Consider the following 121896-nt stretch of genomic DNA (forward strand, 5'->3'; position numbering starts at 1 on the left):
TAGCCCCTGTTTCTGTTGACGGTGTGATTGAGGGGGAAACCCCTGCTGTTACTGAAGGTGTTTCGGAGGGGGAAACCCTTGTTTCTGAGAAAGTTGTTAAGGGGGAAACCCCTGAAAGTTTGTGGGCAGTGGAGCCCTTTTTATTGATCAGTTGGTTGCGGAGGGAGAAACCCCTGTTTACTTTGAGGAGGAAACCCCTGTTTACTTTGAGGGGAGGACCCCTAGTTTGTCTGAGGGGGGAGAGGCCCCCATTACTGATGATGCTTCGGAGCCCAATGAGAGTGGGCTGAATTTAGTGATAGATCTGGATAAGAATCCGGAGGGCGCAGACCCACTGGTGGATAAAAGAGAGGCCAGGCGTAGGGCCCGACAAAGTTTGCGGGATGAGATCGAGGATCCATCCTTACCCGCGGAAGAGGGAAGCCTAGCCTTGGGAACAGAGGGAGAGTGAGGAAGAAACCCCTAGGTCTAGCGGGGAGGAAGATGATGCAGAGGAGCGCCGCCTGGCGGTAGAACGAAAAAGGAAGGGCAAGAACGCTGCGACCTCCCGGACCAAGAAAGCTAAGAAGACTGCGGCGGGCAGATCTGAGGAAGCTCCACTCCCTGCCCCTACTAAAGTTCCCTTCGCCAAGGAACGAGCTGCCCCTCCATTGGATAGCGAGTCCGAAGAGGAAGAGATGGATGAACCAGAGGAGGTGTTGAATTTTGAACCAGCAGAAGTCTGGTTGACGAAGGGATTGTTGGAAGCTATGGAAAAGTTTGAGGATCCTAAGAGAGCGGCAACGTACAAGGAACGGTGTGGTTCTGGCAAGCTAGCGAAATATGGGAAACGGTATGATCGGGAAGAGTTACGGGAGATAGACTCCGATGAGGAGTTTCGTCAGTACATCGGTGCAATCGGGTTTGATTGGCTTTTAAAGCATAGTGACGCGGAGGTGCCAACTGCGTTGGCCAGGGAGTTTTTCTCCACTTTCCTCTTGAAGCCCACCACTGATCTGGATGCGGACTCTATCACTTTCCGATTGTTTACAGAGGAGCATGAAATGAGTATCCGAGAATGGTCCTTCCGGTTGGGTCTGTTTACCCGCGCAGAAGACGACGACTGTATTTGGAATGAGCGCGTGGTGGGACCACCGAAGTACACTCCGGGATGCAAACCGCAGTCTGCTTGGGAGTTTATCACGCATCCGAAAGTGGGACAGTTCAAGAGTAGCTACTCGAAAGCCTTTCATATCGAAAACCGAATCCTTTCATTAGCTACAACTTGATGGGGACTGACAATTCTACCTTGACCACGGCAGACCTTTATTTCACGTGGTGCATGGCCAAGGGCGTGCAGGTGCACTTGGGCTATTGGTTGGCTCAGGCATGTTACCAGATGGCTGCAAATCCCTCCCGCCACATGTATACATGTCACCTTCTCGGAGCTTACCTTCAGTGAAATACAATCATGAAGATTGCCAAATCAGCGCGGAGGTAGTGATGTGTGAGCCCCCGGAATTATTCAGTGTTGATTACTTCTTCAACAAGGGTTTATTGTACATGCATGAGAAGTATATTTGCTTTTATGAGGTAGGCAAAGCGGAACTCCTAGTGAAGCCAGAACGAGACAGTGTTGAAGCGGTGGCCAGTGCAGAGTATAACGAGATGAGAAAGGAGATGGGCACGATGCAGACGGAACTGGGTGAAGTTAGAAAGGAAATGGGGTTGATGCGGAAGGAGCTTGATGATGTTAGGAACGAGTTAAAGGTCCTCAGGGACAGTATTACTGAGCTGGCGGGGAGGTCATCCGCCCAAAATGATCGTATGGCGGAGGCAGTGACCTTGATGATGATGATGACAAAGTGGCGGAAGGAAAAGTTTCCCGAGTCACCGAAGAAATTGCCCGCTGGACCCAGCAGTGTGTCCAAGCCGCCAGGGCAGGGAAGTTCTTCTCTCCAGCAGCCCCCGCTAGTTTCCAAGCCCCTGTTAGCCCCGTCTGCATCTAAGCCTGTGACAGTGAAGAAGCCAATATCGAAACCAAGTAGAAGAAGGAGGAGAAGCCGGAATCACCGGCCAGGAAGAAAGCGAAAGTGACCCGACCCTACGTTCCACCCCAGTTTGGCTCCCGGGGGGGCCAAACCCCAAATTGAGACCCCCCTTGACCAAGTAACTTTACTTTCAGTCTTTCTTTATTTTCTTTCAGTTTTTAGATGTTTATGTTTTTGCTGTTTAATGTTTATGTTTTGTGTTAGTTTTTTTCAGCATGCCTTTTGATGTATCTAGTTGTCTGCGTTTTATGTGTCTTCTCCCACTTAGCCCTTTGCTCGGTCTAAATGTGAGAAGTTTGTGTTGCTTTTGGGCATGTTTTGGTTTTTGTTCTGTTGAGATTTCTCCCACTTAGCCCGTTGCTCGGTCTAAGTGTGAGAAGTTTGTTTTTGTTATGTGTTTTGTGTTTTGTTGTAATCTGTTATTACTTCCCTGTTTCCCCCTTTCACTAGGATAGCTTGGGGACAAGCTTGAGTGAAGTGGGAGGGGGGAGTAGTACAACTTGTGTTTAATGTGAATAGGAGTCCCTAGGTCTAGTTTTTTTTTTGTGTGTCTCATGATCTAGTGAATATAATAAGGCAAGATTCCCTTAGTAAGAGCAATTGAAGATAGGATGCATGTCAACTTTGAGGCTTTTTTCCTTAATAAGTTGAATTCGGTTTGAATGAAGTAAGGACGATAGAGGATGCCTTTGATAACCTAGTTGTGAAGCCCATCTATAAGAGTGAGTTATAAGCCGAAATTTTGTGAGCTAACTTGTACTAAAAGGGGCCTCCACTGAATGCTTAGGGAGAAGAGTCGGAGAAAAATATTTTTTTGGGGTTCTGGAGGTATAAGCTGGACGAAGTCCAGGAAAAGGAGGTATAAGCTGGACGAAGTCCAGGGGAGGGATAAAATAAAAAAAAAATCGGAGGTACAAGCTGGACGAAGTCCAGAGAAAAATATATAAAGAAAAGGAGTAGCAAAAGAAAAATTCCTAAGGGCAGGAAGCAATAGTAACCTGACCCAGGAAGTAAAAAGAAGAACTGTAGGAAAGAGAAACTCTCATAACCCGACGCATCAGTGGTGTACCATTGACTTGAGAGTGATTCAATCCTAACATCCCTGGTGAGGAATGAGTGATCGAGTGAATCTAACAATTGGGAAGTCAATAGGCTATCTAGACGAACTAACAGACTGATTAGGTGGAAGAAGGAAAGGGAAGGATTTGGAGACTGTAGACGAATCGGATAGACCTTAAGCCTGTGGGGACGACTGCCCAAAAGTGGAAGCTAGTTCATGCCTTTGTGTGTTGTTTTCTTTAAGTGTTTATTTTCTCTTTGTTAGTCTGTTTGTGTGTCTAGGTCTAGGAGTTTGTGTTTTGTTTGTAGAGTCGGTCATAGGATAATCATGCATTGAAATTCGCCTTACTTCTTTTTCTTGTCTTTATACTTGAGGACAAGTATGGTTTAAGTGTGAGAAGTTTGATAAGGCCAATTTCATGCATTGATTAAGGGGTTAAATTCAAGCATTTGAGGGGTCTAACACATGTTTTAAGCCAGGTGTGTAGAAGGCGTTGCCAGGTCCAGGAAGAAAGAAGGACGTTTGCATGGCGAAGGAAAATGGTGATGAAAGTGAGGATTGTGGAAAAAATGACTAGACGGAGGAGATCACGAAGCTGAAGGGCAGAATGGAGATTTCTGCGAAGGCTTCTAGAAGATCAAACTCGCACCTATATAAGGGAGAGAGCATGCAATTCAAGGAATGACTTTTTTGGTTGGCTGGTTTTTGGCTCTCTTAGCTCACTTATTTCTACACACTTGGGGGGATGTGCGGGAACTTATAGGGGATTTCTAGGTTCGCTTTCAATTTTTGTTTGTTGTTGGGTAACACCGTCCTCACGGAGGGCGAAGATACAATTATTTGCTTTCGTTTTATTTTACAGTCGTGAATTTCACCGAGCTTCGCTGTTCGAAGCTCGACTCTATTTTTCTGTTAGTTTATCGTGACTAATGCAATTTTTGTTTTCCGATATGGCGATGTTTAATTTGAGTATGGATGATGTTTTATATTTGAGTTTATAGTTATTTACTCGATTGGATGCTTTTCGCTTTTGCTTGTTGAATTGGAGTAAAATCATTGAGAATTGTTGTTGATCGGAATAGATTTACTGAATTGGATTTTATGGAGTTGATTTTGGTTGTAGTTGGGTTCGGATTGCTTGGATCCGGAGTGGATTGAGCATCCGATGTGTAGATCTGAAACAGTGTAGTTGAAGTTTGATGCCTAGTTTTCGTGTTTTCGTTTCATTCCGTCTAGTAAATGTAGATCTGTCTTATTTCCGGCTAATTGCAAGTTTTCGACGTCCGAACTTTTACATTTTGTTTGAATCTGGATATGTGCTCTGTTTTCTTCATGTTCGCGTTTGATTTAGGTAATGAGATGACGTCGTTGTTAGTTAAATTCTTAGTTTGTTATTTGCAGCTTTTCTTCCGTACTTGCTGTTTCTAGAAAATGGTCCCCACTGTTTACTCGCATTCTGTCTAGCTATATTAGGTAGTCGTTTGCTCGGTCTAGGAAGTTAGTTTGGTATCTCGTAGTTACAAGGATGTTCGATGCCTACATGATGTTTTCAGTCTCCTAGGTCTAGTGTTCGATTTTGTTCCTAAGTCTATTAATAGTTACACCTCAACCCAAATTTGCGTGGCAACAGCCATTCACTTTTCCAGAGTCTTCTAAATGTTCTTACGCGTCCATCTTCGTGAGATCGATCCCTGCTTCCCTGTACTCATTCATAGTATAGCGGGTTGAGGGATTTGAATGTGGAATTTGTGTGTCCAACGACTGAGACTTGTGAGATCCTCAGAGTTCCTAGACCATGTGATCTAGCGGATTCTTTGGTTTGAGAAGCTCGACCTAGCATAAAAGCACACACGGTATTCTTGTAGCAACATCAGTCGCGCTACGTGGTGCGCACGTTTCGGCTAGAAGCTTGGAGCTTCGTCTCGGTACTTCTGCCTAGGATTTGCGCTATCGGCGTCTCGGTGTCTCGGCGAGTTCTCGGTCGAACCGCCGCACCGCGTCAGCCACCATGTCGACCTTGGTGCGGGCGCCGCCTAGGGTTAGGTCTCGGTAGGCGGTGCGCACAAGCCCACGCTCGTCTGCGCGTCGGCACGTGACCCTCGATCCCTCGGCTCCCACTCATTTGACCACCCTGCCTCGATCGCGTGTGGTGCGATCCATCTCGGCACGAGCGTCGACAAATCGCATGTCTCGTCCAATCGAAAAATTCAAGTTCTTTTATTCGATTGTTCTTGAGTTTAACACGCATAAAATTAAACAAAAACCAACAAGAACATGCTTCGAAATTAAATAACACATGCATACATGAATTTCGTGAAATTTAAATCCAAATAATCAGAGGCAAAGACTGGCTCTGATACCAATTGAAGGGGTTCGTAGCGGAAGCATGCATCAAAAAAACCGATCACATGAATTTGATCTATTTAGCTGATTATTTAGACAAATTCTATTCGCGTAATTTTCTCACGTATCATGCTCATAACTTGAATTATAATCATGCTTTAGATCAAACAATCCCTAAAACATGCATATTACGGAGTTAGCCAATTTACCTCGTTGATTCACTTAAGAATCGAAGAGGGCTTGCATCTTTTCCACGTGAAGTTCTTCAGAACTCGACCTCGGATCTTCTGACTGGTGTCCCGGACTGTAGACTGATATTTGTGTGGACAAATCTCACCAGTGTACTCGGACTTGAATAACGAAGACAGAAATCTGCTCTCTCAAATCTGAGGTGGACGAAATTTTGTTATAGAAAAGTTGTATTTTTTGTCTCCTTTATTCTTCTATGTATATTAAGTCACATTAGGACCCAGTCAGGGATCTAAGGAAGAATTTGGACATGACCTCACCCAATTAGCTTTTTACTAATTAAATTGAACCCACAATTTAATACAAGCTCCTATTGGAATATTACAAGCAGCCACTACAGAAGTAATATTGCACTGCCTTTCCAGATCAGAAATTACAAGTATTCCGGGTTTCCTTTTATTTGTTTAATTCATTTCCCGTGCTTAAGATAAAAACATCCATTAATTAATTAATGTCTGCTATGGACTTAATTAATTAACATATTTTAGTTTCCAAGATTGGACTTAGCAAGAAACTCTTATTTATAATTCATAGAATAATCAAACTTCAACTAGCTAGGTTCCGAATAATAAAACCTTATTTCGAGCTCCTCTTGCGGATGTTATCAAACGAGACTCTTCTCGCGCACGATTCAATATAATAGCAATGCTAGCATCGCCAGATAATGATCACCACTACCCAATATACCTGGATCGTTGGGTGACGAAAAACCCGCACCTTTGGTAAGTCAAAGTAGTAGATACTCAATATCGTATGCTCAATGCTAACGTACGTTGATTAAGAGATTAATTATCAAGACCTCGTATTTCAGTAGATAGCATAAAGACTTGTCTTGCTGTTAGATCCATTCAGTGCTATACCACACCAACGTCATCATATTTCAATAAGGCTTAGAAATAATCGGACTGGCATTGCAACCTTTCACGATAGGTAGTCTAGGCCTATATAGGTTGTGAAATTCTTATTTTTTCTTTGTTCAGGACTGACCGCGTACCTTAAATTGAGCGCAGCCCACAACCGGTCTACTAAAACAAAGACTTAGACTTTGTTATGTTCACTTATACATTTAAATATGTAATAAACATCCATTAAATGTAAAACATAATAACATTACAACAAAAATAATCTGTTGCATTTATTGGAAAATAATAATTAGAGTTTTACAGTATTCAATCACTCGAAAGGTGATTTCTAGTATACAAACCCTAACATAAAGCGCAACCATAAAGCCATAGGATGGAAGCTGACAGATCTGGTGGGCATTAGCCCAGACTTGTGCATGCACCACATCAGATTGGAGGAAGGAGCTAAACCGCATCGTGACCAGCAACGCAAACTCAACCCCAACATGAGGGAAGAGGTGCTAAAGGAGATAGTCAAGCTGGTCTCCATATGAATCATATACTCCATCCCTGATAGTAACTGGGTCAGCTCAATGCATATGGTGCCTAAGAAAGGAGGAATCCAGGTCGTAAAAAATGAGAAAAATGAGTTGATCCCAACACGGCCAATCACTGGGTGGAGGATGTGCATTGACTACAGGAAGCTGAATGCGGCCACGAAGAAGGATCACTTCCCTCTCCCATTCATTGACCAGATGCTTTAGAAATTGGCGGGGAAGTAATATTTCAGTTTCCTTGATGGGTACAGTGGCTACTTCCAGATCGTGGTGAATCCAGAGGACCAAGAGGAGACTACTTTCACCTGCCCTTTCGGCACCTATGCCTACAGGAGGATGCCGTTTGGCCTCTGCAATGCCCCGGGCTCTTTCCAAAGATGTATGATGAGCATCTTCTCTGATTTGTTAGAAGACTGCATAGAGATCTTCTTGGACGATTTCACCGTCTATGGGGACACATTTGATCAGGGGCTACATAGCCTGAACAGAGTACTGGAAAGGTGCCGGCAGAAGGACTTGGTTCTAAATTTTGAGAAATGCCATTTCATGGTTACCAAAGGAATAGTCCTAGGCCACGTAGTGTCAAGCAGAGGGATAGAGGTGGATCAAGCCAAGGTGGTAGTTATAGAGAAACTCACGTACCCGATGAATTAAAAGGAGATCAGAGCCTTCTTGGGTCATGCGGGCTTTTATAGAAGATTTATCAAAGATTTTGCGAAGATAGCCCAGCCCTTGACAAGGGTGATCTAGAATGAGGTGGAGTTTGAGTTCTCTGATGATTGTAAAGTCGCGTTCCAGCTATTAAAAGACAGACTTATTAGCTCTCCGATCATACGCGCCCCCGACTGGAGTCACCCCCTCGAGGTGATGTGTGATGCAAGCGACTATGCAGTGGGGACGGTTTTGGGTCAGAAGATCGATGGGAAGAGTTATATTATCTTCTACGCGTCAAAAATTCTTAATCAAGCGCAGAAGAATTATGATACCACCGAGAAAGAGATGCTGTCAGTGGTCTATGCTTTTGAGAAGTTCAGGCTCTACCTACTGGGTGCGAGGGTGATTGTCTACACAGACCACGCGGCGATCAAATACGTCCTAGCTAAGAAGGAGTCCAAACCGCGTCTGATCAGATGGGTCCTCCTATTAAAGAGTTCGACTGGGAGGCGGTCGACAAGAAGGGAAGCGAGAACAGAGTGGCTGATCACTTAAGTCGGATTATGCAAGAAGATAATGGGGAAGCTATCTCTGACGCTTTCCCTGAGGAGCATTTATATCTGATCAAGGCAACATCTGAATTTCCGTAGATCAACCGACCTGAAGGAATTGATCAAGCTGGCCAAGGAAGAGAGATCTATCAAAGGCAATAGGAGCCATGGTTTGCGGACATGGCCAACTATTTGGTGACGGGCGAGCTACCCAAAACTGATGAAGTTACAAGGGCACAGAAGCAGAAGCTCAAGAGTGAATCCCGATACTTCTATTGGGATGATCCGTACTTGTGGAGGATGGGGGCGGATCAAGTCATCCGACGCTATATACCAGATTGGGAACAAAAGGACATATTGGTCCACTGCCACACACTAGCTTGTGGTGATCACTTCGGGCCAAAGAAGACAACGAGGAAAGTACTTGATAGCGGATTTTACTTGCCCTCCATCCATAAAGACGCCTACGAATTCTGCAAAAGATGCCCAAGGTGCCAGCTGACCGGAGGAATCTCTACAAGAGACGAGATGCCACAGATCCCCATAATAGTATGCGAGATCTTCGATGTATGGGGAGTGGATTTCATGGGACCCTTCCCATCTTCTGAAGGCAATCTCTACATTCTGGTAGCAGTAGACTATATGTCCAAATGGATAGAGGCGAAGGCAACGAGGACGTGTGAGTCCAAGGAGGTGGCCAAGTTCTTAAAATCAAACATCTTTACCCGGTACGGGGTACCGCAAGCCATCATCTCTGATCAAGGGACTCATTTCGTCAACAGAACCATCGAAGCTTTGATGAGGAAGTATGGTGTCCACCACCGCCTGTCCACACCTTACCACCCTCAGCCAAATGGCCAGGCTGAAGTGTCGAACAGAGAGATCAAGGCGATTTTAGAAAAGACGGTCAACCCCACAAGGAAAGATTGGAGTCGTCGTCTAGAGGACGCGCTTTGGGCTTACAGGACCACTTTCAAAATGCCAATCGGACTGTCCCCCTATCGGCTGGTATTTGGGAAGATGCACCATTTGCCTGTGGGAGTCGAGCATCAAGCTTTCTGGGCGATCAAAGAAATGAACCTGAATGCCGAGTCTGGTGTTGAAGATAAGAGATTGCAACTGCATGAGCTCACGGAGCTCCGCCATGATGCCTACGATTCTGCCATGTGGTATAAGGAAAAGATGAAGATGTGGCACGACAAGAACCTTCGCAAGAAGGAGCTCAAGGTGGGCCATAAAGTGCTACTTTTTCAGTCAAGACTCAAGCTGATGCCTGGGAAGTTGTGATCAAGGTGGATCGGCCCCTATACCACCATCGCCATTAGAGCAAATGGACCAATCGAACTCCAAGGAAGCGATCCTGATTCGCCTTCCTTGTTGGTGAATGTGCATAGGGTGAAGCCATACAAAGATGGAATGGAGGCGTGTGTGGTGGACGACATTCCACTACTCATGCCTAACTCTCGCCAGTAAAGCAGGTAAAAGGAGTGACTGAGTACTCTTGGGTAGTCTGCTTGATCAAGTAACAAAATTCTAAACCTACAAAGCTGATCAAGTGACGTCCTAAGGGTACTCAGTCAAGTCCTTGGTAGTTAGTGTAAATATTTTTTGTGTTATTAGTTTTTAACTCTTAGGAAATTAAAAATTAGTCTGCTTGAGTATTCATCTGGAATTAATTGTCCACTTGATCAGTTGAAATTTGAATTTAATTGGTGGGTTACAGTGGTTGAATTGATCAGGGCAGGGTGATGACAGGACGCGTGCACTCATTGAAAAGGTATCGGAGAGCGCTAACTGCTGCATTGAAAAGTTGTACTGGAGAAAGGACGCGTATCGGGGAAGCTAAGCTAGTTGTCGCTCTGAAAAAGCGCGCTTGTACTCGAAGCGTCGCAGGAATCTCAACAGTCGGGATCTCGATATAAAAGGCAGCTTTCTGAACCGTATTTCACTTTTGCCCAACCGCCTGCAGTACACTGAAGTTGCTCTCATCCATACCTCTCAAAACTTCAGAGCCCTTTCCCAAGTTATCAACCCCTCCACAGAAATCACCCACAGCCATCACAAAAAAAAATGAAGATCACTCAACTCAGCACTTCCTCCTCACAGGCCGGCACCAGCAGTGGTGACCGAAGACCCTCGTCCCCAGCCAAAACAATACCAGAAACCTCCGGCCCTTCCACACCAACCACCGCAGTCCCTCCGTCACAACTTAGTGCCGCCGCTCCACTTCCTACAGTGGATCCGGCCGCCATGAGGCGCCTACAGATTATCCTCCGTAGCATACCCACCGAAACAGATCCCGCGGTGGCTTACGCCTCCCTTAAGGCCCAGCTTGGAATTTTCCGGTCTAAGTACCCCGCTTCAATTCCTGTGTCCCAAAATCCTCCATCTCCTCCCCCCAAAACACAATCTCCCCCTCCCGCTCCTAAACCTACTCCCATTTTCCCGCTGGTACAAAACAGCGGAGACGACACTTTCGAAGAAGAGGGAGGAGCGCAGCCTGTCGCCGCTTCGGTCTAGGGAGCGGAGTCCGTACCGCCACCACCAGTAGAGGGCACACCTGCCCAAAACATCCTGTCCCCAGCGAGTAGCGGGGGTTCTACTTCTGCCCACGGGCCACAACCGATAGAGGTTGTGGACATTGACGATGATGATGTGGCAGATTTTCCGCCGCCTCCCAGCGACATTCTGCTGCAGGAGGGAGGCTGACTTGAATATTCTCCAAACTGTGGAGGATGAACCGGAGAGGGAGGAGCAGCCGCTGAGCCGTCGGACGCGCCGAATGACGATTGACCAGCTTCTGCAGGAAGTTGAGGCCATAAGGGCCAATCGGCCAAGTGTGGAGGAGGAGCCAGAACAGAGAACCCGTGTAGTGCGGCGGCTGGTGGATGAGGAGGAACCAATGAACCAAGGGGCCGTTGATGAAAGTGAGCTGCCAAGGACAGCCATGCCCAGAGAGAGAGGAAGAGGAAAGGGAAGGAGAGTGTTCTTCCTCCTCCTAAGAGAAACCGCCCTGCCAGCCAGGGAATAGTGATAAGAGACGCCTACCAACCTGCCTCCCCACGCGAGGGAGATGAGGGCAGTGACACAGAGGGGCGAGAGTTGCGCTGGACTCGGATGTCCAGGAGGCAACAAGGAAGGCTGCAACACCCCCTACCGCGGACTACTCCAAACCAACTGTGGCCTTGACCCCGACCCTCCTCAACAGATGTTAGAATTCGACAACCCTAAGTTGCAGGAGAAGGTCCTCCAGAGGGTGACGGCCTAGAAGCGGCTGAAGGCCGAGAAGAGACTCCGCCAACCATCCCACGAGACGATCCGGGTTGAGGAGAAGTTTGCCGAGTACATTACCGGCATTGGTTTTGAGTGGCTCCTAGAGGTGGATGAGACCCCGGTTCCTGAGGTCTTGGCCAAAGAATTTTTCACTTCATTCCGGTTTACTGGCAGTACAGACCTGGAGGCCAGGAGTGTCTCCTTCAGGGTGTTTGGTTGCGGGCAGAAGATGTGTTTAAACGAGTTCTCCATTAGGATGGGACTTTATACAAACGCCCAGGTAGCCAACGGGGAGTGGTTCAGGCATGATATCGGCCTCCCACAGGGGAAGCCCGACTTCGATCAGCAGGCCGTCTGGAAGGCCCTATGCAATGGACGCGCCCCAGCTTTCAAAGCCTCTGAATCCAGAGGAATTCACATTGCTGATCCAGCCCTCCGCCTAGCCCAAGTCTACCTCGGTTGCAACCTCCTTGGTCAAGCCAACACCATGGCAATCATAACCCTGGCCAAGCTCTACTTCATGTGGAGCATGAGAGAGCAGAGGAAAGTCCATCTTGGCTTCTGGCTGGCCTACTCCATTAATCATATTGCTACCCTCCCAGCCCGTCATTTAAACGTCTGCCACCTCCTTGGATTCTATCTGAAGAGAAACTGGAATGTGGAGTGTACCGGACGTACTCTTCTTTGCCCCTGGCAAGCAACAGAGGCCAAGGCTGGATTTGGTGCCCACTCCGGAGACTGAGCAAGAGGAGGGTGCTCAAGCTGAAGACGGATGGAAGCTCCGCATGGATGATTCAGTAGCTGGTGGAGAATTCCCACGCCCACTTGGTCATGCTGACCAGGTTGCTGGAGGCAATCCGCAACCAAGCCATTGTCAGGCAACCACCACCTCCCTCTACAAGCTCTCCTCTAGTCCGACGTACCTCTTCCAGGCATCCTTTTGCTTCCCCCGGTCAACCCTCTCGGAAGAATTAGTATTCCCCCTGACTCAGCTCATTTCAAAACAATTTCTATTTTTAATTTGAATATTTGGTCTGTAAAAACACTTTGTTCCATCTCACACTAAGACCTTTGTCGGGTCTAAGTGTGAGAAGTTTATGCATGCTTTGCTCGTTTTGACTGCATATGTGTTTTCGTTCATGGTTTTTCTGTTTTTCAACATGCTTTGATTGTTGGCACTATCTCCCACTTAGCCCAGTGTCTGGTCTATGTGTGCGAAGTTTTCTTGGTGTGTCCGCCTGTGCCGTTGCCTAACCCTTTTTTCCACTGCATCAAGTCCCTCGAGGACAAGTTCATATGCAGTGGGAGGGGGAGGGTTAGCCTCATGGAATCATTCATGTCAGTTTATAAAAATGCAAAACAAACAGTTAGTAATAATAGGGCAGTATGCATGCAATTGAATAAATGAAAATATGAATGCCTGGGAAAGAGAAAGAAAAAGGACTCAATATGTTTACATGTAGAAACTTGATTGCTAAACTTGATCAGTTTGAACGACGCAAGTATGATGGTAATGCTCAATTTTAAAACCTTCTGTGAAGCCTCTCTATATGTGAGTTATAAGCCAAAGTAGAACACTTTCTACTGTTTTTACAAAGAAAAAAATATGAGAGGCTACTTTTTATATTTAGATGAAAATTGCACAAGTAGTAAGGACTAAAGGCATTAGGACTTACCAATTAGGCCAATTCTTCTTTCGTTTCACAAACCTGCCTCGTCAAAGCAATGCACCCCCTAGTTAGCGACGTTGAGCCCATATACACTTTTACCCGTCTTTTGAAACCAAAACCCACATCAGTTTACATTTTTACAAACACGTGAGGAAAATGGGTCAAAGAGGTGAATCATTTCAAAAGAAAAGGGGATGGCAATAGAATAGCCAAAGTAAAAGGTTAGACGGGTTGAGCAAGTTAGTCAATCACGTTGATCAAGTCAGAAATTAAGTAATTACTCAGCCTAATCCAGCAAGTTTGTTCAGATCTTTGGTCTCTTGACTCATGTGTTTTTCTTTTTACAGTTTATATTTTTAACTTAGAACCCCTAGGATCCTACCCTAACACATTACTCCCCTTAAGCCCCATTACATCCGAAACAAAGACCTTAAGGAACTATCTTGTGCAGTCCGATTCGAGGTATTAAATTTGTGGCAATACTGAGTGAACAGTCCTAACATCTCTGGTGAGAAATGAGTGACTGAGTGTATCCAACAATAACTTTAAATTGAGCAATCTTGACAAACTGACACCTTGATCAAGTGAACGCGAAAGGGAAGAAACATAACCTGCTGGAAAATGGATTGACCTCAACCTTGGGTATGATTGTTGGAAGTTTATTCGGTTTTATACATCTATGTGAATATGTGTCTTCGTTTTGAGTCTTGTTTTTCTTTTCGTCTTCTTTTACTTTCTTGAAATGAGTAAACCATGCCTAAAATTTGCTTTATCTTTTTCTTTTCTTTTTCTTTATACTTGGGGACAAGTATGTTTTAGGTTTAGGAGTAAAATGTATGCCACTTGATCAGTTTATCGCGCAAAGCGAGTGTTAATTATGCAGGAATGCCGCTTGACCAAGGGCAACAAGGTCAAGCTGATTAAGTTGGTACAAAAGGCGAAAAAGGCCAAAAATCGGTTGGAATGACCAAGGGGGTGATCAAGCAGTTAGGCGGGGACCACTGTATTATAGAAGAAACACACGGGAGGCTGATGGGCTGGATGGTGATCATCAATCGGTTATCAACCACGACATTCTAGAAGAGAAGCACGTGTAGCTGATGCATTGGATAGGATCATCAATCAGTTATCAAGAACGAAGGAAAATCCTCATTCGATTGCTGAGGGACCACCGCATTCTAGATCGGGCACGTGTCAATTGATGAGATGCGCGATCCTAGCGTGAGCGAATATTCTCTGCTTAAATCGTTATCTAGCTGGAGGTCGTTGCGGCGAGCTCAGAATACTCAATATCTGTTCGGCGTTGTCTCAAGTTTTCAACCGAGAGATTCTCGGCTTTACTCACTTTCTTATTTTCTGAAGTTGTTAGCTTAGTTTAATTATGTGTTGTTCCGTAGTTAAAGAATCGATCTTTTCGGCATCGTGTTTTCTGTTCCAGTTTAGTTTGCTTTAAAGTCTCTGATCCAGTGTTTCATTATGTTGAATGTTAAGGTGTTTTCGCAGTTTCGTAGCATGCCTAGGTAGTTAAGTCGTTATTTCAACCTGTCGATTGCTTGGTCCAATTTCTGTTTCCCAGCATGATGAGTTACTTGATCAAGTAGTTAGTTTACATTCTTCCTAGCATAAATCCAGTAGTTAAAAAAACTCTCAAATTAGAGCGTGGCAGCAGCCGAACCCTGTTCACTACTCACACACTCAACGCACCAGTTTCTCTGTGGGATCGACCCCGTACTTGCCACTTTACTGTTAAAGTAGTGCAAGTTTGGGAGTTATAAATTATATTGGTAGGTGAGCAAGAGCAAGAACGCCTTGATCAAGTGGCAACGACATCTGCTAACTGATCCACCCGGTCGTGTATCTTTCATATAACTTGATCCATTTGCGTATCTTCCTACTGCAATCCTACCAATAATATTTAAGAAAAATTCAATTAATATAAACGATGGTGTCAGACATATCAAAATTCAAATATGATTGAAACTGAACCTGAATTAATCAAATATGTTAAAGCCGTCGACAATTGATACTAAATTTGCCAACTTACATTATTTGTATTCCCTCACATTTAAGTCACTTCTTTTCGATATAGGGTTTTAAGAAATAAATGTTTAGTATTTTAAGTGTGTAGGTAAAAATAGATAAAGTAAAAAAAGAAAAAGATAAATGTTTTGTATTTTAAGTGTGTAGGTAAAAAAGTAGATAAAGTAAAAAAAGAAAAAGATAAATGTTTTGTATTATAAGTGTGTAGGTAAAAAAGTAGATAAAGTAAAAAAGAAAAAGATAAATGTTTTGTATTTTAAGTGTGTAGGTAAAAAAGTAGATAAAGTAAAAAAAGAAAAAGATAGGGAAAAAATGAATAAAGTAAGAGAGAGAATAAATGATGAAAGAAAAAGTGACTTAACTATTATCATATATAGAAATGACCGAACTATAAAGGACCTTCTTGAAATGGATAAATGACTCAACTGTAAAGGAATGGAGATAGTACAAACCATTAAACTGATATTAGATTCATATAAAGATTAGGTAATCACGTCAAGTTTGTAATAATTGAATCTTAGTGTGAATAAATTATACCTCTCAGTCCTTCATTAAATGTCTCATTTTTTCTTTTTCATCCATCTACCAATAAATTACTCATTTTACTTTGACTGTTTTTTTAAATGAACCCACATTCAACTACTCCCTCTGTTCCATTGTAGTAGGGGCACTTGTTTCCAGCACGGAGAATAAGAAAGGGATGTTTAGTGTATTAAGTGGGATTGTTAATAAATTAGATAAAGAATTTATTTTCCTTTTATTTTAATCAACTTAAATTGAAAGTCCCACCTAAAAGCTAAAACAATCGAGGCACCACTCCAGATTCAAACTAAATCAAAACCTTCCTAAACAATTGAGCAGTCACCCCAAAATAAATCAAAACCCTAGTTCATCAATCTTCTCTCCTTCTCATCTCCCTCCATCTTTTCTATCAATGGAATCTGAAATGAACACCATCGTGCCGGATACTCCCCCCTGGCGTTACCGCAGCCGCAACCCTCCACTCTAGCGAAACGTGAATCGCTCTTTGTTAAGAAGAATTCTTGTCGCCCCCATTTCAGATTTTGAATGTTCAGGGCCTGATCCGGTTGTTTCAGTGAAGGAATCGGAAACGGTGGTGCCGAATACTCTGATTCCGTTTGAGGACTCTGGTACGGTGGAGACCATTAAACCGTTCGAAGACTCGACTGCGGTAGTGCCGGAGACGGTTCTTCTGTTTTACGATTCTGACATGGTGGTGCCAAAGACGATTCCTCCTTGTGACGAATCTGACACGGTGGTGCAGGATATGATACTCCCGTATGACTTCTCACAGTCGTTTTTGGCCACATCGACAAAGGTATTTTAGTCTCTTGTTTCAATGATATTTAGGTTTCTTTGTTTGTGTTGAGCTATTATCTCTTTAATTTCAATTGCAGAATAACCATTAATTGAATTTTCCCTTTGTGTATATTGCAAATAATCTGAGTTTTGTGCACAGATTTCTGAAGCACGTGATAACAAGATTAAAAAACTGATTATTTATAATTCAGAGAGAGTTGTCATGGAATTTCTGTCAATATATTGGCCCGGGATGTTCATCTCACCAGAATTAGGTTAGTGTGAATCTAAATGTTGGGTTTTTTGAGGTTGTCTGAAATATTTAGAGGTTTGTTCATTATTTGAATATGATGAATTGGTCCAATATTTGTTCAATATGATGGATTTGTTCAATATTTGTTCAATATGGTGAATCTGTTCAATATTTGTTCAATATGATGAATCTGTTCAATATTTGTTCATTATGTTTAGTGGTTTGCAATTAGGTAACAAAATATTTGATGATGCAAACATTAGCAATTATATCCATCTTTCGTATGGTTGATCGTTGGAACACTGATAATGACCGGACTAATATCTTCATATTATCCGGATTCAATCTTTCTTCTTTGACTTAAAATGTTATTGGCTCTCCTTTTCTAACTTGTTCTACAGCTGCTGCCAAATGTGAACAACAATGGGTTTCAAGTTTTGCTTGTGATCCATAAACAAGTGTTGTTGCTGCCACTACTACTTTTGACTCCAAATTTTACTGCTGCTACTTTTGACTCCAAACTGTGCTATTTCATTTTTTGGTCCATGGTTACATCAATGTTGTTTTTAGGCTAATATAGTTTGACATGTATAGAACGAGGACTTGACTTCTAATGGCTCTTGTTGTTGTATTGAATGTTTCTGTAATGAATTTGGTGTATGGAAAATTATTATGGAAAGACTTTTTATATGGAAAGACACTTATCGAATGACTTCTAATGGCTCTTTATAGACTGCTACTTATTTTTTGTTATTTGGTCATCTTATAAGAAATTTAGATTAATTAAGGCTAATTCCCCTCAATTCACTCATCATTTTTTGTTATGCATTTACCAACACTTATTAATGTCATAATTCAAACCTGTGATTTGAGATAATGCATAAATGATTAATGCAACAAACGCGATTAATGCTAGTAATAACAGATTATGCATTTACCAACACTTATTAATACCAACACTTATTATTAGATCTCACTTCCATTAATTTCACAAATATGCACAAAAATACAATATGTTTAATTAACACTTGTGAAACACTTGGAAATTGAATATAAGATCAAATTTTAACAAAAAATGAGGCGCCAGTTTTGCCACCAAAAAATGGGCGGTAGAAGTGAATTACACATTGAAATTTGTGTTCAACAACTTATATAAATACATTCACTTCAAACTCAATGCTCCAACAACCTCAAGTCTTCATAACTTCTTCAATGCAATAAATGGCTCGAATTGAATTTTGTTTCGAGTTTAAAAACCAGGTTGTGCAGTTCATAGTCGGGAAGTGCGTCAATGGAAAACCACCCCGGGGTACGATGAAGGAGGCGCAACTGAAGTTCAAGATTTCCCGTCAATCATGCACAAGGCTTTGGAAGGCTGCCAAAAAACAACAAGCTGCAGGTCAGACAATTCAGTCGGTTACAACAAAAAGACCAGGTATTATCCTAAGAGAGTTGCTTTCGATGTTCATCTGTTAATGAGCCTGCATTACTCTAAGAGGAAAAACCTCTTGAGCTTGAGTGTCAACTTAAAATGTTCCAAAACCACAGTTTGGAGATGGGTCAAAGCAGGTTAGATCAGGCCACATACTTCAGCCATCCGGCCAGATTTAACAGCTGAGAATAAGCTGCTACGCATGAGATTCGGCTTGGAAGCATTAGAATTGGATATGATCCTGAATAGGATCAAATTCAATAACATGCACAATACCATTCACATTGATGAAAAATGGTTTTATATCACAAAAGGTTCAGACCGATACTATCTCGCACCATGGGAGGAAGAACCACATAGGACATCTCGCACCATTTGAATGTAAATTATTTTGTATGCAGACATGAAATGGCAAAGCAAAACTTGTTCAACCCACCCATCAAATAGCTTTCCAAAACCTTCTCATCAAATAGCTTTACAAAATCCCCCAATAATGCACATATAACACACATGACATACTCAACCAGTCAACAACCATCCAACAATAAGCCAACATCCAGCGAACAATGCACATCAACCAACAACTTTCCAAGCAACCAGCCAACAATGTACACCACATAAATAAAATGAGGCAGAGACATCATAGTTCAAGTAAATCACAATTTTATCCCCTAAACCAGAGACACAACAATTCAAGCAAAGATAGTGTAGAAAGATCTCACCCAAATCGTCCAATCGGAAGAAATTCAAAGTGCTAGAAGCTTGGTTTGGATTTTGAAATTTAGAAGTTTATATTCCTAATGTATATTGCTACAATTGGTATGGTGGGCATTTATGAAAATCTGGTGTGGTGTGTAAAATTTGTAAAAAAAAAAAGCAAACACTAATAACCACGTGCAAAAGGAGACTGGAAGATCCAACGCTAGTAGCCCAAAAATAAATCAACACCAAAGCAAACCTTATCTCTCATTTTTTCTCTAGGAAAGAAATGGGAAAATATTGTCAGACTCAATCACGAGGCTGAGGAGGCTCCACGATCTCTACCGCGCCGGGAACCGCCTCGAATACGACCTCTACCGTGGGATCGGCCACCAATTTTCCAATGTGTCGGCGAGGGGGCTGCGTGGGTTGGACCACTGAGAGAATCGCAGGTTTACCGGCTCGGCGGAGGCGAGAGAAGGCGATGGTGACATAGAGCGTTAGATTGGAGTTCTCTAAGCAGAACGACAGTCGAATAGCCGGGATTTTCGGGTGAGGTCGAGAGAGAGAAGGGTTTGAGATGAAGAGAGTCAAACGAAGAGAGAGAAGGGTTTGAGATGAAGAGAGAGAAGGGTGTTGTGCAAATGAATTAGACTTGTGGGTTCCGCATTTTCCAATTTTTTTTATTTTTTTTAATTGTTAAGTGTAATAAGGGGTTTTTAATTAAAACCTTTAATTTGTCATTAACTTCCCTAATTATTTCCTTTTGTAGAAATGACTCTATTACTATGGAATGGACGAAAATGAAAAAATGACTCTACTACAATGGAACGGAGGGAGTAACTCATTACACTCCTACTTTATTATAAAATTAATTTATAAAAGGAGAGCCCACAATCCACTAATTTTTACGATTCAATTTTTTTCATAAAGTCAAACAATTATTTAAAATTCAAGCCGGTTAAATATGCGACACTTAATCGGACGGAATATGAAATTATGTTGATAAATAAATAAACTACCGATGAAAACCTAAAAGCAACTGACGAATTCTCCATAGGTTTAAATTGTTAGTAATTTTTTTCAATTTATTGAATGCGTGATGGGAAAAGCAAAAGAGTGGGTAAGGTACAAACTTTCATTTCATTTCAACCTATTAATCATGTGACTTTTCTACTATGAAATGAATCATCACTTCCACCTTTTGCAACCCCACCCTCTTCTGTTTCCTCCCAATTACATTCAATCAACTCTAATTGCATTGTTCCCTAGATTGATTTTATTTGTACTACTCTTTTTTTCCTTTTCAATCCTCTCATTATAACGTGTCATCTTCAACTAGTTCACTGTATGATCCTAAAAAATAATTCCAACATGTTTAAGATTAATCACATTGCTATTTTATTTTTTGTCTAGAGTAGGTTTATATATTGCATCAAGGGTTGATAGCAAACTCATTAACAACTTTATACCCCATTTCTTGTATCCAAGTTCCCCGCACATCCTGCCTTGATGCTCTGTGTGGTGTGCGCTTGATCTAGTGCACGAAACTCGGGCTTGTGCGGTTGTGCCATGCACATGCCTTCGGTATCCCACGAATTTTTATATTTTTTCCTTTTATTTTTGATTAAATAAAAATGTACATAAATTGTACATATATATCGTACTCCTAAATTATAAATTTAATTGAATTATCTTAAAAATTGGTTTTGTTTTTAGTTATATTATTATATAGAAATACAAAAGAAGGTGATATGACAAATTTATAACAAATTTTACATGATTTCGAGCGTGATTTGAAATAATTATAAAATATTCAATTAAAATTATACTACTTTTTTCTTAAATTTGTTTATATTTAATTTAAATTCTAATATTTTCCTACATTGTTATGGAATGAAATGCATGTAATTTAAGGTAATTCATATTTATACCGTTGCAGTTTATTTTAATCAACTCCAGTTATTTTATGTACTTTTATTATTTTATTCTTTATTGTTATATCGGAAAAGTTTGATAATGCATATATAATTTATGTACTTTTGTTATTTTATTCTTTATTGTTATTTCGGTGTAAACCGTTGCAATTTATTTTTATCAACTCCAGTTATTTTAAATAGATGCAAAAAATTTTCTTTTTTTTTTTATTTCTAAATGTCTGTTTCCGAAATTTTCCTATATAAATGCAGCTTTATTGACCATTAATTCTCATATCTCTTCCAATTTCTCACATCAAATTCTAACATTTCATTACTAAGATTCCTCGAATTGCTAATATTTTATTTCAAGTGTATTACATATCTTCTTTCTTTATTTCTAAATTTTGACTCTCGATGAAGATCGCGATGAAGATCAAACTGTGAAACACACCTGCTCAGACAATTTATCGAACACTTGCTATGCAGCAACCAAACAATCAAGAAAAGAGCACAAGATGGTTTACGTGGTTCGGCCCATTGAGCCTACATCCACGGGGAGAAGATGGAGGTTATATTGATCACAGTTTTAGAACAGATACAAGGAAACACTCAAGCTCAAGAACAAGCTGCACACTCTCACCAACACTAGTTAATCCTCACGCAATGTATTCTATGAAAATTCAATAAAGAAAGATGCAATTTCAGCTAGATGATACAAGTGTTTCTCTCAACTCTCTCAATTCACTCAAAGAAGAAAACTCGACTTCTCTTGATGAATCCTTCTCTTGAATTCTCTCTGTGTGTTGTTTAACCGATGAGTAGCCCTTTTATATCTAAGCTTCTCAACTCCAATTCAGCTCTTGTAACTGAAATAACGGATAGCTCTTCATAACTAATTCCCCTTAACCGTTTCTGCTTTTAAGGACTTGAAGCTTCATTGAGTGTGGCTGATTCTTGGTCATCAAAACTAGCATCATTTCCAACAAATCTTCACCCTGGTTGCAGCATGACCAATATCTGCACCATCTCCTCTCCACCACTTCCATTCTTACCTCTGAAGAACATTCACCAGATCCAAGCAATGCAAATACTTAGATATTGGCAAAAGCTTTGTGAGCATATCTGCAGGATTGTCATCTGTCCCAATCTTCTGCACCTTAACCTCACCTTTTGATATTTCATCCCTTATGATATGCAATCTGATGTCAATATATTTGCTCCTTTCGTGGAAGATCTGATGCTTTGTCAAGCTTATGGCACTGCTGCTATCACAGTGGATAGTTATGGCCGTTTGAAGAACACTAAAATCACCTAGAATCCCTTTTAGCCAAAAACTTTCCTTTACAGCCTCTGTAAGTGCCATATATTCTGCCTCGGTTGTAGATAAAGCCACCACTGACTGCAACCCTGACTTCCAAGACACAGCTGATCCATAAAGAATAAATACATACCCAGTATGAGATTTTCAGCTATTAAAGTTTGTAGCAAAATCTGCATCACAGTATCCTATTGCAGCTTCCTTGCTATTATCATAACCACTTTTATACAGAATACCACAACTTTGAGATCCCTTTAGGTACCTCAATATCCACTTTAAAGACTGCCAATGGACCTTCCCAGGATCTGCCATATATCTGCTCACAGTGCTGATTGCATGAGCAATGTCAGGTCGTATACACACCATTGTGTACATCACACTGCCAACTATATTGGCATAAGGAACATCCTCCATTTCCTTCCTCTCCTTATCATCTTGAGTAAACGTGCACAAACCGAACCGGGCCCGGAACCGGCGGTTTGAACCGTCCAGTTCATGAACCGGAACCGGGCCCGGAACCGGCGGTTTGAACCGTCCGGCGATTTCCCGGGTCTTAAGGGCCGGTTCAGGTTCGCAAATTTATTGAACCGTGAACCGTCAGGTTCGCAAATTTATTGAACCGTGAACCGGCGATTTGGAGGTTTGAACCGCCGGTTCAACAGGTCAAATAGTGTTCAGTAGGCTAGGGGTTCGTAGGGGTTCAGGTAGGGTTTAGGTTAACCGGCGGTTTTCGGTGGGAACCGGTGGTTTTCCGAGAAAACCGGCGGTTTTCGTCAGAAACCGCCGGTTTGGCAGCCGATTTCTGCCGGTTCCGGTGACTTTTCAGAGGCTAGGTCGTAGGTGCAGTGTTTAGGCCTGCAAAACCGGTCATAAACCGCCAGTTTTTTGACCCAAACCGTGGACGAACCGCCGGTTTAGGCTTGAACCGCCGGTTTCGGCGGTAACCGGCGGTTCAGCCGATTTCAAAATTTCAAAAAAAAAAAATTCATCCATTTTTACTCCTATAAATACCCCACTTCTCCTTCATATTTCCTTACCCCATTCTTGTGTTAACAAGGATTTCATTCTCAATCTTGATTTCTCTATTCTCTCCTCATTCTCTCTAATTGCGCAAGTTTACGTTTCAATTCTACACTTTCTACTCACTACTATATTTGTTGTTGTGCTCATATGTCAAACTGCCCTCACTAAGGAGAGTAAAGATGGGAAAATCATGACGAGGGAAGGGACGAAGGAGCAGGGAAGAAAAAGGGGAAAGCAATGAAAGACAACATCTTAAACAAAGCTTCAACAGAAAAGTTTTAATCATTAAACAATTAAGCATCGGGCTAAAATCGCAATGTAATTAATGTCATAAAGCAGTATTAAATAGTGCGGAAGACTTCTACAAATTTATTTCAAAAACGGCAGCGGAAAAACAAGTATCAGAGGAGAGTCATAGGATGACGCCCATGTTTGAAGACACGACGCATCCGGGAATTCCTAAAGCTCACTCAACATCTGCCGCAACATCACCCCTCAACCTGCGCATAAGAGAAAATAATATGCAGGGCTGAGTACTTGTTGTACTCAATGGGCTCATGCCGAAAACATTTTATAACAGTTATGTCATCCATACCGGTGAACTCGAGTTTTTACGTTTATTTAAGAAATATCACGAGTATCACAAAAACACTTTTCACAGACCGGCCGGTCAAAACAATCTCCCCACTTTCTCAACAATCAATCAATCACATCCTCTTACCATAGTGCGACGAAAGTATGGCCACACTATTCGCCCACGAGACCGGCCGACTAGCAAGGACGGCTCACGATCCCCTCTGTGTACACAGCCTGATAGGGTTTGCGGCCCTACTCAGACCCGAATTCATTTATCATAGCCCTATAGCCTAATGGAGCGAACTCACAAACTAGGCATCAAGCACAATCTCAACATAGCCATATAGCCTAACGGAGCAAGCTCAAACGAACTAGGCATCAGGCAACAATCTCAACATCAAAACAATCACGGCATGACATAACACTTTAAACCACCCTAATAGCTCCACAATCATACTTTGGAAAAATAAAAGAGTTTAGTTAAAGAAAGCCCACCTCGATTGCTTACAAAACACTGTTCACAACTTTATTGAAACACTTGCTCTTCGTACCCACGTACGCACAACAACCCTTGTCAACACCATAAATATATAACACAAGTCAGCCTTCCAAAAAAACATATTACCATGGATGTCCTATCGTTTCTTTCACCGTTCTCTCAAAATTACCCAACCCAACGTTCGTCACAAAGATGGAAAAACACACCATAGTATATTTCGACGTATCTCACGCGATCACATCATTAAACACGTTCATTGGATATACATGCATCATATAATACTTTTAAACTTGAAAATAAATATCCTTTTATCAAAGCAGAAAACTGACAGAACTGCGCGACCGTTTTATAAAAATCACTAAAAATTCACCCGACAGCACTGCGCAGTTCATTTGGTCACAATACAGAGGACACATTCAAGTTCATCCATGAAAATTTTCACACCAAAATCACGTCATTTAGTCAGTCATATCAAATATTAAACTCTCTGGTCGGAACATACAATTTCTGACAGCACTGCGCAGTTCATTTGAAAAATTTACCATAAATTCATCCAATGCCCAAAAAGGCTGAAAATTTAACACGACTCAGAAAACACTACATATTTTCATCTAGTTTAAGAATCACATCAATCGGAGGTCATTTGGTCAGTCAAAAAGAAAACGAAACATTCATGGCGAGAACACAGGTTTCTGGCAGATTTGCGCAGTCAACTTCAAAAAATTATTAAAAATTCATTTGTCGATAAAAAGGGCTGAAATTCTCACGAGACACGGAAAACACCTTGAAGTTTACTTAGTAAAAAGTTCATATCAAAATTAGTTCGTTTGATGAGTCAATTACAGATCAGAAGCTACTGGTCGTGCATCACAGATTTCAGGTTCATAGTTTCGAAAATAGGGTTTTCATCTTCCATCAAACAAACACCAACTTTTCATGCTGGAAAACACATAATCATGCTTAAAAAGGTTCTCATAACCATGTTTGCACATAAACTCACATCATTCACCAAAGATTCAAATCAAACTTCACATGAACTCATTCAAAATCGCATATTCATCAAAGTTCTCATGCAAACACAAATTCCCACCGATTAATTTTGCGATCTATGATTCCTACACTCACTATATGCATGTAGGATTCAAGAACAAGGATTAAATGGAAAGATTGAGGGAAAGTGAATCAAATATACCTTTCTTGATAAAAATGAATCGGTAGAAACAAGAATTGATGCGATTCGTCGGAAACTCTTGAAAATCAACTCCAACGGATGCAAGAACAAAGATGAATGGAGGATTTTTGGAGAGGATGAAGAGATGGAGGGAGAAAACGTGTGGGAGGGGGAGAGGGAGGAGGAAAAAGGCATTGAAAAATAATGGGGCTAGGGTTTGGTTTCTCCCTTTTATATTCTAGGATTAATCCCCCACTTAAATAAACAAATAAAAAGAAATTGTGGAGTAAAATAGGGAAAAAGGGGCGTGTACTAAAGGGAGTATTTAAAAAAATTAATATTTAAATCCTTAATTAAATAGGAATATGATTTAAATTTGGTAATTTCTTGTAGGAAAATACTCCTACAAAATAGGTAACAAATAAATTAATCCCACAAGGTAAATTGAAAGGTATAAGGGATGAAAATTTAAGGGTCTTAAAATTTAAGGGTCTTAAAGATGGAAAGAATCAAAGTACCAATTAAGTCTACAAAGTAATTTATTCTCCCAAGTATAAGAGAAATTCGAAATTTCGAAGGAATGGGGCAAGGGTCGAAAATCATGGAGAATAAATTAGGAATATTTTGGTTTTGGATTTAATTTGGATAAATATCCCAAAACAATTAATTAAATCCAAGAAAGAAGATATTACTTCCAACAAATAGAAAGGCCGAAAAGAATTCGAATAAAGTGGCTGGCACAAATATGCATGATCCTATTTAATTAAATCCCCCATTGGAAAACATATCATATTATTCCACTTAACTCTCAACCATTAATTTCACATCGTTAACACAATCACATAGAAATCAATTTCCAAAAAATGCATTTCCAAATCAACATCCACATTAATAAAACGAAATAAGTCACAAATTTTAGGGGTGTTACATCATAATTTACCACTTCTTTTATACTTAATACATATTTCATTCCAAGTCCATACTACTTTAATTTATCAATATGTCTTCTTCTCGTGGTGGATCGGGACGTGGTGATCGGGGCAAGGGAATAGCCCAAGATCAAAGTACTTCGCGTCCCTCAAAATCTCGACGACCTAGTCGTCGAGATGTTATGGAAGAGGTTTCCCGATTGACAGCCGAACGCATGCAAGTAAGTATTGAAAAATTTGTTTTCCAAATTTCATAATTTTTTTTTTCCGTTCATACTTTTAACTTCTAGGTACATAATATTTGTAGATGGAAGAAGATCATAGGACCGACATGCTACTTGCTGAAATGCAACAAGGTGGGGGTAGGGGAGGTCGTTCCCAACAAGATGAGGAGTTCGACGTTACTATATCGTCGGACTCGGACAACAACGAGGATAGATCGCATTCTCATATTCCTTCTAGCACCGGCGGAAATGAGGAGATGCCTCCCCTCCACCCGCTAACCCGGCAAAAGCTTTGAAATCGGACATTTTTGTCGAACACTACAAGAAGGTCCAGGTGGTGATTCCAAGTCCTTACTATCCGAACTCTCAAGAAAAGACTTCGGAGTTTCATGTTTACTGCAACTATTGCGATAAAGTGTATAAATGGTCCGCCGGTGGTGGATATGGCACCCTCCGTCGCCATTTGGTGACAAAGCATCCGGTAGAATGCGGCACTACCTCTACCCAAAGCCAACTAAACTTCCAACCCGCCGGCTCGGGTTCGTCAGGTACGCCTCTATTTAAATATGAGAAAAAGAATTTTGATGATACAATGACTAGATGGGCGGCTATGAAGCATTTGCCCTTTAATGTTTTTGATGACAAAAGTTTTGAGGTTACTATGCAAAGTGGTTTGAATGTAGCAATCAAAAGAATAGGTAGAATGACCGTGCAACGATCTACCGTTCGACAATGCTTGGAAAAAAAGGTAGAATTATCACGTTATTTAGTTAACTTGGGCCACAGGGTGAACATTTGCTCAGATGTTTGGACGGATTGTTTTAACCGTCATTCATACATGGGTATTACGGTTCACTTTGTGGACAATAGTTGGACTTTGAACAAGCATTTAATTGGTTTTAGAGAATTTGAAACTCCACACACTGCACCCGAAATTGCTTCTTTGATTATACAAGTGTTGAATGAGTTTCAGTTATGCAACAAGATATTTTCTATTGGTTTTGATAATGCAACTGCCAACACCGCATGTATCGCCGATTTGATTGCGGCTTGTACACCGGTAATTGGAGGTAAGTATTTTCATCAAAGATGCATTTGCCACATTTTAAATTTATGTGTACATGATACGCTTGAATTATGGCAAAAGCATGTTTCTCCTATTAGAAATGCAGTTAGATTAATCCATCAAAAGCCACCTATTGGCAAACCATGGAAGAAATATTGCCATCAAAAGAATGTCAGGTACACGAATTTTACTATGGATGTGTCTCATAGATGGAATTCGACATATGATTGTCTGAATTCTACTTTGACACATAAAGATGCTTTATGTGATTTTTATAGAACTAATCCCTACCGTGGTTTATATCTTTCGCATAGTTGTTGGGATAACAGTTTGGCTTTATTTAAATTGTTCAAATATTTTAAAAATGCTACTGTTGAATTGTCGGGTGTTTATTATTGCACTGTTGTTCGTGTTTTGGAGCATTGCATGTACATATCCCTTGGTTTTAAAACTGCAATGAAAAATGCATCCTCTTCTCCCGAGTTAATGTGTGTTTTGTGTTATATGATTGAAAAATGGCTCAAGTATTTCAGTGAGATTCCTAACATGTTTTTTATTGCAAAGGTATTGGATCCAAAATGGAAATTAGCAGGTACCTCTAGAATTTTAGATTTTTATTATAACAATTTGAGTTAAATTGATCTTGGTCCCCTTCAAGCAATCCAATCCGATACCAGTGACGAATTTGGAGTCGACCTCTCAGAAACCTTTCAAATAAACCTCCCGGACCGGTCAGTTGTGCAACAAAACCTCGAGTTTAACTTGCGCTCTCTCTACACCGAATATGAAACCAAGTATAACACCACTCACCAAGTCAGAAGACCCCCTCCTCCACAACATAACTATGGCTTTGCATTTCAAGCCGATTATGATGACCCCGACGCGCAATCCCAACTAGCCGACCTATACAACTACAGCACCGGCGGAAGGTTCTCAGGTATGGTCAGTGAATTAGATTTATATTTTGATTCACTCTTTTCCTTTGGTGATGAAGGTCCTACTCCTCCCGCCCAAATCGACGTCCTCGATTGGTGGGGAACCCACAAGAAAGATTTTCCCATCCTTGCTTCAATGGCCAAGGAGATTTTTTCTGTTCCGGCTTCCACCGTAGCCGTCGAGTCCGCTTTTAGTGTTGGCTCGCGCGTGTTGGATGAATCAAGAAGTAAGCTCTCGACGAAAAATATGGAAGCCGTGATGTTACTTGATGATTGGGCCAAAGCTGACGTCCGAGAACAAGAAAATGATTGAGATGATCGTCAAGAGGGATCACAAGATGGATTCACCGGGGATGAAGCTTAGGCCAACCGTCAACCGCCGCCGGCCAAGCCAAATAGGTAAGTAAGGTAAGAGAACTACGTGGACTTTGATTCCCTAATGCAAATGAGCAATTGGGATACGTAGGCACCTCAACTTAAATTTTAAATTTAAGTTGAGCTCAAGTCCTTTTTCTTTTATTTCTTTTTTTCCCATTAATTCCTACTTTAAAAATATGCAAATACAATTACATAACTGTATTAGTATATACTCTAGTCGATGAAGTATATTTGTCTATACGGCTAAATGAGGGAAACTTTTGACAATTCTACTATAATTGTTGATTGTTAGACGAAACTCAACATTTAAAGTTGAATTGCTAAAGGTGTCCTTAATTTAGTTATGTAGAAAGATCTTCTTCGCCGGTTAAGAGTACATATATAATACACTTATACGTTTAAGAACTTCAACGTCGTTCTTGTCATTTGTAATTAGTTGTTGACTAGTAGTCTCATTTGTATTTAAATTTTGTTTAAGACTTCAAGACCGACATATGTTTTCGATTTGTAATTGTTGTAACTTGTAAACATGCAATTTCAATAAAATTGCAACTTTAGTCGTATTTTTTTCAATTTTATTTACTCACATTTCATACATAAACAACTTTGAAAGTGTAATATAATTTGATTAAAAATTGAATAGTTGAAAAATGCAAAAAAAAAAAAAAGTCGACGAACCGTCGAACCGGCCCGGAACCGGCCGTTCAAGCCAAAAACCGGCGGTTTTGAACCGCCGCATAAACCGCCGGTTTTTTGAACCTGAACCGTAACCGCCGGGAGCTAGGCGGGCCGGTTCAGGTTCAAGCATTTCTTGAACCTTGTACCGCCGGTTCATGAACCGGAACCGGCGGTTCGTGACCTTGTGCATGCCTAATCTTGAGGTTTCTGCTCCACACTTAGCTTGAAATGCTTTCCCATAGGAGTAGTCATAGATCTGGAGTCAGCCATCTTGAACTTCTCAATCACCTTTCTGATATACTCTTGTTGAGTTAGCCATAGAGTCCCTTTTCTTCTATCTCTAACAATGTCCATACCAAGTATCCTCTTTGCTGCTCCAAGATCCTTCATCTCAAATCTAGAACTGAGGTCTCTTTTTACTTCAATTATTTCATTCATGCTTTGCCCGGCTATGAGCATATCATCAATATACAATAGCAAGTAAACAACTGCAATACCTGCCTTTTTCTTCATATATACACAGGAATCAAAACTTAACCTTTCAAAACCAATATTCACTATATGCTGTCACGACCGCCCATACTAGGGGTACTACAAACGTGGCGATCGTGACCAACAATAACGACAACATACAAGGATGACAGTTTATGAAAACTCAATTAGCTTAAAGGAAGAAAATATTTTAGTTTAAATAAGTTTAATGTTATAAGTTTAAAGAACACTCATAATAAATACCTTTAAAAGAAAGCAGCGGAGGAAAATTAATTATTAAAACCCAATCAACTTCTAAGAAAAACATTTAGTTTACTTCGCGGGAAACATCATTTTCAAGTAACATTGTAAAACTCGTTTAAAACCTAACACAAGCAAACATACTCAAACGCAGTACGGAAAAGATTAAAGTGTTGGAACATAGTTCAAGATATAGCAGCGTAAATAAGGTTCAAATAGAGAGTCAAGGATAACGCCTATGTATGGAGACACATCGCATCCTAAGTTCTTAGGCCGACTCAACATCCTCCGCAACATCCCGCTCAACCTGCACATAAGAAAAATAATATGCAGGGCTGAGTACTTGTTGTACCCAATGGGCTCATGCCGAAAACATTTTATATTAGTTATGTCATCCATACCAGTGATCTCGAGTTTTATGTAGTAAGAAATATCACGAGAACACAAAAATATTTCAAGTCTAGCCAGACAATTTATCTCCCCACTTTTCACATCATTCCATCAATCACAATCATCATATCACAGTGCGACGAAAGTGTGGCCACACTATTCGCCCACGAGACCGGCCGACTAGCAAGGACGACTCACGATCCCACCAGTGTACACAGCCTGATAGGGTTTACGACCCTACTCAGACCCGAATTCGTTTCACAACACAACCATATAGCCTAACGGAGCAAGCTCAGACGAACTAGGCATCAGGCAACAATCTCACAAACAAAATAACATGGCATGACATAACAAGTTAAACCACCCTTATAACACCACATCGTATTTTCAGAAAATAAAAAGGTTTGAAAAGAAAGCCCACCTCGATTGCTTAACAACACAATTCCAACTTATGCAACTCTCATTCCTCGAGCTCACGTATACTCAATCACCCTTGCCAACGAAAACACAATTTGCTTTCCATAAACTTATGTTATCATGCATGTCCTATTGTTCCTTTTTCGTTTCCCTTAAATTACCCATCCCATCATTCATCGACATAAGGAAAAACATGCCATAATCTTTCTCAACGTGTCACACATAATCACGTCATAGGATACTTTCCCAAATCATACATGCATCATATAGTTCATCAAACTTAGCAACAAGTGATATTTTCACATAACCACAAAACTGGCAGAACTGCGCGGTTGGTTTGTAAAACTCACCAAAAATTCATCCGACCTCATATAAAGATAAAATTTGGTCACAACACAGTAGACACATTAAAGTTCATTCAGTTAAAGTTTCACACTCAAATCATGGAATTTGGTCAGTCAAAACATTTATACAACTCTCTGGTCGGAACATAAAAATTCTGGCAGCATTGCGCAGTTCATTTGAAAAATTCACCATAAATTCATCCGATATCCAATGAGGCTGAAATTTTTACAAGACTCAGGAGACACTTCAAAAGTTCATTTAGTTTAAGAATCACATCAAACGGAGGTCATTTGTTTGGTCAAACAGAATACAAAACTTTCTAGGCGAGAACACAAGTTTCTGGCAGAATTGCGCAATCAACTTCAAACATTTATTAAAAATCCATTTTTTGACAAAAAGGACTGAAATTCATACGAGACACCGAAAATACCTTGAAATTTACTCAGTAGAATTTTCACATCAAAATTCGATCTTTTGATAGGTCAATTACACATCAGAAACTGCTGTTCGAACGTCACAGATTTCAGGCACAAATTCGAAATTAGGGTTTCTTCCTCAATCATCCAAATACAATTTTTCATGCTTATAACACACAATCATGCTTAAAAAGGTTCTCATAATCATGTTTGTATATAAACTCACATCATTCACCAAAGATTCAAATCAAACTTCACATAAACTCAATCAAAATCGCATAATTATCAAAGTTCTCATGCAACCACACTTTCCCACCGATTAATTTTGCGATCTATCATTCCTACACTCACTATATGCATGTAGGGTTCAAGAACAAGGATTATATGAAAAGATTAAGGGAAAGTGAATCACTTATACCTTTCTTGAAGAAAACGAATCGGTAGAAACAAGAATTGATGCGATTCGTCGGAGACTCCTGAAAATAAACTTCAACGGATGAAAGAACAAGGATTGAATGGAGGATTTTTGGAGAGAATATGAGCGGGAGAGGAGAGGAGAGGCGTGTGAGGGAGAGAGGGAGAGAGGGTGGGCGGCTAGGGTTGAGAGAAAATGAGGCTAGGGTTTAGTTTAGGTGATTTTATAGCTCTAGGTAAATTCAAAATTTAATTAATTGTGGAGGAATAAAATAGAGGCCAATAATTAAAATTCCCACAATTAAAAGAAGCAAATTTTTCAAAAATTATGGCTGAAATTTTAACAAGGAATTATTTGATATTTACTTGGAGAGAAATAGATCCACAATTTAGGAAATAAAATAATGAATATTCCATAAACAAGGGAACAAAATAAATTAAATCTCCAAGTAGGAAAATGAGGTAGGGGCCGAAAATTTTAGAGGAATTGCACAAGGGAATTATTTAAATCCTCAATTAAATAGAATAGGATTTAAATTTGGTAATTTCTTTATAGGAAAAAGGCTCCCATAAAATAGGTAACAATAAATAAATTCCCACAAGGAAAAATAATAGCATGGGCGTGTGATATGGAGGGTGCAACACAAGGAAATATTCACATCCCCAATTAATTTGGCTTAGGTATTAGTTTGAATAAAAGGGTCTCACAAAAAGGAAACAATAAATTCTCCTCTACAAAAATAATGAGGGGGCCGAAAATAATTAGGCTTAACTAGCCAAGGAATTATTTCAAATCTTTATTTAATTTGGGTGAAGAAATAAAATATGACATGATTTAATTGGATTTAATTCAAAAGAAGGGAGTCAACAAAGCACCAATTAAATCAAAGAAAATAATTCATCCTCCTATTTTAAATAGAGGATTTTTGAAACTCCCAAGGATAATAGGCTAGAGTTCGAATTTCATGTAGTACAATTTAGGGATCATTTGGTTTGGATTTAATTTGGATAAATATCCCAAAACAATTAATTAAATCCAAGAAATGAAATACTATTTCAATAATTAGGAAGGGCCGAAAATTCCAATGAATTGGCTCGAAAAAATATAAATGCATGATCCTATTAATTATTTCCCCACATTGGAAAATATAAAATATCAAGCACTTCATTCTACATTACTCACGATTCCGTCGTCTGCTACTCTGTTTCAGAGTCACAAAAATATAAAATATCAAGCACTTCATTCTACATTCTATATAAAATATAAACATATAAAAAGAGTCACAAAAATTTGGGATGTTACGTATGCTTATCAAACTCCAGATTCCATCGTCTGCTACTCTGTTTCAGGTCATACAAGCTTCTCTTCAATAAGCATACTTTGTTCTCATCACCCTTCTTGATGAAACCAGGAGGCTACTCCATGTATATCTTTTCAATCAGCTCACCATTCTGAAAAGCTGTCTTCACATCCATCTGTTCTACTTCCCAGTCATTGTGTGCTACCAATGCCATCAGTATTCGGATTGAATTGTGCTTTGCAACCGGAGAAAAAAACTTCATTGTAGTATATTTCCTCTTTCTGGATATAGCCCTTTGCTACAAGTCTTGCTTTGAACCTTATTCTGTCATTTTCAGAAGCTTCAACTTTCTTCTTGAAAATCCATTTGCATCCTACCAACTTATGGAAACTCTCTCTTGTCACCAGTACCCAGGTCTTGTTCTTGATCAAGGAGTCGATTTCCTCTTGCATAGCCTTCATCCATCTCTGCCTTTTTCTGGACTTCATGGCTTCTATGAAATTTGCTGGTTCTGAGCTATCAATTCCCTCTGCTACACATAGTGCATAGTAGACCAAACTAGAGTTACTGTATCTGGCCGGTGGAGTGATCCTCCTTCTAACTCTGTCTCTAGCCAACTGGTAATTCTGATCAGCTTCAGCTTCATCATCATCTTCAACTTCAACGACTTCGGGGTCATTCTCTTCTACTCCAAGAGTATCATGCTGCTGATCCTCCAACAGCTCCACCTTGACTGAAGTATCCTGGTCACCTTCTTCATTCTGAGATTTTTCTTTCAGGCAAGGCATCTCAATTTCTCTGAAAGTAATGTCCCTCCTTATCACAACTTTATGATTCCCAGGCTCCAAAGACCAGAGTCAATAACCTTTAACACCCTTTTGGTAGCCCAACATTATCCACTTTACTGCCCTTGCTTCAAGCTTCCCTCTTTTGATGTATGAGTAAGCCATGCAGCCAAAAGGCTTCAACCTCAGATAGTCTCCATGTGACCCATACCATCTAAAATCAGGTGTATCCATATTTATTGCTGACGCAGGACATTTATTCAACAAATGAACTGCTGTAGCAGCAGCCTCACCTCAGAATTTCCTCTACAATCCTAAGCTTGAGAGCATGCATCTGACCATTTCTAGTATTGTCTTATTTTCTCCTTCTGCCACTCCATTTTGTTGTGGATGATTTGGAACTGTTCTATGCCTCTTTATACCCTTAAGCTTGCAGAAATCATTACATTATTGAGAAAGAAACTCCATCCCATTGTCTGTTCTTAAACATTTCAATGAAGTCCCTTTTTCTACTTCCACCTCAGTACACCACTCTCTGAACTTACTGAATGTTTCTGATTTTTCCTTTAAGATATACAACCAAATCTTCCTAGAAAAATCATTAATGAAAGTCAGAAAATACCTGCCTCCTCCAATAGAAACAGTCTGTGCAGGCCCCTAAATGTACAGTGCATAGTCAAGAGACCTTGTAGAGGTGTGCTTTCCAGATTCATAAGACTTCTTCTTGCTCTTGCTCAAGATGCAGTCCTTACTAGTTCCCAGAGCCTTTGAATTGTCCAGATCAATGACTCATTTCTTTCCCAGTTCCTTAAGCCTATTCTTTGATACATGTCCCAACCTCAGATGCCACATATTGAGATTTTCATTTTCTGTCAAATTCACCTCTCCCTTTATGACATCTTCCATGAGATAATAGAGACTTTGTCTTCTTTCTGCTTTCACCACCACCTTGGATGCTCTCATCACCTTTAGAATTCCAGCAGATGAAATGAAAATGTAGCCCTTGTCCTCCAGAACTCCAAAAGATATTAAGTTTCTCTTTATGTCTGGAATGTATCTAACATCAGTTAGCATTCTGATTGAACCATCTTCCATTTTCAGCTTGATGCTCCCAATCCCCCACACTTTGAAGATTTGATTGTTTCCCAGCAACACATTCCCAGTTGCTGCTTGAACATTTTGAAACCAATCTCTGTGTGGACACATATGGAAGCTGCAACCACTATCCATGATCCAAAAATTGCTGATATCACCCGCAAGCACATTCAAAGCCTATGCAGTCTGCACTGTTTCAGTCACTTCAGTTACATTGGCCTCCTTCTCTTCCTCTTGCTGCTTTCTTTTCCAAGCAAAACAGTTTTTCTTCAAGTGCCCGGGCTTTTTGCAATAATGGCAAGATCTTGTCTCCTTTCCCTCCACAACCTTTTCACCTGTGGACTTCTTCTTGACAAACTTCTTTTTCTTCTTGCTTTCAAACTTCACATTTAAGCTATCAGCCATTTGATCAGTAGACTTTGAAGTAGTCTTCTGGAACTCCTTCATTTTCAGTGCAGAGTGCACTTCCACATATGTAACCTTCGAGTCTCTCCCGAGGAGATTGGCATCTTTAAACTGCTCAAAACTCTTTGGAAGGGCATTGAGGAGCATGAGGGCCTTATCTTCATCTTTAATGGCCTCATCAATATTCTCTAAATCATCTATGCATTTGGCAAACTCCTCAAGTTGCTCTCCGATGTTTCTTGACTCAGAGAATTTGAATGTAAACAGCTTCTGCTTCAAGAGAAGCCTATTTATGAAGGACTTGGTCATGTATACAGACTCAAGTTTTTCCCACACACCAGCAGCAGTCTCCTCCTTGGAAACTTCCCTCAAGACCCGGTCACTCAAACTGAGAATAAGAGTGCTATACGCCTTATCTTGAAGATCTTGCTTCTTGACTCCATCTTTCTCATCTGCATCTTCTTTCTCTCCTTTCAAGATGTCCCATAAACCTTGTTGCATCATCACGGCCTTCATTTTGAGCCTCCATAGCCCAAAATCATTTTTACCCGTGAACTTTTCCAAATCAAACTTAGCCGTAGTCATTGCGATGAGTTGAAATTCCTAGCAGATGGCGCCAATTTGTGATGAAGATCGCGATGAAGATCAAACTGTGAAGCACACCTGCTCAGACAATTTATCGAACACTTGCTATGCAGCAACCAAACAATCAAGAATAGAGCACAAGAGGATTTACGTGGTTCGGCTCATTGAGCTTACATCCACGGGGAGAAGATGGAGGTTATATTGATCACGGTTTGGGAATAGATGCAAGGCAACACTCAAGCTCAAGAACGAGCTGCACACTCTCACCAACACTAGCTAATCCTCACACAATGTATTCTATGAAAATTCAATAAAGAAAGATGCAATTTCAGCTAGATGATACAAGTGTTTCTCTCAACTCTCCCAATTCACTCAAAGAAGAAAACTCGACTTCTCTTGATGCCTTCTCTTGAATTCTCTCTGTGTCTTGTTTATCCGATGAGTAGCCCTTTTATATCTAAGCTTGTCAACTCCAATTAAGCTCTTGTAACTGAAATAACGGATAGCTCCTCATAACTAATTCCCCTTAACCGTTTCTGCTTTCAAGGACTTTAAGCTTTATTGAGTGTGGTTTATTCTTGGTCATCAAAACCAGCCTCATTTCCAAATTGAGCATGTTAAGGAAGAAGTTCCTCAACGATAGAATTTGCGTCGAACGTCGCGGGATCTTTACCCGTCGATCAATCCAGCGTCGAAATTTAGGGTTCGTGCATTGTGCATGATGAAAAGGAAAAGTTATGTGAAAATATTTTATTTCTTGAATCATGGAAAGGAATAACAAAGTCTCTATTTATAATGCTAAATACCTTAACTTAGAGAATAAGAAACTAATTACATGGGAAAGTTATGTAAATCAATAACTAACTAAATAATAGGGTAGAGGGAATATTCATAGAGATATTCTCGTATCAACTCCCCCATGGTTAAAATCTACCTTGTCCTCAAGGTGGAAACCAAAAAGAAAGGAGGCGGAGAATGGTCCTTCTTGAGGCTACTTTGACTTTGTTGATCACAAACACTCTCCTCGCACCTCGTAGTCCCGCTTGGATCAGAGCTCTGAGGTGAGGCTCGACTTCACTTGAATGCAAGAAGATGAGCAGGTTCTTCATAAGCTCAAAAGGATTAGTGGAATCCAGATTATCCCTCTTGAATCTTATCTGAGAATCATAATAGCCAAAGATAACCATTTGCATTCTGAGCTTCTCCATTACTAGACAAAGCAAGATTTCCTGAATGGAAGCAGAATTATGCAAGTGGGCAACTGACATCCTGATATTGGGTCTCAACCACGACCATATAGGAATCGGTTAATCTGACATGGTCCATTTCTTGAAATATTTCTGTAAAATTTCACCCACTTTACTATCTTGTAAACCATGAGTTGGGAGTGACGGTATTTGGTATGGCCCGTAAAATTCAATTCGACCAGCTCCATCAATCAACAAGGTTGCCATGGATTTATCTCTCAAGTTACAATATGGGCTTGATAAATTTGTATTACCCATAACAATACCGGCTGCGAACAGAAGTCTACTGAATCCTTGCACGTGCAATTTCTCGGTGGGAGTCTTCGCAAAATTTTCAGCAATTGAATTCAGAAAAGCTGGAAGGATTTTATCTTCGTCCTTAGTAACCAACTGAAATCCTTTACTCTCAGCAGATTGTATACATTGAGCAGTTGACTCATCTTGCTCAATCGATGCAGCCGATATATCAAGAACTGCAACATCACCTAGCTGAAGTCCTCTATCAATTACGATTGTTAATGCCCCAAGAGCCTCGTGACGGCGCTGCGGTTCTTTTTCAGTCGCAGTCTGAGCATGTATCTCCTTATCAATCTCGACAACCACCTTTAAATTTTTGTAACCAACTGCAGGAATCCATTTGACTCCAAGTGCGACATCCACAAATATGTCATATCTGAAATATTTCAGTGATGAGAACAAATTCTCTATCTCCAAAAATGTAGTTAAAATGTGGATTGAATTTTCCAAGGCTTTATCCAGACTCTCCTCCAATTTCCTCTTGAAGTGTTGAACATCATCAATAACCGAATCCTTCTTCAAGAACCAAGTGACTCCCTGTAATAACTTGGCACTCTTCTCTGCAAACCGTGCTGACCGTCTTGTTCCAAAAATCTGCTTAAGTGGACCGACTTCATTAGCAGCTTTTATCCTCCGGATAGCATGGCTTGACTGAGTCGGGGTCGGCAATGCAGTCTTCTTCCTTGGAGTCTTCGACCGTGACTCGATTGATGACTGATAAATTACCGATTTATTTGCCTACTATACCTCGCTAACCCCTTCAACCTCCTTCGCCCGAAGATCGGGCTTGTGATTCAGCACCAAAACAAGGGGCTTGGCAACGTGTCCATGAATGCCCAAACACGATGTGTCATCGCGTGGGGGGATCAACCGAGCATCGGTGTCAAGCGTTGTTGAACAATGAATAATAATTGCATCATCGCCGCCATCGGGGATGCCCACATTGCTAGGAGCATCCTCACCATTATCTTTATTGTTGGTGAAGAAGTTCTTCTCAATTTTTGCAATACTCTCACCAACCTTGCTCTGCTTGCAAATAGTGGCAGTATATTTCCACTTGTTATCCAACTCATTTTTCTCAAAACCACTATCTACCTCTGTCACAATTAACTCCTTAGATGCCTCAACATTACTCAAGTTAAAGGAACCTTTAACACTAGAATGAATAGCATCTTTCGTCTCTGGATCTAATTTTATTTTATTGGCTGTGCGAGAAACCTCCTCAACGTTTAACAACACATTTTCCTCCACATGTTGATCTTGATTATGTATTCGATCAACTACAATATCATCATAATGAAATTTACGAGAATGTACTGATTCATCAATATCCTTGTGAAATAACTCTACTTATCCATACCTCATATCGGTGCTGCACAGTAGGGAGACCGCGGCTGGTGGCGGAGTTGCAGGTAGCGGTGCTGCTGAACTCTGCTGGCTAGGTGGATGCCAGCAGGATGGCCAGTGTTGCGGGGGTAGCTGCTCAAGCACGGGCTCCTGGTGTTGGTCCCAGTAGGTGTGCTGCTGGAGCCGACGCAACTCTGATGGCTGCGATGGTGTGTGCCAATATTGGTGGCTGAATTGATAAGTCATGTCGTAGGGCGGTGGTTGGTCGTACAGCCGGGGTAGGTCGGGTGGATGAGGTTCAGGTTTCAACGGAGGGAGCGTTGCTGCTACCCTGCGCTCATGCTCAACTAATCGGGACTCGAGTCGGGCGAACCTAGCTAGAATATGCTCCAACGTTGCTGCCGTTGAATTTAATTGCAAGCCTTCGGATGATTGCGATATCTCCGACCATGAACGAAGATTGACTTAGGCCATGAGTTCGAGGATGAAAGCACCACTTGTTAAGGAAGAAGTTCCTCAACGATAGAATTCGCGTCGAACGTCGTGGGTTTAAACAACTTAGCTTCTGGTATAAAAACTTTTTGCTGATTTTATATTTGATTGCACTTATTTATATAATATGTTAATTGGTGATGGTAGGAAAATGACAAAAAATCAATCAACAAACTTTGATCTGATATAATTGAGCATGTGTAAGCACGATTCGACGATGATAATCAATTTAAATTTGTATTTTGTTTATTTTTCTTAACATGTTGAGTGTATTTTCATGAGTGTATTTATTTTGTAGTATACAATACATAATTACATATGTTGGTTTTTTATTTTATTTTCTCACTTGTTTCAATCTTTTAGTTTTGATTATTGACACAATTAAATTAATTATTAATTATACACCAAATTACTTTTTTATAAAAATATTCATGTAGTTTATTTAATTTTATTGAAAAATACTAGTATAAATAAAAAATTTGAATAAAATTACTTATGATATAGTGAAAAAGTGAAATTATGATAATGGAGTCTAGGGATTTCAAGTGAGTTATACCATTGTAGTAAAAGTTTACTCCAGAGACCACAAAGAATAAAGATTCAATCTTAAAAGTTCAGATTCCTTTTATATAGTTCACTTTATTTTAAACGTGAATTAGTTGCTATACTATACCAATGGATAAAAAATGGGTACAATAGCAGTGGAAACTGATGGGGTGCGTACTAAACAAGCCCAACAGCAATGACGGCCCATCAGCCCAAAGCCCAAGGAAGAGTATGAGTTCGGCATTACCAAAGAGTTCGGCCTCAGCCTACAGCTCGGTAAAAGCCAACCTATCAAGCTCTACTCTCAGATCGGCAACCAAAGCAGGAGTATGAGTTCGGCATTACCAAAGAGTTCGGCCTCAGCCTACAGCTCGGTAAAAGCCAACCAATCAAGCTCTGCTCTCAGGTCGGCATCAAGCTCTACTCTCAGATCGGCAACCAAAGCAGTTCGGTCTCAGTATTCGACCGAACAAGGAGTTAGTGGACCCATACAGGATGTCCAACACACCCACTACCACGTGGTGTCAACTCAGGCCACGATCGTAGGCCATGACCTACGCTACATCCACGATCTTAGGCCATGACCTACACGACATCCACGACTTAGGGTGGTGATGCAAGCCACGATCTTAGTCCAAGATATAAATGGAACTTAGATCTGATATGAGGAGGTTAAGCTCTCTAGAGATAAAACACCATATAGCAAATAGCAAGTTTATATTTGTAAGCTGTAGAAAACAGATCAAGCAATACAATCTTGCCCTCCCTTTTTCCCGTGGACGTAGATTTACTTCAGTAAATCGAACCACGTAAATTCTTTGTGTCTGTATTTTCATTCTCTACCAGCATTTGCTAACATCAAAAATTCGCGGATCTATCACTGGCGCCGTCTGTGGGAAGCAGAGAACAAAATTTGTGATAAAGCGAATTTTTGATCCATTTTTTTCCACCCAAAAAATGCATACCAGATCGCAGAGTACCCGTATTCCTGCCCGTGAGAACCAGGAGGAAGCCAATCCATCCCATAGGTCTGGAAAACAGCCTAGGGATAAATCCACCACCAGTTCTCATGGCGAAGGAACAGGCCGCTCCAAAAATCGTCCCACTGAGTCTTCCCAGCAGCCTGATTTGAATGAGGCTGTCAAGCTGTTCTTGGCTGAGAAGCAGGATGAGTTCTTAGCCTTCCTGCAAAAGAGCCAAGAGCCGAAGACGAAAGCGGAGGATTCTCCTTCCTCATCCAGACATGAAAGTCACTACCGCAGTAGTGCCGTGTCTTCCAGGAAGAAGAATCCTCAACCCCGACATATTCCTGCTCTTCCTCGGTACCGGAATCACAGGAGAACTCAATCTCCTCCATACCGACGAAATATCGGATTCGCCGTGTACGGAGCACTGAAGACTCCGTTCTCGGACGACATCACCCGAACTCCCCTACCGCAGAACTACCGAACTCCGTCGATGACTTACGACGGGCTCGTGGACCCTCACGATTTCTTGGGGCGCTATCAGTATAACATGGCGAACCAGGGTCTCAACGAGGTCCACATGTGCAAGCTGTTTCCCGAGCTGCTCATCGGGAACGCGAGAAGGTGGTTCGATAGCCTCCCCCAGGGCAGCATCAGATCTTACCGAGATCTAATGGATGCCTTCCACAGGAGGTTCTTTCAGAAAGCGGAAGCCCGAATCACTTCGGCTCAGCTGCTTTCCATTCGTCAAGGTCGCGACGAAAAGATCAGCGACTTTATGACAAGATTCCACAAGGAATGCCTGCAAGTAGACGATCTCAACGATCTGCTTGTCATCTCGGCATTCCAAAATGGAATCCTGCCCGGAGCTCTCTACAGGAAGCTCGTTGAGTGCGGTCCGCAGACAGCTCAGGAAATGTGGGACATTGCGGACCAGTACTCCCGGGCCGATGAGGCAGACCGTCGCAAACGGTCGTTAGACAGCTCATCGTCCCGAGGAGACAGGAGGAAGCCCGATCATAGCGATCAGGGACATCCTCGCCGAACTCCTTTTGGCGATCAGGGACATCCTCGCCGAACTCCTTTTGAAAGGATTCAAAGGACTCCGGTGCAAGACAGATTGGGACCCCGTCTCAATCCCGAGAAGCCGCCCGCTCAGTTCGTACCGCTGAACAAGCCGAGAGCGGAAATTTTCGAACTACACTCCGACCTGTTCGAAAAGCCAAAGCGGATGACGAAATCTGCCGCGCGCCGACCCCAGGATAACTACTGCTCCTACCATCAAGACCACGGTCACGATACCGAGGAGTGCAGAAACTTGGCTGCAGGTATCGATGTTCTTGTGAGGGCAGGGACATTGAAAAAATACCAAAGCAAGCAGTCAAAGAAGAATAAGAAGCAGAGAGGTGCGAACTGCGCTCCTCAGGATCCGAAAAGGCAGCCGGATCCCGAAGACGATGACGAGCCGCAATATGATGGAGTAATCCTGACTATTGACGCTCTCCCTGCCGGGAAGACCAAGTCGTCCCTGAAGTCAGAGCGCAGGGGCTCCAATCGAGAGGAGCCAACGCATAAAAGGCTGAAGCAGGACGAAGTGATTACGTTCTCGGATGCTGATCCCGTCCCGGCCATCTCTCCTCACCAAGACGCCATTGTCATCCAAGCCGGAGTGGCAAACAAACTGATCCACAGGGTGTTTGTGGATACAGGAGCGTCAGTCAGCATTCTTTTTAAAGAGTGCTTCGACAAACTAGAAGTGGACCCAGCTCGGCTCAGCCCGGCTCCGCTTCCCCTGAAGAGCTTCGCCCAGGAGGACACCCGCCCTGAAGGTATTATCAGCCTTCCGATCACGGTGGGGAAAGCGCCTACTAGCTCCAGTACGATGATTGAGTTTTTCGTGGTAAAAGCTCGGTCCCCGTACAACGTCATCCTGGGAAGAGACTGGCTCAACACAGTTCGGGCCGTTTGCTCCACCTATCACCTCACCATCAAGATCCCTACTAAAGGAGGGATAGCGGTCATCCGAGGTGACCAAAAAAGAGCAAAGGAATGCCTGCAAATTGCGCTTAGAAGTGCCGAGCAGTCAGATCGGCACCACCAAGCATAGCAATCACAGCAGCCGGAGTCAGAGGCGATGACCGAAGTCATACCGGAGCCGAACTCGATGACAGTTCAGCTGTACGAAGACGATCCATCCAGAACGGTTAAGATCGGCTTCGCGGGAACGCCTCTACTTCGGGAAAAAAACCATCCAGCTCCTCAAGGAGTACAAAGACGTCTTTGCATGGTCTCCGTTGGACATGACCGGAGTGCCCCCCGAGGTAATCACTCATCGTTTAAATATTGATCCTTCGGTCCGGCCGATAAAACAGAAGCAAAGACTCTTTGCGGCAGAACGAAGTCAAGTCATCCATGACGAAGTCCGTCAATTATTGAAGGCGGATGTGTTATTCGAAGTGAAGTATCCTTCATGGGTGGCCAATCCTGTCATGATCAAGAAAAAGGAAGGAGGATGGCGGATGTGCATAGATTTCACCGATCTAAATAAGCACTGTCCCAAAGATTGCTATCCCCTTCCGAACATAGATAAAAAAGTAGAAGCTCTGATAGGCTTTGAAATTTTTTGTTTTCTTGATCTATACAAAGGATACCATCAGGTTTTAATGGATGAGATTGACGCTTCAAAAACGGCCTTCATTACTGATTTCGGCATTTTCGCTTATAAAAAGATGCCATTCGGTTTAAAGAATGCCGGAGCCACTTATCAAAGGATGGTAGACAAGCTTTTTCGGCACCTGATTGGAAAGGAAGTCGAAGTATATGTTGACGATATAGTCGTCAAGAGCAAAAGCACCTCGGAGTACGAGCACAACCTCAAGTCCACTCTCAACGTGCTCAAGAAAGCCAACCTCAAACTTAATCCCCAAAAGTGTACCTTTTTGGTAGATTCGGGAAAGTTTCTGGGTTGTTGGGTTTCAAAAGACGGACTCAAGGCAAACCCCTCAAAAGTTCAAGTCGTTCAGAACATGGCAATGCCGAAGTCCATACATGACGTGCAAAGGCTAACCGGATGTCTAGCCGCACTGAGTCGATTCCTTTCCCAAGCAGCCGAAAAGCAACTGCCGTTCTTCAAGGTGTTGAAAAAGGCACCAAAGTTCGAGTGGGGAGCCGAGCAGAAAAAGGCCTTTGACGAGCTCAAAAGTTATCTAGCCGAGCTTCCTATTCTCTCTGCTCCAGCCGAAGCCGAAGTACTATTCTTATACTTAGCGGCATCGGATCAAACCATCAGCGCGGTGCTTGTATGAGAAGAAGGCCTAAAGCAGTTTCCCATCTACTTTACAAGCCGAGCATTAAGAGGTCCAGAAACAAGGTATCAACCTCTGGAAAAAATTGCTCTGGCGTTAGTAAATGCAGCAAGGAGACTGCGGCCATACTTCTATGCTCACAAGGTATGCGTCTTAACCGATCTACCTCTTCGGCAAGTTTTGACCAAGCCAGAAGCATCGGGCAGAATCGCCAAGTGGGCTATAGAGTTGGGAGAGCACACAATTGAATATCTACCTCGGAAAGCCATCAAGGGACAAGCCTTGGCAGATTTTCTTGCAGAAGCGAAGTTCGATCAAGCAATTCCTATTATTGCCGAACAGAAGAATTCTGCCAATGCCGAACTAGCACAGCCCTTGGAATCCGAAGTAGAGCCGCCGGACTGCTGGAGCGGATTCGTAGATGGAGCTTCAAACAAGATGGGAAGTGGAGCTGGTATTTTACTTGTCGCTCCCGACGGACACGAGGTAACCTACTCACTTCGTTTCCTATTCCCCACTACTAATAATGAAGCCGAGTACGAAGCCCTCCTGGCCGGACTCCAGTTAGCGCAAAGTCTACTCGTCAAATCTCTCAAAGTCCATTGTGATTCACAAGTCATAGTAAATCACATGTTGGGTACAAGTGAAGCCCGTGACGAGAGAATGAAGAAGTATTTGGACAAAGCGCAAAGCATCAGCCGAAGTTTCTCCTATTTTCGGATAATCCGCATTCCCAGAGCGGAAAATAGCCGAGCAGATACCTTAAGTAAGTTGGCCTCAGATCCGAGCTCAAAGGCGGAAGAATTAATGCATCGAAGCATTGATGAAGCCGAGGTACATTCTGTATCCAGCTCGCCGAACTGGATGACGCCGATCTTGCAGTATCTGGATCAAGGACAATTGCCCGAGGATAAGAGAGAAGCTCGGAAGATCACGTGCCGAGCTCTTCGGTACGAACTTCATGAAGGAGTCCTCTTTAGAAAGTCTTACCTCCAGCCGTTATTGCGGTGCGTAGGACCAGAAGAGACGGACTACATCCTCAGAGAAGTTCATGAAGGATCGTGCGGTAGCCACATCGGAGCCAGAGCTTTAGCTAAAAAAGTTCTGAGATGGGGATATTATTGGCCAACCATGGTACAAGAGGCAGTGCAGCTCGTCAAGAAGTGTACGAAGTGCCAAATTCACGCAAATGTCCCAAGGATGCCGCAGACCGATCTATACACTATGCAAAGCCCTTGGCCTTTCATGCAATGGGGCATAGACATAGTGGGACCACTTCCTCAAGCTCCTCGGCAAATGAAATTCCTTATCGTTGCCGTGGACTACTTCACGAAGTGGGTGGAGGCTGAACCATTAGCTACGATAACGAGCTCAAAGGCATTGGACTTCGTCTGGAAGAACATAGTGTGCCGATTTGGCATACCCCACATCCTCATCTCGGATAATGGGACTCAGTTCACCGACAAGACGTTCAAGAATTGGTGCCAAGAGCTGAACATTCAACAGCGGTTCACTTCGGTCTCCCATCCCCAAGCAAACGGACAAACGGAAGTAACGAACCGGATTCTGGTGAAAGGGTTAAAAGCTCGGTTAGAACAAGCCAAAGGACAATGGGTAGAAAATCTCCCTCAAGTCCTATGGTCCTACCGAACTACACCCAAAACCTCCAACGGTGAAACTCCGTATAGCCTGGTGTACGGCACTGAAGCCGTAATTCCGGTGGAGATCGGCGTACCCAGTCCCCGAACCCTAAATTTCTCCTCAGAAATGAATGACGACGGACTGAGAGCAGAACTAGATCTCGCCGAAGAAAGAAGAGAATTGGCGTGCATAAAAGCAGCCAAGTATAAGGAGCAAGTAGCCCGGTATTATAACCAAAGGGTGAAAAAGCTTCAATTTCAAGTGGGAGATCTCGTCTTGAGAAACAACGAAGTAAGCCGAGCAGAAAAGCTGGGCAAACTCGAACCCACATGGGAGGGTCCATATCGGGTGTCCGAAGTCCTCGGCAAAGGGTCTTATAAATTGACTCACATGTCAGGAGAACAAGTACCCCGAACATGGCACGTCTCCAACCTCAAGAAGTTCCACTTGTAAGAGACAAAGTCCGGTCAGTCCGTCTCGTGTCTAGTTCGGTCATAGGGGTATGTGTTTTTATTTGTTTGTTTTTTACTTGTACCTTTTACTTGTCGTTTTAAAAAAAAAAGGTTTAAAGTTTTTTTCCTTCGTCTTTTTCATTTTTTCCCTATGTGTTTTGTCTCTATGTGCTTGTCGTCTCTTACAAATGGTACCAAGGTATATCGTTCTTTAAAGACTGATCCCCTTTTTAGATCGATTATTAAAGACTATTGTGAGTCCAAGCTTCTAAGGAGGATATAAGACCACAATTCAGCTTAACAAGCAGTCCGTCTGAAACGAACTGCAATAAGCCAACGATTGTGAGTCCAAGCTTCCAAGGAGGATACAAGACCGCAATTCAGCTTAATAAGCACTTCGTCTGAAACGAACTGCAATTAGGGAAAGTCCGATCCACGCGATAAACCTCGCCGAATTAGGACGACCAAGTTCGGTCAAAGAAGTTTACCTCATAAGACCGGGGACGACCATGTCTAGTCAAAGAGGTTTACTGCATAAGACCACTTCGGTTAACTGGGAAAGTCCGATCCACGCGATAAAACTCGCCGAATTAGGACAAGGGAAAGTTCGATCCCGGCGACAAAAATCGCCAAATTAGAACACAAACCAAGTCCGGTCAAAGATGTTTATTTCATCAGACCAAAGACGAATCCGGTCAAAGATGTTTATTTCATCAGACCAAAGACGAGTCCGGTCAAAGATGTTTATTTCATCAGACCAAGGACCAAGTCCGGTCAAAGAAATTTACTTCATAAGACCGAGGACAAGTACGATGAAATTTTTTCGCTAAGCTGTAAATACAGTGTTAGAAGCGAAAACAAAATTTCATTTATCAAATCTTGTTCAGCATACAACTCCGCTACCCTACAAAATGGCGTTACGCTACTACAAAGGACTATTCTACTGTCCAGGGTTGCTGAAGTTAAGCCACCTATCTGCAAAATCCTCTGGAAGCCGAGTTCGGTTGTTCCGAGCAGATGAAGAATAAGCAGGTCGACGAGATGCTATCCTCGACCCAACGCCTCTTCCCCGAGCCCGAGAAGTCCTAACACCTCGGCGATGAAGAGTCTCTGCAATAAGCATCTGCTGATCTTGCTCGCTCATAGTCACAACTCCTCGGCGAATTTCAGTCCGTCCCCGTCTTGACGATTCCGGTTGCTCCTGAGCCCGTTCTCGTCTTGACGTTTCCGGCTGTTCCGGAGTTCGTTGTTGGCTGGGAGTAGGATTTTGAACAAGGGAACCAGAGGTTTGATCTGGAGTGCGAGCATCTGTTGGCGCGATATGCCGGAGGAATCTCTCAATTGAGGGACGCCGGGCAAGAACAATGTCGTACCGAGAAGCCCAGCGCCGCAATGATTTCACGACTTGTTGGCAAGCCGAGCTCTCCAGCGCATTGTTCCTCCGGAGTACATTATACTCCTCCCACAGTTCGTCAACTCGTTCCTGAACTTCTGATATGGTCATTCCCCCGCGCACACGGATGTAATCCTCATACGCAGTCCTCTCAGCAATGGCCGTATTCAGCTCGGCCTCCAGATCTTTCTTATCGGACTCTAAGTCCTTGATATCGGCCTCCAGCTTCACTAAACGAGCCAGAAGCTCGTCATTCTTCGTCTGATCGGCTATAGCTCTTCTCTCAGCTTCGTCCAAAGCCGAAGAGTACAGCCGTTTCCAGTGAAGTATCTCCATCTCCTTGGGTACAAAGCAGCTATATTAGTTCGGCAGCTATACCGAGCAGATAGTAAAATACAACAGGAATAAAGGCGAGTACGAAAAGCTATACGAAGACAAATGTAGAGAATTTTTCATTCACAAGGAAAATTTTTTACACTAGGGCTTCAAGGCCATTTTACAAGGAAGAAACTAGACTAAGAGAAGGGAGACGAAATCATACTCCGCCTGCTTCGTCTCCGGCTCCTCGGTCTGGTACAGCTTCCTTCTCCTGGGCTACCTCAGCCTCGGCCTCGCCTCCTGCCGGCCTCGCCTCCGCCTCCTGATCGGCCTCCTTCTCCGGATGCCCGGCCTGATCGACTTCGGCCTCCCGCTCCAGCGGCTCGGCCTCACCCTCTCCGTTGTAAGTCGAAGCGGGTGAAACGGGTCCCACGGAGGCAAAGATAGCCTCCAGGTTCTCGTCCCGATCAGCTCGACAACTCCGGACTCGGTCTGCAGAAAGCAGGACCGAAGATGAAGCGAGCTCCTCAAGGAGCGGCAGATTCTGAAGCCGAGCTGCTATCTCTCGGCTGTACAGAGGCAGCACGACGTCGGCCCCCTGCTCGCCCTTATCGGCAATTAGCCTTACCAGGCTACCGACAAAGGCCGAGAACTGGCTGCTCAAAAAGAGTTTCTCCGTGTAAACACGGAGAGCCTCCCCTTGGGCAACCACGGCAGCAGCATCGCTCCGCTTCGCCTGCTCTCGCTGGATGACGAGCTGGTTTTTGGCAAACTGAGCTTCATCCTGGGCCGAAATCCTAGCAGCTCTGGCCTTCTCAAAGTTAGCCTCAGCCTGTTCGGCCCGATGACAAGCAGCTGCCAACTTCCTCTGCATCTCGGCATAGTCATTGGACGCTTTGGAGAGTTCGACGGCGACGAGCTTGGAGAGCATATCGTTCCTCTGAAAATGAATAAAGAAAAAAGTCAACAAAGGGACCACAAAAAATACAGAAAAAAAAAGCAAGGCCAGAAAATCAAGAAGAGAATTCACCTCGGCGAAGTCCGTGGGCCATAAAAACGGCTCACAGATATGTTCCGAAGGAGGCGCCAAGACCACGTCTTTCTCTGGCGCTCTCGGGGGCTTCTGGGCCTTCCCCCTCCCCTTTGCCGAAGTTGACTCCGGCTTCTTCGGATCCGAAGAGGTTTTTTGCCTTTTCGGAGTCCTCTCGGCATCAGACGCCGAGCTGGCGGTTTTCGGCCTCTCCGGCTCCTTGGACTCCGAAGATTTTCGGGTAGCCTTGTTCAGCATGTACACTGCCAAAAAGCAAGAAAGCAAGGTTAGTTTTCTTCGTTAAAGCAGTAGAACATAAAGGTAAAGAGAAATCCTCACCCTCGGCCTCTTCGTCCGAAGACGAGATGTCGAACACGACGTCGCCCTTGACGAGCTCAGACTCCGTGTATTGTTTCCTAACTATGGGAATCTTGTTGAGCTCGTCATCGAGCTCGGCCAATGGTTCTAACCGAGGGTGAGGAATCACGGACTTCGGCCCTCTCCAGGGGAAGCCCGGAGCCGCTGTCCTATTATAAAAAAAGAAGCGGTTTTGCCATTTCGGCCACTTGGTTTTGCAGAATGCCCTAAAAGGCTGTAAGGGGATCAAGTAAAACCAAGATCCCTTCCTTTTAAATTGGAAAAAATTAAGGATTGCCCGCAGAGACAGATCCTTATCTAACCTACGGAGTTCGGCAGCAAAAGCCGACAAGTGCCTCCAAGAATTCGGAGTCACCTGACCTAAAGGGAGTTGAAAAAAATCAAGAAACTCTACAAAAGGTGGGGGAAGAGGGAAACGAAGCCCGCATTCTAAGCAGGCTTCGTAAACGGTGGCATAACCCTCCGGCGGATCGTTAGCCCTATGATCATCGTCGGGAACCACCGCCTTCCCCCCAGGAAAAGAGTATTTTTCGTAAAGGGATATCACAGTATCCTTACTCAAGATACTGTGAAAATACTCTACGGTCTTCTCCCCGGATTCTTTCCGGCTAGAAGACCCCTTACCCCCTTTTCTACCGCTACCAGACTCAGACGAAGAAGAAGCAGACATGGTTCTTACTCTTTGAAAGTTTGAAGAAATCCTGAAGAAATTTTTGAAAGCGGAAGGAAATTTTTCACGCAAAAGATAGAGAGTGCAGAAGAAGCCAATAGCAAAGGTGTTCAAATGATGAAGAAAGGCGGTATTTATCAGATTTGGAAAAGATTTCAAATCATCGCACCGTTTCATATCCCACCTTTTCAGGATTCGACGGCCAGATTTTACTGTCGCATTTAATGCCGCATTTAATGCAGTCACGCGCAGGGCACGTCCCCCGACTTCAGCCTCCCCCCGTATTCCAGAATGCCGAAGTGACTCGCTTCGCCGAAGTGATTCACTTCGCTTTTCGGGGGGGGTAGTGATGGGGTGCGTACTAAACAAGCCCAACAGCAATGACGGCCCATCAGCCCAAAGCCCAAGGAAGAGTATGAGTTCGGCATTACCAAAGAGTTCGGCCTCAGCCTACAGCTCGGTAAAAGCCAACCTATCAAGCTCTACTCTCAGATCGGCAACCAAAGCAGGAGTATGAGTTCGGCATTACCAAAGAGTTCGGCCTCAGCCTACAGCTCGGTAAAAGCCAACCAATCAAGCTCTGCTCTCAGGTCGGCATCAAGCTCTACTCTCAGATCGGCAACCAAAGCAGTTCGGTCTCAGTATTCGACCGAACAAGGAGTTAGTGGACCCATACAGGATGTCCAACACACCCACTACCACGTGGTGTCAACTCAGGCCACGATCGTAGGCCATGACCTACGCTACATCCACGATCTTAGGCCATGACCTACACGACATCCACGACTTAGGGTGGTGATGCAAGCCACGATCTTAGTCCAAGATATAAATGGAACTTAGATCTGATATGAGGAGGTTAAGCTCTCTAGAGATAAAACACCATATAGCAAATAGCAAGTTTATATTTGTAAGCTGTAGAAAACAGATCAAGCAATACAATCTTGCCCTCCCTTTTTCCCGTGGACGTAGATTTACTTCAGTAAATCGAACCACGTAAATTCTTTGTGTCTGTATTTTCATTCTCTACCAGCATTTGCTAACATCAAAAATTCGCGGATCTATCAGAAACCCTTTTTGACAAATGCTAACGAAACTATGATCTGATCAGTGCTTTATTAATGGTGTTAGATTGATATACATAAATATTACCATTATTTTCTTTTAACTTTGCTAGAAAAAATGTTATGTGGAGACTGATGATTGGGCGAATTTTTGATGGTAGTAAATGCAGGTAATAAATATAGATCACGACACAAGGAATTACGTGGTTCGATTTACTGAGGTAAATCTACGTCCACGGGAAGAAAGGAGGGCAAGATTGTATTGCTTGATCTGGTTTACCAGCTTACAAATACAGACGTGCTATATGATATTTGATGTCTAGAGAGCTTTCTTTCTCCTCCCTTTTAGTCTATCTGATCTAAGTTCTATTTATACATTGAACTAAGATCGTGGCTTGCATCACCACTAACTAGGTCGTGGCTTACATCACCACTAACTAGGTCGTGGCTTACATCACCACTAACTAGGTTGTGGATGTCGTGGAGGTCATGAGATCCTGCATGGGTCCACTATCTCTTTGTTTGGTCCGCTATCCTGCATGAGATCCTGCATGAGTTGACACCACTAAATAGATCGTGTAGTGGAGGTCGTGGAGGTTCTGCATGAGTCCACTATCTCCCAGTTCGGTCGAATACTGAGACCGAACTGCTGAACTATTGCCGAGCAGCTTTTGCCGATCTGAGAGTAGAGCTTGATTGGTCGGCATTTACCGAGCTGTAGGCTGGGGCCGAACTCTTTGGTAATGCCGAACTGATACTCTTCCTTGGGCTTTGGGCTGATGGGCCGTCACTGCTATTGGGCTTGTTTAGTACGTACCCCATCACTACCCCCCCCGAAAAGCGAAGTGAATCACTTCGGCGAAGCGAGTCACTTCGGCATTCTGGATAAAGGTACGGGGGAGGCTGACGTTAGGGGACGTGCCTTGCGCGTGACTGCATTAAATGCGACAGTAAAATCCGGCCGTTGAATCCTGAAAAGGTGGGATTCGAAACGGTGCGATGATTTTGAAATCTTCTCCGAATCTGATAAATACGTCCTTTCTTCATCATTTGAACACTTTTGCTATTGCTTCTTCTGCATTCTCTCTCTTTTGCGTAAAAATTTCCTTCCGCTTTCAAGAATTTCTTCAGAATTTCTTCAGACTTTCAAAGAGTAAGAACTATGTCTTCTTCTTCTTCTTCTGAGTCAGGTAGCGGTAGGAAAGGGGATAAGGGGTCTTCTATCCGGAAAGAATCCGGGGAGAAGACCGTAGAGTATTTTCACAGCATCTTGAGTAAGGATACTGTGATATCCCTACACAAAAAATATTTTTTTCCTGGGGGGAAGGTTGCGATTCCCGACGACCTTCATAGGGCTGACTCGCCGCCGGAGGGTTACGCCACCGTTTACGAAGCCTGCTTAGAATGCGGGCTTCGTTTCCCTCTTCCCCCACCTTTTGTAGAGCTTCTTGATTTTTTCCAACTCCCTTTAGGTCAGGTGACTCCGAATTCTTGGAGGCACTTATCGGCCTTTGCTGCCGAACTGCGTAGGCTAGATAAGGATCTGTCTCTGAGGGCAATCCTTAATTTCTTCCAGTTTAAGAGGAAGGGATCTTGGTTTTACCTGATCCCTTTACAGCCCTTTAGAGCCTTTTGTAAAACCAAATGGCCGAAATGGCAAAATCGTTTCTTTTTTTATAATAGGACAGCGGCTCCGGGCTTTCCCTGGAGAGGGCCGAAGTCCGTGATTCCTCATCCTCGGTTAGAACCGTTGGACGAGCTCGAGGGCGAGCTCAATAAGATTCCTATGATTAGGAAGCAGTACCTGGAGTCTGAGCTCGTCAAGGGCGACTTCGTGTTCGACTCCTCGTCTTCGGACGAAGAGACTGAGGGTGAGGATTTCTTTTTTATGCATTACTGCCTTGACGACGAAAACTAACCTTGTTTTCTTGTTTTTTGGCAGTGAACTTGCTAAACAAGCTCGGTCGCAAATCCTCCGAATCTAAGGAACCGGAGAGGCCGAAAACCACCAGCTCGGCGTCTGATGCCTAGAAGAATCCGAAGAGGCAAAAGACCTCTTCGGATCCAAAGAAGCCGGAGTCGACTTCGGCAAGGGGGAAGGGGAGGATTCAGAAACCCCCAAGAGCGCCAGAGAAAGACGTGGTCTTGGCGCCTCCTTCGGAACATATCTGTGAGCCCTTTTTATGGCCCACGGACTTCGCCGAGGTGAATTCTCTTCTTGATTTTCTGGCCTTGCTTTTTTCCTGTATTTTTTGTGGCCCCTCGGTTGACTTTTTCCTTTTTCCATTTTCAGAGGAACGATATGCTCTCCAAGCTCGTCGCCGTTGAACTCTCCAAAGCGTCCAACGATTATGCTGAGATGCAGAGGAAGTTGAATGCTGCTCGTCACCAGGCCGAACAGGCTCGGGCGGACTTTGAGAAGGCAAGGGCCGCTAGGATCTCGGCTCAGGATGAAGCACAGCGGGCAAAAAACGAGCTCATCATCCAGCGAGAGCAGACGAAACGGAGGGATGCTGCCGCCGTGGTTGCCCAAGGGGAGGTTCTCCGTGCTTTCGCGGAGAAACTCTTTCTGAGCAATCAATTTTCGGCCTTTGTCGGTGATCTGCTGAAACTGATGACCGATAATGCCGAGCAGGGGCCCGAAGTCGTCCTGCCGCTGTACGGCCGAGAGATAGCAGCTCGTCTCCAGAGTCTGCCGCTCCTTGAGGAGCTTGCTTCGTCCTCGGTCCTGCTTTCTGCTGACCGAGTTCGTAATTGCCGAGCTGACCGGGACGAGAATATGGAGGCTATCTTTGCCTCCTTAGGGAAAGTTTCACCCGCTCCAATTTTCCACGGAGAGGGTGAGACCGAGCAGCTTGATCAGCAGACCGGAGACAGGCAGGCCGAGCAAGAGGTGCTGCTGATCGGTGATGGGGGCACCGAGCAGGCTGGGGGGAGCAGGGAGGCCGAGGCTGAAGCTGAGGCAGACAAGGAGAAGGAAGCTGAACCTCACCGAGGAGCCGGAGACGAAGCTGGCGGAGTATGATTTCGTCTCCCTTCTCTTAGTTTAGTTTCTTCCTTCTTGTAAAATGGCCTTGAAGCCCTCGTGTAAAAAATTTTTTTCTTATGAATGAAAAAATTCTTCTTTCTACACTTGTGTCTTCGTATAGCTTTTCGTACTCTCTTTTACTCCTGTTGTGGTTTACTACCTGCTCAGTAAAATGAAATGCCGAACTGACATAGCTGCTTTGTATTCTTAACTCTTAAGGAGCTGGAGGTACTTCACTGGAAGCGGCTGTACTCTTCCGCTTTAGACGAAGCTGAGAAAAAAGCCATAGCTGACCAGATGAAGAATGACGAACTCTTGGCTTGTTTAGTGAAGCTGGAGGCCGACAATAAGGACTTAGAGTCCGAAAAGAAAGATCTGGAGGCCGAGCTGAACACTGCCGTCGCTGAGAGGACTGCGTATGAGGATTTCATCTGCAGGCGTGGGGGAATGACCATCTCTGAAGTTCAGGAACGAGTTGACGAACTGTGGGAGGAATATCATGTACTCTGGAGGAACAATGCGCTGGAGAGCTCGGCTTGCCAACAAGTCGTGAAATCATTGCGGCGCTGGGCTTCTCGGTACGACATCATTCTTTCCCGGCGTCCCTCAATCGAGAGATTCCTTAGGCATTTCCTGCCAACAGATGGTCGCACTCCAGCTCAAACCTCTGATTCACTTGCTCAAAACCCTACTCCAAGTCAGCAACGAACTCAGGAACAACCGGAGACGTCAAGACGAGAACGGACTCAGGAGCAACCGGAAACGTCAAGACAAGGACGGACTGAAGTTCGTAGAGGAGCTGTGATTATGAGTGAGCAAGATCAACAAATGCTTCGTGAAGAGACTCTTCGCCGCCGAGGTGCCAGAACTTCCCGGACTCAGGGAAGAGGCGGTAGGTCGATCAGAGCATCTCGTCGACCTGCTTATTCTTCAGCTGCCGAGAACGCCCGAACTCGGCTTCACGAGGATTTTTTGAATAGGTGGCTCAACTTTAGCAACCGTGGACAGTAGAATAGTCCTTTGTAATAGCGTAACGCCTTCTCGTAGGGCAGCGGAGTTGTATGCCGAACAAGATTTAATAAATGAAATTTTCATTTCGCTTCTATCACTGCGTATTTACAGCTCAGCGAAAAAATTTCATCGTGCTCGTCCTCGGTCTTATGAAGTAAAGTTCTTTGACCGGACTCGTCCTCGGTCTTATGAAGTAAGCTTCTTTGACCGGACTCGTCTTTGGTCTTATGAAGTAAACTTCTTTGACCGGACTTGGTCCTCGGTCTTATGAAATAAACTTCTTTGACCGGACTCGTCTTTGGTCTTATGAAGTAAACTTCTTTGACCGGACTCGTCTTTGGTCTTATGAAGTAAATTTCTTTGACCGGACTTGGTCCTCGGTCTTATGAAATAAACTTCTTTGACCGGACTCGTCTTTGGTCTTATGAAGTAAACTTCTTTGACCGGACTCGTCTTTGGTCTTATGAAGTAAATTTCTTTGACCGGACTAAGCTTGTGTCCTAATTTGGCGAGTTTTATCGCTCGGATCGGACTTTCCCTTGTCCTAATTTGGGGATCGGACTTTCCCTTGTCCTAATTCGGCGAGTTTTATCGCGTGGATCGGACTTTCCCTTTGTTGCAGTTCGTTTCAGACGAACTGCTTGTTTCTTAAGCTGAATTGTGGTCTTGTATCCTCCTTAGAAGCTTGGACTCACAATCGTTGGCTTATATATGTTCTAAAAAGGGGATCAGCCTTCGAAGAACAAGATACCTCAGTAACATTTGTAAGAGACGACACGCACATAGACAGACAAAACGCACATAGACAAACATGAAAAACAAGTAAAAAACAAAGCACATACCCCTAGGACCGAACTAGACACAAGACTGACTGACCGGACTGTCTCTTACAAATGGAACTTCTTGAGGTTGGAAATGTGCCATGTTCGGGGTACTTGTTCTCCTGACATGTGAGTCAATTTGTAAGACCCTTTGCCGAGGACTTCTGACACCCGATATGGACCTTCCCATGTGGGTTCGAGTTTGCCCAGCTTTTCTGCTCGGCTTACTTCGTTGTTTCTCAAGACGAGATCTCCCACTTGAAATTGCAGCTTTTTCACCCTTTGGTTATAATACCGGGCTACTTGCTCCTTGTACTTGGCTGCTTTTATGCAGGCCAATTCTCTTCTTTCTTCGGCCAGATCTAGTTCGGCTCTCAGTCCGTCATCATTCATTTCTGAGGAGAAATTTAGAGTTCGGGGACTGGGTACGCCGATCTCAACCGGAATCACGGCGGGCGGGCGGCTTCTCAGGATTGAGACGTGGCCCCAATCGGTCTTGCACCGGAGTCCTTTGAATCCTTTCAAAAGGAGTTCGGCGAGGATGTCCCTGATCGCCAAAAGGAGTTCGGCGAGGATGTCCCTGATCGCTATGATCGGGCTTCCTCCTTTCTCCTCGGGATGAGCTGTCTAAAGACCGTTTGCGACGGTCTGCCTCATCGGCACGGGAGAACTGGTCCGCAATGTCCCACATCTCTTGAGCTGTTTGCGGACTGCATTCCACGAGCTTTCTGTAGAGAGCTCCGGGCAGGATTCCATTTTGGAATGCCGAAATGACAAGTAGATCATTGAGATCATCTACTTGTAGGCATTCCTTGTGGAATCTCGTCATAAAGTCGCTGATCTTTTCGTCGCGACCTTGACGTATAGAAAGCAGCTGAGCCGAAGTGATTCGGGCTTCCGCTTTCTGAAAGAACCTCCTGTGGAAAGCATCCATTAGATCTCGGTAAGATCTAATGCTGCCTTGGGGGAGGCTATCGAACCACCTTCTTGCGTTCCCGATAAGCAGCTCGGGAAACAGCTTGCACATATGGACTTCATTGAGACCCTGGTTCGCCATGTTATACTGATAGCGTCCCAGGAAGTCATGAGGATTCACTAACCCGTCATAAGTCATCGACGGAGTTCGGTAGTTCTGTGGCAAGGGAGTTCGGGTGATATCGTCCGAGAACGGAGTCTTCAATGCTCCGTACATGGCGAACCCGACATCTCTTCGGTATGGAGGAGATGGAGTTCTCCTGTGATTCCGGTACCGAGGAGGAACAGGAACATGTCGGGGTTGAGGATTCTTCTTCCTGGAAGACACGACACTACTGCGGTAGTGACTTTCATGTCTGGATGAGGAGGGAGAATCCACCGTTTTCGTCTCCGGCTTTTGGCCCTTTTGCAGGAAAATTAAGAACTCTTCCTGCTTCTCGGCCAAAAACAACTTGACAGCCTCGTTCAAATCGGGCTGCTGGGAAGACTCGGTGCGATGAGTCTTTGAGCGGTTTGTTCCTTCTCCGTGAGAACTGGAAGTAGATTTCTCCCGAGGCTGTTTTCCAGACCTGCGGGCTGGACTAGCTTCCTCATGGTTATCACGGACGGAAGCACGGGTATTATGTGATCCGGTATGCATTTTTTTGGTGGAAGAGGATCAAAAACTCGCTTTTATCACAGATTTGGTTCTCTGTTTCCCACAGACAGCGCCAGTGATGATTGGGCGAATTTTTGATGGTAGTAAATGCAGGTAATAAATATAGATCACGACACAAGGAATTACGTGGTTCGATTTACTGAGGTAAATCTACGTCCACGGGAAGAAAGGAGGGCAAGATTGTATTGCTTGATCTGGTTTACCAGCTTACAAATACAGACTTGCTATATGATATTTGATGTCTAGAGAGCTTTCTTTCTCCTCCCTTTTAGTCTATCTGATCTAAGTTCTATTTATACATTGAACTAAGATCGTGGCTTGCATCACCACTAACTAGGTCGTGGCTTACATCACCACTAACTAGGTCGTGGCTTACATCACCACTAACTAGGTTGTGGATGTCGTGGAGGTCATGAGATCCTGCATGGGTCCACTATCTCTTTGTTTGGTCCGCTATCCTGCATGAGATCCTGCATGAGTTGACACCACTAAATAGATCGTGTAGTGGAGGTCGTGGAGGTTCTGCATGAGTCCACTATCTCCCAGTTCGGTCGAATACTGAGACCGAACTGCTGAACTATTGCCGAGCAGCTTTTGCCGATCTGAGAGTAGAGCTTGATTGGTCGGCATTTACCGAGCTGTAGGCTGGGGCCGAACTCTTTGGTAATGCCGAACTGATACTCTTCCTTGGGCTTTGGGCTGATGGGCCGTCACTGCTATTGGGCTTGTTTAGTACGTACCCCATCAGAGACGTTATATCTTCTTGAACTTTGGTTTATAAAATAGTTACTTGGAGAGGAAATGAAAAAAATGTAAAGAAAAAAAGAACAAATAAAAGAGAGAGATTCGCCTGGTGTATAATGCTAACTCCGTCCCGCATTAACTGTTACATTTACTTTTCTGCACTCGTTTTGTAAAAATGATAATAAATAGTTAAAATAGAGAAAGAGTAAAATAAGAGAGAAAATAATATAAAAAAACCTCTTCTCTACCTTATTCTCTCTCTTATTTTACTATTTCCCGACTTTAACTGTTTATATTTATTTTTACAAAACGAGTGCAGAAAAGTAATGTGACAGTTAATGCGGGACGAAGGTAGTATAAGATGAAAAAGAATATGGATTGAGCCTAAAACGTCAAAGATATCTGTAAACATCAATCATTTGTAGCTTGGAAATTCTCCACAACCTCTTATTTTCTTTCTACAAGCCCACCACTTGGTCCATGACTTGTCTTCTACACTGCTCTGGCTAGTGCATGCCCATTATTTATATTTTACTCCATTTATGTAAATTTATAATAATTTAGTGGAATAATAGCCCAACCTATAGAGAACAAAATATAATCATACTTGTCACAGAATTTTAGTTTTTAGTGACTGTTTTCTCTATCATGATTTTGAGTGGCGGTGCTCCAAATGCAACAAGATATTGTAGTTTGAATAATAATGCCCAAGGAATTGTAGTTTTTATTAAAGTAAGGAAAATTATATGAATAGTTATTGCATTTTAGTTTTTATTCTTTATTACTACCTCTTGTCCAAATTAAAATTATGATGTTACATTTATTAGTAGGCAGGATTTAGAAGTTCTTAGTTAATTTGTTTGCTAAATGGAGAGACAAAAAGTTTGAATATTTTAATTGATAAAGAAAAAGTGAATATTTTAATTGATAAAGAAAAAGTGGTTGAGTGTATTAATTGGATGGAAAAATTATTTTATTATTATCAGAAATAAAAATGTGTCATTTTATTGTTATCAAGTACACTCACCATTCTTAAAAAATAGACTAGTTTTACTAATTAGGGTTGTCCCCCAAAATTAGACAAAGTCTAAATATGGAAAGTTTTTAACCAATTACACATCACTAATAATATGGACCCCACAATCGAACACTACATCCACTACCTTTTATTTCTTTATTTTTTATTCGGTCTCTCTCTTACTTTACCAATTACACATTAAAATCGTGTCATATATAAGTTTGTCAATTTTTTGAGCGGAGGGAGTATATTCTAAAAATAATAAAATTTGAGTAAAAAATATATCATAAACAAATTTTAAAATAATGAGAACAGGCATTTAAAGAAATTTAAAATAAATTTTTAAATTTAAAGAATAATTCCGTGGTATAAATTTTTGAGGAGAAACATTTGCCCCACCAAAACCTCATGTAGTTACACCTATGGATATTGGTCCATAAAAACCATAAAGTTTGGATTAATTCACATATTTTCAATGATTTTTAAAATTAGTCTATAATATAGTAACAAATCGTACATTATATGTGTGTATTTCTCGATTCGACCTAGATAAGATATTTTCGACAAAAAATATTTTACTGTGGCAACTTTGAAATAATTATGATATGTACTAGACTATTTAGCTTATGGGAAGTATTATCAAAAGCCATATAGAAAGTCTCATTAGTTTAGTTGATCCAAGTAAGATAAAAGGAGGGAGTAACACTGATTCTTTGCCAAACCGAATATGCTTGGCTTTAAAAGGATATATAAGAGTGATTTAATATAAATTATTAGTGTAAAATATAGAAACTAAATAGTTAATGGGAAAATTGATTTGTCGGCGTGGTTATTTCCGTTTCAAATGTTCCATACGATAGTGGAAACCGATAATTTAATAATATGATGGACAAAAAAAGTACATAGTTTTTAGGTAAAGAAGTTACCCTTAATTATAATCTTTAATTTACATCCGCTACCAATATCATAATTGAAGCCCATTAAGATTTTGCTAACGAGATAAACTTTACTTTACTTTGGATATATAAATAATGGACAATGCTTATATTCAAATTGAAGTAATTTTAAAGACCAAATCAGAGGCCAATTATCTACCCATTTTTAAAAATTTGTAGTCATAATTAATCTAATTAAATATTATTAAATATTGCCTATTGTATTATAATATTTCGTAATATATGGCGGGAAGATTCTTTTATAATTTTAACTTTGGCGGTTATTATATTTTCCATAATTCCAACTAAGTAAATATGGGAAAGATTTTTACATGATTCAACTACAGTATTTGTAGAGAAAATCGGGTTTGGGGGAGTTTACAACTAAAATAACGAAAATGTACCCACTTTGTTAATTGTTCCATATATGGGAAAAACGCCACCCTCATTGGCGTTTCATTAAGTAAAAACGCCAGCACGGTAGACGTTTTACAATTTCGACTGATTTTATATAACTACGGCGTAAAGTGTAACACGCCCACTTGGTTGGCATTTTTAAATAAAAAGCCATCCGTGTTGGCGTGTTTAGCAAATTAGAAACGACGGCACGATTGGCGTGTTTAACGAAGATACGCCAACGACGCTGGCGGGTTTCAATTTAAAAAAGCCAACATAGTAGGCGTGTTTAGACAGAACAATATATCAGCCTCTCATCCCCAAATCGCAAAACTCACACCACTCACCTCGCGATTTTATCCAAAGCAGCGCCTCTTCGTCGCGATTTCGCCTTCTTCTCCGTGATTTCGCCCTCCCTCCATCAATCGGTGCTATTCTTCCCCATTTTCATATACTTTGAAGTTAGTATGCTTATCTTTTACATTATTAGAGTAATTGTTGGATAGTTAGTTAGGGTTTGAAATGTGTTGTGAATTGAGTTGAAATATTGTGTTGAATTATTGTTTAGTTTGAATTGTTAATGTTGTGTAGGTGAATTGTGTTATAAATTTGTGTAATGTTGTGTAGGTGAATTTGTGTAATGTTGTGTAGGTGAATTTGTGCATTTTTGTATTGTGCATTTTTGACATTGGTGTTCCATTTTGTGATATTGACTTAAATAGTATCCAAGTATTGAAATTGTTTAGGTTTGTGAATTGTGTAATTTGAATTGTGAAGGTTGTGTAGGTGAACTATGGCATCATCTTCAAGTGCTCGTCGAAGACTCTTATGTGGTCCTGAGGACCCTTTTGTATTATATCTTCAGAGACAACACGTCTCTAATAATATATGAGCAGGAGTTCCATCAGAAGACGTACGCTGCAGAAGATACGAAAGAATCATTTGGGATGTTCCCATACATCCTCGTGTTTTGGCAGTGGTAGACGAGATGGGGTTCGTCGGGATATTGAGGTGTGGTCAACCAAAAGACATTGACCACCATCTTATCACCGCATTGATTGAACGATGGAGGCTAGAGACTCACACGTTTCACTTTCCAGTTGGTAAAGACACAGTGACATTAGAAGACGTGGAGGTCTTATAGGGCATCGAAATTGACGGTGATGCTCTGACGGGTTACATCCCCCTAAGGATGTCAACTATTGGAAGCAAATTTCTCTGAATTATCTTGGCTTTATTCCAGATGCAGTTGATTTGAATGAAATGGTTTGGAAGCAGACAAGCTTATCAAATCAACTGAGGATTGAATTGAGTGATGAACACGACCTGTACATATATGTTCAACATGCTCGTGTTTATTGTCTGCTGTTACTTGGTGGTTTGATGATCCCGAACGCATCCGGGAATAAAATTCCATTCTTCTACTTGCAATTCTTCATGGATGTAGAACGATGTGTTAGCTATAGTTGGGGTGGTGCGACTCTTGCTTGCTGGTACCACAATCTATGTGAAGCTGCCCTTGCTAGGAGGACCGATATCGGGGGAGCTCTTACATGTTATTCGCTCATAATTTAATTTTTTTAGATGGACTGGTCTGACATCATATGTAAAAGCACCCGGGCATTGCATTGAAAATTTCAGAGATTAGTTCTCCATAATGCACGCCAACCAAGTAATTTACGTAACCTAATTTATTTTTTATTTGCTGTTTTGATTGAATTTGTTTTGACTAAATTTGTTTCATATGTAGTTTATTTGGAGGCCTTACGTCATGCGAAACCTGCCGGATGTTTGTGTAGACGGTCGTCCTATATGGACGTCGAGCACAACACTTATTTGCTGGAATCTGGTTGAGCCACACTTGCCACAACGAGTATTGCGACAATTTGGGATTGTCCAACCGTACATCCCGCTTGTCAACCGGTTTCACGGAACTGATTTTGTGAAACAGGATCGTCGTGGCAAATCTGGCCGGAATTGGGTTGAGTACCACGCCAATCATATAAAAGATTGGGACAATAGGCAAAACATGGTTTGGACTGATGTGGAGTACTCAACTGAGTCTATTGCTACTGATGAGTATATGGATTGGTTTCGCCGGATAACTGTGGTGTACTTAACAAAACCTGGCGTGCATGCTCAGGAGGGCTTCCATGAAACGACATCCTCTCATAGCTACGCGGTAAATTGAAACAACTATTAATTATTTAAATTTATATGATGAATGTAATTAACTTTGAAAATTGTAGGTGGAGATGCTTCACAAAATACGCCACTTTCTAAGTGGGCAAGACATGACATGACGACCGGATTTGTTCACAATTTCGAGGATGGTTGAAGATGGCCTGCAGATATCTGGGGAAGCTGAGATGATGGACTACCGTCCTTCCCAGCCCTCTGAGCTGGACATTGACATGCCCGTGAGGCAAAAAGGGAAGCGACGTGGAAAGAAGAAAACTGGTGGAGAGTCGTCATCTTCAATGATGGATGCTCATTTGGTAGATGATTCCGATGACGATTTTATGCCTCCACCTCCACCAAGATCTGCAGTTCGAGGTCGTCATTCTGTCAGCCACACTGGTGGTACAGGTGAATATATCGGTCTCAGTGATGTCCACCATTCTCCACCTCGGTCTTTTGTGCGAGATGACTTTTTTGGGGATGATTTAGATAATGCCGTCGTTCAAGATACTCCTCCGTCTAGACTCCTTACTTCCAGAATCGGGAAGGGAATTCGTGGCCTGTTTATGCGGAAAAGGCGCGACGATTGAAATCCATGTTTGTGAACCTTATTTGTTTATTCAGTTGAACTTCGTGTTGTAAACCTTGTGATCATTATCTTTGATAATTTTACAACGCCTTTCTGTTCTTAAGTAAATTTTTAATATGGGAATGATTGCATTATTTTGAATACGCATTGTAAAAAGCAGGATTGAGTAGAAAGGCTCTGATGAAAGCGGGAATGGTTGGCGTGTTATTGAAAAACGCCAACGGGGCTGGCGTTTTACACTCTGTAATGACTCGCCGTTCTGGTTGGCATGTTTAAGGAAAACGCCATTCATAATGGCGTTTTACAGAAAGACACCATCTCGGTTGGCGTGTTTACTAAAAAATGCCAACAGGACTGGCGTTTTACACTCTGATGTTTCAACTGAGTTTCAGCCCAACGGAAATGCAACCATCTCTGTAATGACTTGTCGTTCTGGTTGGCGTGTTTAAGGAAAACGCCATTCAGGATGGCATTTTCCAGAAAGACGCCATCTCGGTTGGCGTGTTTACTGAAAAACGCCAACAAGACTAGCGTTTCTATTCAGAAACATTTTTCAATTTTTCAATTTTTCATTTTTCCATGCCCTGCAATACAATAGGTAACATATTGACTACTACATAAGTCCACAGAAGTAATATATTGAATACTACATAAGTCCACTCCGTAATCAATACATAAGTCCACACAGTAATCAATACATAAGTCCAAGTAATCGATACATAAGTCTAAACAATAAGAAGTTGGGCAGTTGCGCCTGTCGTGACCAGGTTGACGGCATTGTTTACAACGTCGTCGAGCTCGTGGTTGGTTAGCTTCACGGACATCCATCTGATTAGGAATCCTAGTTGTACGGTACCGACCGCGACTTCGAGGCATTAACTGAGTTCTTGAACACTGCAAAGTCCATTCAGGCACGTCCCAATAATCTGGGTGTCTGAGTGGATTGAACACCCCAGAATATTGGTGTATCCAAACACTTGTGTGGTATACGGGATTCACAAGCGACATCATGTTGTCGTTTCTAAACCGTGCAACTGTCGCTGCATGTGAACACGAAAGTCTCCATATCTGCCACTTTTTACATTTGCAGTTCGACTCCAAGTACAACACCTTCCACTTGTTACCACCCTTTCCCCCAATTCGACGTCTTGTTCGAAACACATAAATCCCTCGACAATTGTACCAGGATTTTGTTTTTGTATTTCATTCAAATAAGCTGATAAAACTTTGAATGACCACTCCCATCCACCATATATAGGCTCAATAGCTGTCCTCCGAGCATACCATGCTTTCTTGTAACTAACTTTCACATGAAATCTATTTTCAATATCAACCACAATAGCTTTTACCTTGTAGGTAGGATCGTTTTCTATATGATGTCGAACACTCAATGATATCATGGACGACGAAAGATTAGCGTGCCCATTATAATTACGATCCCCCATACAAATATGAGCAGTGCTAAACACTCTAATTTGTCAGTGTTCATCATGCTTTCTCAATGTTGCTCGACACTCCCACAAATATTTCGGTAATGACTTATCTTTCGGATTTCCTTGTGGCCACTTACAAACTGCATGACATCTCTTTCCTTTACTTTCAGCAACTGTATATTGCTGGATCTTTTCCAAATGCCAAAAAGTCACAGTTGTCTTCAATTCCAACTTCGTTCTAAATTTAGTATGCAAAACGACATTGCTAGGATCTTTTTCACTCCAATAATGTACACTCGGATCAGCAGGCTCAAAGTTCTTTGGATCAAAACTATCATACGTATCTGGTAAGGTGCGAAAATAGTTCATTCCACGTTGTGGGAAGAGTGGAACTACTCTTCCTCCAACTGCTATTTCTCCAAATACTGTTTCTTCAGCTGTTGTTTCTCCAACTGGAATGGATGGTCTTGAATCAACAAATTGTTCATCATCAGACGGATCACCATCTGAGTCTGTACTAACACTGTTTACATCTTCAGAATCATATGATGATTGTGGCTCAAGAAAGTCGGCTTTAGCAGGACCTATAATGTCATCAACCACATGACAATTGTCACTGTCCCCTAAACGCACGTCTCCAATATCAAAATCTTGTGTTGCAGCGAAACTTGGTTCTTGGGCTCTCGTAGACGTACCAACATCATAACTTATGACATGATGACTTATTTGTTGAGTAATTGCTGAATACTCAACAAATAATTCAATTTGACCTCCTGTAGCCATACTCTCACTGAACATTAGTGACATGCACACTTCTTCTAGTAGAGTACCTATAAACGTGACTCCGGATCCAACACATATAGTACGTATCCTTATTATTTGAACTTTGTTTTCAAATATGCTTATCCCCATCCTTTCACAAATTGTTTCCACAAGCTTATCATAGGAAACACTTTCATCCAACATAATGAATCCTTTTGAAAAAGGAGGATCATATGAAATAACTGCTCCGGGAATTATCTTTCCCCCCAATATAAATTCACACACCACGTAAACAACTTGAGCAATTAGAGAGAATGGTGGCTTGAGAATAGAGAAGTTGAGATTGAGAAGAGAAAGACTTGTTAACACAAGAATGGGGTGAGTAGAAATGAAGTGGAAGGGGGGTATTTATAGGGGAAAAATGTGATTAAATTAAATAAAAAAAATTTCAAAATTTCAAAATCCGGCGGAACCGCCGGTTTCGTCAACGGTTTTTGACGAAAACTGGCGGTTTCTGAACCGGTTTCTGAAAAGGCTAGGGTGTTGGTCAGAAATAGGCCTGAAAAGCTGTCGGGAACCGCCGAACCACCGGTTTGGAACCAGCGGTTCAAAACCGCCGATTACGGTTTGCATGAAATTGAAACCTGAACCGGCCTAGGGGAACTAGCGGTTCCAGTCACGGTTCGAACCGTCGGCGACGGTTCTGGTTCCGGGCCGGTTCGGTTCGGTTTGGGGACCTCTACTTTGTCTACAATTAAATGTCTCATTTTTTTATCAATGTCTCATTTCACTTTTATTCTTTTTAGTAAATGGACTTCACCTCTCACTAACGAGAAAAAATCTAGTCTAGAGTCTAGACATACTATTTGGCATAATGAGGTAGTATGCCCATTATTTGACAAGTGTAACTCTAAAAATGTTATATTCCAACAATACATAACTATACATGGAAACTAATGGATATAAATCTACATTCAATTATTACTTTAAATTATGGAAAATTTTCCAAAATATTTTGAACCTAGTTTAAATACTTTCAACTACTTATTGAATCTAATGGGAGAAATATATGCATAAAATTATATTTTAACAAAAGTTTTAAATACTTTCAAGTACTTATTGAACCTAATGGGAGAAACATATACTTTGTTAAATACTTTCAACTATTTAAACAAGAAGAAAACGCCATCAACGTTGACGTTTTAAGCAGAACACGCCAACCTAGTTGGCGAGTTTAAATAAGTACCGTATTTTTTTAAATTCACAAATTCAATGTAAAACGCCATCACGACTGGCGTTCTCACCTAATAAAACGCCAACTATCGTGTGTACTTCTACTTCATTGGTACCTTGTTTTGGGTCAATAGAATATTCAAACACCCTTACGCTTAGAACTGATTTTACTAGTAAATCAATGGACGACACGAGCAATCATTCTACGCAGCAAAGTATGTGGAACTGCATCTATAGAAAATAATCACAAAAATCACGGAACAATATTTGATGAGTTACGATCTCCAGTTGTTGGCTCGCTTTTTTATTCTCATTATGAATCATCGGAGGACAAAAAAAGGCGATCCAATTTAGTTATATCGATTTTAATTGTTTTTGTTATGCTATTCGAGCAACAACAGTTATAGCGAATGTCAATGGGTCTTCGTTTTGAAAGATTCTTCAGTGAATTGTGTATTGATTTATTGTTTGATCGTAGTAGTGAAGTATTTTTAATTTCGAATGAACTATGTTATTATTGTAATGAACTTTGTTTTCGTCTGGTTACGTAAATGATTCTTTGTTTTGAATGAATCTTTTAGTGAATGATGTAAAAATTTATTCTGTGTATGGTCGTAGCAAACTATTAATGAACTTTTTCTAATATCCGAAGTCGATTGTTTTTAGTTAAAAATATCATTATCCTTTGTTTAGTCTTATGAAATGTTTTAGTTAATAATGTTAATATTCATTCTGTGTTATTAAGTAGTGATTAACTGTATTTATTTAATACTCCTTCCATCCACGATTAATGTCTCAAGTTTTCTTTTTCATCCGTCCACAATTAAGTATCTCGTTACTTTTAACTACTTTTGGCAGGACCCCACATTTTAAAAAATCATCCCACTCACATTTTATTAAACTAATATATAAAAGTGGAACTCACACACCAATAACTTTTTCTACCTACTTTTCATTACATTCCATAAAATCCGTGCCAAGTCAACTTAGGACACCTAAGCATGGATACAGGGAGTAATTTTTTTATCTCAGTGTCATATATCCCTAATTATCCGTCCCAGATGAAGCCACATATTGACCAGATATTTCGAACTCCTGATGATGTTACTATTTTTTATAATAAATATGCCCGACATGTAGAGTTTGACACGCGTAAACATTGATCAAAAAGAGTAGGAGATCTTGACACATGTCTATATGTTATGTGTAGTAGAGAAGGTAAGAAGCAAATGAAACAACAACAGTGTAGGGCTAAACATAGAAGTTCCACTAGAAAGTGGTTTTTTTCAAGGCTAAAATTGCATTTAAGTTTTGTTAAGGGACTGGTTGTTCCTTCGGAGACATTCGATAAAATTGGAACGATAAAGAGAAGATTAGCATGGCCTCTGCGCAAGAATGACACGCATAAATTGAGAAATGATCCAAATTGTTAAGGGACTGGTTTTGTTGTCAAACAGTTTGTTGAATGACATAATCATGATATAATCGTATTACATTATAAATGATTTATGATGCTTAATCGCAATATTGATCTACATGAAATTCATAGGGGCTGTGCATGTTCAAATATTTGTCATGCGTTGACTTTTAGGCTGCTTAATGAGGTGCTCGGTGGGTTAGATTAGCTGACTTAATGGAAGTTCGCAACCACATGCATGACCTCGGAGATATTGTTCGCAACCAAATTGCCAAGAACAATTTCCTTTTGTATGGTACACTATATCATTCAGCACAACCTACTCAACAAATAGGTATGGCCAATAAGTAGTGATTATGTTGCATGATTATGTTTTGATTAAGGTTTATATGTATTAAACATGGTCTCGACTATCCTGGTGCAATATTTTTGTGTTCATGATGAAATTTTAATGTTTCCGATGTAGGTATTAAAGAATCTATTTACTTATGTGATGATCTACAGGTTCATGCCTTTTTAAGGATAAGGATTTTTTGATGAGTTCATTGATTAGGACCACCTTTATATCTGAATCTTAGAACAGTTTCTTGGTACTCTAAGTCTCGTTGTAATCTTGTTGAATTTCTTATGAATTACAACAATGCATTGGATACCCAAAAGAACAATAACAACAGGTTTGAATATCTGGACTCTAACACGACCCAACGTTGAAAACAAATTCGGCTCCATGCGTCGACAATCTACAGTGATAGTGGTTTTAAAGCAATTCAAGATGAGATTGAGGAAGCAATAGTTATTTGCACAATGGTAAAGACTTCGATCGATGGTGACACTGGGATTTATGTGATTAATGACAAGTTCTCGAAGAATTGGTCTGTATCATACCCCACATCTTCTGATTCATATTTATGTAGTTGTAAACTATTTTAGAGGCTTGGACTTGTATGCAACCATATTTTTTTGGTCTTAAGAAATAAAAAAATTTAAGTTGCTCCTTGATCATTTACATGAAGGACGTTGGTTGAAGTCCAAATTTGTCAAGCTTGTTCATTTTGGTTTTGATGATAATTTTCAAACAACTCTCATTGTGGATGAGGCAAGACAGACATGGAGGGATATGCATGTTAATTTTAATGAGGTTGCACATACTATTGAGGAAAATGGTAATAAAATTCATGCATTTGCCCATATTATTGTTGAAGGCAAGAAAGAAGTATTGGGCGAAGGTCTTGTATAGTCTATCTGTGACACGAAGCAGATGATTGAGAATTTCTAGGTGTCTCAAGCGCCAGTAATATAGGTGCCCGTCCTCCTAACATTGTCGAAACTAAGAGTTTGGGAAGACGGCCTGTTTCACGCCTTGGGAAAGCTATGAAGATGAGTGCGAAGTCTGGTCGTAAATGTGCCAACTATGGCGAGGTTGGTCGTCATTATTTAAGGAATTGCGACAAGATAAAGGAGAAATAAAAAAAAAAGTACTCACTCCGTCCCACAATAAGAGTCACACTTTTCTATTTTGATCCATCCCACAATAAGAGTCCCACTACATTTTTACCATAAATGGTAAGTAGCTCTCATATTCCACTAATTCACTTCATTCACATTTTATTATAAAATCAATATAAAAAATAGGTCTCATGTTCCACTAACTTATCCAACTCACTATTCTTTACATTTCTTAAAATACGTGCCCACAATAAGAATGGCTCCTATTATAGGACATGGGGAGTAATTGGGTATTCCTTATGCCATTATGTTTTGATGTAATTTTCCAGTTGAACTGTATTGAATCGTTTTACATACTAATGTAATATATTTGCAATTTTGTTTGGTGGCGTTCGGTTGCCATGACTAATATCATGAGACTATCCATCTAGGATTAAGTTGTGGGATTATTTTAGTTGGAGGGGGAGGCTATGACTAATTATCATGAGACTATCCATCTAGGATTAAGTTGAAGGATTCAATCTTATGAACCAAACATGATACATATTTAATCATGAGATTTAATCTTGTCAACCGAACACTCTTTTGAGTATTATATTAATATTTGATTCTCTGGAATGACGTTGAATGATCACTTTTATAAACATTGATGTCCTTCATTTCTCCGATTTGATTTAATGTGTATCGAAGTTGAATATATACTGATTTTTTCCGATTATTATTATGAAACAAAATTATGTGATGCAGTTTTTGCGTGTTCCTGGTAAACCTAATTTTTTATATAATGAAATAAGGGCGTCCCTCCATATAGTAATTATACAAAAAAATTGAATTGACATGAATGTATTTATAGTTGCAGATGTGCTTCGTTGAACACGTATATGTCCTTTATATATATATATATATACAGTTCGTAGTCTCTTTAAAATTTCTTTGATTGAAACAAAATCGCTCTCCAATCAAGTAAATATGTGTCCTTGATGAAGCATTTTAAATATTTATTGACAATATGATTTGAATGTGACTGAAATAAATTTTGATAAAGCATGACTACATGAATCCAATATTTAAGTGAGGTGAAATATGTATACAAAAATTTTGAACACAATTCTAATATTTGGAAATTTAGCATCAATTTCAAGAATATGGTCGCATCTCAACTCCAAAACCTTAACAAAGAATTACCTTACTTCTTTAGGTAATTTGCTTTCATTTTTTCAACGTCAATATCATTGTATTTGCTTACCTTTTCATAATATCTTGTTGTGATCAGCTTGTTGTGGAAATATCATTGTATTTGCTTACCTTTTCATAGTATCTTGTTGTGATCAGCTTGTTGTTGAGGTATCCACGGCCGTGTACTGTATTCATCAAAGCTGCACAATATTTCGCTCTCAAGTTCTTCATTACTCCCTTACTTGTTTTTTTTGTCAGTCCCACAATTCCAATATTCTTCGTGCTGGCCCTTATACGTTTCCATGTGTATCATCAGAAAGACACCACAATCATCAACATTGTTTATTGTCCTGCATGGTATAGTCTTCGTCTCTATTTTAGAGAAAACTGTTTTGTGAGGACCAATAAAGAGCAATGATCTGTTATTTTGTGATATACGAAGAAAGTTTAATCAAAAGCGAAGAATACGAACCAATGTCTCTGGAATGTCACTGTAGTTCTTTGCGAGATCATTTACGTCGCCTTTTTTGAATTGTCTATTACGACGATACTTCATCTTTCGTATAAAAAACAAACAACATAGTAGTGTTCATTCACACATATTGGGAATAAGACCTACTGAATGAAACATAATGAAACAAAATATAACATAGTAAATATGAGAAATTATTTGGTATACTCAAGAATTGTACCGTTTGCATGTCTACCCATCTATAATTTGGTTTATTTCCTTCACCTCGCCGTCTAAGTTGTTACAAAACTCACCACGCAATGTTTTGATATCCACAATGTGAGGCCTTGTCATAATGGTGTACAACAACTATATATTAACATAGTTAGGCACTCCATTATAGATAGGATTCATGTATATTAACCATTTGTACTTACACACTATGTTGTGAAGAAGAGTCGTCTTGCTGAGTACGGTGATTGGTACTCTTTTATGTTATTCAGGTAGGAGAACCATGCATCAATAACGCCAACCAACTTCTGAGGCATTAAAGAATATAATTCAGAGATGCTGTATTTTGCACTTTGTGTAGCTGAGCAAGTAGTGTTTTTAGAACCTGAATCATACCAGCATCTATCAACTTTACAGAAATAGATAAATGGCTACAAGCAATGATTGAGGAGATTGAGTTACTGATTATGAACAAAACTTGGATCCTTGTGGACAAGGTTGAAAGCAGAAAAATAGTAAGTTGTAAATCGATCTATAAGAAGAAGTTAGAGTCTGCAAAGAATAACCAGATAAGGTTTAAAGCAAGATAGGTTGCAAGGGGATTAACAAATGAAGAAGGAGTTGACTATAATGAAGTGTTCTCTCATGTGGTGAAACATACCTCAATTCGAATTCTACTTGCAGTTGTGGCTAAGAGAAACTAGGAACTCGAGCAATTGGATGTCAAGATTGGATTATTGCATTGGGACTTGGAAGAAACCATCTATATGCAGCAGCCTCCAGGTTTTGTAAAGCTAGGGGAAGAGAACAAGATATGCTTGCTCAGAAAGAGCATTTATGGGATTAAACAAGCCAGTAGACATGGCATATAAATTTTTTGATGAATATGTTCTGAGCAATGGCTTCAAAAGATCAAGAGATGAATGTGTGGTTATCAAGAAGAGAGGTGAAGCTGTGGTTGCATATTTGCTGTTTTATGTAGATGACATACTAGTGGCAGGGGAATGCAAGAAAGATGTTCAAAGAGTGAAAGATGATATCGGCAAAGCCTTTGATATAAAAGACCTTGGTTGTGCTAGCGGGATTCTTAGCATGAACATTGTGAGAGACAGAAGCAAGAAAGAAATCTGGCTCAATCAATCTGATTATGTCAGTAGAGTGATTGAAAGATTAAAGATGGAGGAGACTAAAGAAGTTGGGACTCCTATGTCCCAGCATTTCAAGCTGTCAAAACACCAGACACCAAAAAGTGAAGAAGAAAGAGAAGAAATGCAACTAATACCTTGTGCTAATATTGTTGGCAGCATTAAATATGACATGATTAGCACTAGACCTGATGTGGCTCAAGCCATCAATGTGACTAGTCGTTTTATGGCATACCATGGCAAGCAACACTGGTTGGCACTTAAGTGAACTTTGAGATATCTAAAAGGTGCAAGAAATTTTGGCATCTTATACAGTGGAAACAAGAAATTGAAAGGAGAGGCTTTGTTGGGGTATTGTGACAGTGATTATGCCGGTAACATTGACAATAGAAAGTCACAAACCAGCTATGTTTTCACTTTGTTTGGTGGAGCTATCAGCTGGAAGTTGAATTTGTAGAGTGTTCTGGCCTTATCCACCACTGAGGTGGAATAATTTGCCCTAACAACTGCGGTGGATGAGAGTTTTTGGCTTAGGGGCATTGCTGGAGAGTTTGGGGTGGATCAGAGGGCAGTTCCAATTGGTTGTGATAATAGTGGTGCAATAAGTTTGGCAAAGCAACAGGCATTTCATGAACGCAGTAAGCACATTGATGTGCGTCATCATTTTGTAAGGGAAGAGATTGAAAAGGGGAACATTATTGTGGTCAAGGTGGACATGCAAACAATCCGACTGACATGCTTACCAAGCCACAGCCTAAAGAGAAGTTTGATTTGTGTATAGAGTTGGTGGGCATGTGCAGGAGAGGATAATGATCTCGAAGCCAGGCAGCCAAGGTGGAGATTTGTGAGCTTGTTGGCTGCTGGTTCGAGCTCGAGTTCGAGCTAGGGTGATGAGTGACATGAGTAAGGAAAAGTCGCAAGAGCTTAAGCACGATTTCTGCTCAAATGAGAGCTTAAATGCCAGCAGTTGGATTTGTTAAAATAGGAAAGAATAGATCTTGGGCTTTGATTGTAAACTAGCCGTTGGTTAGTTGTTTTCGGTTTTGGGTTTGCTTTCACTCGGTTTTAGCTCAAGGGTTTTTAATGCCCAATTCTATTGTACAACATCTAAGTTTTTGGATAATACAAGATTCCTCTTCCATCTACACAATTTATTGATCTAGTTTTTCATCAAGTTGCTCAATCGTTTTCGAACGTTTTCGCCAACACCATGTTTGGTTGACAGGACTCTGCCTGAGAAAGTAATTTGATTCCTTAAATTTTAAATTCAAGTCTTTGTTTGATTTAGTTATTTTTAATAAAAATTTCCAGGGTTCTGAATCCTAACTTTTCTTAGGTATTCTTTATCCCTGTTTTAGGATTCTTACATTTTAGCTATTTAATGAAGTGGAATATAATTTTATGCAACTATTATTTATATTATTTAAATATTAATATTGTTATTATTACTACTACTACTACTATTATTATTATTATTAATAATTACAAAATTATAAAAATTATGTAAATTATGAATATTCCGTCCATCCCTCACTAAGTGAGGTATTACTTTTCGGCACATGTTGTAAGAAAGTGGAATTTTATTAGTTAAGTAGAGAGAATAAAGTAAGATAGATAACAAAGTGGAGAGGAAAAAGTAAGAGAGTATGTCAAAATAGGAAATGACTCACTGAACATGGAATATCCCAAAAAGGAATGTGAATCACTTAACAACGGACAAAGGAAGTACTTAATTTCAATATAATATTATAATGGTAATATTTATTAAAATTATGAATATATGATAAAAATAATAGTTATACCTATAATTATAACTATAATAATTATTATTATACTTAAAAGTAATTTTACTTATTATTATATCATTTATGATTATAATAAATAATTATATTTATTATTATGCTGTTCATTTTTAAATTGCATCATAACTGTAAATATAATAATATAATAAACATTTCATCCGTCCAACTTTAGGAGTTCCATTTGACTGCGGCACGTGTTTAAAGAAATGTTAAAGATAATGGAATGTGAGTCCTATTTTTATACTCCTTCCGTTCCATAAAAATATGTGCACTTTTCATTTTTGTCTGTGCCATAAAATATGGACATTTCCATTTATGGAAAGTTGTCTCCAACTCATTACTTTATGTAAACTTGTCTCCAACTCATTACTCATACTCCCTCCGTCCGCGAATAGGAGTCCCGGTTCACTTTTACCATAAATGCTAATAGGGTCCCACCTTCAACTAACCCATTCCACTCACATTTCATATAAAACTATATACAAGTGGGACCCCTATTCCACTAACTTTTTTCCACTCACTTTTCTTAACATTTCTTAAAACTCGTTCCGACAAGAAAGGAGACACCTAATGACGGACGGAGGGAGAATACATCAATTTATTTACAACTTATACAACTATGGCCATGATTACAACTCATCAAGCACTAATAATAATGTGGATCATATTGTCCACTAACACTACTTTAACTACTATTTTCCTCCTCTCTTTTTCTTTACTAATTGTGCATTATTCTCTTGGAGTTTCAAATGCCCATATTTTTATGAGACGGAGGGAATATATTAGTTTTGTGATAAAATATGAGTGGAAAAAAGTTTTGTGATAAAATATGAGTGGAAAAAGGTTAATGAAATGTGAGGTCTATTACTATTTATGAAATATTTGAACTGGTACTCTTAAAGTGGGACACCCAAAAATGGTAAACCAGGACTGCTAAAGTGGGACGGAGGAAGTATATATTTTTAATTAATTATTTATTAAAAATCTTGAAATTTATTGTTTTTATTACTATTATTATTTTTTATTAATAAAAAATTGTCACTGTTTTTTATTAATAAAAAATTGTCACTAATTAATGTGATACCTGCTAATTAATCAACACATTATATTAAATATGTCAACCTAATGGTATGAGTATGTCAACACAAATTCATCTTGACATTTATAAAATGTCAATTGACATACTCATGTCATTATGTTGACATTTTTAATATATCATGTCATTATGTAGACATTTTTAATATAATGTGTTGATTTAGTTAGTAAGTAGCACATTAAGATAGTTAGTATTTAAACACATCCCTACAGTCTACAATGTCAACCATAAATAATTTAGGATGAGTACGTCGAAAATCTCCTTGAGTTTGGCTTGCAAAATTTTGTAATCCTGCGATGTGTCCTGGTGCATAGCGGCCATGTCCGGCGACCTCAAGGAGTAAGAGAAGGTTAGCTTGGGCGGTACCACGTCTCCGAACAGCGCAGACTCCTCCGCCATTCTCAGCAGCACTCTCCTCACAATCTCTCCCAAATACATGCCTGAAATAAGCTTCTCGAATATCTGCCAATAAAATGTCACTGTTACGGACTCAATGTTCCACATTGATTGTGAGGGCAACAATTGATGTATGGTATATAGAATGTATGGTTGATAAGGCTAATTTCATGCATTGATTAAAGGGCTGAATTCGTGCATTTACGGGGTTTAACACATCTTTTTAAGCTTGGTGTGTAGAAAGTTTCCAGGTCCAGGAAGAAGAGAGGTCAATTGCATGACCCAAGGAATCTGGCGAATAAGTGGGGTGGAATTTTTCTAGAATATCAAACCCGCACCTATATAAGGAAGAGAGCATACAATCTAAAGAGAGGAGGAATTTCTTTTTGGGCACTTTGCTCTTGGCACTCTTAGCTCACTCACTTCTACACACTTGGGGTGACTGTTAGGGAATTTGTAGGGGTTCGGGTCATTTCATTTGCTGTTTGATTTTGGGTAACACCGTCCTTGTGTAGGGCGAAGATACAATTTTTGCTTTCATTTTATTTGTCGTCGTGAATTTCATCGAGCTTCGCTGTTCGAAGCTCGACCCTATTTTCTGTTGAATCTCGTTATCTATGCATTTTCTGTTTCTGTATTTACTTTACTGCTGTTGATTTCGATTATGGATGCAAATTGTTTTGAGTTTGACGTAGTTGCTGAACTGGATGTTTGTTTCTCGCCTTGGTTTATTGAGTTTGAGTAGAATTGTTGGAAGCTTGTGTAGATCGGGGCAGATCTGTTGAATCGAAAGTTATGGAGTTGATTTTGTTGGTTGTTTGGTTCGGAATGCTTGGATTCGGAGTGGATTAAGCATCCGATGTCTGGATGGGAAACAGAATTGGTCGTGGTCGATGCCTGGTTTTCGTGTTTTCGTTTCATTCCGTCTAGTATATGTAGATCTGTTCTATTTCTGGCTAATTGCAAGTTTCCGACGTCCGAACTTTTACATTTTGTCTGAATCTGGATTTGTGCTCTGTTTTCTTCATATTCGCGTTTGATTCAGGTAATGAGATGCACGTAATTGTTAGTTAAATTCTTAGTTTGTTAGTTGCAGTTTTTCTTCCGTACTTTCTGTTTTTGGAAAATGGTCCCCACTGTTTACTCGCTTTCTGTCTAGCTATATTAGGTAGTAGTTTGATATAGCTCGGTCTAGGAAGTTAGTTTGATATCTCGTAATTACAAGGATGTTCGATGTCTGCATGATGTTTTCAGTTTCCTAGGTCCAGTGTCTGATTTTCGTTCTTAGGTCTAGTAGTAGTTAAACCTCAACCCAAATTTGCGTGGCAGCAGCCAACAACTTGCCCAGAGTCTCCTAAATGCTTTCTTACGTGTCCATTTTCATGGGATCGACCCCTGCTTCCCTATACTAATCCATAGTATAGCTGGTTGAGGATTTTTGAAAGCGCGGGGGGTTTGTGTGTCCGACGACCGAGACTTCCAGGATCCTCTGAGTTCCTAGACCTTGTGATCTAGCGGATTATCTGGACCTGAGGGCTCGACCCAGCATAAAAGTACACATGAATCTTCGGTTAAATATGCTGCTTCAAATGGCGCCGTTGCCAGGGATGGATGGCGTAATTTGCGATTGTGTTTAAGAGATTTTGGCGTACATAGTTTTGATTTTGTTTCTTTTTCATTTATTTTCAGTTTATGAGCAAGGGCTCACGGTTTGGACACTGGGCTAACTCATCTGGGTGGAGGAACGATCAGTTTACTTGGAAGGTCAGGGACACGGCATCTACGGTCACCACCAGATCGGGGTTATCTACGGGAGATCCATTTCCGTTTAGTTCAGAAAGTGAAGAAGACTGGAATTCGTCAGGAAAGGAGGATCCAAAGTCAACTTCAGAAACAGATACAGAGGAGGCAGAGATCAGAGACATAGCACACATAGTCGATCCAGATCCGGAGATCGATTCGCTCACTGCCCATCTAGATGGTGAGCCAGCTCAGGCTATAGTTATGAATCCGCGTCAGAGGGCTATCGATATTAAGACAGATGTGTTAGGCATTCTACCAACGTTCTCTGGACGTAGGAACAAGTGTCCATACGAATTCCTAAATAAGTTTAGCAAGCTGTGCAGTATTCAGAAAAGGCCAACAATGCGACGGAGGAAGATTACCGCCTACGTGCAATTCCGTTCGCCCTGAAGGGAGAGGCTAACACATGGCTACTGAGGCTACCTCCGGATTCCATCCGAACATGGAGGGATTTCAAGTTGGAGTTTCTAGATTACTTTTTCCCTTCAAAAAAGACCAACGCTCTCAAGAAAGAAATCGTGGAGTGTAAGCAGGAGTATGATGAGTCTCTTAGTCAATATTGGTCGCGGTTTAAAGGATTGTTAGATGCCTGCCCAAATCATAGAATGATCGAGGCAGAGATTTACTATCTGTTCTATGAAGGAGCAAACCCTGAGTCAAAGGATTTGATGAACTCCTCGAGCGGGGGAAATTTCATGAAGAAAAAGGGAAGTGAAGCGAGAGAGATCTTGGGAAAGTTGATAGAGGCCAAAAAGGCGTACGACAACCCGAGGAATGTTATGAGAAGAGGGACGGCAAACGCTCTGAGAGAGTAAGATGACGAAAGAGTCGAGGCGAGAATAGATAGGCTTGAGAAAGCACTCTTGAATGCAATCGAGAAGACTAATCCACCATCCTCACAAGAAAAAGAAAAGCCTCCAGGGCTAGGAGAAATTTCACCCCAGCAATATTATGGTCCTCAAGAAGGAGATTACCAGGCCCAAGTTAATGCAATGGGTAGTTGGAATCCTGATGGGAGTTGGAACCCCGGGAAACAGAGGGATACACCATGGAGAAACCATCCCAATTTCAGATGGTCTGACAACAATCTGAACCAGCCACCTCCACAACAGAACGCCCAGTTGACGCATCAACCAGAAAGGCAGACTAACTGGTCTGGGAGAAGTCAGGAGGGACAGCTGGAGCAGCCGGAACCAGGGAGATCATTCAAATTGGGTGAATAGGAATCAGAACCATCAGGAGAACTCTTATGTACCGCCACACCAAAGAAACTATTCCGGAAGTTATCAGAATCCCCAAACCACCAGGGAAACCAAGGGCCAGGAAATCAGTACAACAACAGTTCAGGAGGTCAGGGGAACTTTCACCAGAATCAAGGAAGTGGACCACATCTGGGTCCAGGACCAAGTTCCGGCCAGTCTAGTTCTAAGATACCAAGGAATCTAGATGACATGGTGCATGATCTAGTTAGTTCTCAACACCATATACAGAACAACTTGCAGTCCAACAATGACGTGGTGCATAAGCTTCAGGACTCTCAGCTAGAGCAGAAGGCAGCAATGGATATGCTGGCAAAGGAATTGTCTCAGATTGCAACTTCTTTGAGCGAGATACGAGGAAACGAAGGAAGGATTCTTGCCTCAGTAAGGCCGCCAGATAGGGAAAACATCAGTCAAATCACTTTGAGATAAGGGCGATGATATGAAGGTCCAACGATGATGAAGGATGAAGAAACAACTCCAGTGAAGGGCAAGGAAGGGAAGGATCTAGTTCGTGAGTCTGAAAATTTTGGAGCAGGAAGTTCCGAGAGAAGAGATGACCTTCGGAAGGTGATTTGAGGAAACTATTACCGAGTATGGCTGAACCATTTTTCCTATACCCAGAGCCAGAAGTGGAAAATGAGGTAGTGAGGAAAGAAACAGGTGAGTTTTCAGCTGAAGGGTCTACAAGTGCGGAGAAACAATTGAAACCGTTCCCGCACCGATGAGAGGCTAAGAAGAAGAAGGATGAGCCGGTGGATTTCATGGACATCTTTGGGAAGTTGGAGATAAACCTGCCGTTCATACAAGCTTTGAAGCTACCCGTCTTCAGCAAATTCATCAAGGAATTCATAGCTGGAAAGACAAGACCCAGTGGGAAGATCCTGATTGGAGAGAACGTGTCAGCAGTAATTCAGAAACGCAGGATGCCTTCGAAACGCACTGACCCAGGTATGTTCACCTTACCCATTTCAATCGGTGATGTTAGAATTGAGCATGCCATGTGTGATTTAGGAGCATCGATAAATGTTTTACCGCTTTCCATTTACAAGAAGTTGGTAGGAGTAGGGATGGTAGATACAAAGGTGGTAATCCAATTGGCGGATAGGTCGTGCATTTGTCCAAAGGGAGTCTTAGAAAATGTTATCGTCAAAGTGCATGATTTTCTGTATCCTGCCGATTTCCATGTTATCAAAATGAGTGACAATGAGTCTGCTGAGTCTAGCGGCGTACTTTTAGCGATACCTTTTCTCCGTACTGCCAAGACCATAATTGATGTTTTTGATGGAACCATATGCCTGGATTATAATGGGGAAAAATATACATTTAGCATAGATGAAGCAATGAAGAAACTATTAGATGTTGAGAATATGCATGTTATCGATGTTATTAACCCCCTGGTCAAGGAATATCTTGAGACTGAGTTGATGTAGGAGCAGATTGATAATTCAGAATTAAGTCACTCTATTGACAGAGAAGTAGTTGGATGGTGCGAGGCAATGAATACAAGGGAATTATCAGATGAAGAGCTAGCCGAAGCTATTTCGGAATTTTGTACGAATCCAGAGTCAGCCAGGTCAAGGGGATTAGCTCATGTAGCTAGTATGGAAAATTCTTCCAGATCTGAAAAGGGAATGATAACTGATGTGAAGGAAAAAGATCCCTTGCCACAGGAAACAAGTACCCCCAAGAAGGAGTTGAAAATGCTTCCACCAGGACTCAAGTATGCCTACCTAGAAGAGAACGAGACCTTCCCGGTAATCATCAACAGCAATTTGACCGAGGAACAGGAAAGGGAGCTACTGGAGGTAATAAGAAAGAACAAGAAGGCAATTGGATGGACTCTCTCAGACCTAGTCTGGGGAATGGACTTCATGAGTCCATTTCCATCTTCGTACGGAAATACATACATCCTTGTGGCTGTAGATTATATTTCAAAATGGATAGAAGCCAAGACTACCACGTCTTGTGAAGCCAAAGAGGTGGCTAAGTTTCTTAGAGCTAACATTTTTAACAGATATGGGGTGCCCCGAGCGATTATATCTGACCAAGGGACGCATTTCCATAACCGAACCATAGAAGCTTTGATGAGGAAGTACAGAGTCCACCACAGGCTTTCAACTCCGTATCATCCTCAGTCTAATGGACAAGCAGAGATCTCGAAGAGGGAGATCAAGGTAATATTGGAAAAGACGGTGAATCCGTCAAGGAAGGATTGGAGTAAGAGGCTTGGTGATGCATTGTGGGCCAACCGGACAGCATACAAAACGCCTATTGGGATGTCACCCTACAGGTTAGTGTTTGGCAAGATATGCCACTTGCCCGTGGGAATAGAACACCGAGCATATTGGGCGGTCAAGAAGATCAACATGAGACCCCAATCCTGCGAGGAAGAGCGAAAATTGCAACTTCAAGAGCTGGAGGAGCTAAGACTGGAGTCATATGAGTCTGCAATGTGGTACAAGGAAAAGACAAGACTCTGGCATAACAAAAACCTCCGAGTCAAGGAACTACAAGTGGGTCAGAAGGTCCTCCTTTTCTAATCCCGGCTCAAGCTTATGCTGGGAAGCTGAAGTCCAAGTGGATAGGGCCGTACACTGTTGTCAGTCTTTGAGCAAATGGAGTTATGGAAATCCAGGGAAGTGCCTTGAACTCTATTCCTTTCCTTGTTAATGGTCATCGGGTGAAGGTTTTTAGGGATAATTATGAGTCGTGTGTGGTGGAGGAAGTGCCACTGCGCGCACTCTTTATTATCACCTGATTGGTTTAGTGAGGAGTGCTCTCGACGAATTCCTGGGTCAGGTAAATAGGAATGCATCTTTAATCTATATACTGAACCAAGGGATCGCGGGAGTACTAAATTGAAAGTGTAAATATTTAGTTATTTTATAAAAGTAAAGAAAAACCCAAACAAAGAAAAAAATTTAATCTTCCAAAAATATTTTCGGAATGTCAGATTTCTTAAGGGAAATTGTTTTGTCACCTTTGAATCATTGACCTAGGAGTCTGGCGTTTCATTTATATTGTTTTTTCCTAAGTGTGGTATTGTGGGATGGTAGCGTTTACATGGGGCAGAGAGATTTTAGTTTGGGAGGGATGTGGTAAAGTTTTGAAATTTATATTTTCACTTTACGGGAAGACGTACGGTTGCTTACATCACGCCTGCAAATCGTTCCCATCCCTACCTAAATTCGTTCTTTTCTTTCTTTATTCTTTATTTCTCAAACTAAACTCGCTCTCACTCTAAAAAATCCCCAAATTCTCTCTCGCAATACCCACCTTTCTCAAACCCTAATCGGAATTTTTCTCCCAAGAATTTTGTGTAATTTTCAGATTCAGATCATGGAGAACGCACCAAATGCAGGGAACCCCACCACATCTGCCGATTCAAGTGCGGCAACGTTCATGGAAGAATTAATGCAGAAATTCGGCGGTGCAGAAGAGGCGAAGAAAGCTTTCGCCCTGTTCACGACGATGATGGAAAAAGTAGCACCTACCGCACCACCACCACAGCAAATTCCGGAAGTTTCGAAGGCCCAACCTGCTATTGTACAAATAGCCGAACCGTCCGCCAGCGCACTGAAGAAAGATGCTGCGTTAGGCGAAGAATAGGGACAGGAGGCGGATCTGGCTACGGGGTTGGAGCAAATGGCGGTTGGTGATCAAAGGTTAGCACATGTCGTCGAGGGGGAAACCCCTGTTATTTCTGCGAGTGTGGGTGAGGGGGAAACCCCTGTTTCTGTTGACGGTGGGATTGAGGAGGAAACCCCCCTGTTGTTTCTGTTGAAGTTGCTGAGGGGGAGACCTCTATCGGTGTTTTGGAGGGGGAAACCCTTGTTATTTCTGAGAAAGTTGTTCAGGGTGAAACCCCAGAAAGGCTCGTGGGCAGTGAAGCCCTAATTTCTGATCAGACAGTTGTTGGGTGGGGAACCCCTGTCTACATTGAGGGGGCGACCCCTATTATGTCTGAAGGGGGGGAGGCCCCCATTACTGATGATGTTTCGGAGCCCAATGAGAGTGGGCTGAAATTAGTGATAGATCTGGACAAAGAATCCGGCGAAAGCAGATTCACCGATGGACAAGAGAGCAGCCAGGCGTAGGGCCCAGCGAAACTTGAGTAACGAGAATGAAGATCTGACTCTACCCACGAAGGGGGAATGTCTAGCCCCGGGAATGGAGGGCGAACGAGCGGAGATATTCCCTGGGTCTAGGAGGGATGAGGACGAAATAGAAGAGTGCCGCCTGGCAGCAGAACGGAAAAGGAAGGGCAAACATGCTGCTACTTCCTGGGTCAAGAAGTCCAAGTAGACTACAAAGGGCAAATATGTTGAAGCAACACTCCCATCCCCTACTCAAGTTCCATTCGCCAAGGAACGAGTTGGCCCTACCCCAGGAAGCGAGTCTGAAGAGGAAGCGTTGGATGAACCTGAGGAGGTGCTGAATTTTGAGCCAGCTGAGGTCTGGATAACGAAGGGATTACTGAAAGCAATGGGGAATTTCGAGGATCCCAAGAGAACGGCAACGTACAAAGAGAGATGTGGTTCTGGAAAGCTAGCAAAGTCCGGGAAACGATATGTTCAGGAGGAGTTGGAGGAGATAGACTCCGACGAGGAGTTTCGTCAGTTCATCGGCGCAATAAGGTTTGATTGGCTGTTAAAGCACAGTGACACGGAGGTACCAGCAGCATTGGCCCGGGAATTTTTCTCCACCTTCCGACTGAAGACCACCACTGATTTGGATGCGGACTCAATTACTTTCCGACTCTTTACAAAGGAACATGAAATGAGCATCAGGGACTGGTCCCTCCGACATGGTTTTTTTACCCGCGCAGAAGACGATGAAGGTATCTGGAATGAGCGTGTGGTGGGACCACCAAAGAAGACTCCTGGATTCAAACCGCAGTCTGCTTGGGAGTTTGTCACGCATCCGAAAGTGGGACAGTTTAAGACCAGCTACTCGAAGGCCTTCTATATCGACAACCGAATCCTGCGTTTTGCTCAAACTTTCATAAGCTATAATTTGATGGGAACTGCCAATTCTGCTTTGACTACAGCCGACCTATACTTCACATGGTGCATGGCCAAGGGCGTGAAAGTGCATCTGGGTTATTGGTTAGCCCAGGCCTGTCACCAGATGGCTGCAAATCCCTCCAGCCACATGTACACATGCCACATTCTCGGTGCTTACCTTCAGCGAAACTCAATCATTAAGATAGCAAAATCTGCGCCGGAGGTAGTGATGTGCGAGCCGCCAAAGATCTTCAGTGTGGACTACTTCTTCAACGAGGGCTTGCTCTACATGCATGGGAAGAATGTTTGCTTTTATGAGGTCGGTAGAATGGAACCCCAAGTGAAGCCAGAACAGGATGTTGTCGAAACGGTGGCCAGTGTAGAGTATGACGAGATGAGAAAGGAAGTGGGATTGATGCGGAAGGAGGATAAGCCGGAGTCGCCGGCCAGGAAGAAAGCAAAAGTGACCCGACCCTACGTACCACCCCAGTTTGGCTCCCGAGGGGGCCAAACCCCGAATTGAAACCCCCTTGACCAAGTAACTTTACTTTCATTTTTCTTTTATCTTCTTTCAGTTTTTTTATTATGTTTGTTTGCTTGTTGTTTGTGTTATGTGTTTGTTTTTTCCAGCATGCTGCGTGTCGTATATATTTGTCAGCACCTATATGTGTCTTCTCCTACTTAGCCCAATTTTTGGTCTAAGTGTGAGAAGTTTGAGTTTCTTTTGGGCATGTTTTGGTTTATGTCTGTTGTGTTTTCTCCCACTTAGCCTGTTGCTCAGTCTAAGTGTGAGAAGTTTGTTTTGTTTGTGAGTGTCTACTGTTATGTGTTTCGTGGTAGTCTGTTTTGTACTTGCCTGTTTCCCCCCTTCACTAGGATAGCTTGGGGACAAGCTTGAGTAATGTGGGAGGGGGAGGGAGTCGTACAGTTGTGTTTTAATGTGATTAGGTGTCTTTAGGTTTAGTTTCTTTTGAAGGGGTTGGCAGCGGAAGCGTGCATGAGATCCGATCACATAAATTTGATCTATTTAGCAGATTATTTAGACAAAATCTATTCGCGTAATTATCTCATGTGTCATGCTCATAACTTGAATTAAAACATGCTTTAGCATATAAAATCCCTAAAACATTCTCACTACGGAATTAGCCAATTTACCTCGTTGATTCAATCAAGAATCGATGATGGCTTTCTCCGTCACCACGTGAAGATCTTCAGTACTCGACCTCTGATCTTCTGACTGGTGTCCCGGACAATATGCTGATATTTGTGTAGGCAAATCTCACCAGAATACTAGGACTCGAATAACAAAGACAGAACTCAGCTCACGGAGGGAGCAATTTTCGAATTCTCTCGCTTTTTCTAGGGGGGACGAAAATTGTAGCTATAATAATTATATTTTCCATCTCCTTTATTCTCCTATTTATAAAGTCACATATTGGGCCCAGTCAGAGATCTAAGGAAGAATTTGGACATGGCCTCACCCAATTAGCTTTTTACTAATTAAATTGAACCCACAATTTAATATAAGCTTATATTGGAATATTACAAGCAGCCACTACAAAAGTAATATTGCACTGCCTTTCCAAATCCGAAATTACAAGTATTTCGGGTTTCCTTTTATTTGTTTAATTCATTTCCCGCGCTTAAGATAGAAACATCCATTAATTAATTAATGTCTGCTATGGACTTAATTAATTAACATATTTTATTCTCCAAGAGTGGACTTAGCAAGAAACTCTTATTTATTGTTCATAGAGTAATTAAACTCTAACTAGCTAGGTTCCGAATAATAAAACCTCGTTTCGAGCTCCTCTTGTGGATGTTATCAAAGAGACTCTCCTCGCGCACGATTCAACATAATAGCAATCCTAGCACCGCTAGACAATGATCACCACTACCCAATATACCTGGATCGTTGGGTGACGAAAAACCCGCACCTTTGGTAAGTCAAAGTAGTAGATACTCAATATCGTATGCTCAATGCTAATGTACATTGATTAAGAAATTAGTTATCAAGACCTCGTCTTTCGGTAGATAGCATAAAGACTCGTCTTGCTGTTAGATCCATTCAGTGCTATACCACACCAACGTCATCATATTTCAATAAGGCTTAGAAATAATCGGACTGGCATTGCAACCTTTCACGATAGGTAGTCTAGGTTTATCTAGGTTGTGAAATTCTTATTTTTCTTTGTTTAGAACTGACCGCGTACCTCAAATTGAGCCCAGCCCACAACCGGTCTACTAGAACAAAGACTTAGACTTATGTTATGTTCGCTTATACATTTAAATATGCAATAAACATCCATTAAATATAAAAAATAACAACATTATGACAAAAATAATCTGTTGCATTCATTGGAAAATAATTATTAGAGTTTTATAGTATTCAATCACTCGAAAGGTGCTTTCTAGTATACAAACCCTAACAATCTCCCACTTATACTCAAAACAGCTTTCGAGTATACAAAATAGTGTGCACACGTCAAATTTCTCCCACTTATACTGAAAGCAAGTTGAGGTCTTGAATGAGTCGAACTCCCATCCCTTCAACGTGGCCCTCGAACGGTTTTACCGCCAATGCCTTTGTAAAAGGATCTGCCAGGTTGTTCTCTGACGCAATCTTGACCACTTGTATGTCTCATCTCTGCACTATATCCCTTATGATATGATACTTCCGCTCTATGTGTTTGTTCGCTTTGTGAGCTATTGGTTCCTTCGAATTTGCCACAGCACCAGAATTGTCACAATAAACCGTGATGCTCTTGGGCAGATTCGCAACCACACCTAAATCCAAAAGGAAGTTCTTGAACCATACTGCCTCTTTTGCAGCCTCCGAAGAGGCCACATACTCGGCTTCCATGGTCGAGTCCGTGATGCATTTCTGCTTCACACTCTTCCAAATTACGGCTCCACCTCTTAAGGTGAACACATATCCTGAAGTAGATTTTCTCGAATCCTGATCAGCTTGAAAGTCTGAGTCAGAATATCCCAAAGGACAGAGCTCGACTGCATTGTAAACTAGAGCATAGTCCTTAGTCCGTTTAAGGTACTTGAGTATGTTCTTAACGGTAGTCCAATGTCCTTAGCCCGGATTCGACTGATATCTTGCCATCATGCCAACAACAAAGCAAATATCAGGCCTTGTACAAAGCATAGAATACATGAGAGTTCCAACTGCTGAAGCATATGGAATCCTTCTCATTGCTTGTATCTCAGACGGCGTTTTGGGGCACATCTCTTGAGATAGATGGATGTCATGTCTAAAAGGTAAGAAACCTTTCTTGGCGTCCTGCATGCTAAAGCGACTAAGTACTGTTTCGATGTAAGGTTCTTGAGATAAGCACAACATCTTCTTTTCTCGATTCCTAAGAACCTTGATCCCGAGGATGTGTCCCGCATCTCCCATATCCTTCATCTCGAACTGGTTTGACAACCATGTTCGTACTGATGACAACATCTTTTTATTGTTTCCAATTAGAAGAATGTCATCTACATATAAAACTAAGAACACTACATTCCTCTTTTCAACCTTCTTGTACACACAACTTTCACTTGGGCATTTTTCGAATCCAAACTTGCGAACAGTTTGATCGAAACACTGGTTCCATGATCTAGATGCTTGCTTAAGGCTATAAATGGCCTTCTTAAGCTTCCAAACCATGTGTTCCTTGCCCTTTATGGCATAACCTTCGGGTTGTTCCATGTAGATGGTCTCCTCAAGACCGCCATTTAGAAACGCAGTCTTAACGTCCATCTGCCATACATCCCAATCCATATAAGCTGCTATAGACAATAGTATCTGGATCGATTTGAGCATGGCCACCGGGGAGAAAGTCTCGTCGTAATCGAAACCTTCCTTTTGGGTATACCCCTTAGCCACTAGTCTTGCCTTGAAGACTTTAACTCGTCCATCGGGTCCACGTTTATGTTTATATATCCACTTGCTCCCAATGGCAGTACAACCTTCGGGTAAGACGGACAAATCGTAGACGTCTTTGTCTATCATAGATTGTAGTTCTGAATCCATTGCTTTCACCCATTCACAATGATCAACATCTGTCTGCGCTTCCGCAAAGTTCCAGGGATCTAATACATTGCTGTCTGAGGAGTGATCCATAGATTCCCCCAAACCAATGTATCTTTCGGGGCTCTTGTGAGACCCTCCCACTGCGGCGCGGCACTACAATTCTTGGAATAGAAGTTGAAGTTTCTGGAATTATTTGTACACTCGGTACTCGTTCTTGGTTAATGGAATTTGTGACAGAAGTTAGCTCATCAAGAGCCACTTCACTGTTGGGTTTATGATTCATTACATGGTCTTCCTCTAAGAATGTGGCGTGAGTGCTAACAATAACTTTTTTATCTCGGAGACTAAAGAATTCATAAGCTTTCGTTCCTCTGGGGTACCCTATAAACAAACATACCTCCGTCCTTGATCCTAGCTTAGTTGGATCCTTTTCCAATACATGAGCCAGGCAACCTCAAATCTTGAGATGTGCTAGATTGGGCTTGCGCCCAGTCCACAACTCATAAGGAGTAGTAGGTACGGATTTTGACGGTAAATTGTTTAAAATTTGGCTTGCAGAAAGCAAGACATGTCCCCAAAACGAAGTAGGTAGTCGTGCATAACTCATCATCGATCGGACCATGTTCAATAAGTTCCTGTTCCTTCTTTCAGCCACGCCGTTCTGCTGGAGCGTGCCCGGCGCAGTCAGTTGGGATTCAATTCCCGACTCCGACAAGTAGTCCAAAAACTCAGCACTGAGGTACTCGCTTCCACGATCAGATCGTAGGCTTTTGATACTCTTACCATGATACTTCTCCACAAGATTATTAAAGTCGTTGAACTTATCAAAAGACTCTGACTTGTGGCACATCAAATAGACGTATCCAATTTTCGAGAAGTCATCAATAAATGTGATGAAGTATCGAAAACCACCTCTTGCCTCAGTAGACATTGGACCACATACATCGGAATGAACGAGCTCAAGTACTTCTTTGGCCCTATTGCCCTTAGCCTGAAAAGCCTCTTGGTCATCTTGCCTTCTAAGCATGACTCACACTTATGAAAAGGTTCCTCCTCTAGATCTTTAATAAGATCTTGTTGGACAAGAGAATGGATCCTCCTTTCAATGGCATGACCAAGTCTAAGGTGCTATAAGTACGTTTCGTTCATTGAACTTGAAGGTTCCTTTCGTTTCTTTGAAATTTTTGATGTTGTATTGAGTTCTGATTTGCGATTATTAAACTGTGTAGATGTGATTTTGTACAGATTGTTTTCCATGATACCACGACAGATATAAGAACCATATTTCTTAATAACGCAATTGTCATTAAAAGAAATCGAATATCCATCAAAAACTAATTTAGAAACTGAAATTAAATTTCTTCTAAAAGAAGGTATCAACAAAACATTCTTCAAAATAAAAAATCTATCACTACTAAAACGCAAATAAATGTCTCCCACTGTGATAAGGCTAATTTCATGCATAGGTCTAGGGGATAAATTCATGAAATTACGGGGTCTAACACACATCTTAAGCCAGGTGTGTAGAAGAATTTTGCCAGGTCCATGAAAGAGAGAGGACAATCACATGGTCCGAGGAAACTGGCGAAAAAGTGAGCATTGTGGAGGAAATTGCAAGACGGAGGAAATCTCGGAGCTGAAGGGTAGAATGGAGATTTCTACGAATGCTTCTAGAAGATTATGTCTGCTCCTATATAAGGAAGGAAGCATGCATTCTAGAGGGACCTTCTCGGTGGAGGCCTCGTTACAAATTGTAGCTAGGAGCTCACTTTTCTCTTACACACTTGGGTTCTTTTTTGAGAAATTCGGGGGTTCACGTCTGGGTTCACTTCCTGTTTACAGTAGTTTCATTTGGGTGTAACACCGTCCTGTCGAGGGTGAAGAAACATTTTCCAATTTATTTTTCATTATTTTGTGGATTTCACCGAGCTTCGCTGTTCAAAGCTCGACACTCTGTTTACCCTTTATTCTGTGGGTTTATGCAAGCTATTTTCCATAATGTTGATGGTGTTTGTTTCTGCTTCAGTTACTGTGTTTTTCTGGAGTTCGTGCTAGTACTTGTTTTGGATGCTTTTCGCATTTGCTCACTGAATCTGTGTAGAATTGTTTGAATTGGTTCTTGATCGGAGTAGATCTTTAGAATCGGAAGTTATGGGGATGATTCTAGTTGTTGTAGGACTCGGATCGCTTGGATCCGTAGTGGATTAAGCATCCGACGATAGATCTGAACAGAGTTGGTTTAATTTGATGCCTAGCCTTCGTGTTTTTATTTCGCTCCGTCTAGTTTATAAAGATCTGTGTTATTTCCGGTTTGTTGCAAGTTTCCGATGACAAAACTTTTATATTCTGTTCGAATCAGGGTATGTGCTCTGTTTCCTTCATCTTCGTGTCTGATTTAGCTAGAGAAATGCATGTCGTTGTTAGTTAAATTCCCAGTTCGTTATTTGCAGCTTTTCTGTCGTACCTGCTATTTCTGGAATGATGCTCCTCACTATTATTTGTTTTCTGTCTAGCTAAATTAGGTAGTCCTTTACACGGTCTAGGAAGTGAATTCAATATCTGGCAGTCATGAGGACATTTGATCTCAGCATGTTTACAGTTTTCTTGGTCTAGTGTTACATTTCTTGCCTAGGTCTAGTTGTAGTTATACCTCAACCCAGTTTGCGTGGCAGCAGCCGCCTTTGTCAAGAGTCTCTAAATGCTTTCTTACATGTCCGTCTTCGTGGGATCGACCCCTGCTTCTCTATACTAATCCATAGTATTCGGGTTGAGGGATCTTTGAAAGGGAGTTTTGTGTGTACAACGACAGAGCATTCCGTGTTCCATTGAGTTCCTAGACCAAGTGATCTAGTGGGTTCATAAGACTTGGTATCTCGACCTAGCACAACACATCACCCTCTCTCCCTTCAAATGGTGTCGTTGCCGGGGACTGGATGGCGTAATTTGTGATTGTGTTTAGTGGATTTTGGCGTACATAGTTCTTAATTTTTCTTTTCCTTTTATTTTCAGTTTATGAGCAGGGACTCACGGTTTGGACACTGTGGTAACTCATCTGAGTGGAGGAACGATCAGTTTATTTGGCAAGTCAAGAACACAACATCTACGGTCACCACCAGATCGGGATTATCTACTGGAGATCCATTTCTATTTGATTCGGGAAGTGAAGAGGATTGGAACTCGTCAGGAAGAGAGGATCCTAAATCATCTTCGGAAACAAGTACAGAGGAGAAAGAAACAGGGGACATGGCGAACATAATCGATCCAGATCCAGAGATCGGTTCGCTTACTGCTCAACTAGATGGAGAGCCAGCTCAAGCTATAGTAATGAACCTGCGACAGAGGTCCATTGAGATAAAGACAAACGTGCTCGGCATCCTACCCACATTCTCTGGGCGAAGGAATGGATGCCCGTATGAGTTTTTGAACGAATTCAGCAAATTGTGTGGCATACAAAAAAGGCCGAATGAGGCGACTGAGGAGGATTATCGCCTGCGTGCAATTCCGTTTGCCTTGAAGGGGGAAGCCAACACATGGTTATTGAGGTTGCCCCCGGATTCTATCCGCACATGGAGGGACTTGAAGTTGGAATTCTTAGATTATTTATTTCCGTCCAACAAGACGAATGCACTGAAAAAGGAAATATTAGAGTGTAAGCAGGATTACAATGAATCTTTGAGTCAGTATTGGTCGAGATTCAAGGGGTTGTTGGATGCATGCCCGAATCACCGAATGATAGAGGCTGAGACCTACTCTCTGTTTTACGAAGGGGCGACCCCTGAGTCTAAGGACTTAATGAATTCCTCGAGTGGGGGAAATTTCATAAGAAAGAAGAGAAGTGAAGCAAGAGAGATTCTGGGGAAGTTGATAGATGCTAAGAAGGCATATGATAACCCTAGGAATATAGTAAGGAGAGGATCGGTGAATGCTATGAGAGGCAAGAAGATGATAAAGTGGAAGCAAGGATCGACAAGCTCGAGAAAGCTCTTTTGAACGCTATTGAAAAGACAAATCCACAAGCTTCACAAGGGAAGGAGAAATCTTCTGGACCAGGAGATAATCAAGTTCAGCAATATTACGGGACCCAGAAAGGAGATTATCAGACCCAAGTCAATGCAATAGGAAGTTGGAATTCCGATGGGAGCTGGAATCCAGGGAGACAGAGAGATGCACCCTGGAGGAACCATCCAAATTTCAGATGGACTGATAACGAACAGAACCAGCCAGCACCACAACAGAATTTGCAGTTTGCACCTCAGCCCGAGAGACAAGGTAACTGGTTAGGAAGGAATCAAGAAGGGCAGGGCAACTGGATCAATCGGAACCAAGGAGACCACTCGAGTCAAGGAAACATTCGCCAGAATCAAGCGAGTGGATCGAATCCGAGTGCAGGCCTAGGGCCAAGTCAGCCCAATTCTAAAACACCGAGAAATCTGGATGAGATGGTGCATGATCTCGTAAGTTCTCAGCAGCATATGCAGAACAACTTGCAGTCAAATAATGACGTAGTCCACAAGCTTCAGGACTCTCAGCAGGAGCAAAAGGCGGCGTTGGATATGCTGGCCAAGCAATTGTCACAGATAGCCACTTCCTTGAACGAGATGAGGGGAAATGAAGGCAAGATTCCCGCCTCAGTAAGGCCACCTGATAGAGCTAATATAAGTCAAATTACCTTGTGATCCAGGAAAGGATACGAGGGGTCGGTGGTAAGAACGAAGGAGGCGACAGATCCCAAGGAAGGCATGGAGGGAGAGGATGCAATTCCTAGACCCAGACACTTGAAGGGAGATGGTCCCTTGGTTAAAGATGACCTTAGGAGGGAGATTTGGAGAGACCATTGCCTAGACCAATTGAACCATTTTTCCTCGATCTAGAGCCGTAGTTGGGAAGTGAGGCAGCAGGAAAGGAAACTGGAGAGTTCTCAGCTGAAAGTTCTATAGTAGCGGGGAAGCGACTGAAACCTTTCCCAAGCCGGGGGGAAGCCAAGAAGAAGAAGGAAGAGCCGGTAGACTTCATGGATATTTTTGGGAAGTTGGAAATCAATCTACCATTCTTACAGGCCCTGAAATTGCCAATGTTTAGCCAATTTATCAACGAATTTATAGCTGGGAATGCTAGACCCAGTGGAAAAATTTTGATAGGCGAGAACGTCTCCGCTGTGATTCAGAAGAGGAGGATGCCTTCAAAATGCAATGACCCAGGTATGTTTACCTTGCCCCCAGGTATGTTTACCTTGCCCATCTCTATTGGTGACGTAAAAATTGAGCATGCTATGTGTGACCTAGGCGCGTCGATAAATGTGTTACCACTTTCCATATACAAGAAACTGGTAGGAGTAAGTATGGTAGATACGAAAGTGGTGATCCAGCTAGCGGATAGGTCATGCATTTGCCCTGAAGGAGTGCTTGTGAATGTGATAGTCAGAATACATGATTTCTTGTACCTAGCTGATTTTCATGTGATAAAGATGAGTGACAATGAATCTGCTAAGTCTAGTGGCGTGTTTCTAGGGAGACCTTTTCATCGTACAGGCAAGACCATAATTGATGTTTTTGATGGAACTATATGCCTTGACTACAATGGGGAAAAATACACCTTTAGCATCGATGGAGCAATGAAGAAACTTCTTGATGTAGAGAATTTGCATGCTATTGATGTCATTAACCCTTAGTCCAGGAATATCTTGAGACAGAATTAATGCAGGAACAGATTGAAAATTCAGCGATGAGTTGCTCTATAGACAGAGAAGTGGCTGGATGGTGTGAAGCAATGAACACAACTGAATTATCAGATGAAGAGCTAGCTGAGGCAATCGTGGAATTCTGTAAAAATCCAGGAGTAGCCAGGTCAGGGAAGACACCCCATGTGGCGAGCATGGAGGCCTCTTCTAGGTCAAGGAAAGACATGATACCTGAAGGAACAGAGAAAAATCCCTTGCCCCATGAGGCAAGCACACTAAAGAAAGAACTGAAAGTGCTCCCACCAGGTCTCAAGTATGCTTATCTAGAGGAGAATGAAACTTTCCATGTGATCATTAGTAGCAGTTTGACCGGAGGACAAGAAGAGGAACTGCTAGAGGTGATCCGGAGAAACAAGAAGGCTATTGGATGGACTCTCTCTGACCTGGTAGAAATTAGTCCAGATTTGTGCATGCATCACATCCGCTTGGAGGAAGGAGCAAAAGCCTGCAGGGACCCATAGCGTAAGCTTAATCCGAATATGAGAGAGGAAGTCCTGAAAGAAGTCTTGAAGTTACTCTCCCTGGGAATTATCTACTCTATTCCGGACAGTGAGTGGGTCAGCCCAGTTCACATGGTACCGAAAAAATCAGGGATTCAGGTAGTCAAGAATGATAAGAATGAATTGGTTCCCACTCGACTTGTTAATGGGTGGAGGATGTGTATTGATTATAGAAAGCTGAACGAAGCGACTAGGAAATATCATTTCCCGCTTCCATTCATTGATCAGATGCTGGAGAGGCTGGCAGGAAAACAATACTTTTGTTTCCTAGACGGATACAGTGGATACTTCCAGATCTATGTAGATCCAGAAGATAAGGAGAAGACTACATTTACGTGTCCTTTTGGCACGTATGCTTACAGAAGAATGCCGTTTGGCCTATGCAATGCGCCAGACACTTTTCAACGGTGCATGATGAGTATCTTCTCGGATCTACTAGAGGACTGCATCGATATTTTCATGGATGACTTCACGGTGTATGAAAATTCTTTTGACTCCTGTTTAGCAAGTTTGGATGTAGTATTAAGGAGGTGCCATGAAAAGCATTTGGTCCTTAATTTCGAGAAATGCCACTTTATGGTCCCTGAGGGAATTGTCCTAGGGCACGTAGTCTCGGAAAGGGGGATACAGGTAGATCGAGCAAAGGTTGATGTGATCTCAAAATTGCCATACCCGACGAATCAGAAAGAAGTGAGAGGATTCCTAGGGCATGCGGGTTTCTATAGAAGATTCATTAAGGATTTCGCGAAGATTGCTCGACCGCTTACTCATTTGCTGCATAATGAAGTGGAATCCGTTTTTGATGAAGAGTGCAAGAAAGCCTTTCAGCTACTGAAGGATAAACTGGTTTCTGCTCCCATCATTAGAGCGCCCGACTGGAATCTACCCTTTGAAATCAAGTGTGACGCAAGCGATTATGCAGTGGGAGTAGTGCTAGGTCAAAGAGTTGATGGGAAAAGCTATGTGATTTTTTATGCTTCTAAAACGCTCAACCAGGCCCAGAAAAATTATGACACCACGGAGAAGGAAATGATGACAGTCGTGTATTCCTTTGAGAAGTTCCGACCATATTTATTGGGGTCAAAAGTGATAGTTTTCACGGACCACGCAGCTATCAAGTACTTACTGGCAAAGAGAGAATCCAAACCGAGGTTGATCAGTTGGGTGTTACTTCTACAAGAATTTGATTGGGAGGTTAAAGACAAGAAAGGAACAGAGAACAAGGTGGCTGACCACCTGAGTCGTATTTTCCAAGGGGAGACCGAGGAAGCAATACCAGATGCATTCCCCGAGGAACATTTGTACTATTTGAAAGCATTTCCTAGACATATCAGTTGGGAAGAGATTATGGCGTAAATAGGTCCAGGGGATGCCGAGAAAGGGAACTGCCGGATAAATGTTGAACCGTGGTTCGCGGACCTAGCAAATTACTTGGTCACTAGAGAGGTGCCCAGTTCACAAGAAATCTCCCGGGCTCAGAAGATGAAACTGAAAAGTGAAGCCAAGTACTACTTTTGGGACGACCCGTATCTATGGAGAATGGGAGCCGACCAGGTAATTAGAAGGTGTATTCCAGAATGGGAACAGAGAGATGTGCTCAATCACTGCCATGCCCTAGCGTGTGGAGGTCACTTTGGACCTAGGAAGACCGCGAGGAAAGTGTTAGACAGTGGTTTTTACTGACCTACATTGCATAAAGATGCGTTCGAATTTTGTCAAAATTGTGAAAGATGTCAATAGGCAGGGGGAATTTCCAAGAAGGACGAAATGCCGCAGGACCCTGTGATTGTTTGTGAGATCTTCGATGTATGGGGAATGGATTTCATGGGGCCATTTCCTTCTTCATACGGAAACACATATATCCTTGTGGCGGTGGATCCAGTGAAGCCGGTGAGGTGGTCAAATTTCTTAAGTCTAATATTTTTAGTAGGTATGGAGTGCCTAGGGCTGTTATTTCGGATCAAGGAATTCACTTCCGGAACCGAACGATTGAAGCTCTAATGAAAAAACATGGAGTCCACCACAGATTGTCCACACCATATCATCCTCAGTCTAACGGCCAGGCGGAAATATCAAATAGGGAGATCAAAGCAATACTAGAGAAGACGGTGAACCCGTCAAGGAAAGACTGGAATAAGAGGCTTGACGACGCACTATGGGCTTACAGAACAGCATATAAAACGTCCATTGGAATGTCTCCTTACAAGTTAGTGTTCGGCAAGATGTGCCACTTGTCGGTTGGACTGGAGCACAGGGCATACTGGGCGGTAAAGGAGATTAACATGAACCCTCAAGCTTGTGAGGAAGAAAGGAAACTGCAGCTCCAGGAGCTGGAAGAATTGAGGCTTGAGTCTTACGAGTCCGCGATGTGGTACAAGGAAAAGTTTAAGCTCTGGCATGATAAGAATCTCCGGACCAAGGAACTACAAGTTGGGCGGAAAGTTCTCCTATTCCAGTCCAGGCTTAAGCTGATGCCTGGAAAGCTAAAGTCCAAGTGGATCGGACCATATACTATCGTTGGCCTTCGCGCAAATGGAGCAGTAGAGATCCAAGGAGGTTCCTCGAATTCTGTGCCTTTCCCCGTCAATGGTCATCGCGTGAAGGTATTTAGGGATAACTCGGAGCTGTGTGTAGTGGACGAAGTGCCTCTACGCGCACTCCCTGATATCGCCTAACCACTCTAGGAAAGAAGTGTTCTTGAAGAAATCCTGGGTCAAGTAAATTGAGAAGTTTTTTATCCATACCCTGACCCAGGGAATCTCAAGAATACTTAAAAGAAAGTGTAAATATTTAATCGCTTTTCTTTAAACAAGAAAATCCCAAACAAAGTAAAAAATAATAATCTTCCAAAAATATTTTCGAAATACCAGACTCCGTAGGCAACTTGAGTTATCATTTGTTAAACCCTTGACCTGGGAGTCTGGCGTTTCAATTTCATTTTTTTTTTCTTTTCTTCTAAGTGTGGAATTGCAGAGAGCATTTACATGGGGCAGGGAATTGAGGAACAAAAAAATTTTGGAGGGAGGTGGAGCCGGTTCGAATTTCAAATGATGACTTTATGGGGAGACGTATGGTTGCTCGTGTCATGCCTGCAACCGCCTGCAAAACCGTCCCAGTCCATACCTACCGGCTATTTCCGTGCTTTCACTTTTTTTTCCATTTCATATTCACTCTCTATCTAAAAATTCCCAAAATCACTCTCTATCTAAAAAACACTCTCTCTCGCAATTTCCGTTTTTTTACTAACCCTAATCGGAGTATTTTTCTTCCGAGTTCTTGAGAAATTGTCCAGATCCCGACTATGGCCAACGCAGCAAACACAGGAAACTTTTCTACATCCGCTGATTCTGGTGCGGCCTCGTTCATGGCAGATTTAATGGAGAAATTTGGCGGCCCAGAAGAGGCAATGAAGGCCTTCGCCATGTTTATGGCGATGATGGGGCAGACTAGGACACCCGCTGCAACAACCTCCGTACCACCGCCCGTCCTTCCCGAAGTTTCAGCGACTCCAGGCGACATTATACCTGCGATTACAGAATCGACCTCCACTGCAGTTGAGCAAGACGCCCTGAATGATGAAGGAGTAAGGGATGAGGCAGATCTGACTGCTCGGTTGGAACAGTTGACGGTCGACGACCAGAGGTTAGCATCTGTGTTTGAGGGAGAAACCCCTGTTATTTCTGTTGGAGTTTCTGCGGGGGAAACCCCTGCTGGCGTAGAGGTTGTTGAGGGGGAAGCCCCGTGTATTTCTGATGCTACTGTTGGTACGGGGGAAACCCCTAATTTATCTGTTACTGGTACTGAAGAGGGGGCAACCCCTAGTGTTGATGTAGAGGGGGAAACCCCAGTTGGAGAGTTGGAGGGGGCGACCCCTGGTATTCTTGAAGAGTTTGCTGGGGAAAAAACCCTAGAAAGTGTCGAGGGCGGCGATGCCCTAACCTCAACTGAGGACGTTGCTGAGGGGAGCACCCGTGTGAAAACTGTGGGCCGCGAAGCCCAGGAGAAACATGGACCGGTTAGGGTGGAAATCCCCATTTATATCAAGGGGACAACCCCCAATTTGTCTGGGGATGCAGAAACCCCTATTACTGAAAACATACTGGAACCCGTTGAGGACGGGGCGAATTTGATTGTGGATTTGTCCAATGCCCCGGAGGAGACAGTTTCACTGGTAAATACCAGTGAAGCCCGAAGACAAGCTCGTCGAAGCTTATTAGATGAAATTGATGACTCCGTCCAGCAGACGGAACAAGGAGCGCTGGGTCCAGAGACCGCAGCAGCACAGCAGGACAACTCTCCTAGACCCAGTGATGGGGAGAGTGACAAGGAGGCACGCCGCCAAGCGGTTGAGAGAAAAAGGAAGGGAAAGTAGGCCGCTCCTTCCTTGACCAAGAAACCAAAGGGCAAATCTGTTGAAGCCTCTCTTCCTCCACCCGCTAAGGTCCCTTATGCTGCTAAGTCCGACAGCCCTACTCGACCTAGCGAATCCGAAGAGGAACCTGAGGAGGAGCTCAATTTCGAACCCACTGAAATTTGGTTGACCAAGGAGTTGCTTGATGCAATGAGAAAGTTTGATGACCCCAAACGTGCAGCAACTTATAAAGAAAAGAGTACCCAAGGTAAATATGTAAAGTCGGGAAAAGATATGATCCTGAGGAATTGAGGGAAATAGCTTCCGACGGTGAATTCCGAGAGTACATAGATGACATCGGTTTCGACTGGTTACTTAAGCATAGCTCTTTTGAAGTTCCAACGGCGTTAGCACGAGAGTTCTTCTCGACCTTCCGCCTGAAGTCAACTACCGATCTGGATGCTGATTCTATCACGTTCCACCTCTTCAACGAGGAGTAGGAAATGAGCATCCGGGATTGGTCGCTCCGCATGGGACTGTTTACACGCACAGAGGATGATGAGGGCCTATGGCATGATAGGATGGTTGGCCCGCCCAAGTTTAGCCCGGGATTCAAACCACAAGCAGCTTGGGAGTTCATAACCCACCCAAAGGTGGGTCAATTTAAAACGAGTTTTTCGAAAGCCTCTCACATAGAGAACCGGATCCTGCGATTCACTCAGACCTTCATCAGTTACAATCTGATGGGAACGGCAAATGCTGCCTTGACTACGGCAGATCTCTACTTCACTTGGTGCATGGCCAAGGGAGTCAGAGCACACCTGGGCTACTGGTTAGCCCAGGCATGCCATCAGATTACCGCCAACCCTTGCAGACACATGTATACATGCCATCTCGTAGGGGCCTATCTTCAACGCAACATAATACTACAGATCGCCAAATCTTGCCGTGATGTGGAGATGTGCTTGCCACCGGAAGTTTTTAATGTCGATTATTTTTTCAACAAGGGGCTTTTATACATGCATGGGAAGGATGTGTGCTTTTATGAAGTCGGTAGGTCTGAAATCCAGGTCAAGCAGGAATCGGAAGTTGTCGAGGTAGCGCCCAGTGTTGAGGTTGAAGAGGTAAGGAAAGAAGTGAAAGGAGTGAGGACAGAGGTGGAGAAGATGAGGGCAGAAGTCAGGGAAGTCAGGGAGGAGATTGTGGCCCTTCGGGGTAGTGTGACAAAGGTAGTGGAACGATCGGCAGCCCACTGTAATCGGATGGCGGAAGCCGTCGAACTAATGATGATGATGACTAAGTGGATGAAGGAGCACTTTTTCGGTCCCCAGGCGGATCCACCTACTGGACCCAGCTCGATGTCCACCCAGCCTGGTCAAGGAAGTGTGCCTCCTCAGTTTCCTCCGCCTGCGTCAAGACCCATGCTTGCTCCATCTGCCTCAAAGCCCATAAGTCTGAAGAGAACAATCCCCAGACCAAGTGAGGAAGTGAAAGAGGTGCCAGACTCACCGGCAAGGAAAAAAACAAAAGTGATCAGACCGTATGTGCCACCCCAGTCTGGCTCCCGCGGGGGCCAGACCCCGAATTGATTCCCCCCCCCCCCCAAGACCAAGTAACTTTTCAATTTCTGTTTTGTTTTTTTTTTCTTCTTTCTTTTCAGTTATGTGTTCTGTGCTCAGCATGCTATAACTTGTTTATATGTGTTGTGCCTTCACACACTTAGCCCAATGTTTGGTCTAAGAGTGAGAAGAGGTTGTTTTGTTTTCAAGCATGTTTTGCTTAAGTGTGTTGTATCTTCTCCCAATTAGCCCGATATTCGGTCTAAGTGTGAGAAGTTTGTGTTTTTTTTTTTTTGCTTATTGGTTGTTTGTTTTGTCTTGGTTTGTACTGTTTTCCTTCCCTGCTTCCCCCCTTCACTAGGATAGCTTGGGGACAAGCCGGAGTGAAGTGGGAGGGGGAGGGAGTAAGTGCAGTTACTTTTGTTTTTTTTTTGTCTAGGTTTTTGTGTTTGTGTATCGCATGGGCTAGTGATATAATAAGGAAAGATCCCCTTAGTGAGAGCGATTGAAGATAGGATGCATATCAACTTTGATGCCTTTTTCCTTAACAAGCTGAATGCGGCCTGAATGAAGTAAGGACGATAGACGATGTCTTAGATAACCTAGTTGTGCAGCCCTACTATAAGAGCGAGTTATAAGCCTAAACACTTTGAGCTGACTTGTAAAAAAATGGGCAGCCACTTGATGCTTAGGGAGTAGAGTATAAAGGGAAGAATGGGTTTTGGAGGTATAAGCTGAACGAAGTCCAGGGGAGGAGTAAATTGAAAAAATTTGGAGGTATAAGCTAGACGAAGTCCAGGGGAGGAGTAAATTGAAAGAATTTGGAGGTATAAGCTGGACGAAGTCCAGAGAGAAAAAATATATATATATATATATATATATATATATAGAAAAAAATCTGTTATAGAGAAAGGGAAAAATTCCTTAAAGGCAGGAAGCAATAGTAACCTGACCCAGGAAATTAATAGAGAACAGGAGTAGTAAGAAGGAGAAACTCTCATAACCCGACGCATCAATGGTGTAACTTTGATTTTAGAGCGCTTCGATCCTAACATCCCTAGTGAGGAATGAGTGACTGAGCGAACCTAACAACTAGGAAATCGATAGGCTATCTTGACGAACTGACAGACCGTTTAGGCAGAAGAGGGAAAGGGAAGGATTTGAAGATTGTAGACGATCAGATAGAACTTAAGCTTGTGGGGATGATCGCCTAAAAGTTGAAACTGGTTCATGCTTATGTGTTTTGTTTTCCTTTGTGTTTGTTCCCTTTTTGTGAGTCTGTAGTATGTCTAGATCTAGTAGTATGTACTTTGTTCGTGTCTTGTTTGTAGAGTCCTTCATAGGAACCGTGCATTGAAATTCGCCTTATTCTTTTTCTTGTCTTTCATGCTTGAGGACAAGCATTGTTTAAGTGTAAGCAGTTTGATAAGGCTAATTTCATGCATAGGTCTAGGGGATAAATTCATGAAATTACGAGGTCTAACACACGTCTTAAGCCAGGTGTGTAGAAGAATTTTTCCTGGTCCAGGAAAGAGAGAGGACAATCACATGGTCCGAGGAAACTGGAGAAAAAGTGAGCATTGTGGAGGAAATTGCAAGACGGAGGAAATCTCGGAGCTGAAGGGTAGAATGGAGATTTCTACAAAGGCTTATAGAAGATTATGTCCGCGCCTATATAAGGAAGGAAGCATGCATTCTAGAGGGATCTTCTCGGTGGAGGCCTCGTTACGAATTGTATCTAGGAACTCACTTTTCTCTTACACACTTGGGTTCTTTTTTGGGAAATTCAGGGGTTCACGTCTGGGTTCACTTCCTATTTACAGTAGTCTCATTTGGGTGTAACACCGTCCTGTCGAGGGCGAAGAAACAATTTGCAATTTATTTCTCATTATTTTGTGGATTTCACCGAGCTTCGCTGTTCGAGCTCGGCACTCTGTTTACCCTTTATTCTGTGGGTTTATGCAAGCTATTTTCCATAATGTTGATGGTGTTTGTTTCTGCTTCAGTCATTGTGTTTTTCTGGAGTTCGTGCTAGTACTTGTTTTGGATGCTTTTCGCATTTGCTCACTGAATTTGTGTAGAATTGTTTGAATTGGTTGTTGATCGGAGTAAATCTTTAGAATCGGAAGTTATGGGGATGATTCTGGTTGTTGTAGGACACGGATCGCTTGGATCCGGAGTGGATTAAGCATCCGACGAGAGATCTGAACAGAGTTGGTTTAGTTTGATGCCTAGCCTTCGTGTTTTTATTTCGCTCCGTCTAGTTTATGTAGATCTGTGTTATTTCTGGTTTGTTGCAAGTTTCCGACGACCAAACTTTTATATTCTGTTCGAATCAGGGTATGTGCTCTGTTTCCTTCATCTTCGTGTCTGATTCAGCTAGAGAAATGCATGTCGTTGTTAGTTAAATTCCCAGTTCGTTATTTGCAGCTTTTCTGCCGTACCTGTTATTTCTGGAATGATGGTCTCCACTGTTATTCGTTTTCTGTCTAGCTAAATTAGGTAGTCGTTTACACGGTCTAGGAAGTGAATTTAATATCTGGCAGTCATGAGGACGTTTGATCTCAGCATGTTTACAGTTTTCTAGGTCTAGTGTTACATTTCTTTGAAGGGGAGTTTTGTGTGTACAACGACAGAGCATTTCGTGTTCCATTGAGTTCCTAGACCAAGTGATCTAGTGGGTTCATAAGACTTGGTATCTCCACCTAGCACAGCACATCACCCTCTCTCCCTTCACACTGCTACGGCCGCCACTTTTGTAGCGTCGCCCAGCTGGACCTCGATCTCACGATCACGTAGCCGTCTTGTCACCTGCATTAAGTTAGGATCAAAACATATATGATCAGTGGCTCCAGTGTCAATAACCCAAGTGCAAGTAGACTTCGAAGCCAAACATGACTCGACAACTAAAGCTTGGTGCATACCTGTAGCCTTGCCCTTTTTAGGACAATCTAGCTTCCAATGCCCCTTCTCTCCGCACTTGAAACACTTTCCCGTGGGCTTCTTGTTTGCCCTCTTCTTCTTCTATCTTGGCCGGTCCTGAGTTCGGTGCCTGCCTTTTACCCGCGCTAGGCTTGAAGCCAGAGGAACGAGGCGCCAAAGTCATCATGGCCACCTTAGCCTAGACCATAAGGTCCTCTGCCGACTGAAGTTCAGTCAACAGCTCTGCCAAGGTGTAGTTCCTTTTGTTCATCTCGAAGTTGAGCTTGAACTGCTGGAAGCTAGGGGGAAGACTTTGAAGGATAATAGTCACCTGGGACTCGAGATCGATCGTCCCTCCCAAGACCTCAATTTGGTTGAGGTGGCCCATCATCTTGAGGACATGGTCCCTCACAGACGAGCCTTCCTTCATAGTCTTCGACATGATACTCCGAAAGGCTTGAGACTTAGTCGTTCGATTATGAGTACTAAAAAGATTCTTGAGATTCTACATGATCTCGGTGGCAGTTTCCATGGCTGAATGCTGATGCTTGAGTACTGATGACATAGATGCCAACATATATCACTTAGCCATCTCATTCGCCTTATGCCACCGTCTGTGTGCATCTCTGACTCCTGCCGCAGCGTTAGCTGGTGGCACTGGAGGTCGCGGGGTTGTGAGTATAAAGATGTACTCATCTGTTGTGAGAACGATGTCCAAATTTTGTTTCCATTCTATGTAATTTTGGCCCTCGAGTTTGTTTTCTTTAAGTATTGCAGAAAGAGGATTGAACGACATATTGACGATTTGATTTGCACTGCAACACAGAATATTTACCATTTGTCATAAACTTATGTAAGAAGTTTGATTAAATTAACCATAAAACTTTTCAAAATCTTACAACAGTAAAATTAAAATTTTGTATACTCCAGAGGAAGTTAATACGCATTTAAATCTTACAATTTGTACTGGTCACAACACCGACGAATAGTCCAGCGACCACATAGTGGCATGGCCGCCTAATGTTGCCTAAGCAAGACCACCTCTTTAGCATTACAGAGTCTCATTTCTACAACACACTCCCATGACAATGCTTATGTACTGCTAATAAGATCAAGCTATCCCATAAATCATGTGTGAACTTCTGAATCTCGCAGTTTCTTATGATTATTGTCCCTACAGAGCAGGTGGCGATAATATTGGAAGCCACATTCTAGTTCATACTATTTATATTTGAGAAGTCTGCCTTATGAACTCGCTATTTCCTAGGATTATTGTCAATTTGTGTGGGCAAATCTCACCAGAATACTAGGACTCGAATAATGAAGACAGAACTCAGCTCACGGAGGGAGCAATTTTCGAATTCTCTCTCTTTATCTAGAGGGGGACGAAAATTGTAGCTATAATAATTATATTTCCTGTCTCCTTTATTCTCCTATTTATAAAGTCACATATTGGGCCCAGTCAGAGATCTAAGGAAGAATTTGGACATGCCTTCACCCAATTAGTTTTTTACTAATTAAATTGAACCCACAATATAAGCTTATATTGGAATATTACAAGCAGCCACTACAAAAGTAATATTGCACTGCCTTTCCAAATCCGAAATTACAAGTATTCCGGGTTTCTTTTATTTGTTTAATTCATTTCCCGCACTTAAGATAGAAACATCCATTAATTAATTAATGTCTGCTATGGACTTAATTAATTAACATATTTTATTCTCCAAGAGTGGACTTAGCAAGAAACTTTTATTTATTATTCATAGAGTAATTAAACTCTAACTAGCTAGGTTCCGAATAATAAAACCTCATTTCGAGCTCCTCTTGTGGATGTTATCAAACGAGACTCTCCTCGCGCACGATTCAACATAATAGCAATCCTAGCACCGCTAGACAATGATCACCACTACCCAATATACCTGGATCGTTGGGTGACGAAAAACCCACACCTTTGGTAAGTCAAAGTAGTAGATACTCAATATCGTATGATCAATGCTAATGTACATTGATTAAGAAATTAATTATCAAGACCTCGTCTTTCAGTAGATAGCATAAAGACTCATCTTGCTGTTTGATCCATATAGTGCTATACCACACCAACGTCATCATATTTCAATAAGGCTTAGAAATAATCGGACTGACATTGCAACCTTTCACGATAGGGAGCCTAGGTCTATCTGGGTTGTGAAATTCTTATTTTTCTTTATTCAGAACTGACCGCGTATCTTAAATTGAGCGCAGCCCACAACCGGTCTACTAGAACAAAGACTTAGACTTATATTATGTTCGCTTATACATTTAAATATGCAATAAACATCCATTAAATGTAAAACATAACAACATTATGACAAAAATAATCTGTTGCATTCATTGGAAAATAATTATTATAGTTTTACAGTATTCAATCACTCGAAAGGTGATTTCTAGTATAAAAACCCTAACATCTTTATATGTGTCGCATGAGCTAGTGAATATAATAAGGCAAGATTCTCTTAGTTAGAGCTATTGAAGATATGATGCATGTCAACTTTGAGGCTTGTTTCCTTAATAAACTGACATCGGTTTGAATGAAGTAAGGACGATAGAAGATGCCTTAGATAACCTAGCTGTGAAGCCCCACTATAAATGTGAGTTATAAGCTTATACACTTAGACCTAACTTGTAAGAAAGGGGCCGCCACTTGATGCTTAGGGAGTAGAGTCTGGTTCTGGAGGAATAAGCTGGACGAAGTCCAGGAAATGGAGGTATAAGTTGGACGAAGTCCAGGGGAGGAGTAAAATATAAAAAAAAGGAGGTATAAGCTGGACGAAGTCCAGGAAATGGAGGTATAAGCTGGACGAAATCCAGGGGAGGAGTAAAATAAAAAAAAGGGAGGTATAAGCTGGACGAAGTCCAGGGGAAATATAAAAATTAAAACAAAGAGGGGGAATAGAAGAAAAATCCTAAGGGCGGGAAGCAATAGTACCCTGACCCAGAAAGAAAAAAAAAGGGGAATCTAGGAAGGAGAAACTCTCATAACCCGACGCATCAGTGGTATACCGTTGACTTAAGAGTGATTCGATCCTAACATCCCTGGTGAGGAATGAGTGATCGAGTGAATCCAACAAGTGGGAAGTCAATAGGCTATCTTGACGAACTGAGAGACCGATTAGGTAGAAGAAGGAAAAAGGAGGATTTGGAGACTGTAGACGAATCGGATAGACCTTAAGCTTGTGGGGACGGCTGCCTAAAAATGGAAACTAGTTCTTGCCATTGTGTGTTGTGTTCTTTAAGTGTTATTTTCTCTTTGTTAATCTGTTAGTGTGTCTAGGTCTAGGAGTTTTTGGTTTTGTTGTGTCTGTAGAGTTGGTCATAAGATAATCATGCATTGAAATTCACCTTATTTCCTTTTCTTGTCTTTATACTTGAGGACAAGTATGGTTTAAGTGTGAGCAGTTTGATAAGGCTAATTTCATGCATTGATTAAAGGGTTAAATTCGTGCATTTACGGGGTCTAACACATCTTTTTAAGCTAGGTGTGTAGAAAGTTCGCCAGGTCCAGGAAGAAGAGAGGACAATTGCATGACCCAAGGAATCTGGCGAATAAGTGAGCATTGTGGAGAAAAATGACTAGACGGAGGAGATCACGAAGCTGAAGGGCAGAATGGAGATTTCTGTGAAGGCTTCTAGAAGATCAAACACGCACCTATATAAGGAAGAGAGCATACAATCTAAAGAGAGGAGGACTTTTTTTTGGGCACTTTGCTCTTGGCTCTCTTAGCTTACTCACTTCCACACACTTGGGGGGACTGTTCGGGAATTTGTAGGGGTTCGGGTCATTTCATTTGTTGTTTGATGTTGGGTAACACCGTCATTGTGTAGGGCGAAGATACAATTTTTGCTTTCGTTTTATTTGTCGTCGTGAATTTCACCGAGCTTCGTTGTTCGAAGCTCGGCCCTGTTTTCTATTGAATTCTCGTTATCTATGCATTTTCTGTTTCCGTATTTACTTTACTGCTGTTGATTTCGATTATGGATGCAAATTGTTTTGAGTTTGACGTAGTTGCTAAACTGGATGTTTGTTTCTCGCGTTGGTTTATTGAGTTTGAGTAGAATTGTTGGAAGCTTGTGTAGATCGGGGCAGATCTGTTGAATCGAAAGTTATGGAGTTGATTTTGTTGGTTGTTTGGTTCGGAATGCTTGGATCCGGAGTGAATTAAGCATCCGACGTCTGGATCGGAAATAGAATTGGTCGTGGTCGATGCCTGGTTTTCGTGTTTTTGTTTCATTCCGTCTAGTATATGTTGATCTGTTCTATTTCCGGCTAATTGCAAGTTTTCGACGTCCGAACTTTTACATTTTGTCTGAATCTGGATTTGTGCTCTGCTTTCTTCATGTTCGCGTTTGATTCAGGTAATGAGTGCACATCATTGTTAGTTAAATTCTTAGTTTGTTATTTGCAGCTTTTCTTCCGTACTTTCTGTTTCTGGAAAATGGTCCCAATTGTTTAGTCGCTTTTTGTCTAGCTATATTAGGTAGTAGTTTGCTCGGTCTAGGAAGTTAGTTTGATATCTCGTAATTACAAGGATGTTCGATGTCTGTATGATGTTTTCAGTTTCCTAGGTCCAGTGTCTGATTTTCGTTCTTAGGTTTAGTATTAGTTAAACCTCAACCCAAATTTGTGTGGCAGCAGCCAACAACTTGCCCAGAGTCTCCTAAATGCTTTCTTACGAATTCATCTTCGTGGGATCGACCCTTGCTTCCCTAAACTAATCCATAGTATAGCTGGTTGAGGGTTTTTGAAAGCGCGGGGGGTTTGTGTGTCCGACGACCGAGACTTCCAGGATCCTCTGAGTTCCTAGACCTTGTGATCTAGCAGATTCTCTGGACCTGAGGGCTCGACCCAGCATAAAAGTACACACGAATCTTCGGTTAAATATGCTGCTTCAATGGCATATAGAATAAATGAGTTGTCTCTCTTATCATGCTAGTCTTTTGAGCCGAGTTCTCATGTTTGGTCTGTATCAGTTACTATACATTATGAGCGTCGTGGATTTAATGAATAGGAGTACGACGTACCCGGCATCCCGGATCAGCGCTCTGGGCATCTAAGGAGGCATCATACTCAGTGAGTGGAAGATGGGAGGAAAAGAAGTTTCCCCATCGCATATTAATAGCCGTCTCTGCAGCTTCTGGTGATGATTCCTTCACTATTTGTTGAGGCAATGATTCAATGTAAGTAACGTCTGATCCCATTCCCAGACTCACCGCAGCCACACTCTCTTTGTTGTAGTATCTTCCTCCAGCAAGATGCCCGATCGTGGCATTCACCTAAAACAATCCATTCATCAATTCATTCCGATCTACATTTTTTCATCCTTGTATTACTAATAATGAACTTACTACTGCAAAAACACGCATCTCAATGCCATGCTTCTTCAACGCGTGGTTCATTTCTTGTGCTAATTCCTCTCCCACCTGATCATAATAAGCTATATATATCACTCCATATAATTAATTATTAATTACTACTACTTCCGTCCCATGTTACTTGAACCACTTCTTTTTTTCACTCGTTTTAGAAAAATAATAATACTCCATTCGTCTCAACTAAGATGACACACTTTTTCTTTTTAGTTTGTCTCAATCAAGATGACACATTTCTATTTTTGGTAACTTTCACTCTAATATTAATACACCAATCACTTTTTTTTCTCTCCAATTAAATATCCAATCATCTTTCTATCTACATTTAATACTTACATATTTTCTTTCTCTCTCCAATTAACTACATTAATAACCAACTCCTAAAATCTTCTTCCAACTAAGAATTGTATCAGCTTAGCCGGGACGGAGGGAGTTACAAATAGTTAAAGCGGAAAGCGAGCAATATAAGAGGTTGAAAAATATAGGAAGACTCTTCTCTATATTATTTCTCTATTATTTAACTATTTCTCCACTTTAACTAATTCATCTGTCGAACTAAGATGACACACTTTCTCGTTTAGTTTCTCACAATCAAGATGACACATTTCTATTTTTGTGAACCCTCTCTTATTTTAATATACTCAACCACTTTTTTCTCCCTACAATCAAATATTCAACTCTTATTCTCTCTTCATTTTATACTTACATCCACTCTTTCTTTCTCCAGTCAATCAAATTAACCAACAACTACTAAAATCTCATGCCGACTAAGAAATGTGTCATTTTAGCCGTGACGAAGATTATCATTTTACAAAACAACTGCAAATAATAAGAAGAAAGTACTCTCTCCGTCTACACGAGTTTTAAAAAATGTAATAGAAAGTGGGTTGAAAAAGTTAGTGGCATGTGGATTCTACTATGAGTGGAAATGAGTTAGTGAAATATGAAATCCTCTACAAAAATGATAAAAGTGAAAGATGGGATTTTTAGGGACGAATAAAAATAGAAATAAGTGACAAATTTTTGGGGACGGCAAAACCACGAGAAAGGAAAAAAAGCAATGACTCAACTGCGTCGTTGACAGATAGGCGTCTCCATTTGGAATGAAGGGCAGAAGATGGCAATAGGTCATCTACTGGATGTGATACAGTGAAGCCCAGTATCCTTTCTCTTCCTCCCACCTTCCCATCACCCTCCACGTGTAACCCAACGAATTTCGCCATCTCAACCGCAATTAAAGCACATAATTCCTGACCTTCATCATATTATTATTCATTCACACCCAATATACTTACTAGCTAGTAGCTGCATTTATTTGTTGTGGATACGACATACCTTTGTAGAGTCATCACTAGACAGTATATGAAGAGGAATTTCAGTCTCTTGTCGAGATAAATCACTCAATGCTTCGTTTTTGCCTTCAAGTTTTCCCCTTACTATCACAAAATTTGTTCCACGCAGATTTATCCCATAAAATGTTCCCTTCTCTTTCCTAAATAACTTTTCAGGTTTAAATCAAATGACACTCATCAACAATTTCATAACACATAGTTGATAATTCCTCCGGTCCCCAACAACAGATGTCTCATATTTGACCGATGCACATTTTAAAAAACTATTTGACTTTGGAAAGTGTAGAAATCATGGTATTAAATATGTCTGGTCAATGGATTTTGACCAAATAATAAATGTGACGAGACATTTAATTTTGTGAAATTAAATGACATAGCGTCGATCTACATTTTACGTAGATAAATGTAGTATATTCACTTTCTCAAATCCGATTTCTGGTGAGTGAGAAATAGTGGATTAAAGTTGGGCATAATTAGCTTTTAATTAAAGTTTGGAGTTGGAGCTTAGGGAATAGTTAACTAGTGTTAATTATCCCACATAGGAGAAGTAACACATCTTTAATGTGTATAAATTAAGTGACTTTATGTTACTTAATAATTATAGTAGACCAAGATGGGTGAAAGAGCCCACACGGGCGCGCCGCAGCCGCTGCCGCCCGCCCGAGCCCGATCTCGATCTCGATCTTGGATCTTGGTCTTTGGGTGGTCTTTGGGTGGTCTTTGGGCTTGGCCCAAACTTAATCTTTTTAGACCACCGCAGAGTCAGCAATCTAAGTGGCTTAGTGGCTTGACACGTCGTCAAGCGTGGCACAGTCAGAGCTGCCACGTGAGAAAAGCACACGCTCCGCACGCGAAAGGCACACTCCTGCCACACGCTAGTAACCGTCGGCGGTTACGAATCTGCCATGATGAGCCTTCATGGCTGTTGACCCACAGCAGTGGACTGAACCTATAAATAGGCTAGCCACTCCATGCATCTGCACTACAACATTCACAAGCATCTGCATCATAAGCTTTCTCCCTCTCTGCATTGTCTTTCTGTCGAAGCTCTGCCATGTCCTCCATCCCGTTCGCCGGAGCTCTGCTGATAGCGGTGCTGCTTCACTAGAGACGTAGTCGTTTTACCTTTGGGGACGACACGCCAAACTGAGAGCCATACCGGGCGTATCTCGTCTTCCGGGAAGAGGCCTCCTCGACTCGACTAACAACTGTTTCACGGTTAATCTGTTTCGTATTTCAGTTGTAATTTCATTTAGTTCAGTTTCCATTCTGTATTCCTTTTTTTGGGTTGTATTACGCCCGCTTTTTATCTCTTGTAATTCCCAGAAACCAACAATCGCAAAACGAGATAACTTGCCTTTGAAGGAATTTGGACCATTAAACTGAACTAAAACTTTCGAAACTTTAAACACCTTTGCTGGAGTTGTCGACTGAATCCAACACCGCTGCTGCCACCACCACCGCCGCCATTTCCTCCACCATGGCGAATACTGGACCAGTCAACACTTCATCGATTCTGACGATGATGCCCACTCCTGGGCGCTATCCTTCTTCATCAACAACCCCTTGGGAGTTTGTTAACCCCCTTGGGCCCACTGGTGGATCCACCTCGAGTGGATTGGTTGGTTCCATTTTTAGTGATTCCTTCGGATCCTTTAATGGATCGAGTGCTGGGGCCTTCGGGTCTCATGCGAGTGCTAGTCCCTTCGGGGATAGTGCGACCATGGCGGGCTCTATGCCCAACATGAATGGTGGGGCTTTTACGCCCAACCACGTTGTTGGCTCTTTTGGGGGCAACGGAATTGGTTCCTTCCATGGACCAAGTTCGGCACCTTTGGCACCAAGAATGATGCCACCTGCTGAGAAACCACCCAAGTTTGGAGGATCTGACTTCAAGAGGTGGTACCAAAAGATGTTGTTCTACTTGACAACATTGGGCATCGCCAACTTCCTCATGGAGAACGAGCCGCCCGTGCCAAGCGACCAAGAGACTAGGCTCGAAGTCATGGCGGACTATGAGGCTTAGAGGAAAGGAGATTATCTTTGTAAAAATTTCATTCTAAGTGCTTTAGATGATAGTTTTTACAATGTATACTCTAATGTAACCACATCTAAACAAATGTGGGAAAACCTAGAAAAGAAATATAGCATAGATAATGCTGCAGGGACTGAACAAGTTGTAGCATCCAAATTTATGGACTACAAGATGGTCGACTCTCGACCCATCATGGAGCAAGTCCAAGAGCTCCAAATGATCATCCATGCATTAGTGGCTGAAGGGATGACCTTGCCCGACAAATTCCTAAGGTGCACGATCATTGACAAACTTCCTCCCAGTTGGAAGGACTTCAAGAGCTATCTCAAGCACAAGCGAAAGCAGATGACCCTTGAAGACTTGATCGTGAAGTTGCGCATTGAGGCTGATGTGCGCAAAAGCGACCAAAAGGCTAAGGGGTTCACCCCACTTGAAGCCAAAGCCAATCTGTTGGAGCGGGGCGGTCCCTCCAACAAACGCCCTCGCCCAAACCGTCCAAATGACAAAGGGAAGGGAAAGCAGCCTTCAAAGAAGTTCGAAGGCGACTGCTACAAATGTGGCAAACAAGGCCACTTTGCTAAAGACTGCCGCAGCAAGAAGAAGAAGTCGGCTGCCCACGTCGTTGAGAAGGAGTTCAAAGACTGGGACGAGAACGAACTCATTGCTGTGGTCACTGAAGAGGTTTACCTTGTTGATAACAAGGGTGGCTGGTACATCGACACCGGCGCTACTGCTCATGTCTGCTCAGATAGGAGCAAGTTTGCCTCCTACACTGCTGTTGAAGGAAGAGAGATCAACATGGCGTCACAATAACGTTGAAGGATGTGCTGCATGTCCCGGACATCCGCAAGAACCTAGTGTCAGGATCAATACTAGTTAATAAGGGGTTTAAACTTGTATTTGAGTCTGATAGGTTTGCTTTGTATAAGTTTGGAAAATCCCTCGGAAAAGGTTATGTAACCGATGGGCTTTTCAAACTTAGTGTGACGACTCGCAGTGTTGCTAAGCCTTTGGCTAATAAGAATAAAGCATCTACTTCATCTTACTTGACTGAGTGTTCAAATTTGTGGCATTGTAGATTGGGACATGTAAATTCAAAAGCCATTAAAAGATTAGTAAATTTAGATTTACTAAAGGCTAATGAATTGGATATCCAAGATAAATGTGAAATTTGTCTTGAAGCAAAAATGACTAAGTTGTCGTTTCACTCGGTTGAACGAAGCACAAAACCCCTTGAATTAATTCACATGGACGTATGTGATTTAAAGATGGTGCAAACTAGAGGTGGTAAAAAGTACTTTATCACTTTCATAGATGATTGCACAAGGTATTGCTACATTTATCTTTTAAGAAGTAAAGATGAAGCAATAGAAGTGTTCAAAAATTATAAGAACGAAGTTGAGAATCAACTTGGTTGTAAAATCAAATCGATTCGAAGTGATAGAGGAGGCGAATATGTAGCCCCGTTTGAGGAATTATGCAACGCAAGTGGTATAATCCATCAAACGACTGCACCATATTCACCACAATCTAATGGTGTTGCAGAACGCAAAAATCGAACTCCAAAAGAGATGATGAATGCACTGCTTCTGACTTCAGGATTACCACATAACATGTGGGGGGAAGCTGTTTTGACAGCCAACTATATCTTGAATAAGATTCCTCTCAAAGGAAAAGATGTTACTCCTTATGAGCTGTGGAAAGGAAGGAAGTCATCCTACAAATACCTCAAAGTGTGGGGGTGTTTGGCAAAGGTGATGGTTCCTCCGCCCAAAGAAGTTACAATCGGACCTAAGACGGTTGATTGCATCTTCATTGGATATGCACTTAATAGTAGTGCATATCGATTTGTTGTTCACAAGTTCGAAATATCGACTATAACAGTAGGGACAACAATTGAGACAAGGAATGCCGTATTTCTCGAAAATACATTTCCTTGCAAAGACAAAGGAAAGGTCGTAACCAATTCTGAGACAAGAATTGAAGAAGAAGCCACTAGTTCTAAACCAGTGGAAGAAGAAGCCACAGTTCTAAATCAGCGGATGCGGAACCTGAATCGCGCAAGCGTGCAAGGCCCGATCCAAATGATACAGCACTAAGACGTGGTAGTAGGGTCAGAACACTAAAAACATTTGGTCCTGACTACATTGCTTTTATGTTAGATGAAGAACCGACATCTATAAAAGTAGCATTCGATGGCCCAGACGGGTTACATTGGAGAGAAGCTGTTCAAAGCGAAATTGATTCAATTTTGCTAAACCACACTTGGGTGTTGGTTGACTTGCCCGAAGGTGCTAAACCTTTAGGATGCAAATGGGTCCTTAAAAGAAAGTTTAAGGCCGATGGAACAGTAGATAAGTATAAAGCCCGATTAGTAGTAAAGGGTTTTAAACAAAAGGAAGGACATGACTTCTTCGATACATATTCACATGTAACAAGGATTACATCTATCCGAGTGCTTCTCGCTATTGCTGCATTACACAATCTTGAGATTCATCAAATAGATGTAAAGACCGTGTTTCTAAATGGTGAATTAGAAGATGAAATATATATCGAGCAACCCGAAGGGTTTGTAGTACCTGGACAAGAGAAAAAGGTATGCAAGCTCGTAAAGTCTCTATATGGATTGAAACAAGCACCATTGCAGTGGCACTTGAAGTTTGATAATGTGATGTTATCAAATGGGTTTAAAATCAACGAGTGTGACAAATGTGTCTACATCAAGAGCACTAATAACGGCCATGTTATAGTGTGTCTATACGTTGATGATATGTTAATCTTGGGTAGTAACACTCAAGTAATTAACGATACAAAGGCCATGTTAAGGAGAAACTTTGACATGAAAGACATGGGTCTAGCCGATGTAATTCTTGGAATGAAGATTCTAAGAACGTCTGATGGAATCATCTTAACACAATCACATTATGTTGAGAAGATATTAAATAAATTCAAAGCCTATGATGGCGCGCCAGTTAAGACTCCAATTGAACTCGACGTTCACTTGAGCGAGAACAAAGGCGAGCCCGTTGCACAAGAAGAGTATGCACGGGTGATCGGATGCATTATGTATTTGACTAATTGCACTCGACCTGACATTACTTATGTCGTGAACAAGTTGAGTCGCTACACGAGCAATCCAAGCAAAGAGCATTGGAGAGCTCTTGTGAGGGTTTTAAGATATTTAAAACACACTCAAAATCTTGGGCTACACTTCTCGAGATACCCCCCGGTACTTGAAGGGTACTGTGATGCCAATTGGATATCCGATAATAGAGACTCACTTTCAACAAGTGGATACGTCTTTACTATTGGGGGTGGAGCTGTATCATGGAAATCCACAAAACAGACATGTATAGCCCGATCAACAATGGAATCGGAGTTCATTGCCTTAGATAAGGCGGGTGAGGAAGCCGAGTGGCTTAAGAACTTCCTTGAAGATATTCCATGTTGATCTAAGCCAGTGCCGCCAGTGCTGATCCACTGCGATAGCCAAGCAGTTATTGGAAGGGCAAACAATGGCTTCTATAATGGTAAGTCTCGACATATACATCGACGACATAACACCGTGAGACATTTGATCACAACAGGGGTGATTACAATTGACTATGTGAAGTCAATAGATAATCTAGCGGATCCGCTAACCAAAGGGTTAAACCGTGATCAAATGAATAAGTTGCTAGAGGGAATGGGTTTGAAATCCACAAACTAAAGAATTATCATAGTGGTAACCCAACCATGATGACTGGAGATCCCAAGAACTTGGTTCAAAAGGGACAACTAAGCTATGAGAGTTCATGAGAAACACTCAACTATATCTATTCCCTAGAGAGCAATAGAGTGTTGGAGAACTTTCCTAGTGGTAAAGGCTAAGTCTATGACTTTTAATGGTTCTTAAGGATCTCAAAGAGATGGAGTTCTCAAAGAGACCAAGTATGGCAAGGTATTTGACTAAGAATCACCTATGTAAGTGCGAAGTGTGGTCGCTTCATAAAACGCACTTATGAATCCAAAGTGGGGTCCAAGACCGCAACGGACACAAAACGTGAGAAATGATGAGGTTGAGGTGTTTAAGCGTTAACATCATTGTCTCGGTGCACGCCGTGGGGGATTAGTTCAAAGCATCGCGCTACTAAGCGGCTTGTGTATCCGATGGTGTCGACTATGGAAGGTTCAAAGCCAACAACTACCTATCCTTATGCTTATATACCTCTCGAGGGTTGAGCTTGTGTCTGCATGCATATGCATTTGGCTATTTCCACTCATGCGGGGGATTGTAGAAATCATGGTATTAAATATGCCCGGTCAATGGATTTTGACCAAATAATAAATGTGACGAGACATTTAATTTTGTGAAATTAAATGACATAGCGTCGCTCTGCATTTTACGTAGATAAATATAGTATATTCACTTTCTCAAATCCGATTTCCGGTGAGTGAGAAATAGTGGATTAAAGTTGGGCATAATTAGCTTTTAATTAAAGCTTGAAGTTGGAGCTTAGGGAATAATTAACTAGTGTTAATTATCCCACATAGGAGAAGTAACACATCTTTAATGTGTATAAATTAAGTGACTTTATGTTACTTAATAATTATAGTGGACCAAGATGGGTGAAAGAGCCCACACGCGCGCGCCGCCGCCGCTGCCCGCCCGAGCCCGTGCCCGTGCCCGTGCTCGCGGTCGCGGCCGCGGGCCTCGGGCCCGATGCCGATCTCGATCTCGATCTTGATCTTGATCTTGATCTTGGACTTGGACTTGGATCTTGGTCTTTGGGCTTGGTGCTTGGCCCAAACTTAATCTTTTTAGACCACCGCAGAGTCAGCAATCCAAGTGGCTTAGTGGCTTGACACGTCGTCAAGCGTAGCACAGTCAGAGCTGCCACGTGAGAAAAGCACACGCTCCGCACGCGAAAGGCACACTCCTGCCACACGCTAGTAACCGTCGGCGGTTACGAATCTGCCATGATGAGCCTTCATGGCTGTTGACCCACAGCAGTGGACTGAGCCTATAAATAGGCTAGCCAATCCATGCATCTGCACTACAACATTCACAAGCATCTGCATCATAAGCTCTCTCCCTCTCTGCATTGTCTTTCTGTCGAAGCTCTGCCCTCTCCTCTATCCTGTTCGCCGGAGCTCTGCTGATAGCGGTGCTGCTTCACCAGAGACGTAGCCGTTTTACCTTTGGGGATGACACGTCAAACCGAGAGCACTACCGGGGCGTATCTCGTCTTGCGGGAAGAGGCCTCCTCGACTCGGCTAACAACTGTTTCACGGTTAATCTGTTTCGAATTTCAGTTGTAATTTCATTTAGTTCAGTTTCCATTATGTATTCCTTCTTTTGGGTTGTATTACGCCCGCTTTTTATCTCTTGTAATCCCCAGAAACCAACAGGAAGGAAAGTAGGTGGAAAAAGTCAGTCCTAACTTTTATATAATACTTTACAATAATTGTTATTGTGAGTGGAATAAGTTAATAGAATTTGTGATGTGTCACTTACACTGGCTGTGTGATTACAACCACACTTTAAGCGCCCTAGGCATGAATTTTACATCTCTGCCTTAACTAACAATACGTCATCTACTTTTTTCTGTATTTTAATTTACTAATTTTACAATGAAACTCGTAGCACTTGTTGTAAAACTATTGGTATTGAACTAAGAAAGTGTAAGGTAAATTCATGTATTGGTCTTGAATGTGAATTGTCATTGTTTGATATGTATGTGTTAAAAGTAGTTATATTGGGCTTGAATAATGTATTGATGATCTATTCAAGTAGATTCATAAAGTAATATTTTTGGTCTAAGGAAGTGTATATTTTGTTTTTATTCATCATATATTCATATAGCACTCACACAGACATTTAATCTTTTGACTCAGAGCCCTTCTTGTTACATGTTCGATTTCCCATTGGCATTATGCAATCGAACTTACTTAAACGATCTAGTGACTTGAAAATAAAAGAAAAAAACCGGTGCATATTACGTTATAAAATTTTAGATGATAAAGAAATTATATAAAATTGTTAAAAATGTTGAGTAAAGAAGCTACGTACCCTGTGGGGAGACCTGCGAGATAAGAAACGGGAACGCCTAGGTTTCCGCCCCTATCACCGGGTGTGAGCTCTGCTTCCATGCCCGATGCCATTTCATTTGCCACCTGCCATAGCTTTGACGTCGGCGTCGCGCACCAACTTGCAAATTCACGGAGGATGCGTTGTGCGCTCAACTGTTGGTTGCTCTGCCGCCTCCATTGCCTAACCAAAAAGGCTACTCCGGCCACCGTCGCGGCTGCCATCGTCGCAGCCACCACTACCACCAATTGCCGCTTCATCTTCACAACAAATTCAAAACATACGTTGTTTTCTGGTTATAACTTCCATATGGTAACGCACATTTTTTGCAAGAAAATAGTGGAAGCTTACAGTTATCAAGAGAGAAACCCGATCTGAGTTTGAAATATTCCTTTTGAGGCTAATTTGTTACTTCTATTTGGTAGCACATGTTTTATTTTATTTATGCATATACAAACCTTATTAATAAAACATTATTTTTAGTTGTATTAATGGTTAACTTGACTTTGAATAAACATTTGTGACACTAGTAACATACTTCTACATCCTCATTTTATTCAATATAGCTCATATTGTCTAACACTAAAACAATCCATAGATGGAAAGAAATTAGTTTATTGTTAGATAATATCAAGAAATTATACAACCTGGAATAGAATGATTTTCTTTCCTTTCATTTTGTATTCTTCTTACCATTGTATAAAATTCAATACACTTAGAAATAAGAGAATGACTATATTGTCTGATAAATACCATGTTTAGCCTATCGACCATTGTCTCTCGATTACCATCTTTAAGATGTTATAAAAGCATGCTACTAAGGTGGAGACTCATCAACGAGTTCATCAATGTCCTAGATATACCTTTCGCGACCTTTTCTGTTTGAACCCAACACCTCTAGGGTTTTTAAAGGACCATTAGAAATATTTCATTGGCTCGAGCCATCTCTATGAGTTGTCCCTGCGCAAGGTTAGTCACAAAGTATTTGGATTTCCTCCCTTTCCAATTTTGGGAGTATCTTGGAGGAGGAACGCCTCATGTGCTCTTTCTTGGCAATTTATATTGTCCAGTGTCTCTGCTAACTCCTGTGTTCTCAATTTTCATGTTGGTCTCATCGTATCATGTATACCATTGTCAGTGTTTAGTAACACTGAGAACATCTTGAGGTCTATTAATATCAGATCTATATACCTCAGGATACACGTGCAGGGTAGATGTTAGAGTTTTGGGAATTAAAGTATAGAGATCGAAGCAAGGAATTTTTCTAGGACAGAAAAAGTATGTCCTTCACTTGTTGATAGAAACAACTTTGTTGGCGTGTAAGCATGCATATTCAAATGATGATGAACCTGGACTAAGGATTGTGGAAGGAGCTAATCTGACAAAACCGAGAGAAGTATCAACGAATAGTGAGGAAGTTGATCTACCTTTCCTATACAAGACCCAACATCACTTATGTGGTAGGCATAGTAAGTCAGTTCATGCACCAGTCTCAAGAAGACCACATGGAGGCAACCTTGACGATCGTGAGATACCTAAATGGAACTATAGGATATGGCGTACTCCTAGAGAAGAAAGAATATTTGGAGATTGATAGGTACACTGATGCGAATTGGTCACCGATCCCGTTGGCAGGAAATCAACAGCCGGACACTTCAGATAATAAGGCAACGGTCAACATACGAGAAAATCATGTACAACATGACAACACTAAACATGTAGAAGTAGATCGTCACTTCATCATAGAAAATCTTGAAGGTGGGATCATCGTATTTCCATTCGTAAACTTTGAAGAACATCTTGCTGATATTCTAACCATGGCCGTGAATCCTAAGGTGTTCAAAGAAGTTCTGGGCAAATTGAGCATCAGATATATTGTGGCTCAACTTGCAGGGTAGTGTCAAACCTTAGAAGAATCCATAGAAGGAAAGAAATAAGTTTATTGTTAAACGAATAGACAGATTTTTTTCTTTTCGTAATTATATTCTTCTTCTATAAGAAAAGACCACTACACAAAATTCAATATACATAGAAATAAGAGAACAATTATATTCTCTGATAAACACCATATTTGGCCTATTAACCGTTGTCTCTCTCGATTTACCATCTTCAAGTCCTATTAAAAAATATAATCCCTCCTTCCACATCAAATAAGCACATTTTTCCATTTTTTTTCCGTCAATTAATATTAGCCTCTTACCAAATCTGGAAATCCACTACTCCCTTCATTCCACAAGAATATGCACTCTTTTAATCCGTCCCACAATAATATGCACTTTCCAATTTTAGAAACTCTTTTCACTCTAATGAGGTGTAACTCATTTCCCACTAATAATATTTTAATTACTTTTTCTCTCTACCTCTCTCTTACTTTATCAATTTTGCATTAAAACTCATGCCGAACACAAAGTGCATATTCTTTGGGGACGGAAAGAGTATCAAGTTATTACTCACTTTTTATTAGGGATGCTAATTAGGTCAGCTCAGAGGGTTATGGGCTAACCCTATTTGGGCTGAGGGTTAATCAAGTACGGGTTTATTGGGTTGTATTTTACCAAGTTATAAAGTATTTGTAAACAACAATTCAATATTCTTGGGAAAAAACATATATAAAGAATCATAAAAGTGACCCCATTAATTTCAGTGCCATAAATGCATAGAAGCACGTTGAAAAGGAAAGATTGTGAGAGAACCCAAAAGGTTTACTGGCTTAGGAAATTCTTTTGACTTAGTTTTCTGGGCTAGATGAACAACAACTAAAAATCCAAGTTGCAATCCATGCTAGAAAAGGAGGTATATGACCTTGAAGTTCTACCGAACACTGCAAATCCATGAGGAACAAATGGGTCGACAAAAACAAAATAGAGAACCTGAAGGACGCGTAGTCATCTACAAGGCTAGACTAGTAGCGGAGGATTACATCCAAAGAGAATGCATCAATTATAACGAGACCTTCTTGTCATTAGCAATGTTAAAGGCTATCTATATCCTATTGTAAGTAGTATCCCATGTGAATTGAGAAGTTTGGTAGATGGATGTCAAGACAACTTCGCTAAATGAAAGCATCAAGGAGACTATCTACACAGACCAACTCGAGGGATTCAAAGTCAAAGGTTAAGAATACATGTTCGGTAAGCTTAAGAAGTCTTTTTATTGTCTCAAGCAAGCATCTACATCATGAAACCGTTGCTTAAATCAAGCGG

At 41.8% G+C, this 121896-nt stretch overlaps 1 protein-coding gene and 1 non-coding gene across 2 annotated transcripts; one reads left to right on the forward strand and one right to left on the reverse strand.

Annotated features, from left to right (window-relative positions):
- The first annotated feature begins 68828 nt into the window (after nucleotides 1-68828).
- On the forward strand, nucleotides 68829-68931 carry LOC121773078. The gene has a single exon (XR_006044654.1). It is a non-coding gene; the product is annotated as a U6 spliceosomal RNA (small nuclear RNA).
- A 7546-nt stretch (nucleotides 68932-76477) lies between these two features.
- On the reverse strand, nucleotides 76478-118953 carry LOC121770494 (probable hexokinase-like 2 protein). The gene is made up of 6 exons (XM_042167214.1): nucleotides 118676-118953; nucleotides 110572-110728; nucleotides 110307-110486; nucleotides 109213-109287; nucleotides 108889-109140; nucleotides 76478-76726 (listed from the first exon to the last, which is right to left on the reverse strand). The coding sequence occupies exons 1-6, from the start codon at nucleotides 118951-118953 to the stop codon at nucleotides 76478-76480; spliced, it is 1191 nt and encodes a 396-aa protein (XP_042023148.1).
- Between the last annotated feature and the right edge of the window lie 2943 nt (nucleotides 118954-121896).

Source organism: Salvia splendens, chromosome 16, assembly GCF_004379255.2.
Source record: "Salvia splendens isolate huo1 chromosome 16, SspV2, whole genome shotgun sequence".
NCBI classification, from domain to species: domain Eukaryota; kingdom Viridiplantae; phylum Streptophyta; class Magnoliopsida; order Lamiales; family Lamiaceae; genus Salvia; species Salvia splendens.

Excerpts from the sequence above, each read along its gene's own strand:
- LOC121770494 (XM_042167214.1), bottom strand. The coding sequence starts at position 118,953 with ATGAAGCGGCAATTGGTGGTAGTGGTGGCTGCGACGATGGCAGCCGCG. Across the intron at positions 109,141-109,212 it reads AGATGCGTGTTTTTGCAGTA|GTGAATGCCACGATCGGGCA; the intron begins GTAAGTTCATTA and ends GGATTGTTTTAG. Across the intron at positions 76,727-108,888 it reads GCGCTGATCCGGGATGCCGG|ATATTCGAGAAGCTTATTTC; the intron begins GTACGTCGTACT and ends TTTTATTGGCAG.